At 57.1% G+C, this 119,543-nt stretch overlaps 4 protein-coding genes across 4 annotated transcripts; 3 read left to right on the forward strand and 1 right to left on the reverse strand.

Annotated features, from left to right (window-relative positions):
* Positions 1-12,916: 12,916 nt before the first annotated feature.
* Positions 12,917-66,007, forward strand: SCUBE1 (signal peptide, CUB domain and EGF like domain containing 1). The gene is made up of 23 exons (XM_049771522.1): positions 12,917-13,364; positions 16,522-16,653; positions 29,003-29,131; positions 40,426-40,560; positions 43,692-43,817; positions 45,970-46,086; positions 47,888-47,977; positions 55,000-55,116; positions 56,089-56,211; positions 57,314-57,430; positions 57,775-57,897; positions 58,983-59,102; positions 59,374-59,466; positions 59,979-60,095; positions 60,936-61,073; positions 61,537-61,740; positions 63,035-63,196; positions 63,318-63,485; positions 63,744-63,905; positions 64,657-64,854; positions 64,989-65,141; positions 65,307-65,386; positions 65,789-66,007. The coding sequence occupies exons 1-23, from the start codon at positions 12,917-12,919 to the stop codon at positions 65,939-65,941; spliced, it is 3,405 nt and encodes a 1,134-aa protein (XP_049627479.1). The 3' UTR covers positions 65,942-66,007.
* A 4,053-nt stretch (positions 66,008-70,060) lies between these two features.
* TTLL12 (tubulin tyrosine ligase like 12) lies at positions 70,061-75,745 on the forward strand. Its single transcript, XM_049771574.1, has 14 exons — positions 70,061-70,226; positions 71,699-71,874; positions 71,960-72,158; positions 72,415-72,574; positions 72,658-72,791; positions 72,987-73,063; positions 73,471-73,587; positions 73,681-73,875; positions 73,977-74,088; positions 74,218-74,369; positions 74,493-74,574; positions 74,802-74,870; positions 74,964-75,102; positions 75,204-75,745. Exons 1-14 carry the CDS (start codon positions 70,089-70,091, stop codon positions 75,353-75,355), a joined length of 1,902 nt encoding a protein of 633 aa, XP_049627531.1. The 5' UTR covers positions 70,061-70,088; the 3' UTR covers positions 75,356-75,745.
* A 636-nt stretch (positions 75,746-76,381) lies between these two features.
* On the reverse strand, positions 76,382-83,186 carry TSPO (translocator protein). The gene is made up of 4 exons (XM_049771718.1): positions 83,087-83,186; positions 78,650-78,860; positions 77,213-77,351; positions 76,382-76,721 (listed from the first exon to the last, which is right to left on the reverse strand). Exons 2-4 carry the CDS (start codon positions 78,829-78,831, stop codon positions 76,533-76,535), a joined length of 510 nt encoding a protein of 169 aa, XP_049627675.1. The 5' UTR covers positions 78,832-78,860; positions 83,087-83,186; the 3' UTR covers positions 76,382-76,532.
* A 4,557-nt stretch (positions 83,187-87,743) lies between these two features.
* Positions 87,744-93,662, forward strand: MCAT (malonyl-CoA-acyl carrier protein transacylase). Its single transcript, XM_049771523.1, has 4 exons — positions 87,744-88,148; positions 89,260-89,347; positions 92,272-92,489; positions 92,715-93,662. Exons 1-4 carry the CDS (start codon positions 87,744-87,746, stop codon positions 93,228-93,230), a joined length of 1,227 nt encoding a protein of 408 aa, XP_049627480.1. The 3' UTR covers positions 93,231-93,662.
* Positions 93,663-119,543: the final 25,881 nt, after the last annotated feature.

The raw sequence follows: 119,543 nt of genomic DNA on the forward strand, positions 1-119,543 counted from the left end.
CTGCCAGGAGCAATTTCTGAGCCTGGAGCCAGAAATAACCCCTGAGCACTGCCGGGTGTGACCCAAAAAACCACACAAAAAAAAAAAAAAAAAACACATTTGCAGAAAGGAAGGAGTGAGAAAGCCCGAGGTGCCTTTGGGTTTTTAAATTTTTTTGAAATATCCTTTTTTTTTTTTTTTTTTTTTGCAAAGATGCAGAATTGACCAGCCGGGCCAGTGAGAGCTGAGAACAGAGGCCGACTATTGTTCCGTGATCTGGAACTTTCTCCAGTCACCACTTATGAGAAGCAGGACACAAGCGTGTCAGGAAACACCCTACAATGTTTAGCTCCAGTCACACGCACACTGAAGAGTCTGTTATTGTGGAGGCAAAGCCAGTCTTAGGGAAAGTGGCCCCACGTACCCACAGAGCACAAAATGGGGGACCCTTCCTGAGTTTAAGACAGCAGAGGGACCAAAGGAAGAATTGTTTCCAGTATTTTTAACAGCTTCTGTACCCCAAAGGAGCAAATGAATTTATATCACACTCCAACATCCCTCAGGGACATCAGAGAAGCCACAGAACCCCCAAGAACCTGCTCACCAGAGATCTGGGAAAAATGCTCAAACAAGAAACACTTAAAACCAAGCAGGGGGGCAGAGAGATAGCACAATGGGCAGGGCACCGGCCTTGTACGCAGCCAACCTAAGTTCAATCTTTGGCATCCCATAGGGTTCCCTGAACACCACATGCAGTGATTCTAGAGGGCAGAGCCAGAAGGAAGCCCTGAGCACTGCCAGATGTAGCCCCAAATAAAAATATATAAAACCGAGGGCCGGAGAGATAGCACAGCGATAGGGTGTTTGCCTTGCATACAGCTGACCCAGGACGAATGGTAGTTTGAATCCCGGCATCCCATATGGCCCCCCGAGCCTGCCAGAGGTGACTTCTGAGTGCAGAGTCAGGAGTAACCCCTGAGCATCTCTGGGTATGGTCCCCCAAATATATATATTTAACTGAGTCAGTGCTGAAAGAGAATTCGGAGGCCAACCTCTCCCATCATTAAGAAATTAGGCGCTGCACTTAGCAACATAGTTAAGAGACAGGATCAACCTGGGCATCCAGCCCCAGATGAAGGATTCTGGACATGGAGGGGCATAGACCAAGAAAATATGGAGAAGCTGCCAGAAGGGATGAAACCACACCATTCATTGGCTGCAAGGTAGCTGGAACTGGAAATTAAGGGGTTGAGGGCAGGAGGCCAGAGAAGAAAGAGAACACAGGATGGTGTCATAATGTAGAAAACAGAAGAAAGAATGTAGCCTTTAATGTTTGGGGGGCAGAGGGAGGGGAGAGAGAGAGAAAGAAAGAGAAAGTGAGGGGGGTTCTGGAGCTTCAGGCCAAACTGCTACATTTATGGGAGGAAGTGAGAGACCCTTGGGTCACCTTTTGGGTCCCCAAGCCCTCCAACTGTCAGGCTTTCCTCCTTTTTTTTTTTTTTGAGTCACATTTGGTGGCACTCAGGGATTACTATGGCAAGCTGGGGGACCCTATGGGATGATGAAATCGAACCCCGTTCAGCCACGTGCAAGGCAAACGCCCTCCCTGCTGTGCTCTCACTCTGGTCCCAGGCTTTCCCTTTTTATATCCCAGTCTGTACCCAGTCCTTGGACCGTTACGGGGGGGGGGGGTGACATTATCCCCCCTTAAAGATGCAGTAACATGAAGGGAGGTAGACACTGGTGGTAGGAATGGCCCTGACTGAAAATATCTGAAATGCAAGTGGGAAGGACTTTGTAGATCACAATGGTGTCAATAAAATAAAACTTAATCTGTGGCCTAGAGGGTCACTGGATGAGGAAATGCCATGGAGTAAAGGGGACATGCCTCAATCACCTTCAACCCCAGAGCTTGGGGAGGAGGACAGAGAAGGCAAAGGTAGCAGGCAGGGGTGGAAGGTGACAGAGATGGGAGCTGACGCCTGTACTGGGTTTGCTGTTATAATATTACCTGTCTAAAACCCAACTAGCAATAGCTTTGCCAACCATGGTGCCTTTTTTCATTAACTGTCTCTGTTTTGAACACTGTGATTCACACAATTATTTCTGGGGGTCAGAGCAATAGCACAATGAGTGGGTCATTTGCCTTACACACAGCCGACCTATTTGAGTCCCAGTATTCCAAAAGGGTCCCCAAACCTGCCAGGAGTGATTCTTGAGTGCAGAATCACTAGTGACCCCTGAGCACCGCCAGTGTGAGCTAAAAGCCCCCCAAAAAAAACACTAATAGTTATCTAATACTCCAATCCCATCCCACCACCCATGCGACATTCCCTCCACCTCATCATCAATTTTTCAACCTCCCCTTGGCAGGTAAAAGAATCTACCATATTTTCCGGCATATAAAACAACTGGGCGTATAAGATAACCCTCTAATTTTGCAGTTAAAACATAGGTTTAGGCCTCTATTCGCTGTATCAGACAGAACGTTCCTGTGCTGCAACTGTATGTCCCACAGTGAGCCAATCACAACAAGCAAAGGTTCAAAGGTTACACTGTCATAGACTTCCTCTCTGACTCTGGCCAATCTGAGCAGCCTTTTGACAGTGTAGATTCAGGTCCAGAACATTGTCTAATTTGCATGCATCAAAAGCCTGCTTGGATTGGCTGAGTTAGAGAGGCGGTCCGAGAAGCCTTGCAGTGATAGGTGCAGGATCTTATTGGAAAATTCGTTTTGTGGCAATATTCAGACAATTTTTCTTTAGCGGCATATTGAAACATTTTTCAGGATATACTTGGCATATAAGAGGACCCCCGATTTTCGGTTGACATTTTTTTGTTTCAAAAGTCGTCTTATACGCCGGAAAATATGGTACCTAATACGGCTTGATACAATCACATGGTAATGGAATTATGGAGGGTAAAATGGTATTAAAAAAAAAAAGCTAGAGTGATAGCACAGCGGTAGGGTGTTTGCTTTGCACACAGCCAATTTGAAACAAACCAGGGTTCGATCCCTGGCATTTCATATTGTTCCCCAAACCTGCTAAAAGCAATTTCTGAGTGCAGAACCAGGAGTTACTCCTGAGCACCGCAGGGTGTGACCCAAAAAAGCAAGCAAGAAAGAAAACAAGTGAGCACTGCCTTATCTCGCAAGGGGCTTTATGTCACTGCGTGGGATCTACTAAGCTGCCATTGCCAACTGAGCAATAATATTGCTGTTGATTCTGTTGTTGGGGTTATGTGGCTTCTATGATAATTTCACATCAGATTTGGTGTATTCCCCCTGGAAAATTAGTATAAAAATGATGGGGTATAAAGTGGCTGCAGAAGTGGCTGCATGCTCCATGACCCTGAGGATCTGTGGAGCTGAGTTGATGAGCTCAAGCAGTGACAGCGACAGTTTGTTGGGACCCTTGGGAGGGTTTCTGTGTGATCAGCTGCAAGGTCAGCATGTCCGTGAGTATGTCCTGCCCATCTAGCCTCTCCTTCGAGGGCTACAGGGGTCTATGGCGTTGGCCACTTGTGCAGACACTCAGAAGGCTCTGGATCATGGCCGAAGCTCCTGGGACTTCTTGAAGTACGATGGAAGAGGTGGCCAGCCTGAATCCAAGGGTTCCCTAGAGATGTCAGCCACAAAACCATCGTCCCTAAAGTGTTTGGAGACTTGGAGTCTCTACAGAGATGAGTGGTGAAACAGTTTTTGATAGGAAGGAGGGAAGGAAGGAAGGAAGGAAGGAAGGAAGGAAGGAAGGAAGGAAGGAAGGAAGGAAGGAAGGAAGGAAGGAAGGAAGGAAGGAAGGAAGGAAGGAAGGAAGGAAGGAAGGAAGGAAGGAGGGAGGGAGGGAGGGAGGGAAGGAGGGAGGGAGGGAGGGAGGGAGGGAGGGAGGGAGGGAGACAGTGCTTTGCACACCACACCACCAATAGGTCAGAAAATCCTCTCCCTGACTGAATTTGGTCTAACCTTTAAAACTACACAAAATAGGGCTGGATGGGACCTAGAGATGGCATGGAATAGGGCGTTTGCCTTGCATGCAGAAGGACGGTGGTTCGAATCCCGGTATTCCATATGATCCCCTGAGCCTGCCAGGAGCGATTTTTGAGTGTAGAGCCCAGAATAACCTCTGCACACTGCCGGGTGTGACCCAAAGGAAAAAAAAAAAAAAAAAAAAAAAAAAAACCCAGGGCTGGAGCAAGAGCACAGGCACAGCGGGAAGGGCACTTGCTTCGCACACACTTGACCACATTCAATCCCCAGCACCCCACATGGTCCCCCCAGTCTCACCTGGAGTGATCCCTGAATGCAGAGCCACAAGTAAGCCTTGGGCATCACCGAGTGGCCCCCATCCCAAACCAAACCCAAAAAGAAACTCCCTATATAAGATAAATTATTTACTGCTGGCTTGTTCTGGTGCTTGCATTTTGGGCCCCACCCAGCAAAGCACAGGAACTACTCCCCACTCAGTGCTCAGAACCATGTGATGCCCTGCTCAGGACCCCAGGCCTCTTGCTCGGCGTCCTGCACAAACATCTGTGCACACACATAGGAAAGATTCCCTGAAAAGCTCTGCCACCCTGCTGAGCTCGGTGAGGGACATGAGTCTGGCCTTGTCTGGGGGTCCCAGACACTCATGGCTGGACGGTTGGCACATGAGGGGGAGTCACCCCCAACATGGGGAACAGCAGCAGCGGTTTCTGTTTCTTCTCTTTGGGGGCCACACCCAGAGGTGTTCAGGGGCTCCAGGCAGAAGCACATTCCCAAAGCTTCTGCTGCTTTTCAAGTTTACCCCAATTTGCACGCGATTTGCATGTTCACCAGCTCATGTGTGCGTGTGTGTGTGTGTGTGTGTGTGTGTGTGTGTGTGTGTATACACAGTCCCCCCTTCCACCCCACCCTTCCATCAGCAGCCCCCAAATCCAGGCAGGACCCCACCAGTACCATCAGAACCACCCTGAAGCTCCTGTCTGCCCCTGGGATGAACTTGGTCAACTGAGGACCCTTTCCCATTCTTCCATGCCTCAGTTTCCCCATCTGTGAAAAGAACCCTCATGGGTTCACCCGTGTTCACCCAGAGTACAGGGGTGGCTTCATAAACACCCACTGTCCCCCCCACACACACACACCAATAACTCCGACCTATCTTAACACGTCTGTTTTGGGGACTTGACTGACAGACCGTCCCCTCAAATAAGGACTTATTTAGGAGGCTTCTGGACGGAGGCCCAGAAACCCAGATCGTTCAAAGGATGAATCGTCGGCCTGAGGGGCACTGGCCACGGTCTGGGGGGCCCCCACGGCAGGGGGGGAAGGAACAGAGCGAGGGTTTAAGTCCAGGACAATGCTCGCCAGCAGAGCTCCCCACGGCTGCCCCTCGGAGCCCCGAGAAGAGCCATTTTCTTGTTTAAAGCCTTCAAGAGCTATTAAGTTGGGCGAATCCTGGTAAAACAGCTGGAAACCTAAGTCGCAATTTAAACAGCCGCAGCTCTGCGCGCCGGTCTGGAATGTGAGGGCCGCCGCCCGGCCAGGCCGCAATTGTCTGGGCTAAGCGGATTGAGCTGGGCCAGTGGCCGGGCTGAATGCAGGGCTGAGGGGGCCTAGACAGCTGCCCCCAGCCTGGGCCGGTGCCCCACACCCGCTCGCCTGTCTTGTTCTCTTTTCTTGACAGAAAACTCTCATTCACCCTCTTTTCTCTGCAACCCCCTTGAATCAGCCCATTCTTTGCCAGTGTGGAACAAATGAAGGCCGGCGGGGTCCGCTCAGGAACCAGCCGTAAATAAAACGTGTTTCGTTGATCGACTTCAAAAAGTCTGGGGGGGTGGCTCTGGAGGGGTGGAGGGGGTTTGGGGAGGGGAGGGGAGAGCAGGGATGGGGAGAAGGAACATCCAGGGGGAGGACCAGGAGGAGGAGGAGGAGGGGGACCGGGCATGCCTGTGTCCTGTCTCTGCCCACCCCCTGTCTTCCTCCCTTCACCCTTGCAAGCAACGGTCTGTTTGCTTTGTGGGGACCTCAATCCTGCAGGCGCCTGGAGCCCCAACAGTGGCCAGTCACCAAAAGCACTGCCGGTGGTTCCTTTCAAAGGTTCATTTTATTTTGCCCTTGATCCACCCACAAATTAAAAATGGGGCCCAGGGGAAGGGTTCAGCTCGGGTCTTACGTAGCCCTGCCCACCAGCCCCTTGGAAAATGTGGGTCCCCCTTCCCTCTCCCAACCCCCTGCACCATCCATCTCCCAGCCAGTTCCCAGGGAGCTCCCTGTCATACACACACACACACACACACACACACACACACACACACACACACACACGCCACACTCTGCCACCCCAGTATGGAGACAGGGACAGGAGCTTTCTGGCTCAGAAGCCTCCTCACCCCACCCCACCCACTACTCAGTCCAGTCCAATGGCAGAGGACAGTGGAGGCCTGACTTTGGGTGCAGATTTAATAAGCCTCACTATGTGAGAGGCACGTGGGCACCCCCAAGACGTGAAGGGCACCCCGGCCATTCACAAGAAAGGCTGTGCGGGCATCAGCCTTGCAAAAGTGATGGCTGGAGGTTACAAAATAAATGCATGACCCGTGAAGTGGTACAGTGAAAAGGTGGGGATCTTTGAACCCCACCTTACCCATCACCACGGGGTGGGAAGTAATTCAGACCTCCACCACCCCCCCATTCTGTCTGATCCCACACTTCCTACAGGTCACACCCCTCTGCAAACGCAGAATCCTGCATCCGGTTTTTCTATGTTTTTTCTGGCTTGTTTTTCTTTTTTTTGGGGGGTGGTGTTTCTGTGCTTTGGGGCCACACTCGATGGTGCTCAAGACTGACTCCTGGCTTTGTGCTCAGGGAGCACTCTTAGAAGGACCTGGGTAGGGGGACCCTCTATGGTGCAGGGACTCGCTCCTGGGGTTGCTGCAGGCAAAGCAGATGCCCACTATGGCATCTCTCCGGCCCTCAGATCCTATTTGAAAAGGTGCTTTTGTCACTGTTCCCAATGGGTGAAAGGGTGTGTAAAGATATTCTTGGGCCTCCCAGCTTCCATCCTTCTGTTCTCCCACTAAAGAACATTTCATTTGAATTTTATATTATTCGCTCATTCATTCATTGTTGTTATTTACTATTTATTTATTATTATTTACTTATTTCATATGATTTAGTTCCCCTCATGCTGTCTAGCAAGAGCTCTTTGTTTATTTTTAACATTCAGTCTCATTTTCCCTGTCATTGTCATTTTGATGGTAGAGGTGGGGATGGGGGGGTCTCACGCTGGCCTGGGGGTGGTGTCCTTGAGCATTGCTCCCTGACAGTGGGTTCTGGGGCTACGAAGTTCACCTGGGGGAATGGTCCGGATGCACCTGACAGCCTCGTTTTTTGAAGACACGCCCACTCTCAGATTTATTTATATGGAATTATTTGGTTTATAAGAATTGTTCTTGGGGCCGGGTGGTGGTGCTAGAGGTAAGGTGCCTGCCTTGCCTGCGCTAGCCTTGGATGGACCGCGGTTTGATCCCCCGGCGTCCCATATGGTCCCCCAAGCCAGGAGCGACTTCTGAGCGCATAGCCAGGAGTAACCCCTGAGCGTCACCGGGTGTGGCCCAAAAACCAAAAAAAAAAAAAAAAAAAGAATCGTTCTTACTTGGGTTATGATTTGATTTGTTTTGGGCCACACCCAGCAGTGGTGTTCAAGGGTTCCTCCAGATTCTGCACTCAGAAATCGCTCCTGGCAGGCTGGGGGGGGGGGGACCAGGTGGAATGCCGGGGATCAAACCCAGGTTGGCGATGTGCAAAGCAAACACCTTCCCCACTGTGCTATTTCTCTGGCCCTGTTTTGTTTTGTTTTATTTTTGACAGGAAGCAGAACTTATTGGGGTGGGGCAGGTGCGGGGGTGGGAAACAGGGACTCAGGGAAAGGGTGGACAGCTCTCAGGACCCACCACTTGTTGCTAGACCCTGATTAGGGGTGTGCAGGGCCCCACCGGGTCTGGGACCAGCCGCTTCAGTCCCCACAACTTCCCACTCACCGCTTCTCACCACGCACGACTTTTGTTTCCTTGTTTGGGAAAGGGCCACCCCTGTGGTGGTGATCGTGGGCTCAGCACACTAACATGTGCTCAGGAGAAAGGTGGGTGTGAGTGTCCCCCGCAGAAATGGCATCTCAGCTCAGCGTTGATCACAGAGACCGCACAGAGTCCTTCTGTCCCCCCCTGGGGAAGAGGGGTGGCCAACTCAGGATACCATACTCATTGCAGATTTTTTTTGTGTATGTGGTTTTGGGGTCACACCCGGCAGTGCTCAGGAGTTTTTCTTGGATCCGTGCTCAGAAATTGCTCCTGGCAGGCACGGGGGACCATATGGGACGCCGGGATTCGAACAGATGACCTTCTGCATGAAAGGTAAACGCCTTACCTCCATGCTATCTCTCCGGCCCCTCATTGCAGATTTTAATGCCAAAAAATTGTGAGGAGGGCAGTTCTGGAGCAATAGCACAGCAGGTAGAGTGTTTGCCTTGCATGCAGCCAACTCGGGTTCGATCCCTAGCATCTCCTAGGGTCCCCTGAGCCTGCCAGGAGTGATTCCTGAGCACAAAAGGAGTAACTCCTGAACATCGCCGATGGCCCAAAAGCAAAACAAAGCTTGAGGGGATGCATAAAAGTGGGGTGCAACTAAGCATCTTACGTGATCTTCGATTAGTTCAGCGTTTCCTTCAGAAACCTGAGCTCCGGGTTTCGCCTGCGCTAGAAGGTTTGACATTCACAACTCCTGATTTCCGCAGATTTTAGCGACGCTCAGATGAAAATAATTCCAGTGGAGGTTGCAGATTTCGGGACTGTGGGGGAGTCAGCCCACGGCTGAATATACATAAACCGGAACGGGCCGTCTTGGCTATTTGAAGCTACAATTTGCTGGCATTGGGTTTATTGTGCCAACAGCCCTCCCCTGCCACCCGTCGACAGTTGCAGATCCTACCCTGAAGCCTAGTCCCATTAAACAGCCACTCCCCATCCTCCCTGGCTGAAGTTCGCTCCAGCACCTGACGAGTCGGGGGTCTCCTGTGATGGCAGTGAGGTAACTGTCCCCAAGCTCACGCATGGACAACCTGCTCAGTTATTTCCATTCTTTGTTGTTTTGTTTTGCTTTGGGGGCCTGCACATGGCAGAACTTGGGGTTGACTCCTGTCTCTGTGCTCAGGGGTGTTGGGAAGTCCCAGGATCCTGTGCTGTCAGGACTGAACCGACTTTAGTTCCATGGAAAGAGGCTTGAATTTCCTTTCTTTTGTTCTTTTTGGGGCCACGCCCAGCAGTGCTCAGGGGTTACTCGTGGCTCTGTGTTCAGGGGACCCTATGGGATGCCGGGGATCGAACCTGGGTTAGCCACATACAAGCCTCCCCCAACATGTCTGGGGGGAGGAAAGAGGGGTCCCCTGCACTACTTCCTTCTCCTCCAACCCCTCCATCACTAGGAGAGCTGCAGGGCACCGCTTTAAGGGTATAATGTCCTTTCCACTGTGCTCTCTGGCCACCTAGCTCTTCTTTGAAGGAAGACTTAGGCATTTTCCTGTGAGGATCTCACACCCCTTTATGGGGTCCCCTCATCTGCGCAGGAACACGGGGTGCTCTTCCCATGTGCCTGGGAATAATGTGCTTTGAGCGGGGCTGGACAATTTTCTGTGCGACTGTCCCCACTCCGCTCACATTTCTCTGGGCAATGTACCCAGAAACTCGAGGCTGAGTCTCCCGCTGGGTCTATTTTAAGCGGCAACTTTACAGCTGCGTCGCTCACGTTCTCATCTGCCAGGTGCACACAGACTCCATGGCACGCACCACCTGGCACCCCGGTTTGTGTCTTCCTTTGGGGGAGCCTGTCAGGCACCTTACATCCTTTTTGCTTGTTTCTTTGTTTTTGAGCCACACCCAGGAGTTGCTCCTGGCTCTGTGCTTAGAAATCACTCCTGGGTGGCCGGAGCGATAGCACAGCGGTAAGGCATTTGCCTTTCACACAGCCAACCCAGGATAGACCCAGGTTCAATTCCTGGCATCCCATATGGTCCCCCAAGCCTGCCAGGAGCAATTTTGAAGTGCAGAGCCAGGAGTAGCCCTTGAACACCACTGCCGGGTGTGGCCCAAAACAAACAAAAAAGGCTCAGGGAATCAAACCCGGGTCGGCCGTGTGCCAGGCAAATGCCCTCTCTGCTGTGCTTTGGCTCCAGCCCCTGACACAGTCTTTTTAGAAGTTCCTAAGACTAATACACAAGGCTGGAATTACAGGACCACAGAGGTGCCATGGGGACAAAGAATGCTCTGACATTTGGTTGGCTGAGAGATGGGATATGAGGAGCTGCCCAGGGTTCTGGGGGTCAAGGCCCTCAGGACAGGCCTGGAACCTCTGCCCCTGCCCCCAATGCTTAGCATTCACGAAGATGAACCATTTTCCTCAAAGAACCTCCCAGCTGTATGGGTCAATAGCTTTCTCCCCGACTGGAGAGGTTGGGCACAGGGGCTAGAGGCTGTGTCTGTGAGGGGGGGGGGGAGAGGGGTCCCCTGCACCACCTCCTTCTCCTCCAACCCCTCCATCACTAAGAGATCTGCAGGGCACCACTTGTAAGGGTATAATTTCACCCCATCATCCAGGGTGGGCAGATTCGTGTCCCAGAATCCTGACCCGGTATCTGAAGCAAAGTGGGTACCCACCCTCTCCCTGGGACCTTGGCATGTTCTTTTGGCCAAGCAGGAAATCTTGGTGCTGTGCTCCCTCCCCGCTATGACAGGCCCCCCACCCAGGCCCTGGGTCCCTAAAATGGGTCTTTCTGCCAGCTAGGCAAGGCCCCGGGGCCCCGGACAGGCAAGACAATGCTTCTAGACTTCAACCTCCCTGAAACAGCCCCCCAATCTCTCATCTTTGCCTGTTTCCCAATGCCCCTGAAAATGCCAGTGCTGGGGTGCCCCAAAGCTGCATAGCTGAGACTGAATGAAGTCAGAGGGCTGGGGGGCACTCAAACAGTGAGCACAGACTAGCAGGCCCAAGGCCTGCATCTCTGGGAGTAGTCCAGGTACCCCCAAGCACCCTAGGACTTGACCTCTAACATAAGAAAGAAGAGAGGTGTGGAGAGGTGGCGCTAAAGGTAAGGTGTCTGCCTTGCGAGCGCTAGCCAAGGAAGGACCGCGGTTTGATCCCCCGGCGTCCCATATGGTCGCCCCAAGCCAGGGGCGATTTCTGAGCACTTAGCCAGAGTAACCCCTGAGCATCAAACAGGTGTGGCCCAAGAAAAAACAAAAAAAGAAGGAAGGAAGGAAGGAAGGAAGGAAGGAAGGAAGGAAGGAAGGAAGGAAGGAAGGAAGGAAGGAAGGAAGGAAGGAAGGAAGGAAGGAAGGAAGAGAGGGAGGGAGGGAGGGAGGGAGGGAGGGAGGGAGGGAGGGAGGGAGGGAGGGAGGGAGGGGGAGAGAGAGAAAGAGAGAAAGAAAGGAAGGAAGGAAGGAAGGAAGGAAGGAAGGAAGGAAGGAAGGAAGGAAGGAAGGAAGGAAGGAAGGAAGGAAGGAAGGAAGGAAGGAAGGAAGGAAGGAAGAAGAAAGAAGTAGAAAGAAAGAAAGAAAGAAAGAAAGAAAGAAAGAAAGAAAGAAAGAAAGAAAGAAAGAAAGAAAGAAAGAAAGAAAGAAAGAAAGAAAGAAAGAAAGAAGAAAGAAAGAAAGAAAGAAAGAAAGAAAGAAAGAAAGAAAGAAAGAAAGAAAGAAGAAAGAAAGAAAGAAAGAAAGAAAGAAAGAAAGAAAGAAAGAAAGAAAGAAAGAAAGAAAGAAAGAAAGAAAGAAAGAAAGAAAGAAAGAAAGAAAGAAAGAAAGAAAGAAAGAAAGAAAGAAAGAAAGAAAGAAAGAAAGAAAGAAAGAAAAGAAAAGAATGAATCAGGGGGCCAGAATGACAGCGCAGCCGTAGGGCATTTGCCTTTCGGGCAGTTGACCCGAGATGGACCCGGTTCGATTCCCAACATCCCATAGAGTCCCCAGAGCCTGCCAGGAGCCATTTCTGAGCGCAGAGCCAGGAGGAACCCCTGAGTGTGGCCCAAAAACAAATCAAAAAGCTGTACATATGCGTGCTTATGTGTCCAAGTGTGAAGACGTGTGTGCTTAGAGCTGTCTGCATGTTGATGTACAAGTGTGTCTGTGCCACGTCTGCGTGTACACTTGTGCGTGCGGGACCCGCTCTGCTCTGCCTCTGAGGGTCAGCGTGTCCGACGCTGTCTGCGATGCCGCTGATTGACTGATGGGCGCGCCCAGGGGCCCCCCGGGGGAGACCGGAGCAGGCTGAGCGGACAAAAAGAAGCGAGCCTGGCCTTTGAGCGAGGCCTGGGAGCAGAAGAAAAGGGGGCGCGCCGATTGGTGGTCGCCAAGGAGACGGGCGCGGGGGTCTCCAGCCTGGAGGCTCCGGGGGGCCACTCCTCTCCAGCTGTGCGCCTCTGCAGAGGGGTCCAGTGTGGGGTCCCCAAGGCCAGGGGCGAGGGGGGCGCAGGGGAAGCCCCGAGGCCAGGCAGAAGAGCACCTTGGGGCCAAATGACAACCTGGCTCCTAGTCCTGCGCCCCTCGCAGGGGGTGGCCACAATGGGGCGCCCTGCCCACCGCACCCCAAGCCTGGCCTTCTGCGCGGCACCGATGGCGATGGCGATGGCGCAGCAAGGTCCCTAGCGGGCCAGTCCCACTGTCTGGCAGGGCGCAGGGAGGTCTTGGGGCCTTGCCCACCGCCCGACGGGCACACCGGGTGTCCACCCCACAGGCGCGCACACACGCAGAGTGTTTGGACACCCCTTAGACACCCTGCAGGGGGTCCCCATCATCTTGGGGTGGCCCAGGCCGGCCCTGCCCTGAGCGCGCACAAAGCTAGGTGCGGTTATTGGGGTGCAGGAATGGGGCTACCCCAGGAGCGGGGGCGTCTCTCCCTGGAGGACCCCAGGGGATGGGTGCAGGGCGGGGTGGGGTCGGAGGGGCGGGGTGGGCAGTTTTCGGGGCGAGCCCTCCCAACCCGGCCCTGCTGGTCTCCCCCAAAAGCTGGGGTCCCCCGCCCCCCACCTGCCGCCCGCCCCTGCCGCCTGCCCGCCCGCCCTCCCTCGCGCCCCGCCCCCGAGGCCGTCCTCGAGCTCCCATTGGCCGGTCGCGCCCCAAGCCCCGCCCCCGGCTCCCGCGGGCCAATGAGCGCGCGCCTGTCACCGGGCGGCGCCGACTGCGCTGGAGCTGGGGCCGGGAGGAGCGCGCACTGGCGGCCGCTCCGAGGCTCCGAGGCTCCGCGCCCCGCGCCCCGCGCCCCGGCCCGGCCGCAGCGAGCATGGCCGCGCGCTGGCACTTGTGCGTGCTGCTCGCCCTGGGCTGGCGCGGGCGGCTGGCGGGGGGCAGCGGGCTGCTCCCAGGTAAGCCCCGGCGGGGTGGGCAAGGGTCCCGGGGAGGCGCCCCCCAGAGCCCCCGAAACCCCCCCGAAGCTCCCCGAAACCCCCAAAGTCCCCCAAGAACCCCAAAAAATACCCCAAACCCCCGGAACCCCCAAAGCCCCCCAAAATTCCCCAAATCCTCCCAAGCCCCCATAAAGCTCAACAAAACCCCCAAAGACCCTCCACAGCTCCCCCAAAGCCTCCCAAAACGCCCAAAGCCCCCCAAAACTCCACAAAACCCACCAAAGACCCTCCACAGCTCCCCCAAAGCCTCCCAAAACGTCCCAAAGCCCCCCAAACCTCCAAAGCTACCCAAAGCCCCCCAAACCTCCAGAAACCCCCCCAGAAAAAACAAAGCCCCCCAAGCCCTCCTAGGCCTGCGCCTTGGGAGGGCAGCAGCCACCCACCCACCCCCATGCGCCCCCAAAGTGCTGCCTCTTTGCAAAGTAACTTCTGGAGGGACCCCCGGGGAGCCAGGGGGTGCGCAGGCCCCAGGGAAGAAAGGAAGGAGCAGGAGGGAGAACTCGGGCGGAGGGGACTGAGGGTGGGGGTCCCCCGGAGCTGGCGCCACTGGGACTGGAGGCTCCCATCACGGACTAACAGACGGACGGACGGATGGACAGACTGACAGGGGAGATGCTGGGGGGCCCATGGGGGGGCCGATGGGCCTTAGGAAAGGGGCACGCACGCACGGGGGTGGGGTAGCACAAAAGGACCCAGAGAGAAGAGTGGAGAAGGAACCCGAATAGGTCCTAGTGGGGCGAGAAGAAAGAGCCGGGGAGGGAGGGCCAGAGGGACAGACAGGCAGACACACAGGGAGGAGGACAGCAGGACAGGCAGAGCCCGGGAATGAGGGGCGCAGGATGAGGGGAGACCAGACCTTAAGCTCCTGAAGGTGCTGGTGGAAACTGGGAAGCAGTCGCCGGAAGGTCCGAGGAGGGAGGCTCGGCAGAGGGGAGGAGGAGGCTGTCCGCCTCAGAGGACAGTCAGGAAAGGGGGTCAGAGCCCCCCGAGGAGAGATTGGGGGGCTGGGACAGGTACGGAGGCCCTGTGAGTCCCCCGTGATTCCCCAGAGTCCACAGCAGCACCCCCTTGTCCCAGGGGTCCCCCATCCCCAGGACAGATCTTTAGTGGTTCTGTCTCCCTCCCTGCCCTACAGCTCCAATTTCTGGCTCCCCTGGGCGAGGTGGGGTGCGGTGCAGCTGTCCCACAGTCTGCCAGGATGCACCCGGGGGCTACCAGGCTGCCGAACTGGTAGGCACTTTCCACACAGCCCCCAGAGCTGGGCCCTGCTGTGCCCGCCCTCCCTAGGGTCCCCCTTCATCCCAGCTCTGCACTTCTGTGCGCCGGTTCCCCGCCGGCCATCCTGTCTCGCTCACACTTCTCTGGGAAGTCTGCAGCAGACACCCCAAAGTGAGACAGGCACCCCCAGCACAGTGGGTCCAGAGTCCTAGGTGCCGCCCCCAGCCCTCCCCACTGGCAGATGAGAGGTAGGTGTCTCCGGACCCTTGCAGGAGGAAAGGGTGCAGGGTGAGGAAAGCCCTGAGGATCCAGTCTCTGGGCATCCCCCCATTGGCTGAGCCAGAAGGTAGGGCCCTTCCAGGCTCTTGTCTATGTCCATGGTCTGTGTACTTGTGTTGTGCATGACATGTAGGTATAGCCTGCAAGGCATGTGTGTTTGTGAACTGTGTGTTGTGTGTCGGTCCAGCCTGTGTGTCATGTGTGTGTGTCCATGTACTGCAAGGTATATATTGTGCGCCCATGTAGCGTGTGAGTGTGTCTGTGTGGTGTTGTGTCCGTGTAGCATGGGAACGCATGTGAGGAAATATAGTGTTGTGGCATGTGGACACGTGACTGCGTGTGTGTCCATGAGTGTGAGCACATGAGTAGAGGTGTGTCTGACATGCAGAAACATGAATTCATGTGTGTCTGCTGCATGTGGAATGTGTCTGTATGGCTGTGGCTGTGGCTATTTGCCTACATGTATGTCTGTGGTGTGTGGGTGTGTGTCTGTGTGTGTTCGTGGTTATTTGCCTACATGTATGTCTGTGGTGTGTGGGTGTGTGTCTGTGTGTGTTCGTGGTATGTGGACAATGCCTGCGTGTGTGTGTCCGTGTGCTTTCTCAGCGGGTGGGTCCACAGGTCTCTCGTGTCCGTCTTCCTCCTGGGCAGACTGGCTCGGCTGAGGGCAGGGAGGAAGGAGGGGATTGTTCCCATGGGGCCCCCCTGCTGCCAGCACAGGACCCGCAGGAACAGATGGTGGGGGCCATCTGAAGCAAAGTGGGGACCCACCCCAGGACTTCTCAGCTGACTCCAGGGAGACCCTCTGGGTCCACCTGTCCATCCATCCTTATGTCTGTTAGTCTGTCTGTCTGCACCTTATCTGCACCCCAGACCTGCTTGTTCTATGTGGCAGGTAGTTGCCATCCTTTGTGAGCAGCCCACCCTTGGCAGAGCTCTCTGAGCCTCATTTCCTTCTCTGGCCAGAGAGCTGAGGTGTAGACACAAGTCCTTTTGTGGGGGCCATACCCAAGAGCTGGGTTGGGGGGGACCGTGCAATGCTCTCAGCCTCCGAGCCACCTCTGGCCCCACTGTGTTCCCCTACCGGATGAGTTGGGGTCTGGAGGCCTGGATGGAACCAACCCCAGACTTGCAGCTGAAAGCAAAAAGAAGGGAACAGAGGCAAGGAGAGGGCATCCCATCCCGCAGCTGTCACAGGCGGGTGTTGACCACTCCTGGTTGCCCCAAGTGTAGACCCAGAAGAGGCTCTTCCCAGTGCCCCCTCCTCCTCCTGGGAACAGATGCTCTGAGCTAGCTGGGAGCAGAGTGGGGATGACACTTGCCTGGCACCTGGGTTCCATTCCCCAAGCACTGCAGCTTCATCAGGCATGAGCCTTGAGCCCAGAGCTGGGAGCAAGCCCTGAGCACTGCTGGGTGGGACCCCCAAACAAACAAAAAAGCAACAGTAACAAACACACACACCCCGAAAAAACAAGCTGAGTGGGCTTGTGGGAGAGATAAGGACTGCCTGTCTTCAGGCCACTGGCACCTGTCGTAGTGCTGTGACGCTCCACTGCCCAGTACATCCCGACTCAGGTACCCAGGCCTGTCAGGTACTCATGCCTGTCACCCCGTCCAGGTGCTGTGGACGTGGACGAATGCTCCGAGGACTCAGACGACTGTCACATCGATGCCATCTGCCAGAACACGCCCCGGTCCTACCGGTGTCTGTGCAAGCCAGGCTACAAGGGAGATGGCCGGCAATGTGAAGGTGAGTGGTCATGGTGTGGGCAAGGGCACAGTGCCCACCCAGCAGGTCAGGGATGCCCGGAAACCCCCTCCTGTGGGTCTTTATATGCAAGGGTTCCACGGAGACACCTAGTCACCTATCAGTAGTGCTCAGGGTCCCTGGGGCTGCACCTGGCCATGCTTGGGGGCCACATGGTGCTAGGAGAGGGTCCAGGCAGGAAACTTGGACCCTCCCGTTGAGCTGTTTCTTGTCCCCAGGCTCTATTCTTGGAAAGAAATTAAAGTGAGGGAACCAGAGGACAGAGAGAGTGTTTGCCTTGCTCGCAGCCAACCTCATTTGATCCCCAGCATCCCATAGGGTCCCTGTTAGGAGTGATTTCTGAGCACAAAGCCAGGAGGAAGCCCTGAGCACCACTGGGTGTGGCCCCAAAACAAGAGAGAGAGAGAGAGGAGAATGAGGCAAAGCATTGATCAGTTACTGGGTCCTTCTGTACCTGGTTAGAGGTGTGTGGGGTTGCCAACCCACCAGGGACGCTAAGTACAAATCTAGATCCTCCGTATGTTGCCAAAATGCTCCCCGGGGCCACTCACAGTAGCCGCCTTAGTGCCTGTGGATGTCAGTCCTACCCGGGTCCTGCCCAAGAAGGGGGAGTCAGGCTGAGACCAGAGCAGCCATGTCATCCATCCCTAGCTCTGTTTGGCCCTCAGCCCCCCTAAAAGTCAGAGAAGAGCTGGTCTTCGGAACCAGGACTCCCCCAACACCCAAACAACCAGGCACAGGCCTGGAATGTTGTATGGATCTAGAGCCTGCGGCTGGCAGAGGAAGTGGCTTTCAAGGTTTTGCCTTCTCAGGGCCACCACTCTGGTGCCCCAACCTGTGGGGGGTCTGTGGGGAGAGCAGAGCCCAGGAGCACCCAGTTCTGCCTACAGCCTGCTGATAGGGCTGACTCTGAGGCCACAGTCTCTCCTGGAGGCCCCAAACATGTCCCCACCGATGTTGGTGGCACGTGACAAGGACTGAAGGTGGGCGGTGACAGACCCATGTCCCAGCACTCCCCCACGGGCCAGAAGCTGTGTGGTCTCTGGAGCTCGGGGAGCAGGGCCTCACTGTTCCCCTAGTTGGGAGTCCCCATGCCCCGCGCCTCTGAGGAAGAGGATGTTGATAATAGTGGTGATGATATTGTGATGATGGTGGTGGTAATGAAACCTTAGAAAAGAAGAGGGGTGACACTGCAGGTTGTGCGACATTGACCCCAGTGAAATCTTGTTCAGGCATGTAAAGGGAAGAAACTCTGATGTAAGGTCACAGAGGGATAGACTTGACTGGACCAGCTATGCTGGCCTGAGGAGCCTCGCCTACGGACACCTCATAGACCCACCCTGAACCCACACACAGACCCAGTGAATGCTCCTCACTCACGGTTCAGGCCTCTGTCCACTGCCACCGCTGCCTCCCATGGCCTGTCCCTGCCCACGAGGCTTGTCCTGCCTCCCTAGACTTCCCATCAATCCTGAGTGGTGGGGGTCCTGCTGGGGCCAGTAATAAAGGGAAGCCCCGGCCGGCTGTTGCCTGCAGGGAAATGGGGCTCCCTGAGTGTGGGGAGCCCCACCCTATCCCTGGGTCCTGCAGAATAACTGAGTGTGGGTCTCAAGAGGCCATGTGGCCTGAAGGCATCTCTGACCCTCAGAACCGTGTCACCCCAAAACTCTAGTGACCGTGGACTCCCCATACCACATGACAGTTGCTTGCAGTCCAGGGTGATTTCCTGCCACCCATCAAGGTTGGGTGACCATGGATGCAAGTATTGGGGGGCCATTTCAGATCCTGGAGTAACTCAGATGGAGCTCATGAAGTCAACAGTGAAATGGTTTGAGGGTCCTCTTGGAGCACAGGACAGGGGACCATGACAGATAGGACAGCCTGGGTGCAACTTCTAGGGGACCCACAGCCAAAGGCCCAGAATGGCTCCAGTGACTGGACCAGGTGTGGGTAGGAGGAATTCACTTATTCATGGGTTTTTTGGGGGGGTTTTTTTGTTTGTTTGGTTTTTGGTTTTTGGTTTTTGGGCCACACCCGGCAGTGCTCAGGGGTTACTCCTGGCTGTCTGCTCAGAAATAGCTCCTGGCAGGCACAGGGGACGCTATGGGACGCCAGGATTTGAACCAACCACCTTAGGTCCTGCATCGGCTGCTTGCAAGGCAAAAGCCACTGTGCTATCTCTCTGGCCCCACTTATTCATGTTTTGATTTACTGAATTTTTTTCTCGAACCAAGGCTCACTGTGCTACTGGTGCCAGGGTTTGTTGCATGGCTCCTTCTGGTGCCCACTTTCCATCAGACCATCCTCTTCCTCCTCCTCTGCCCTCCCATCCCCTACTTCACCCCAATGTTCCCTCATCCCTTGCCCAAAGGGGACAGCTTCCTACAGAGAGACCATCTCGGGTTCTGCAGCCTCTGAGCATTTGGTTGTTTTTGTTTTGTTTGGGGGCCACACCCAGCAGTGCTCAGGAGTTACTCCTGCTCTGTGCTCAGAGATCACCCCTGGCAGGCTCAGGAGAACCTATCAGATGCTGGGGATAGAATCCAGGTTGGCTATGAGCAAGACAAATGCCTTCCCTTCTGTGCTATCACTCTGGTCCCAAGTGGATCAGGAATGAATTATGGTCAGTCCCAAGAAGAGCAGAAAAGATCTCCCAGGGCCCTGAAGGGCCTACAGAGCGGAAGGAAGAGGTGAGGCCCAAGAGGGTGCAAGGGAGGACAGTGGAGGCAAAAATGGGTGCTAGGAAGGCCCCTTGCTCCAGCTCACTGCCTCCAGTGGCAGCTCCGGCTGGTGGGAAAGAGTCTCTTAGCAAGAGGAAGCACTGACTCTGGGGATCTGTGGGGTTCAAAGTCCCTCAATCACCCATGTTCCCCCAGGCTTCTGTCTTAACTAGCAATCAGCCTCCTCCTTGAGCCTCACTGACAGCATGCAGCCGCCATCTTTCTTTCCACAGCCAACCCTAGGGCCTTTGCACGTCCCTCCAGTCACCCTGCCCTCTCTCTCCCTGCCGCGAACATCCCCCACCTCCCTCACCCCTTGGCCTTTTGCCTCCTGGTCTGAATTAGTGGGGACCCCCCCCTTTGTGCTGTTCTGCTCATAGGGGCAGGCTGAGGACACGCCACCCCCCCCCCTTTAAATGCCTCAACTCATTTCACTTTAACTGCTTTGTTTTCATAGACATTTGCCGAGGAAAAGGACCAAATTATAGCTGGAATTGGGTCTCGCTAATCTTAATTAAAAGCTCTCGTTTCTAATGAGGACCAGGCCTCGGACGGGACAAACGGCCCTCGAAAGTCTTGTTTAAAGAACGAAGACACCCGCCCCCCCCTCCATAATCAGTGTTTAGTCTGAACCCACAGTACTCAGCGCCCCGCCCCGTGCACTTAATTTTGAGGCCATTTATACAAGTGCCTGATCCCACTGGCAAGTTCCAACAGAGGCCTGCTCCAAGACACTATAATTAAAACCCTGAGAGGAAATTGCATTTTGTTTTGGCCACAGCCAATCCAATATATTACTATTTTCCCCTTTGTGTGTGTGTAAAGGGGGGAAATGACAACCTTACGGGCATCTGTGATGACAAAATTAGCATGTGGGTCGGTGGTATAAACAGCCACTTCCTGACCTGGGATCCTGGGGCAGCGTGTCAGTCAGTGAAGTCGATTACTCAGTGAGCTGCTAAATGTTTTTACCAAAACTCCTAAGAATACACCCAGTGGCCCATTGAGCGGGACACTGGGGGGCAATTGGTTGGGGGGACCCTTCAAACCAACTGGCCTTCTTGGGGAATGATGCGTGTGACCTCACTAAGGCATTTTCATTTTCATCATCATCATCACACTATGAGCTTTGGGGAAAAATTTAGGAGGCTGGGAAAAGCCCCGGGGAGCTGAGACGGGAAGATGAGGGAATTCTTAAGTTCTCTCTCTCTCTCTCTCTCTCTCTCTCTCTCTCTCTCTCTCTCTCTCTCTCTCTCTCTCTCTCTCTCTGTTTCTGTCTCTCTCTCTCTGTCTCTGTCTCTGTCTCTTTCTCTCTCTCTCTGGGATTTTTTTGGGTTTTTTTTGGGGGGGGCACAATCGGTGATGCTCAGGTTCTGCACTCAGAAATCGCTCCTGGCAGTCTCTGGGGACCACAGGGGATGCCAGGAATTGAACTCGGGTCTGCCCCAATCAGTCACATGCAAGGCAAACGCCTTACCACTGTGTTGTCTCCGGCCCCTCTCTTTGGTTTTTAAGCAAATTCAGTGGTTGTTGAGTGCTGAGCACCCCACAGTGCTCAAGATTCACTCCTGGCTCTGTGCTCAAGGATTGCTCCTTCTAGTAAGGCTCAGGAGATTCTCTGAGGATCAACCTGGGTCAGTGCATGCAAGACAAGAGTTCTCCCTGCTAGACTGTGGCTCAGGCGCTCTTCAACTCTTTTTTTTTTTTTTTTTTTTTTTTTTGCTTTTTGGGCCACACCCGATGACACACAGGGGTTACTCCTGGCTATGTGCTCAGAAACTGCTCCTGGCTTGGGGGACCATATAGGATGCCGAGGATCGAACCCAGGTCCGTCCTGGGTCAGCCGAATGCAAGGCAAATAAACGCCATATCACTGCGCCACCACTCCACCCACCCACCCCCTTATTTTTTTTTTTTTTTTTTTTTTTTGCTTTTTTGAGCCACACCCAGTGATGCTCAGGGTTTACTCCTGGCTATGCACTCAGAAATTGCTCCTGGCTCCAGGGACCATATTGGACGAACCAAGTCCATCCTGGATAGGAAACATGCAAGGCAAACGCCACACCACCGTGCTATCATGCCAGTCCCCTTTTAACTCTTCAACTCCTCAAGTCATCCTGCTACTGTGTGTCAGGCCGAGGGGGCGCAGAAGGGCACTGCCACGTATGCCAGTCCCGGGTACTGGCAGGAACGTCTATACTGCAGAGCCTGTATCCATTTTAATTTGTGTGACTTTTTGTTTGTTTTTGTTTTGTTTGGGGCCACACCTGGTGGTGCTCAGAGGTTCCTCCTGGCTCTGCACTCAGGAATAGCTCCTAGAGCGCTCGGGGAACCTTATGGGATGCCAGGGATCAAATCCAGGTTGGCTGTGTGCAAGGCCAAGGCCCTCCATACTATGCGATTGCTCTAGCCCTAATTTTCATTTACTTGTTTAAGACTTTACATTTTCTTTTTTTTTTTTTTTTTTTTGGTTTTTCGGGCCACACCCGTTAGATGCTCAGGGGTTACTCCTGGCTACGTGCTCAGAAATTGCCCCTGGCTTGGGGGGACCATATGGGACACCGGGGGATCGAACCGTGGTCCTTTCCTTGGCTAGCGCTTGTAAGGCATACACCTTACCTCTAGCGCCACCTCGCCGGCCCCTACATTTTCTGATCTCAGGGATCATTCCTGGTAGTGCGGGGAGGGACCCATGCTGGGGTTCGAATCCAGGTCAGCCCAGGCAAAGCTCACGCCCTCCCCGCTATACTGTCCCATCAGCCCTGGGTCCTTTTCTCAAAAAGGAGAATAAAAGGTGGAGAAAGAGCTCCAAGCTGGAGCGTGGGCTTGGCCTGTGGGGGTCCCTAAGCACATCCCTCCCGTGGGCTCCCTCAAGCTCACCCTGCCAACCTTACACCCCCAGGAGTGGCTCTTAGGTCTTCTGATCTCTGTTTGAGGGACTCCTCGCACCCAGCAAAGGGAAGGGATAAAAAGCTCGTTCTGGGGCCAGAGCAACAGCACAAGTGAGGGCATTTATTTGCCTTGTACGCAGCTGACTCAGGTTCGATTCCTGGCATCCTATATGGTCTCTAAAGCCTACCAGGAGTGATTCCTGAGCACCGAGCCAGGAGGAACCTGTCAGTACAGCCAATGAGGGGCTCCTAATCCTGCCTCCCCATCTATCTGTCCAGCTGTCTGGACTAGTCTGTTTGGGGAAGGATCCAGAGCACTTTCTCTGCCACAGGTTTGATGGGGAGCAGCTGGGACACCCTGGCTCTGGCTTGGGGAGCCAAGCAGGAAGGTTTCGCTCAGATCAGTGTGTGGGGAGCAGATTGGGTGCACAAGTGTCCCCAGAGCTGGCTCAGGAGAGCTCAGGCCTGGCTTCAGTGGCTTGTGGCCCCTTGAATCTTGCAAGTGGCTTCACCTTGCCGCCTGGCACCTTGGCCAGTTCACACGCCTCTGGGGGTCCCCCCCATCCCCCCAGACTCCCCAACAGAGGGCCCCACACTGCCCTGTCCCCAGGCCCTCTTGCTTCCTCAGCAGCTACTGTATTTGTTTTTCCATCCGTGGAATGCCAGCTCCTAAAACTATTATTTCTAAGAAAATAAACTGTGGGCCTGTAAGCCTTTGAATGGCCCTGAGCTGGACCACAGGGTCCTTCAGAGGCCCTGAAGCGAAGGGGTGAAATCAGGGAACTCTCAGGGGTACTGAGGGGGTCCTCCAGATGGGCAACAGCTGTAGCCCCAGGAGGGAGAGCAGACACCCCCATATGGCCACCTCTTGCTAGTCCCCCCATGCCAGTAATTACATTGGGCAGCAGGCATTGGTCCTTGGACACAGGGTTCAGCTTGGGCACCTGGGACAGTTGGACCTCTTGGACCTTTCTTCTGAAAGAGAAGGGTTACCCCTGGCCATGCTCAGGAGTTATTGCTGGCTCAGGGGTACCAGTGCACTACCCACAGTCCTCTCTCTCTCTCTCTCTGGCCCTCTCAGGGCCCTTCTATGCAGGGCCAGACTCCAGAGCTTTCCCAGGCCAGGATGTCTCTGTCTCAAGGTGCTGCCTGTCCCCACACAAATCCTCATGCCTGGCCTCACATAGTCTACATGCTTCATACCTAGGTGACTCACTAGCCCCCCCCTCAGGCTGTACTTGGGGTACGGGAGAGTCTGGGCAGGGCAGGTACAGGGCTGAGATGTGGAGGTCTTTCAGGACCTGCTGGGACAGGCATAGCAAGACACTGGACCCCATTTCTCTGACTGTACTCTTTCTCTCGCACTCTGAATCTGTCTCTGTGTGTCTCTCAGTCTCTCTCTTTCTCTGTTTTTGTTTTTGGGTCACACTTGGTGGTGCTCAGGGGTTTTTCCTGGCTCTGCACTCTGAAATCACTCCTGGCAGGTTCAGGGGACCATACAGGATGTTGGGGATTGAACCTGGCTTGGCTCTCAGTCATCATACATGCAAGGCATGCTATAGCTCCAGCCAGTGTCTCTGTCTCTCTCACTCTCTCTGTCTCTATCCCCCGACACCCCAAAGGTGGGTCCTGGCAGGAGTTGCTGCTCCTTCTACTCTGGTTGAGCCCCGAGGTCCATCCCATGGGGCACGTTTAGATGACTCCTGAACTAGGGATGTCTCACCCACGTGACTGTCCCCCAACCGATCCTCTGCCCCCTTTTAAAGGTGCATCTTTGGGCTGGGGAGAGAGTGCAGGGGGTAAGGGCCTTCCTTGCCTTGCATGAGGCTAACCCTGATTTAACCCCTGGCACTATGAACCCCCCAAATTCCAGTGCCACTAGGTGTGGCCCAGAAAACTGAACAAAAGTGAGTTTTCATCATGGTCCTGTCAGAAGAACTCAGCAACCCCACTTGCCTATCCAGCAGTTGGCTCCAGGCTTCCCAACACCCCATATTTATTTTTGTTTGTTTGTTTTTGGGAGGGCCACACCCAGAAGCCCTCAGGGGTTACTCTTGGTTCTGCACTCAGGAATTATTCCTGACAGTGCTCGGTGAACCCTGTAGGATTCTGGGGATCTAACCCTGGTTTGCCACCTGCAGGTCAAACGCCTTCCACACTGCGCTGTTGCTCCAGCCCCAACACCCCGTATTTCCAATTGTGCTGTTGGGTCAACTGGAAAGGCTGTAGCTGAGATCCAGCATCTCCCCTGCCGTTTGCTGAGAGAATGGGGGGATCTTGCTGGGTAGGTGGTTGGAGTTGGCACGGAATTGGCAACCAGTGGCTTCTTTCATCCTGGCCTCAACCTGCAGACCGCATCAGGAGAGCGAGTTGGAATGTGACCTTTCTCCCTGTAGCCCCTGTGAGCTAAAACTTGACTTCTTTCCTGCTAGCAGCCCCTGCACTGAGCACATCCTCTACCACACAGCAGCTTCAGAGTACTGCAAGAGTGGAAGCCACCATCACCTCCAAATTTAGCATCTTTTTGTTTTCCCCTCATAAATGTTGTGTCCTTTAACTGGCTCAGGAGGACACCTGTATCCTCAAGTGGAAGAGGAGTCATATGGGGTGAATGGGGACATAAGGAACGCCCCCCCCCCCCAAAACCTCATGCACAGTTTCCCACAACAGAACCAGGGAATCTGCAAGTGCCCAGGACCTCCTTGAACCCAGTGTGTAGAATAGAGGTGGGGACCCCTTCTCAGGGCCTGCATTTCTGCTCTGGGGGTACAGCCAACAGAGATGAGGTCGTTCACCCCAAGCAGAGCAGACGGACACCCTTTTCCTACTGTGAAGTTCGCCTGACTACCAGGACAGGGTTCAAACTACACTGAGCAAAGGGCCGCAGGGGACAGGAATGGGGACAAGTATGAGGTCACCTCACACACTGTATTTCCAGTCCCGGGTGAACAGGTCTGAAGAGTAGTCACAAGGAATTAATAAACCAAGCCAGTCAGGAGAGAGTCATGGAGTCATTGGCTTCTCCCTCATGGTCTACCAGCCAGACTGACCTTTTTGATTGTCCTAGTAAAAATTAAACCAGGTGGAAGAGGGTTGTGTGAGATCCAGGCAGGCTTTTACATATCAAAGGGGTAGGTGGAAAGGAAAGAGGAGATTGGGGGAATGCCTTTGTTTTGGTAATAGCTGGGTGTCATCTCACGGGCAAGGTCACATCTGTGTGGGCCAGCAAAAGGGAACGTGGGGGTGGGGGGGAGTGGGGAGGGAGAATATGTCCACAAAAATGCCAAGAAGCACAGGACAGGAAGGGGCAGAGGGAGGTGCAGGAGGAGTGGACAACACAACCAGGAAACTACCAGGCTTACAGCTCAGAGGAACCCGGGCAGGGGGGTTATCTTGGTTCCTGAGTCAGGGGGCAAAAGAGGGAGTGGGGACCAGGACTTCCCCCTTCTCCCTGAGCCACGGTCATTGTGAGCATTTAGGAATGGAAAGCTCCCTAGATCTCTGTTGGTTCTGTGTGACCTTTGACCTTTCCCATCATTAGCCACCCCTTCTGGCATTGTCCCCGGGAAGGGAGAGCCCAGTGGGGTGAGGCCCTCGGAGTCACCACAGACACAGCCCGACCCTGGCCCTGGCCCCCAGCCCTCCACAATACTGACACTAGAACAGGGCTTGGTGGCTCCACCCCCAAAAGCCCCAGACAAAGAGAGATGCCCCTTCCCAGCAAGGGGTCTGTGAATGGAGCCCTCTGCTCAGTCCAATTTCAGGGGGACTCAGGACTCACGTCCAGCTACAGTCTCAGAGTCTGGGGTCGGGGCAGGTCGAAATCCACCTCTGAGACCCCATCTAGTGAGTCCTAAAAGTTTTATTTCCACAGAAATGATTTGGGCAGCAACTCAAATTCATGGCATCAAAAGAGATGCAGCGAGGGGCAGGAGCCATAGCACAGCAGGAAGGGCGTTTGACTTGCACGCCACTGACCCGGGTTGGATCCTAGGCATCTCATAGAGTTCTGTGAATTCTTGCTAGGAGGAACCCCTGAGCACCACCGGATGTGGCCCAAAAACCAAAAAATGAAATGCCGTGAAATGTTCCCCAATGATGAGCTACAAGAATCAGAAACAAGGGCCCACGCCCAAGTACCCGTCGTGTGATGGCTCTAAAAAACAAAGGTGTCAGATGCCCAGGGAAGGGTCCCCAATAGATAGAGGTCCCACCGCCTCATTTCATTGCTGCCCCTGACCCCGTAGCACCAGACCTCTCCTGGGGCTCCCACCACCACCCCCATTGCCCGGAGTATCTGGGTCCAATTCCCTCCTCTGAGAAGGATGGAGTCAGCGACGGAAAGAGGAAGGGACCCAGGAAGGCAAGTCCAGAGGGCTGAGTGCCCTCTGCCCCGTCCTGCTGCCTATCACTCTATTCCCACCCAGCCACCCTTTATTCCTCTCTCTCTCTCTCTCTTTCTTCCTGCTTTAGGGTGCCAGGGGAAATGTTGGGGCCCAGGGGTTAATTCTGCCCCCAGCATCAGGATCTGACCCCCTTCGTCCTTTTGGCCTGAGCAGAGGAGAGGTGCGAGAAGAACATTAGAGCCCTTCAAACTCTCAGCACCTCTCCCGTGCTCAGGGCCCAAAATGCAATGAGAAACCAGACAAAAACCTGGCAGTGTTGGTCTGTGCCCCAGCTGATGCCAGAGGCCCTGCACAACCAGATAAGAACGGGTGGGCACATCAGTGCTGTGGCCTCACTCAGCCTCTTTCCTGAGAAACTCCAGGACTTGGTTACCTCCAGAGCCTAGGAACTCATTACCTGCAAGGGCAGGTTTTGCGTCCCAGGAGCTTATTGCTCCAAGGCCTGGAGTTGCCCCTGAGGATGGGCTGTCTTGCCCTCCTGCCTGACACTGGGGCTCCTGTGTCAGCCCCTCGACCTCTATGGGACAGACCAGGAGCGTCTCTCCCCAGCCGGTTTGGTTCTGCCTTTCCAGGCTAAAACCAGTCTCACAAGTGGGCTCAGATTTTGAATCCCGGCATCCCTTATGGTCCCCTGAGCCTGCAGGAGTGATTTCTGAGCATAGAGCCAGGAGGAACCCCTGAGCGCTGTCGGGTATGACCCCTCCAAAAAAAATGGGCACTTCCAGCTCCGGAGAGATAGCACAGCGGCGTTTGCCTTGCAAGCAGCCGATCCAGGACCAAAGGTGGTTGGTTTGAATCCCGGTGTCCCATATGGTCCCCCGTGCCTGCCAGGAGCTATTTCTGAGCAGACAGCCAGGAGTAACTCCTGAGCACTGCCGGGTGTGGCTCAAAAAACAAACAAAAAAAAAAAAAGTGGGCACTTCCAGTTCAGCTCAGCCAGGGCACTTCGGACACCACGGAAAGAAGCAAGCTCTTTTTTTTCCTTCAAATTTTTGTTTTTGTTTCATTTTGGGGGTGCTCAAGGATTGGTTACTCCTGGCTCTGTGCTCTGAAATTACTCTTGCTTGGGGGAACCCTATGGGATGCTGGGGATCAAACCCAAGTCGGCCACGTGCAAGGCAAAGGGGCTCAGGCCCCTTTGTTTATTCAATTTTTATGATTTTAAAGTTTTTACAATTATTAAAGTTAATGTGGATTCTGTTCTTGATGATGCTTATGGGGCTGATGTACATAGTAACTGTCCCCCACTGTCCCCAAAGTGTGCACAGCTGTTCCCCAACACTGTTCCTACATCACATCTGGTCTGATGGTCATTTTCCCACTGTTTGGGAACCAGAGCTCTGTCCTGGTTCCACATTGTTATTCCCGCCGTCCCCCCACTCTCTGCTCCTCTATGGGATCTAGGGATTGAGATGCTTATGGGGGAGAAGGAGGCCAGGGAGTGTGGGACAGAGGAGGACACGGACTAGGGGGAGCTGATGAAGAAACACCTCATTTGTTCCCGTGCCCCACGGTGCCCTCCGCTTCTCAATCACTTGGGCCACTACCTGGGACTATTGGTTTCTCTGCAAAGCTGAAGTAACCAGGATGGTACCGAGTGAGCTGGAGGGCGGAGGTAAAGGGAATTCTGATGGCAGGTTGGGAACAGCCTTGAATGAACCCAGAGGGTTCCCGTCTCCCAAGACTTCACATCTCTGAAACTCCAGCCCCGACCCCTGACCCCTGACGGGAAATATTGCAAACAGACTTAAGACAGCAGAAAGACTGACCTTTGCAAAGTCTGCGCCCATTGTCTGGGAGACAGAAGCCTTTGTTGTAAGGAGGCGACGCAGCAGAACTTCAGCCCTGCGCCCTGATGAGGAAGCGAATGTCTGGGGGAGCAAACGGCCTTTCCCTTCATTCCAGACCCCTGGCATTTGCATGGCGTAAAGTTCATTTTATCTGCAGCCACCCTTCACCAGCCAGGAGCCCACGTCTCTGGCAGACACTGGGGTCAGAGTTTCCTTTCAGGGGGTGTTTCCGGCAGGGCCTCCACAGACGAGGACAGTTTTTGTAGAGGGGTTACTCGGGGAGTACTGGGGCCACTGCTGGCCAGATTTTAGTCTCACGGTGTTGGTGTTTAGTGAGCGATGGGGCCATTGGGGTACTGGGGCTTGAACTTGAGGCCTTCCTTGTGCTAGACATATGCCTTCCCCTCGTGCTGGCCTTGTGGAGCGAGGAATTGGCATGTCCCTGTGGTAGGAGCTGGGAGGCCCATTACCACCATCTCCCCAGCTCCAACTCTCCCTCTGAGCTCTCTCCTGCTCCCCTGCAGACATCGACGAGTGTGACAACGACTACTACAATGGTGGCTGTGTACATGAGTGCATCAACATCCCCGGGAACTACCGCTGCACGTGCTTCGATGGCTTCATGCTGGCCCACGATGGCCACAACTGCCTGGGTGAGTCTCAAGCCCCTGCTGCAGGTCCGGCCCATGTGGAGGTGCGAGCACAGACCCCGCTCATTTGTCCTGCCCAGATGGGCGGTCTCACCATAGGCAACACCCATGGGGAGGTCCCAGCCATAAGGGAAGTCTTGCCATTGGCCCTGCCTATGGAGGGAGGTCTTCGATGGGCCCACCCACAAGGCAGTCTTACCATAAGCCACACCCAAGAGGGAAGTCTTGCCATTGGCCCTGCCCACAGGGGGAGGTCTCTCCATAAGCCCGCCCATGGTGGGGCTATCATAGGCCCCACCCAGAGGGAAGGTCTCACCGTAAGTCCCGCCCCCCAGGAAGTTCTCATCATAGGCCGCAACCATATATCCAGTCTTGGGGCTCCAGCTGCCCTGTTTGCATGACTGTCCTCCTTCTATGCCTTGTCTACAAGGGTTAGGGCTCCAAGAACTATGCAGCATAGACCCCCCCTTTTTTCTTTTAACAAATACCTTCTCAGTAATGCTGGAGAGCTCCAGACCTCTTCCAGCTGTGCTTGGCCTGGTGGCTGTGGACCTAACAGTTCTATGTTTGCTGTACAGGCCCAGCAGTGGGGAGTGGGGTTGAGAGGTGGGGACTGAGCCCAGGTCCTGCACTTTTCTAGGATGACATAGTCATGTTGGGTCCCGGGGCCCTCAGAGTGGCAGTTCCCAGAGGTGATAGCAGTGTTCAGGCAGAGATTTGAGGGGGGGAGGCCTGTCTGAGTTCCAGCAGCACAATTCATCTGCAGTAGCTGGAGCACCCCAGAAAGTGCGGGGCTCTGGGCGCCTCCCCAAATGTCTCTCCCATTTCCCACAAGCAAGCCCAGTGGGTGCCACTGCCCCTTCTCACAGAGCCAGGAACACTCATTTGGCTCCCCTTCCCAGGTCATGTGGGGGTACAGGTGTGTCCAGATGGCAGGCCAAGGCCCGATCATATCAGAGCCCCTGCGTGGTTTGCTTGTTTTGTCTGTCTGTCCCGTTAGCCAAGAGGGGAAAAACCATTTCCCTGTTATCTGCTGGGTTAGAGTATCATGGGGTCACAAAGCCAAGGAGCACCGTGGTGCTGGGTTTTTAATTGGTTCCCAGCTGCCTCCTCCCCACTGCTGCCCACCCAGCGCTCTGGAACTGTCCTCCTGGAGCACAGAGGCCGGTGTCTCCCGGTCTGGTTTTGGTTAATGTCCTGTTGCAGCTCAGACGAGCTCGTTATGAGAAACAGGTCTGCAAACATGTAATTACCCCGAAATCTGTGCTGGAACAGAGGTATAGACAGCAGGCTGCTGAGACCCAGGGGGCCTGTGGGAGTGACCCCCGACCCCTGCAAGGAGTAAGGGGGGTGGGGATGTGGCTGAATTTAGGGGGGAGTCTCTGAGGAGGAGGCAGCCAAAGGTAGAATCCCTGAAGGCTGCAGTGGTGGATGAAAACTTCAGCCTGAGGGCTTGAGCCACAGCACAGCTGGGAAAGCTGGTGCCTTGCACAAAGCTGATCTGGGTTGGATTAGGGGCAACCCATAAGGTCCCCAAAACTTGCCAGGAGTGATCCCTGAGCGTAGAGCCAGGAATAAGCCCTAAGCACCTCTGGATGTGACTCAAAAAACAACAACAATGACAATAACCAAAAGACCCTCAACGGGTGGGCTAGCAGAGTTGATGGGCTTTGACTCTGGTGGGCGTGGCTCCATTGGGCGTGGCCTGTGACCAAAACAGTGGGCGTGACCTGCATATCAGAGTTGTGGGCGTGGTTGTGGTGGGTGTGGCCTTTTGCATTAGGTCTGTGGGCATGGTTTGTGGATCCGTGCAGTGGGTGAGTAGTGGGCGTGGCCTCACAGCAAGGGGTGGCTTCATGATGGTGGGCGTGGTCTGTGTGCTAATGATGTGGGTGTGGCTGGTGCATCTATAAAGGGTGGGTTGGGGTTGGGGGTGGTCACTGTGCTGGCCACTAAGGTAGATACTGTCCTTGCCATATTCCACCTTCCCCAAGCTCGGGTCCCTTGGCTGAGGGCCCGTCCGCAACCCCATGAAGATGAAGGGGGTCCCAGCCTTTACAGGATATGAAGCAGTATCCCCCAGGCCTCTGGGCAGTACCCACAGTGCTGGGTACCCATCCTGGTAGCCTGCAGCCCTGGCCACGTCGCACCCTGCCCACTCCTGCACCTAAGGAACATGGAGATGGGCTGGTCTGACACCCCCGGAGACTCCCAGGAACCCTGCCTAGGACTCGGGACCCATCATCACTTATGTGTTGTTCTGGGGCGTCTGCAACAGCAGACTGGTGATGCCCCCGTGACCCCATGTCATCCCCTCCCAGACAGATGGCAGCTTCCTGCCACACACAGGGCCACCGAGTGAAGGTTCTCTGAGTTCACTCTGCCCTTAGGCAGGCTGCTCTGTTCCTGGGCCATTTCAGTCCTCCCTCATGACCCCTCAGGGCCCCCAGTCACTGTTCCATCTCCCCAGGCCTGTCCCAGTGCTGTTCGGGGATAGGTGGGGACCAAGGAAGCCTCGAAAAGCCAGTCTCTACTCGCAGGCATCAACCTCTGATTCAGACCCCCTGTTCCTACATTTTGGGGATCAGACCCTCCAAGATAATGCCTTGTGGATTTCCCATTCAGTTGTGTCTGGACTATAGCAGACACATGTCAGAGATCAGAGAGACAGCACGAGAGGGCATTTGTCAAACACATAGTCAACCCCAGTTTCATCCCCCATAGCCCATTTGGTCCTCCATGCACCACCAAGGACAACTCTGAGCACAGAGTTGAGTTGCCACTAAGCACTGCTGGGTGTGGCCTAAAAACCAAAATTAATAAAGAACTGGAAAGAGGGGCCAGGCCGGACCAGAGTAGTGGCTCAAGTGGTAGGACATTTGCTTTACACGGCTAACTCAGGATGGACCGTGGTTCCATCCCTCGGCATCCCATATGGTACCCCAAGTCAGGAGTGATTTCTGAATACATAGCCCTGAGTGTCACCGGTTATGGCCCAAAAAAACAAAAAACAAAACGGAAAGATGGAAGTAGTTGGTATGGATGGCTGTGTGGACAGCCAGCCATGTGGAAGGCAGTGTGGAGAGAGTGATGGCTGGGATTGTTTCCCCATCTCCACAAGCCAGAGGCACCCTGAGTTTAGGAGGAGAGGGAGATTTTGGGGCGATTTTTCATGTCCCAAGTCCCAATTCAAGGCTCGTCTTTTCTCTGGAACCAGCGGAGTTATTTTTGGGTAGAAATGGCTCAGGTCCTGGATGGGGGCCAGGCCTGCCCCTCACCTCCCAGGGGAACAAACCCTCTCTCCGTTGACATCTTTATTGAGGAATTTCTCAAATTTAACAGACAATGACACCGGCGGGAATAGGAACCAGGATGAGCCCCTGGCCAACCCCAAATGACTGCTTTGAGCAGCGTAATTGCTTGAAATAGCAGCTCAGCTCGAAAAATATTATTCCAAACTCCATGCTGCTGGACTTATGAGCAATATTTAGGCTAATAGAATAAGATCCTTTTCTTCGTTCTAAATCAAAACCGGCCGTTTTCTCCCCCATCTCCACCCAGCCAGGCTGTTTCCTCTTGAGCCATCGGCTGCTGCAGCCAGATGTCCCCCCCTCGCCCCCACCCACCAACCCCTGGCCCAGACTTCACCTTGACCTTGACTTACTGAAAAACATGTCTCGCATTGCTCTCGGTTGGAATTTGGGATGTGCTTCCCAGAACTTTTCTTCCCCCACCGAAGAGAAGTCACGTGCAGCTGGGTCAGCAGAAGAACTCGGCTCTTTCTCTGTCTACACCTCACCAGCGCCTCGGGCCCTGATTGTCTGGGATGGGCAGGCACGTCTCTGAGATGGGAAGGAAAAGTCACATACATGCTGCATACATGGTGGAGGTGGGGGCTGAGCCTGGGTTGGTGCTGGGCTGAGTGAGGATGGTACATGTGTGATGGATGGATGGATGGGTGGGTGGGTGGATGGATGGGTGGACAGATAGGTGGATGGATGGATGATGGATGGATGGATGGATGGATGGATGGATGGATGGATGGATGGATGGATGGTTGGATAGGTGGATAGGTAGATGGGTAGATGCATAGATGGGTGGGTGGATGGATGGGTGGGTGGGTGGGTAGATGGGTGGATGGATGGATGGATGGATGGATGGATGGATGGATGGATGGATGGATGGATGGATGGATGGATGGATGGGTGGGTGGATGGATAGGTAGATGGGTAGATGCGTAGATGGGTGGGTGGATGGATGGATGGGTGGGTGGATGGGTGGGTGGGTGGGTGCGTGGGTGGGTGGGTGCGTGGGTAGGTGGATGAATTTGTGGATGAATGGATGGAGGGGTGGATGGAGGGATGGGTGGGTAGGTGGGTGGATTTGTGGATGTATGGGTGATGGATGGATAGATAGGTGGGTGGATGGATAGATGGGTGGATGGATGGATGGGTGAGTGGATGGATGTGTAGGTGGATGGATGGGTGGGTGAGTGGGTGAGTGAGTGAGTGAGTGAGTGGATGGGTGGGTTGGGAGTGTCCAAGAAGAGCATAAACAAATGACAGTGACTGTGCCATTGGCCCAAATCCTGAAATTTATCAACATTCAGGGACCAGATGACAATGGGAACTTGCCCTGGGAGGCCTCAGACAGTTCTCTTGGGCAGGTGCTGGCAGACAGCTTCTGTGCTGAGGTCCGGGGTGGGCAACAGCAGTCGGCTGGCATCTCTGTGCCCCATCCCTGCTGGCTTCCGTGGGCTGAGTCCCCAGACAGACTCAGGCCTGACTGAGAAGTCCTGAGGCGTTCAAAACCTTTCTACCCCAGCCTGGCATGAGGGGCTCTTATAGCAGAAGGGGGGCAGAACATGATGGGGAGACAAGCTCAGTGAACTCAGGGACCATTTGAGAACAAGGGGAGTGAAAGCCAACAGGGATGAAGGCAAGAGGGAAGACACAGCGGGGTCACAGTGAGCTGTTGAAGAGAAAGGGAATTTTATTCTAAATTAGCCAGGCTGAGTGGACCAAGAGCACTGTAGGAGGAGCACTTGCCTTGCACACAATAGACCCCGGCTCCCTCCCTAGGTCTTGCCCTCATGATCAGCTGTGGCCATGTCCCTGTTCCCTTCCTGGCCTGGGGTGCTCCATACACAGGGGGTTGTTGGGGCGGGGGGGGGGGGGCGCTGGGTACCTAGAGCGGCTCCTGGCCTCTTGTGCCTCAGTTTTCCCATTTGGGCCAGGCTGCAGGGATCCTGGTAGGGTCCAGAATGGGTGCTGTCGGGGATGGCAGGGATAAAGGTGGTCTCAGAGCCCCTTGGCCTGGCTCTGTCTGCCCCCGGCCATCCGCAGCACCCCTCCACTTTTCCTGCTGATGCCCCCCTTGTTTTTCTGTCCCTCCCCTGTCAGCACCCCTAACAGCCTCTTTGTGGCACCCATGAACTCAGGCAGGCACTCCCCTCCCCCAGACTCAAACTGGCTCTGGGCAGAGTCCCCCCTGTGCTTTTGAGACTATAGGGTCCAGATAAACTTAATCTTGATGAACTTAGACGCCCCAGTTGCCAGACCCTACGCGCTGCACCCCCACTCTGGCAGGCACTGGGGTCACCCCAGGCTCACTGGCTCCCCGACAGATGTTGCGGAACCAGCAGTGTTTGCTGTGGCCTCTCGCCACTGCCTGCTGCCCCGCGGCCAGTACCCTCCTCCAACCACATGCGCTGGAAATAGGCTGGCATGGGTGCCCGAGGATGCCCGCCCAGCGACCCACCCTGTCTGGGAAGGGGAGGTGTGGAGGGACCAGAGCAGGCGAATGGCCACAGATGTAGCCTGGAAGGTGACAGAGGCTCCCCCCCCCCCACCCGGGCTGCCATGGTCACCCCGCACTGAGCCACTGACTGAGGTTTGGATGGACAGACACCACCACCATCCCCGAGCTCTGCCTACAGACTGACTCAGCCTGGCAGTCCCCCCAGCAGGAAGGAAGGATTGATGTCCTCGGTGTTGTCCCCAGCCTGGCCCAAGGGCTCCCTGTCCCCCTCCCCAGAGGTCACAGACCTGTCCCCACTGTGCATTCGGCCCTCAGAGCTGAGACATGATTTTACTCAGCGCCTCACAGGAAAGGGCAGAGATGCCCCGTGGCACCCTTGGACCCCGTCAGCAGTGCCCAGGATGGCTGGCGTGGGCCTGACGTCATGTGTCATAGCCGTGGCCCAGCCTCTGATGAGCACTTCCAGCTCCCTCGGAACTTTCTCTCTGGGACCAGAACGAGAAAACAGCCCTGAGGACGTTTACCTTGCACACTGCCAAAACTGGCTTCAATCCCTGGCATCCCAAATGGCCCTCTGAACCAGCCAGGAGCAATTTCTGAGCGCAGAACCAGGAGTAATCCCTGAGTGCCACTGTCTGTGCCCCCCACAAAAAAGTCTTTTTCTGTCCCTGTGGTGTGGACCTAGGTAGGAATATCTTTACCTTTGAGCTAACTAAGGCCCCCTCAGCCCCCACATCAAGGCAGAGGCCTGAGTCGAGACTGAGAAAAGCCAGGGCCATTCCCTCAACACTGGCAGGGAGATGCAAAGAGGAGCAGCTGGTCAGCCCAGAGCATGGCTGGGGGAGACAGAACTCAGGGCACATAGGTGGGGGGGGACATGGTGGGCATGGCCCGAACTCTCTACAGCTCAGCCCTGCAAATGCTGGGGTGTCTGACTGTCTGAGAGTGTCTCCGTCCACAGCCACCCAGAACCCAACCTCACACACACATAGGCACACAGACACACAAACATATACAGACAAGACACACAGACATACACAGAGACACACACAAAGACAGACATTCAGAGAGACACAAACACAGAGAGACACATAAACATATATAGACACAGATACTAACACAGACATACACAGAGACACTAACACAGACACATTGAGACAAATAGACATTAACACAGACACACAGAGATAGACAGGCACACACACACACACACACATACATACACACTAACACGTAACCATGTGATCAGACCACATGGTGTGGTGCAACCGCCCTGTTCCGGGAGAGAAGGCGTTGGGGTGGGACAGGGTACCACCGCACGCGAAGGGTGCCTGTCAGGCAGCAACCTGTTTGGTGATTTTGTTTTGTTTTGTTTTTCGGTTTTTGGGTTTGTTTTGGGTTTTTTTGGTTTTTTGGGTTTTGTTTTTTTTTGTTTTTTTTGTTTTTTTTTTTGGTTTTTGGACCACACCCAGCGGTGCTCAGGGGTTACTCCTGGCTGTCTGCTCAGAAATAGCTCCTGGCAGGCACGGGGGACCCTATGGGACACCGGGATTCGAACCAACCACCTTTGGTCCTGGATCGGCTGCTTGCAAGGCAAACGCCGCTGTGCTATCTCTCCGGGCCCTTGTTTTTTGTTTTATGGGGGGGGGGGCTACTAGGGCAGAACCCAGGGTCCCTACCATCGAGCCACCTTCCTGGTTCCTAAAGGAAGTTACGAGGCTCTGAAGGGTCCCCGTGCCAGGTCACCTGGGAACCTCTCAGCTCATCCTGGGAAACTTAAAAGAAGTCAAGAAGCAGGTCCCAGGACTGGTGGCCCTCGCATGCCCCATCATTCATGTAAGGGACTTGGTGTGGAGGCAATTCCCCAAACCCTACATCCAACACCCTTGGAGGTCCCCATGGCAGTAGTGGGGGAGCCTAGGAGCGGGGTGGGGCCACTGCACTGGGTCCCCTGCAGCATGAGGGATGAATTTTCAGGCCCTGAACCCCCTGACCCCACCAAGCATGGAGATGGATCTCCAGAGAAGACACAGACGCTTGCCCAGGGCCTCGGGAATCCAGTGAGCCTCTCGCCCATCCCCACCCCCACTTCTGACTGACCATGGGGGGGTTGTACTTGGCAGGACGCCGGCCCCAGCCCTGAGTGCATGTTCCTCGAACCTGAATCCATCTGCTTCTCATTTATTTACACTTAACTCATCAAATGCAATTTTGCAAGCGCCGGTGCTCGCCAGCCAAAGGTTTTCTGCTTTCAATAGTAGCCGGGGGCCGTGGGAGGTGCGGCTGCAGGTCAGGTGGGCGCTGAGTTGGGGATGGGTGTCTCTGAGGGGGACACTCAGTGGGTCCTGGCAGCTTCAAGGGAGCATGGGTGGGGCTGGGACAGGGCAGGGGGGGACCCAGTGTCCTTTTCTGAACAAACGGGCCACCAGTCCTAGCGGGGCCATACTGTGGGTGATTTTAAATAGCTGTCAGCCAGGTTCTCCTCCCAGAGCAACACACAGGTCGCTTAGAAAAGGAGTCGGGCCCAGAGAGATAGGACAACGGCGTTTGCCTTGCAAGCAGCCAATCCAGGACCAAAGGTGGTTGGTTCGAATCCCGGTGTCCCATATGGTCCCCCGTGCCTGCCAGGAGCTATTTCTGAGCAGACAGCCAGGAGTAACCCCTGAGCAATGCCGGGTGTGGCCCAAAAACAAACAAACAAACAAACAAAAAAACAGAAAAGGAAAAGCCGCAGCCACACCAGACTCTGCTGCTTGTAGGAAAAACGTTGTGAGACCCAAGCCCCAAGGATAACCAGTTCAGCCCCCAGCCCCCAGGCCCATGCCCGGTGCCAGTCTCAGAGCCCACCCCTGCACTGGCACAGGGGTGCCCAGCCCAGTTGCCTGATCCAGCAAAAATGTTCCAAGTGGCAGCCAGAAGAAAATGATCTGGAGGAGGACAGAGTCCAGGGAAAGGTGGCTAGAGCACAGGCGAGTTTGTCTCAAGCCCGCTGGGCTGGACTTACCCCCCTCGCCTGCCCCCCGAGCTTTTCTGGGCACCCTCGCCACCGCCGTGCTGGGGGGCAGAGCCTGGACTCACTCAGGGCCCAGCAGGCGCCGGCACAGGCAGGGCACAGCCCTTGGGGACGGGCGGCCACGGCTGTCATGCCGGCACACACAGGAGGGGTCTGTTCCTGCGGGGGCCGCCCCCTTCCAGACTCCCCGAGTCGGCTGACCACAGTCCAGCTGCCCCCTCCATCCTCCAGGTCTATGCCCCGCCCACCCAGAAGAGTTGGGGGCCCCGGGAGTCTCTGGGGTACAAAGATACTCTGTATTAGGGAAGCTCGTTCACCCAGAGACCAAGGGGAGTACAGTCCCAATGTAGCCCCACCCTGGGCCTTTCTCCCCACTCTGTTGCCAATTAGGGTTTCCCTGGAGGAGCCTCCAAGAATCTGGGGGGAAAAACCCACCCTCACCCCAGGGTGCCGCCTCTGCTTTGTACCATGTTCTGTGTCTGTCAGAAGCTCACTGCCTTCCAGAACATTCCTCTGGGTCATAAATAAAGATGAAGGACTCTGGGATGCCCGCAGGGCCCCCGCCCCTCCAGGGATTGCAGACAGACAGGCCTGACAGACAGACAGATGGGTCCCCTGCCCCTGGGATCACAGACAGGTTGGACAGATAGATAGATAGATAGATGGGTCCCCCATCCCTGGGTCACAGACAGGCAGGCTGACTGACAGATGGGCCCTCACACCCCCAACCCCGGGAATCAAAGACAGACAGGGCGGCTCGGTGCCCTCCCCCTCGCCCCGACTTGGTGCTGTCCAGGCTTGTCTGAGGTCAGGCTGCAGGCTGGAAGGGGAGGGAAGGGGATGGGGTTCTGGACGGGAAGGTTTGGGGCCCTGCTGTGATCTCCTGGATGACTCGTGTGGGCTAGACATGGAATTTCCAGAACTTCCTTTAATTAATTAAAAGAGAGTGAAGGTGGTGGGATCACACCAAGTGGTTCTCAGGGGATACTCCTGGCTCTGTGCTCAGAAATCAGTTCTGATGCACTCAGGGACCCTATAGATGCCAGGAATCGAACCCGTGTTGGCCGTGAGTAAAGAAAATGCCCTCCCCACTGTGCTGACACTCCAGCTCTTGGTTCAAACAATTGAGTAGTAACACAAGTCCTCCGTGAGTGTAGACAGACTGTTCCAGACCCGGCCCTGCCAGCTACCCAGGGCAGTGTGTGCCCAAGCCCTAGGGCCAGCCTCAGGGGGAGGAGCCAGCCAGTAGCCCCAGAGATACTGCGGTCAAGCAGGAATGTGTGGGTCTGGGGCAGGCACAAGAGCACATAGGAACTGCCAAGAATCTGCACCGACAGGCCGGAACCTTCCTTCAGTACTGCTGGGTCTGTGGGGGGCAGTGTCTGTTTTGGGGATTCATGACATGAGCATGAGTTTGATGGGTCCTTTCCAAAATAGTGGGTCCATCGATCAACTCTGGGGTCTGGCCTGGCTTCAGCCACTTGCACCTGTGTCCCTAAAGAAGTGACAGCAGCATACATGGGGGTATATGTCATGGATGGGCAGATGGGCCCCACAGGCTGGCTCTGGCGTGAGGTAGGGAGTGCCTGTCCTGAGGGGACCTGACCCCGAGAATTCCTCCTCCTTCCCAGCATCCCCATATAATGTCTCTGCAGTAGCCCCAGAGAGGTCTGAGAGTTCAAAGCCCGGCCCCCTTCCTGCTCACTTGACTTTGGGTCACAAAGACCCCAAAGCAGGAGGCAGAGGGAGGAACCACAGGGACCTCAGGCCCCCGAGATTCAGGGGGCACCATGGCTGGAACATGCCTCAGGTGCCAGTCCCAAAAGCCAGCTGTTGAGCAGAGAGTGGAACACTGGGCAGGGCACTGGCTGGGGGCAGGGCGCCCTCTTAGATAACAATGCAGGACATCCTGGGATGAGGGCACTGTTCACAAAAATGCTCAGAACTGGGCTCCCCAGCACCTGCCCGGACAGCAGCTTCAAGCCCAGGCCCAGCAGGGAAGCAGAGAAAGGTTAGGGTGGAGGGCAACTCTAGAATGGAGAAGCCCTGAGACCCCAAACTGAGCCTCTGAAGGGTCTGCAGTGGCCGACTGCCATGCCTCAGTTTCCCATCTGTAACAAGGATGAAACCCTCTATGTGTCCTGAGATAGGAGTGTTCAGACTTCTGGACACCCTGAAGTAGGGTGGGTTTTTGCAGTATGTTTCCGAGCATACCAGGAGGGAATATTGCTCCGAGCTCTATTGCTGAATTTATCCTCCAGAACTCTGGATGTGTTTGTTTGTTTGTTTGTTTGTTTGGGTATTGAGGCAAATCCCGGCTGTGCTCAGGGATCACTCTTAGCAATGCTCCTGGGGACCCTATGGGATGCTGGGGATGCAACCCGGGTTAGCCGTGTGCAAGGCAAACACCCTCCCCATTGTGTTTTTGCTTCTCTGGTGAGCCTAGCTGGAGCAATCTGAGGGACTCTGGGACAGTCCCAGGGGCCTGCCCCCACTCGAGCTCATGCCTGTCCCCCACCCGCAGATGTGGACGAGTGCCTGGACAACAATGGCGGCTGCCAGCAGGTCTGCGTGAACACCCTGGGCAGCTACGAGTGCCAGTGCCACGGCGGCTTCTTCCTCAGTGACAACCAGCACACCTGCATTCACCGTTCCAATGGTGAGAGTGGCCGAACCTCGGACCGGGGTGGACAGGGAAGGATGGGGCGTCTGGCCAGACCTGGGGTCCAGGCTGTCCTCTGTCCAGAGAACTGTCCTAGGGTCCTTCATCCCGGGACTCAGGGCCCTGGTGCAGGTTGGGCCATGCCTGCCTCACAGTTCACAGTTCACAGTTCATAGTTCATAGTTTATAATTCACAGTTTACAGTTCATAGTTCACTGATAAAAGAAGGTACTGAGAGGGCAGAGCTTGGACCCATCTTGAGTGACGAGGAGGCCTCCTGGCCTGGCCCTCCCAGTGCTTGTTTGGCCTGGATTCCACCAGACCCAATGGGGACTGACACTCTGGCATTGTGTGGATGGAATGTTCCAGAAGGCCTCTGTCTTGTCCTCTAACCTCTGCCTCTAACCCTGTCCCCACCTGCCCATGCTGATTCATGGTGTGGGATGATGAACATTTTCCTCTGAGACTCTGGGTCGGAGGCAGCCGCAGGCCCTGTCCTGCATGTGAGCTGGGACAGTCCTTGGAGCAGCTCTGAAAACAACACACACACACACACACACACACACACACACACATACACACACACACACACACCCCACACGACTTGGAGCAGCTCTGAAAACAACACACACACACACACACACACACACACACACACCCGCCATGCCAGGTTTGTCCTTGGCAAACCAGCAGGCACAGGCCAGGCCCAGTGGGAGCCATTCCCCCTTACGACCGGCTGACCCTCCTGTGCTCGCTGAGGGGCTCAAAGGTCACAGCTTCCCCAGGACAAGTTCCTGAGTGGGGGGCTCTGAGGCCCGCCCCCCAGAACAAGGCCCGTGAGCAGGGAGTGGCCATGCTGTGCCAAGAACCGACTCATTTAGCCACAGATTTACGGCGGGAGAGGCAGCCGGCCGGCCTGCGGCCGAAGGGGGATAATAAATCAGGCCCATTATTTTTTACGAGCCTCCCACCCCATAAACAACCCCTGCGGCCCCCAAGTCTCGTGCTCCTCCTGGCCGGGATCCCGCCACCCCCCCACCTTCTGCTCACTGCCACAGTCTCCGTGGCCACGTGCCCCTCCCCTTTCCAGGAAATTGGGGTCCATCAGTGAGTATCCATGTGCTGAGCCCCACCCAGGGACCTGCAGGTCCAGGAGATAGTCGGGCGGAAACTCCTGCCCCCCATAATGAAAGTGGGCGTCCCAGCAGCCTCTACACACCCTCTGGCCTCCTGCTCCCTTCAGGGCTGGGCCAGGCCACTGTCCCTGCCCCCTGGGGCCTGCTGAGACCCCACCCTGCACCCCCAACTCACATCCGCTGCTCAGGTCTGGTCTCTGCATCTCCCCCAAGTGACCTGAGCCTGGGTCCCCAACAGCTGCTGTTAGGTGCAGGAGGGGACTCCTCCCACCTCCCCACAGGGACACCACCCTGTCTGTCCTGCCCCAAGGCATAGGCCGGTCTCAGATGCCCCAGGACTGCCACTCGCCCAGGAGGCCACGTCAGGCATGTGGGTGGCTGCAAAGTCCCAAGACTGCAGAGGCCCGTGGTGCCTGGCTGCCTCTTGCCCACCCAGGAACGCTAACTAGTAGCAACCACCTGCCAAGGGTGAGGGTGGGGGCCCAAGTCTTCAGCCCCCACAGACGTGACCTCACTGTGACCCACATAGTCATTAAATGGTGTTCCCCCCCCCCAAGCCCATACCCCCACCCTCTGTCACCTCCTCGGAGGCCTCCAAGGACCTCAGAGCCACTATCCATCTGGTGCCCCCTGCCCAGCCCAGGACTATGGCTGCTAGAACCGGGATTTCAGATCCTTGAGGCCTGGCTCTAGGGACAAGGATGGTGACAGGGATGGTGGCTGGACATCGTCCTGGGGCTGCCCATGTGAACTTATCTGAGTCCTTGTACACCTAGGAGGTCTTCAGGGTGGTGGCGGCGCCTAGTGGTGGTCCTGGGAATCTACAGGCATGGAGCGGCTGAATCATGGGGGTAGTGGGTGTGGTTTGGGGGTTACCAATGAAACAGCAGTGAACATGCGGGGGATCAGCCTTAGTGAACCCCTTCTGCCTCAGGAGAAGCCAGCAGAGACCTCCTTTGCAGCAGCCACCACCACATATTTCTCATTAAGACCTTTCAGTGCCTGTCCATCTTTAGAGGGTGTCCCAGCCAACGCCAAGGGAGCTCACAGCTGGAACTGAGGGACCCAGGGATAGGGATCCTAGGGGTTCCTACTTGGACCCTGCGAGGGGGCAGCAGGCCCAGAGGGTAACAGGGCCAGGGGGCATTCATTTCCTCATCCCAGCCCTGCCCCAGGCAGCCCGAGACACTCAGTCTGAGTTGGCAGGACATAATCACATTTGTCCAAGCACAATCCTGTTAGCATTGAACGGGCTGGCGGCAGCACCAGGGCGCCCAGGTCTTCATGAGGGCTGCCAGGAAGGGCTCAGAAACAGGCGCCATACATCAGGGAGAGGCTGGTCTGAGGGGAAGGGTGGAGAAGTGGATCACTCTCTTTCCAGGGGTCTCTGTGCCCCCCGGGTTTAATGAGGGGGTGGAGTGGGAACAGAGATGGAATGTGGGGCTGAGGTAGCCCAGAGCTGGGGGTCAGGGGGGAGCTGGGAGCTGCCTCACTCCAATGACCAGGCCCATGGGGGAAAAAAAAAAAACCTGACCATGCCGATTGGGGAAGGACCCCCCTCCATGCTTTGAGGCCATGGGATCAACAGGCTTCGGGCCTGACACAGTAGGTGGTGGGTGAGGTGGACAGCGGGAGGTTGACGCTGCCAGATAGATGCCACCAGAGTGGGAAGCAAAGCTGCAAACTGAAAAGTGCTACTTCTGTACCCGCCCCCTGAGCTTTGCAAGAGCCCAGGACACCCACCTTCCCTGCTCACCAGCCTCCCCAGGACAGGGCAGAGGCAGGACCTTTCCTCTGGGTACCAGAGTCAAGTACCTGATGTCATCGGATTCCTGGAGTCATCACCATCCATGCCTTGGTTTCCCCATGGACAACCCCCCAGATAGACCAGCCTGTTGCCGCAGGGCTGTGCTTTTAGAGGGTGGAGCTGAGCAACTCTGGTCCCCCCTTTCCTTCTCTGTCCCCCCAATCTTGTCCTGTCTCTTTTCCCAGAGGGCATGAACTGCATGAACAAAGACCACGGCTGTGCGCACATCTGCCGGGAGACGCCCAAAGGCGGGGTGGCCTGTGACTGCAGGCCCGGCTTCGACCTGGCCCCCAACCAGAAGGACTGCACACGTAGGTGGACGGGGCTCGAGATGGGTGGGGCGTCTGTCCAAGGAGGGCACTCAGCCTCTGGAGATAACCCAGGGATGGGCCACCTGGACCCAGCCCCACGGGGCAGGGGAGCAGAGGGGCCAGGCCACTTTGTCATGGGCACAAAGTGGAGGAACCTGGCGCGATGCCCCACTCCAGGGCACAAGGCAGCACATGGTCATTTTCAGGACACCGGGCCGGTGCATATCCATTAGATAAGCAGGCCTGTGCCCACTGCCCACTCGTGCACTAAAACTTTAAGAAATGGGGGGAAACCCTAGGATACAACATCCCGTTTACGTGCTCCAGAAGGGCTGCCACTGGGGCCTATGCTCCCCATGGCAGGAAGCAGGGTGCCCATTCTCAGACGGGATACAATGAACACAGTGCCCCTAGGGTCAGTCTCTCTGAGCAGTAGTGGTGCCTGATGGCCGCCAAGTGCAAACTTCCCCCATCCCCGGGCCCTACCATCACCAGCAGGGGGAAGTTTTTGGCCCCACATGGACTCAATAAAGCTGGTGCTCTGTTCATACGGCAACATCCCAGCTCGCTTCAAAGTGGGGCATTTCTCAATCTCCAAGGGCCCCTAGTGTCCACCCGGCCCAAGTTGGGTACTGTGCGTTTCTTCTGCAACCAGGTCGGGGACCCTCAATGCCTGCCACATGTCCCCGGCTCTCTGAGAGTCCCCCAGGAAGGTCCCAGAACCTGCACCCCGGGTGTCAGCAGCCTCTGTGGATGGTGGACAGTCAGGAGACAGAGAGGCGCTAGCCACCCACCCCAGTGTGCTCAGCATGGTTGAAGCCCTGGCATTCAGCCTGCAGCGCTTCCCTGGGGTTCTGCTTCGAGCACAGCACGGGCACCGTCCCAGCAGGACCACACTTGCCTGTCACACCAGCAGGACAGCATCTGAGTGGATTTAGGGGTCACTAGAATCCTAGACAGAGGTTCACTATCCAGGGGATCCTGTTCCCAGAACTCTGATGGGCATTTATGTCAAGACAGCAGGCTTAGGTGATCTTAGGGAGCAACATAAAATAGGGCACCCATGGGGCAGGAGCAATAGTACAGCAGGGAAAGTGCTTGCTTTGCACACAGCCAACCTGGGCTCGATTCCCATCACCTCATAGGGTCCTCCAAGCCTGCCAGGAGCAATTTCTAAGCGCAGAGCCAAGAGTAACCTGAGCGCTGCCAGATGTGGTCCAAAAACAAAACAAAAAATATCTTCTGAACACTGTCAAGGGTGTCCAATAAAGAAAAAGGGAAATTAAAAAAAAAAAAAAAAAAAAAAAAAAAACAAGAAAAAGGGGCCGGAGAGATAGCATGGAGGTAAGGCGTTTGCCTTTCATGCAGGAGGTCATCAGTTCGAATCCCGGCATCCCATATGGTCCCCCGTGCCTGCCAGGAGCAATTTCTGAGCATGAAGCCAGGAATAACCCCTGAGCAGTGCCGTGTGTGACCCAAAAACAAAAAAACAAAAACAAACAAAAAAAACAAACAAACAAACAAAAAAAAAACCAAGAAAAAGAGGGGCTGAGAGATAGCACAGGGGTTAAGGTCTTTGCCTTGCATGCAGCCGACTGGGGTTCAATCCCTGGCATCCCATAGGTTCCCCCGAGACTGCCAGAAGCAATTTCTGAGTGCAGAGCAATGAGTAACCTCTGACATGGCCCCAAAAGAAGAGACAAAAAAGAGGGGCATACACTCCCCACGGGGAGATCCAGGTTCTGTCCAAGCATCACGTCAGAAAACCAGAGTCTCTGTCCTCTCCACCCCTATGTCTTCCCATTTCCATCCAACACTAGCCGAGCCACTTAGGGACAGTTGGAGATTGTGGGCACCCTAGGAGGCATCACAGCCAGGGTGGAACACGGATTTTTCCAGAAGTGCCACCCAGGAACTCACATGGGCACTTCACGGGACAACCGCCAGGCTTGGGTACTCTTGGAATGGGGCTCACACCATGGTGGGGTGAAGGAGGACAACTCCGAGGCAGCTGGTGCCCAGCGGAGCTGGAAGGACCTTGGGGCCAGCGGCCGACTTTGGGGCTGAGGGGCCACAGGGAGCTGCCCACGGCCCAGCTAACGGAGGTCGGGTCGGCTTCTGTTTCTCCGCCGGACGATCATGGGACACCCAGTCACCTGTAACTACGGCAACGGAGGCTGCCAGCACAGCTGCGAAGACACGGACTCAGGGCCCCTATGTGGCTGCCACCAGAAGTATGCCTTGCACGCTGACGGCCACACCTGCGTCGGTGAGTCCCGGCTCCGGCCCTGCTGCTCTCCACAGGCGCCCCTGAGCTGCCTGGTCATCTGTGTTCTGGGAGCCCCCACCAGGGTCCTCGTCCTGGTCATGGGAGGGTAGTCTTCCAGGAGGAGGGGATGCAAAGGCTCCCCGCAAAGATAGATGCACACGATCAGGGCCCCCAGAGTTCCAGCTGTGGGGTGAGCCAGACCCCGCCCCTATGGGCTATATGGTCTTCCTTAATGGGGGTGCTGGAATGAACGTCATATGGGGTTCACTGGGGCTGTGGGGTGGTGGCTCTCCCGGGCCTCTCCCCACCCCACCCCACCCCCTTCTGCTCATCACTGCCCCCCATCATCCCACCTGTGACTGGGGTTTCCCTTGGCCCCCATCTCCAAGAGAAGTAAGTAAATGAGAGATTACCAGGGGCTAGAATTTCCAGGGGGTTCTGGAATACGAGAGAGGAAAAGAGGCCGGGTCTCAGCTCTCCTCCACCATTCAGTTCTGTTTTGAAGTCAGGAGCTGATTGGAGGGAAGCCCCAAGTTTAGCCCCTAGTACCGCAGGGTCGCACTCCACGCATGCTTGATGCCCAGGGAAACGGCCCTGACCCCGAGCACCCCCGGGGAGGCCTCAATGAAACGCACAACCAGGAACCACTACTCACGGGAAACCGGAAGCCGATTTCCGAGGGACTGTCAGTCCCAAAACTGAAGGAAAGAACAGGAGTTGGGGCGGGGGCCCCTGCATCCTGTCCCCTGCCCCCATGCTGCTGCTGTGTGGTCCCCCATGCCCTGTGTCCGGTTCCCCCTTCTGGTGACGCCCCCAATTGCCTGTCTTGTCTGACAAATTTCGCCAAAAAGACAAACCAAAAGAACAAACGAGCAACAAAGACAAAATGGAACGCTGAGCTGAGCGCGTCCCACTGGGGACCCGCGTCTTTATTGCAGCCTCATCCCGTCTAGAACTTTCTTCCGCCTCCCTCCTGGGGCCCCCACCCCGCTCATCTAACCATCTTGTCTTTGTCCTCCTGACCCCCTTCCTAGTTGTCACCTTGACTGTCCCTGCATGTGAGGGGCCCTAACATACTACACACTCCCTCCTCTGCCTGGACCCAGTCCTGGAGTGCTGCTCCCTGCTGGCCAGGAGATTTCCCCCCAACACCGCCACCTTCACATCTCAGGCCCCTGTCCCCAGGAGACCAGGCCCCCCTGGCTCCTGCTTGCCCAGATGGTAAGCAGCTGACTGATTCCCCGAGTCCAGAATTTCCAGTAGGTTCTGGAAATCTTGCAAGTCTTGGCGAAGTCACCAGGGTACCCTTGGCAGACCCCTCCACAGACCGCATCACGGAGCTCCCACAACACCTCTCTCGGGGTCCCCTCTAGACAAGCAGGCAGGCCGGCTCTATGCCCCACACCCCATGGCCTGTCTGTCCCGTGGGGCCTGCAGCCGTGCGCGCGTCTGGGTCCCCCCACTGCGTGGTGCATGCATGTCTCATCCCGCACCTGCCAGACACCCCATCCCCGGGCCTCACAGCCTCCCCTCGTCCTGTGTCCCCTTGTCCTGTGCCTGCCCTGCAGCCCGGGGCTGGTGGGGGGGGCTCCGTCTGCTTCTGCGGCCTTGTGCTTCGGGACGGAGCAGGGGGCTGTGTCCCGTCTGTGTCCTCGTGTGGCCTCCCCCCTCTTCTGCACGCCCCCACCCCGCCTCTCGCTGTGCCGACCACGCCCGTGCCGGACGCCCCCGGGGTGGCTGCGGGCACGGCGGGGGGCGGCCTGGCACTAACCCGGCCCGTCTCTGCCCACTTGTGTTCTAGAGGAGGCTGAGGCTGCAATCGAGCGCGTGCAGCTCAGGGCCACGTCAGTAGCTGATGTGGACAAGCGGGTGAAACGGCGGCTCCTCATGGGTAACTTCTTCCACTTCCTTTGCCCTCGCGCTTGCGTGCTGAGCAGGTGCTGGAGTGCATGTGTGAGCAGGGCCGGTGTGTGTGTGTGTGTGTGTGTGTGTGTGTGTGTGTGTGTGTGTGTGTGTGTGTGTGTGTGTGTGTGTGTGTGTCTGCTCGGCAGATGCTTGTTCCTGAGTCCTTGAATGCAGAGCCCTGTGCACGCCCCACTGTGAGCCCCTCCTTCCTCCCCGACTTTAAAAGTTCTCCCCTCCCTTGGGGCCGTAGCAATAGCACAGCGGTAGGGCATTTGCCTTGCATGCGGCCAAACCCCGACGGACTCCAGTTCAATCCCCAGCATCTCATATGTCCCCCAAGCCTAGCAGGAGTGATTCCTGAGGGCAAAGTCAGGAGGAACCCCTGAGCGCCACAGGATGTGGCCAAAAAGAAAAGAAAACAGTTGTTACCTCCCCATCACTACCTGTAGCCTTGCCCCCAGAACCCCCGCCACCCAACCCAGACTCTGCTGAGTCTCTCTCAGGAGTGCAGAAGCCAAGGAAGCAGCAGAATAGCGAAGGCATCTCTGGCCACGCAGATTGGGGTGGGAGGTCTCAGGGTACAGGGCCCCAAGTGGTCTGGTAAAGGGAAAGGAATTGCCATGGCCCGCACCTCATGGCCCTTTGCCCTGCCCACACTCTGGGCCAGACCATGGTCAAGGGGGGCCTGCGTGGATGTGGAGGGGGATGGGCTGAGAACAGTGACAGGGGGGCCCCTGGCTGCTGCTGACCTGTGCTCACCACCCCCTTAGCCTGGTGGGCTCAGGTGTGCCCAGGATAGGTCCCGTGTCAGGGACACCGCACCTAAAGGGCCTGTACTTGGGGATTCTCCCTTCCTCATTGACTGGTCTCAGGAGAGGACAGGACATCCGGTATGTCTGGGGAGGGTGGACCCTGCATGAGAAGTAGGAACGTCCCTAGGGGTGGACCATGCCCTGGACCCCTAAGTGCAGCTGATGGCACAGACAGACAGACAGACAGGCCAGCCCCGCTGCAGCCAGGCTGCCAGCTCTGAGAATGGGGCAGGGTCACAGGAAAGCAGTGGGGGACCCCGGGGTTGTCGAGCCCCAGGGCGAGGGGTACCCCAGGAGCCAGTGCAAATCACATGGTGACCTGCATTCTTCCAGAAATAGATTTCCCCCAGTGAGTAGACCTGAGTAAGACAGAACCCGAGAGCTTGTCCGGGATCTGTCTGCTTCACTGGCTGCCCCCCAATACTGGGTTCGGAGAGTCTCGGGTGAGGAAGACTCAGTCCTATGGCCATGTCTCCTCTGGTGTGGCATCCTCATGGCTTGCGCCCTTTAGAACTGGCATTGGGAGAGGGACGGGGCTCAGAGGGGCTGGAGAGTGGAGCTGGTGAGACTCACCATGCCTGAAGAGAAAGGAGGGGGCTGATAGAAGTCGGGGTTCCTCCGCCCAGCAGTGCTGACCCCTGGGCGCTGGGGCTGCGGGGATGAGGCCAAGAGATTTGTCATGGAGCTGAGATTTGGGTTAATATCCATGTGAGTTGGGGGCCAGAGCAAGAGCACAGCGGGGAGGGCATTACCTTGCACACGATAGACCCAGGTTCAATCCCCAACATCCCATAGGGTTCCATGAGCCTGCCAGGAGTGATTCCTGAGCACAGAGCCAAGAATAACCCTTGAGTGCCACCAGGTGTGGCCCAAAAACAAACAAAAGAGCCATGTGGATGCTGGGGCAGGAATGAGTCAGTTTATCTGTTGGTTGGGTCCCACCTGGGCACTGCCAGGCCCCCAGGCAGCACCAGCAGCAGCAGGATGAGATGGGGGCTGACCTCCCTCAGGTGCCCCCTTCCCCCCTCATTCAGCCCTGTAGGGAACCCCCGGCTTCCATGTCCATGTCCAATCCCAGTCTTGCTCTGTCTAGCTCCAACTCACATGGGACTGGGGTCTCTGACAGTGGGTTCCAGCCTGGGGGCCTGAGCTCCCTGTGTGGCTTTCCCTGTCACCCACATTCATTGGCTTGTGGCCTCATCATCCAAGTGAGCATGAGCAGACCTTCTGCCTCCCCCTCCCCAGCGAGACCTTCAATCATGGGCCCCCCCCCCCCCGAAACCAACCCTTGCCTGAACCGCTGAGACTAGGAGGCTTCTTGCTTCCCTCTATGTGTGGCTCCAAAGAGGGCCGAGAAGAGCCTCCCTGGATCCCCAAACTTGTCCCCTTCAGGGGCTGGACATGGGGTGCTGTGGTCTGCAATGACCCCCTCCCCTCTCTGCCAAGCCCCCTCTTCCCTTCACAGGGGCCCCCATAGTTGGCAAGGACATTGTGACCTGCTTCCCACCACCCAGATTGCGGCACAGAGGAAAAGGGACGCCCAGGCCAGAGACAGAAGCAGGGGCAGACAAGGCAGGGGTGTGAAGACTGTGTTACCCCAGTTTTGCAGTGCCCTGAAAAAGACCCATAGTCAGGCATGGTGGGGTCCCCCGATCTCAATTGAGGCACCACATTCCACAGTGACCCCAAGAATAGGAAATGCTCACTCTAGTTGGCTCTGAGCCCCTGTACCCCCTCAGCCTTCTACTCTCACCAGTCAGGGCCCCGGGTCCCCCCATTACAGGCAAGGAAACTGAGGCACAGACAGGAGGCCAGAACTCTCCCTACCCTCTGCCTGGACCACTGGTGTCTGGATCCACCCTCCCTCCGCCAGGAAGGGAGGACAGGAAGTGTCCGGAGTGGTCCCACAGGGAGCACCCAGAGAGGAGCAGGACAGGCACCCAGGGTCGGGGGCGGCCACCAGCTGCCCCAGAGTCAAGCTAAGTCACTTCTCTGGACACAGCGCCGCTGCCTTCAGCCCCCGTCTGTGCTCCCTGGGGTCCCTGAGTTCTCTGACCTGTTCCCTGCCACACTCATCCACTCCACTCAGCCCTCACCAGCACCCTTTCAGGAGTGATGGGGAAGCAGGACGGAGGGCTTCCTGAAGAAAGTGGCCAGGAGAGAGACTCACCAGGCACCGTTCCCAGAGGCAGCAGATTCCACCGAGCCTGTGGGTGTGCTGAGAAGGGGATGGACAACAGGGGGGTTATAGGGGTTCCCCAGGCCCCCAAGAGCGGGCAGAACCTGCAGCTGGCTGTACCCTCCACCACAGGAAGGTGTATGGGAAGGATGGACTGAGCGCGGGGCCAGTGAGAGGGCCAAGATCATGGAGCTGTTCCAAGCCCACCTGAGGGTGGCGCCCCAAAGACGCATCGGCACCTGGTCTTGCTCCTCCCCCAGTGCTCAGAGCTCTGGACTCATTGCTTTGTGCTCTGTACACAGACCCTGTACCGAGTCAGGAAACATCTGCTCCCTTTCCCCAGAGAGATGCAGGGCTGTGATGGGGGTATGGCCGGGCCTGTCCCCCACAGCTCCACGTTCTGTTCACCCCCTGGGGGCCAGGCTGGGGGCAGAATCCCTCACCCTCATGGCACCTGGCTCCCTGCCTGGTCTTGGCCTCCTGGGACGGTGCTGGACAAGCCCCTCCCCCTGGTTCAGAGGGGCCACATGGGAGGCAGGAAGATGGAGCTCCTGGCTGCACCCCACATTATTGAGAGGCTGGAGGGGCTCAAGTTGGCATGGGCAGCGGGTGATACTCTAACCAGGGCAGTTTCGGGTGGGCCAGCTGCACCCCAAACCTGAGCATGGAGGCTCCTGGGAATCCCTGGGGGCAGTGGGGTCCTGGCTCAGCGACTGGTCACCCTCCCGACCCAGTCTGCTCTCTCCCTGCCTCCCAGTGTCACCCCAAGGCCGCACCCAGTTGAAGCCTTGAGACAACATAGGTAGCCCCTCAGGGCAAACTCCTGGCATTAGGGGGTCTGGTCCTGTCCACGGTTGTCCTTTGTCCATTCATCCCCGGGGTCCTCCACGTCTCACTCAGGTACAGCCCTGGGGACAGCCCCAAGCAGTGAGCCCCAAGCCCAGTGTGTCCGGCCCAGGGGACAGAGTGTCTGCCAAGCAGCACCTTAGACATACTTCAGTTCTTCCAGAGTTAAATGGAACCCTCAGGGCACCCCCAGTCTGTAGATATGCCTAGCTGGGAGTAGGGTCAGGGGTCCCCAGCACCCCCACAAACATAGAAAATCCTTGTCAACTACCTCTGGCCCCAAAGTTTTGTCACACACATCTCACTCACTCAGGCTCTCTGGGGACGCAGTGACCCCAGGATGGCTTCAAATGAGGAATTACCCGTCAGCCCCCCTCACCTAACCTTGGCACTCCGATATCAAAATGGCCAGAGCTAAGGCCAGGACGAGAGCCAAGATGGACTAGTGATCGGTCCTGCCTTAGCTCCCAGCTTGAACACAAATCCTCTCCTGGGTAGGGACGGCCACTAGGGAATCCCTAAAACCAGGACTGCATCCCTGAGATGCCCCTGCTCAGCCTCTGCCTTCTCGGCCCCCCGGTGTTTGCCCATAAGAGACCATGAGCACGGTCTTCACCCCCAGAAGACAGATACTCTCACCCAGAAAAGGGCCAAAGTGGGGGCGCCCTGCTGGGATTCTAACTCCCCAGCCCTGCCCAGTGCTGTCAGGAATTGGCCCCTGTTCCCACTCTGCCCCAGCACATCATGTGGGCCTGTAACCAGGACCCTCTGCCCTCGCCCCATGGGCTGCACCCACCTGTGCCCACCCTGGGTCAGGGTCCCTCTGGGTCTGCTCTCCACAGAGCAACCAACAGAGACCCCAGTCTGGGGCCCACTGGGCTGATTCTGGGGATAGTTTGTCTGGGGGTACTCTATGGTCTTTCACCCACTGGCCTCAGCTCGTCACGTCCACATTTTGAGCCCAGGACCCCCCAGTAGGGCAGAAACAGCCCCCCGAGATGTTGGCCATGTTTGCATGTGATGGTCACACCAGGGGACTCCTGTTGTTTTAATATAAGTTATTGAGTCCTAGTGTTGGTGTGGGGTCCTGCAGTGGACCTGGTGTGGGCCTCAGTTTCTCCATGTGCAGGACTGTGGACAGTTTGGAGGTCTCTGTCAGCCTCAAAGCCTCAGGGCTCTGGTTTCTGGAGTGGTCATGTCAGAAAGGGCCTCAGCTCTTGGGGGCGTTGGAGTGTTGGGTGAAGGGGATATAGGGGAGACATGGGCCCATCCCTTTCCTCCACAGGGCCCAGATGCCACTAGGGGTTCCACTCCTGTGGACAGTGGGGACCCCAGTTTCTGAGTCTCAGAGAACCATAGTCTCCAGGCTTGGGAAAGGGGGTGTCCCTCCCCCTCAGACCAGCCCCTCAGCTGCAGACACACAGGTTGGTCTGTGCCAGATGGGTGAGAGAATTCAGTCACTCACCCTGACTCCCTCCCCGGGACAGACAAACAGACAAATGGACACTCACCCCGAAATCTTCACGAGGACAGATGGAGATTCACCCAGAAACCCTCCTGGGACAGATGGATAGAAAGACATTCACCTCAAAACCCTCCCATGTACATATGGACAGATGGACACTCACCCAAGTACTCTCCCCAGGATAGATGGACATCCCTATGCCCTCTCTAGGACAGACGGACATTTCTGGCAGGGATCACAGAGGGACACAGTTGGGCTGTGACCATGATCTGGGAGGCCCAAGAGTTGCCTTGTGGGGGGGGGAGAGGCGGAGCCAGACCACAACACTGAGTAGGGGTCGCTTCGGTGGAAATGGGTCACGGAAGGGGGGTGCAGAGGATGTTTACGGCTGCCCTGGTCAGCTGCTGGCCACCGTCCCATGCCCATCACTCCAGCAACACGTCCCTGGCCGCCCCAGCAGGAAGGGGACACCTCAGGGCTGTGGTGAAAGTCGGAATAGTGGGATGGGGTGTCTGGAGTGTGTGTGCTTGAGGGGAGACCAGGGGGTGGGGTGACCAGGGAGCACGGGCTCCCAAGGGTGACTGCAGTTCCTAAGCCCACATCCCATGGGGTCCCCAGGAAGGCCCGGGAGATGCAGTTGACAGGATGGTTCTCACATCTCTGGCAGTGGCCAGTGCTCATCAGACAACAGGCCCTGGGGGAGGGGGTGTATGTCTGGGTTTAGGGGACAGTGGGCATCTCTCTGGCCTAAATCTGTGTGGTAGGCAGTCCCCTCCCAGCCTCTGGACCCCCAGTGCCTTCCCTCTGCCTGGGGATGGGAAACACCAAGATATGGGCCTGGGTGGGTCATGGCAGAGCCATTCTCAGCAGCCCTATTGTGGCTCCCATTTGGGAGTCCCCCCACATACACCATGGACCCCCAATATGGCTCCCCCCACTTCCTTCCCTCAAGAAAAGCCTGAGTTGGGGCCAGAACGATAGCGCAATGGGGAGGGCATTGGCCTTGCGGCTGACCCAGGTTTGATCCCGAGAATTGCATAGGGTCCCTTGAGGGCACAAGGAGCAATTCCTGAGCACAGAGCCAGGAGAAACCCCTGAGCACCACAGGGTGTGACCCAAAGACAAAAATAAATAAATAAAAAGCCTGTGTTTGCCCCAATAATGGGCCTCTGACTTTCCCCCTACAGAACTCCCTCCCTCTCCCCAACCCACAGAGACACCTGGCAGTTTGTGGGAGCCCTGGAGAGAATAAATCTGTTTGGGGACTCCATAGGGAAACACACTAGGCTGTCCCCAGGGGGTGGCAGCAGAGACCTCCTGAGCCCGGCCCCAGCACCCCCACCCTCACCCTGTCTCCCCACCAGCCTCCAGCTCCAAAGTCACTTTGACTTAACAAACAGGAAAAAAAAAACTTACAAAGCCCCCAGCCAGCCTAAAAAAGGTCAAAAACAGATGCTGTAGTCAGTTAAGCAGACAGATGTGGGGGCTGAGGGAACGTGGGGGGAATTGGGGGTTTCCCAAATGGTCAGTGCAGGCGAGGGTCACGGAATTCCCCCCAGTCATACCAGACCCCCTGACCCCAGCAATTTGCAAAAAGCTTCCCCAGCACCATTCCCCGGGATGGGGGTCCTGAGTTGCGAGGGGCCACACACACGGGTCCATGTCCCCGAGCCTCGAATCCACTCAGGCCCCGTCTCTCCCCGCAGAGACCTGTGCAGTCAACAACGGCGGCTGCGACCGGACGTGTAAGGACACAGCCACAGGCGTGCGGTGCAGCTGTCCCGTGGGGTTCACCCTGCAGCCCGACGGGAAGACGTGCAAAGGTCAGAGGTCAGAGGACAGAGGCCACCCCATGCCCCCAAGGGCTGGCAGGGCTATGCGAGTGGGGGGGGCGGCAACAAGGGAGAGTGGATGGGGGGGGGGCAGGTCTAGGGGTGCCAGGACAGTGGCTCCTCTGTTGCTGTCAACTCAGGGTGCTCAGGGCCCCCGCAAGGAACACGAGGGCTATGGGAAAAGGCACCCAGCATGTGATCCCTGCCAAGGAGCGGGATGTCTCTCTCACAGTCGCACCCACATCCCCCTTCGACTCCTAGACCCCCTGACTTGCAGAAGGAAGGGGAAATGGGTCTCCTGAACTCGCCTCCGGGCCCCTTATTCTTCACCCCCACCCTATGGGTCCCAGGGTAGGCAGAGTCTGAATCCCATCTCTGTCCTCGGGGGGAATCTGTCACCCCAAGACCTGTGGGAGAGACACCAGAAGGTTCAAGAACCAGGGACCAGTTCTCCCAGGACCACTGCCCTGTCCTGAGTCAGCCAAGCCCAGACGTCATGTTATACGTGGAACACAGTATGAGGGGGGGCCGAAGGCTGCTCCCCAGTGTCCCTACCAGGTCTCAAGCCCTTCCAGGATGATCCCTGAGTGCAGAGCTGGAGTGAACTGAGCCCTGAGCACCACCAGGGGTGACCCCCAAAACCAAACCACAGAGAAACTTGTTTGCAGGAGGAGAAGGGCAAGGAGGGAAGTTTGTGACATTGGCAACTTTCCATGCTTCTGTCCTTCCTCTCTGGGCCCAGGCCAGGGTCCCTGCTGCCTGCTACCTCCCTGTGGCCCCATGTCCCCGTCCTGCCTGTCTGTCTCCATCCTCTCCCTTTAATGCCCAGATACCAGGAGGAGACCGAGGCCTTCACTTGTCCCCCCTCAACTGAGATGCAGCTGGGGGACCCCGAGGGCCACCCTGGACAGCGGGTGACCCCTCACTCTCCTGCTCCCACTGTCCACCCTGTCCCCCCCGCAGACATCAATGAGTGCCTGGTGAACTCGGGGGGCTGCGACCATTTCTGCCGCAACACCGTAGGAAGCTTCGAGTGCGGCTGCCGCAAAGGCTACAAGCTGCTGACTGACGAGCGCAGCTGCCAGGGTGAGCTCCCGACCCTGGGGTGCTGTCCCTCACAGGCGACTCAGGCGACTCTGCTGCCCTGAAAGGGGAAACTGAATCTCACAGAAGGGTCCAGGACAGTGGTCTCAAACTCAATTTACCTGGGGGCCGCAGGAGGCAAAGTCGGGGTGAGGCAGGGCCACATAAGGGATTTCGCTTATAAAAAAAAAAGGGATTCGCAATAAAAAATCGCATTAGTGGGCCCGGAGAGATAGCACAGCGGAGTTTGCCTTGCAAGCAGCTGATCCAGGACCAAAGGTAGTTGGTTTGAATCCCGGTGTCCCATATGGTCCCCCATGCCTGCCAGGAGCTATTTCTGAGCAGACAGCCAGGAGTTACCCCTGAGCATTGCCGGGTGTGGCCCAAAAACAAAAACAAAAAAAAAAATCGCATTAGTAAGAAAAAAAAATCTCAAAAAATCACATTAAACATTTGCATACTCCGAAATGAACTGCTCGGGGTATGCTAATGTTTAATACGATTTTTTTCTTACTAATGCGATTTTTATTGTGATTATTCAGTAAGCGAATAATCGCGAATACTGCAATGTTTGAAGGCCAGCCTCGGGCCACAAAATGTTGTACGGAGGGCCGCAAACGGCCCGAGGGCCACGAGTTTGAGACCCCTGGTCCAGGAGCTGGAAGTCAGCAGCCCTGGGGAGGGAGCCTGGCCATAGTGCTGCCACCTGGTGGGTGACGCTGAGCATGGCAGTCGCGACACCTGGGAGCAGTGGCAAAGCAGCAAAAGTCACAGTGACCCTGGTCATAGGGCAGGGTCCGAGTGCAGGACATTGGGGAGGGTGCTTGCCTTGCACGGGCCACATGCATGCAGTCTCCGACACCCCATACGGTCCCTGGGGTCCCATCAGGAGTGATCTCGAGCACAGAGCCAGAAGTCAGTCCTGAGCACCACCGGGTGTGACCCCCAAAACCAAACGAAAGAAAATAGAAACCGAAATATTAGAGTCACATTGATCCTTTGTGGACGCCTCCGGGGAGAAGGAGGGCAGGGCTGCCCCTCATCTCCCCGTGTCCCTCTGTGCCCCTCATGTCCACGCCGCTCTGCCTCCTCCCTATACCCACAGACATCGACGAGTGCTCCTTCGAGCGCGCCTGCGACCACATCTGTGTCAACTCGCCCGGCAGCTTCCGCTGCCTGTGCCGCCAAGGCTTCGCGCTCTACGGGACCACGCACTGCGGAGGTCAGCGGATGGCAGCAGACCCCGGGGGGAATCCGTGAGGGTGGGTGGGGGTGCCAGCTCCAGGCAGAGCAGGGTTTCAAGCACCCCAAGATTGAAGCAAGAGATCGAAGCCTTTGTCGGTTCCAGTGTGAGTGAACGGGACATGTAACTGTGTGTGTGGATCCAGCACAAGTGCGAACACTTGTGCGTACATGGCGTGCGTTGGGTGTGAACACAACATGGTGTGATTGCCCTGTGTGTGCCTCTGCATGCAGCGGTTTGTGTGTGCTGAGCTTGTGTGTGGCCTGTCTGCACGAGGTACATACTCACCTGTGCACTGCCCGGCTGCCCCTCCCCACCCACAGACGTGGACGAGTGCAGCATAAACAACGGCCGCTGCGAGCTGGGCTGCGTCAACACCGAGGGCAGCTACGAATGCGCCTGCCCACCTGGGCGGCGGCTGCACTGGAACCGCAAGGACTGTGTGGGTGCGTGGCCGGGGGCCCCCTGGGCTCCCACGAGGAGGGGCCATCCACCATCCTGGTGGTGGGGTTAGCAGGAGTTTATTAAGTCTTAGCCAAGGGCAGCCTGGAAGGAGGGAGGGAGGGAGGGAGGATAGGAGGGAGGGAAGGAAGGTTTGGGTCAGGTATGGACACAGGCTGGGGGGTTGGGAGTCCGGAGTCCTAGGGAACGGAAGCTCTGGGGAACCAGGGCAGCCAAGCCTGGGCTCAGCCGCCGCAGCCCCCAGTGCTCTTGCATCAAGAGAAGCCACTTTGGGGCCGGGCGATGGCGCTAGAGGTAAGGTGCCTGCCTTGCCTGCGCTAGCCTAGGACGGACCGAGGTTCGATCCCCCGGCATCCCATATGGTCCCCCAAGCCAGGAGCGACTTCTGAGCGCATAGCCAGGGGTAACCCCTGAGCGTCACCAGGTGTGGCCCAAAAAACAAAAAAAAAAAAGAGAAGCCACTCAGGGCTCACCGTTGTGACTTCACGCACCCCACTGCCAACCCACGCAACTGGGGCATCTTCTGGGCTCTGAGCTAAGTCCCCCAAACCACGCTCTGGTCCTTCCCAGCCCAGCTGGGACTGGGACAGCAGAAATTCTCACTGATAATCAGACAGCATGATGGGGCAGTAGCAAACCCTGTTTTATGACCCCAGAGGTCCGGCTGAGCTCGAGCCTCGAAATCAGACTCAGAACACAGCGAGAGCTCTGAGCTCCGCACCACAGAACATCATGTGGGCACGGGGAGATGGGGAGGTCTTCGCCAATAGCTGGCAGTGGAGCCCGAAGCAGAAACCCCAGGCTTGCTCTGTGTTACTCTGCCAGGCTTGGGAGAGAGACCAGCTCCGGGCACGAACTCTTTAGGGGGGTGTTCCCAGGATCAGATGGTCAACCACCTCTAACGTCCCAAGCAAGCTGATGGTCTCAGCACAAGGCCCAGACTCGGTCCATCCTGTTTCATGTTAGCACCTTTGAGATGTGACCTGGACTCCCTTTGCCCAGCCCCGAGGTCCTGGGGGCAGCCAACACCCCACATCTCACATCCGCAGCCTGTGTCTTTTTTCCGCAGACACAGGCCGGTGCCTGCCTCGAGCCAAGGCCTGGCCCCGTGTGCAGCTGACCTGCAGCAAAGCAGGCGGCATCGAGACCTGCGCCCTGACCTGCCCGGCACACACGCTCTTCACGCCAGGTACCCAACGGCCCTGGGGGGCAAGATCTGGTCCCGAGACCTTGCCTGAGTCTCTGTGTCTCCCTCCCTGCACTGCACCCACTGCCTGGCAGTGTCCCTCCCGGAGTCACAGCCAGTACCACTGACCTCAAGGCCACTGCCCTGCCGCCCATCACCCTCTGAGACCCTGGGACCAGGTGTGGGAAGGGCAGGACTCTCCACACACAAAGACACACACAGATACACAGACACACAGACATACACACCACCACCACCACCTGCTTCCCCGCAGACACAGAAAACAGCTACAGTCTGAGCTGCGGGGTCCCGGGACTGCGGGTCAAGACACCCCAGAAACGCAACAGCACCGGGTCCGGCTGTTCAGGTAACCTGGCATCACACACACACCTGTGTCCCCCAAGGGTGAGCCTGTGCCCTGCAAGGTCCCCAGGCCACAGGGTGCTGGAGGTGGCCATGCCAGGCCCTGCGGAAGCATGTCCAGCTCATCACAAACCCAGGGAGCCCCATGGCTGCAGTCGCAGGGAGCAGGCTAGGACCCTCGAAGGCTTCACATCCTCACATCCTGCTACCTCAGGGCCATGTGCATGTCAGGGGTGGAACGGGGCTTCCGGTTTGTTTTCAGGGACCCAGGGTCCCCCAGATCTGTGTCCTCTAACACTCTCTTGCCACCCACCCCTATTTTTCAATGCATGAGTGGTCTGGGAAGCCAGGCACGAGGGGCCCTGCCTTCTCCCAGAGAACCCCTTGACTGGAACCCGACCTGGGAAGGAAGAAAAATGGCCCAGTCGCCTGTTGCCCTACCCCTGTGTCCAGCTGCCTTTTCCTCACCTGGCCACAGGCAAGGCCACACCTGGGGGGCTTTTGGGCTTTTTCCAGGTGCTCCCGCCACCCCCATCCGACAGAAGGCACGGTTCAAGATCCGCGATGCCAAGTGCCACCTGCAGCCCCGTAGCCACGAGCCCACTCAGGATGCCCAGCGCCAGCTGCTGCCCGGTGAGCGCCCGGTGCCTCCTGGGCAGGTCATGCCCAGCAGGGTGGCATCCTCAGAGTGGGGGTTCTGGGAAGGGGGCCAAGAAATGACCCAGCCGGCCAGCCAGCAGCAGTGGATGAGCAGATCTGATCCCGGCATTCCATGTGGTCCTCCTGAGCACAGAGCCAGGAGTCATCTCTGAGCACCAAAAGCAAGAGTGAGGGGCCGGAATAATAGCACAGCGGCAGGGCATTTGCCTTGCATTCGGCCTACCCAGGACAGGCCTGGCTTCGATTCCTGGCATCCCATATAGTCCCCTGTGTCTGCCAGGGGTAATTTCTGAGCGCAGAGCCAGGAGTGACTGACCCCTGAGTGCCACTGGCTGTGGTTCAAAAAACCAAAAACAAAACAAAAATAAAATCAGGGGGCTGGAGAGAGGACAGTGGTAGGGCATTTACCTTGAACGCAGACAATCTAGGATGGACGGTGGTTCAAATCTCAGCATCCCATATGGTCCCCTATGTCTGCCAGGAGCGATTTCTGTGCACAGAGCCAGGAATGACCCCCTGAGCATTGCCAGGTATAACCCAAAAAATAAAAAAAATCAGGAGTGAGCCCTGAGCACAGAGACAGGAGTCACCCCTGAGCAGTCAGGAGCTATCCGTGAACACAGTCAGGAGTGAGCCCTGAGCACCCCGTGTGGCCCTGATTCAGGGTGGAGGCTGTGGGCTGGGGGGGAGGTTCGGGGAGGCCCCACAGCCCCCACAGAGGCTTGTCCCGGGGCCTTCACGGGCCATGCTCCGTGCTGCAGGTGAGGAGGGCCCCTGGGCCCCCGCGGCCACAGCCGTCCCTTCCTTGTCCAGAAGGCGGCCGTGTCACCTTCGTGGCCCTCAAGTGCGACTCGTCCAGGAAGAAGCGACGTGGCCGCAAGTCCCCAGCCAAGGATGTGACGCACATCACGGCCGAGTTCGAGGTGGAGACAGAGGTGGCCGGAGCCTCAGGTGGGAGCTGAGGCTGTGGGAATCAGGGGTCTGGGGTCACAGTGGGGATCCTCCCAAGAGCAGGCGCCCCTGGGAACATGGGAGCCAACACCCCTTAGCTGCATCGGCCCTGCCTGGGCGCTGAGGAAAGACAGCCTGGGCCCCTGAGACCTCCGTCATCACCAGGAAGCAGAGGTGAACACCCAGCAGCTCTGAAGAGACCCTTGAGGGGGAGGCGGGGGCCCAAGGGTGTTAGAGCAAACAGGGCAAGGGGGCCCAGAGTAGAGCGCTTTTCCCAAGGGAGCAACCCAGGACATCTTCCTGGAATGGGTGCCCTTTGAATCGGGGCAGGTGAAAGAGAATCAGGCAGGGGAACAGACACAGAGGTCAGAGAGAGCAGGGAGGGGAGGGGAGAGGAGAGCTCAGACAGGGGGCCAGAGGGCGGCAATGTGAAGGGACCCTGGTTCTGTCCTCACACCCCCAGAATCCTGCGAGGAGCACTGTCTGCAGAAGCGTGCGGAGCAGAGCCTGCAGGCGGCCATCAGGACCCTGCGCAGGGCCATCAGCCACCAGCGCTTTTCCGTCCAGCTCGCCAGCACGCGCTATGACATAGCCCAGCGGCCAGCCAAGGCCCCCGATGGCCAAGGTGCCTGCGGCCCTGGCCAGGAGCTGCAGGATGGCAAATGCGGTGAGTGGCCTGGCCTGGCCCGGCCCGGCTCTGCCCAATCCCCATGGGGCCCTGGATAGCACTTGGGAGGGACAGGGATGGCATCCAGGCAATTATTTAAGGGTGGCACAGGGCTGGAGCTAAGGCGGGTAAGGCGTGGCCGCCCCTGTTCAATCCCCAGCTCTCAGTATGAGGTTTCTCAGAGAACCTCCAAGAGTGATCCTGAGCACAGAGCAGAAGTCAGCCCCAAGTACCACTGGGTTCCAGACAGGACTGAAAGGGCTGGGGCAGGGGCTGGAGTGAGAGAACAGCAGGGAGGGCATTTGCATGGGCCCTGCATGCAGCCAACCCAGGTTCCATCCCCGGCATCCCACATAGTCCCCCAAGCCTGCCAGGAGTGATTTCTGAGCACAGAGCCAGGAGGAACCCTGAGCTTTGTTGGGTGTGGCCCAAAAAAACAAAAACAGAAGGGCAGGACTGTGCCGGTGTACAGAGGCCGGGTTCAAGCAAAAGTTCCACGCGGCCCCTTAAGCATCCTGTGGCCATGGGGTCTCCCTGGCTCTGCCCAGCCCCTTCCACGCACGAGTCCCTCTGGGATGATCTAGTAGAGACTGTCAGGGGTTAAGGACCAGCTGCCCTAGGGGATCCCAGGGTCAGAGCTGCTGGACCTCAGGGCGTCTGTGTTAGACCCTCTGCGTGTAGCCAGCACTGCCCTAGTGTGCAGGGCGGGACCGACCCTTAGGCTGTACTGTCAGTGGCTCTGCGGCCTGGTGCTGCCCACATGCATGCACGTAACATGTGTCACGCGTCACCTTCCATGCGCCGTGCTATTTGGCATGTGGGTTGACATGTGTGGTTGTGTGGTGTGTCATATTGCCATGTTCCTGTGGTTGTCATATATGTTGTGCTGCATCATGTGTGTTTCCTTGTGATCAACTTGCGTGCATCGTGTGCTCATTTGCTTCTGTTACACGTCTGCCCATGTGAATGTGGTATGAACGCTGCACCCCTGCACGCTGCTCTCTGAACTGGGGCAGAAGGGAAGGGCTTGTGGCTGGACAGAAGGACAGACAGATGGGCGTGGAGTGGACAGAACAAAGCCAGGAAGAGCTGGGGACCCAGCTAGAGGGAATTGGGGGACGGGTTCTGCTGGAGGGGTGCCAGAGCAGGGTCAGGCCTGGGGGCATCAAATACACACAGACCCACAAGCTCATACATTCACCTCACACACACACAAATACACAGACACTCACGCCTGCCCACAGACCCCTGGTGGCCCCTCTGCAGCCCCTCCCTCCCTCCCTGTGCCCTGCAGTGCCCTGCGGGCCTGGCACCCACTTCCACGGAGAACTGAACCAGTGCGCACCCTGCCCGCCGGGGACCTACCAGGACGGGGAAGGCCAGCTCAGCTGCTCCCCATGTCCCAGCGGCGAAGGGCTGGGCCTGGCGGGTGCCCGCAACGTGTCGGAGTGCGGAGGTGGGTGCAGGCTTCTGGGGAACAAGAGGTGGGACGGGGGCACAGCAGGGGGCCACAGGAACCCCAAAGCCCCTGGTCTTGGTAGTAGCTCGAACCCACTGAGCTCTGCCCGGCCGTCCAGGCCAGTGTCTGCCAGGGTCCTTCTCAGCCGACGGCTTCCGGCCCTGCCAGGCCTGCCCAGTGGGCACGTACCAGCCCGAGCCCGGCCGCACCAGCTGCTTCCCCTGCGGGGGTGGCCTGCTGACCACACACGAGGGCACCACCTCCTTCCAGGGCTGCGAGGCCAAAGGTACCGCCTGTCCACTCCTACCTGCCATACCCTCCACTGCCCCCCTCCACCGTCCTACCAGGCCCCAGGGAGCCCTGTCCCTGCTGAGCTGAGCAGAGCAGAGACACTCACACAGGCCAGGAACAAGAGCAGCGCGGGGGAACCCTTTGCCCCCTCCTAGCCTGGCCCAGCCCCCACCTCAGAGCCCCACAATCTGTCCCCGACCCGCACCCCTCCCCGAGGGCACGGTCGGTGGCACAGCCCAGCCCCCCCCCGCAGTGCACTGCTCGCCCGGCCACCGCTACAACACCAGCAGCCACCGCTGCATCCGCTGCCCCGTGGGCACCTACCAGCCCGAGTTCGGCCAGAACCACTGCGTGGCCTGCCCCGGCAACACCAGCACCGACTTCGACGGCTCCACCAACATCACCCACTGCAAGAGTAGGTCCGGGCGCCTCGGTCCGCTCCCCTGCCAGCTGGCCCACTTCCCCAGCCAGGGAGGGAGCGACGGGGTGGGGGCAGGGGAAAGCAGGGGAGCTCGATGAGTCTCTGTGTCTTTATGTCTGTGTGTCTGTCTCTGTACATCTCTGTCTCTGTGTGTCTGTTTCTGTCTATCTCTGTTCTCCATCTCCGTGTCTCTGTACATTTCTGTCTGTCTGTGTCTTTGTCTTTGTCTGTGCCTGTGTGTCTCTGTCTCTTTCTTTTTTTGGGGTTTTGGGGGTCACACCCGGCAGTGCTCAGGGGTCACTCCTGGCAGGCTCGGGGGACCATATGGGATGCCAGGATTCAAACCAATGACCTGCCTGAAAGGCAAATGCCTTACCTCCATGCTATCTCTCTGGCCCATACATCTGTCTCTTTCACTCTGTGTCTGTATGTCCCTGTTGTTGTGTGCATCTCTGATTCTGTCTCTGTCTCTTTCTGTGTGTCTCTGCGTGTGTCTGTCTCTGTGGGTCTCTGCATCTCTGCACCTGTCCTGTGGGTTGAGGATGCGCTTGTGTGTCTCAGGAATCTCTTGTCTCACTGGGGGTCTAGTGGCGTCCACAGAGGCCACCCCCACTGGCCCAGGAGCCTACTTCCTGGGACCTGCTCTGCCCCTCTTTGGAAGGAGTGAGGGACTCAGGCAGGCAAGAGGATGGCCGGGGGGGGGTGGGGTAAGTAGGAGGGGTGCAGACTGAGCCGGTGCCCCCAGACCAGCACTGCGGCGGCCAGCTGGGAGACTACACGGGCTACATCGAGTCCCCCAACTACCCTGGTGACTACCCCGCCAACGCCGACTGCGTGTGGCACATCTCCCCGCCGCCCAAGCGCAGGATCCTCGTGGTGGTCCCCGAGATCTACCTGCCCGTGGAGGACGAGTGCGGGGACGTCCTGGTCATGAGGAAGAGCGGTAGGTGCCAGGCAGGGCAGGGCCGGTCGGGTGCCACAGTCAGGAGGGCTTCCTGGAGGAGAGGGGCCAGGGCTGGAAGTGGGGAAGTGGGACGGAGTGGGTGCCAGAGGGGTCCCACGTGCCTGCACCCCCAGCCTCGCCCACATCCGTCACCACCTATGAGACCTGCCAGACGTACGAGCGGCCCATCGCCTTCACCTCCCGCTCGCGCAAGCTCTGGGTCCAGTTCAAGTCCAACGAGGGCAACAGCGGCCGCGGCTTCCAGGTGCCCTACGTCACCTACGACGGTAGGCACGACCGGGCTGGGGTCAGGGGTCAGGGATCGGGCGGTAGGCACGACCGGGCTGGGGTCAGGGGTCGGGGATCGGGCGGTAGGCACGACCGGGCTGGGGTCAGGGGTCGGGGATCGGGGGCCGGGGTCGCCCATCCACACCGAGCCCCCCTCCCGGCAGAGGATTACCAACAGCTCATAGAGGACATTGTTCGCGACGGGCGCCTCTACGCATCCGAGAACCACCAGGAGATCCTCAAAGTGAGGACCCCAGGGGACCCCGACCATGGGCAAGAGGGGATGGGTGGGATCCTGACCTCGAGTTCCTGGGCAGGTGTCGCAAGGAGTCTAGAACCGAGTCTATGGTCCGTGGCAGGGCCCACGGGCTGGGGCAGTCTGGTGAGGGGTCTGAGGTCCTGGAGGGGTCAGCAGGGAGTTGGAGGGTCCAGGAGTTTGAGAGCAGGTGTCCTGGGGTGTGTCCATGGCAGGGCAGGGTCCCCAGCTAGGCCTTTGAGGCCCCAGGCCTGCTCAGTATCCCCCTCTCCCACCTCCCCATCTCCTTCCTCCCTCCTCCCCATCTCCCCCTCTTCCTCCTCCCCTACCCCCTCCTTCCTTCTCCCTATCTCCCCCTCTCCCTCCTCCTCATCTCCCACCCACCGACAGGACAAGAAACTGATCCAGGCCCTGTTCGACGTGCTGGCGCACCCACAAAACTACTTCAAATACACAGCTCAGGAGTCCCGTGAGATGTTCCCACGTTCCTTCATCCGCCTGCTACGCTCCAAAGTCTCACGCTTCCTGCGGCCCTACAAGTAGCCAAGGAGGCTTCCTCCAGCCCTAGGAGCTGCTGTGGGGCTGTGGGTAGGTCCTCGAGGAAGCGAGGATCTGGCGGTGTGCGTGGAGACACCCCGGGGCAGGGGCTTTGCCAAGCAGGTCCCCGCCCCCAGGGCTGCGGGGCTGTCGGAGACCCCTGAAAGCGTCCAAGGAAGTGCTATCGATATATATATGAATATAAATATAAATTTATCTATTCTCTATTTGCGGGTGCTGAAGGCGCCTCCTGTCTGCTGCACCATCACGCACCACCCTCGGGCCCACAGCCCTTGCGAAGCCCTTCCTGGATGCAGGGAGAGGACACGGCCCCTTGTCCTGAGACAGGACCTGGGACCCCTGTGGAAGCGGCCAGACCCCCCCCAGGCCCAGACTTGGGGCGGCGTCACTGGGCAGATCCTATGGATCCTGGCGCTTCCCACCAGCCCACCCGGTCCCCCCAGACCCAGGTGGACCCAACAGGAAGCAGCCCCAGAGACCATTTACAAGTGTGGACCTAGGAAAGGGAGCCTGGCAGGTGGGGGGATTCAGACCCCAGCCTGGCCTCAGAGCCCCCCAGAGTAATTCTGGGGCCTTCCAGGGCTCCCCTGGACTCTGATTCTGCCCCCACCCCCTGCTGTGCCCAGACCCAGCTTGGGGTGATGCCCAAATGCGGGACCCTCACAGGTCATCTCCGTGTGGCTCCCCCTTGGCCCCCCGCTGCCACAGAGCTTTCAGTCCACTTCCTGCTGAGGAATCGGGACTCCCCTCCTTGTGGTCTGGTGGTCTCGGGGAGAGAAAGTGCCCTGGACCCCCAGCATGGTTCCCAGTTGAGGGTCACAGGTAGAAAAGAACCCAGGTGAGGCCTGAGGAAGGACACGGCCAAGGGTGGGGTACAGGGCCCCCTGTCTGAAATGCCACCTGCTGCTGTGCCCAGACAATGACCTGGGACATCCCAGAGCCCCCAACACCTGCTGCAGGGACCTGTGAAACATCCAGTAGGAAGCGCCTCACAGCCCCTGGAACGGAACCAAGGAGAAGCTTCTGGAATCAAATCCATTGGCAGGAGACTCTGGGCCCTGGGAGAGGCACAGGCCTGGGGGACAGTGGTCAACAGGGACAGGCTCCCATCTCCCCCATCTCCGGTATCCTCTGCAGTTCAGAACCCAGGAAAGGGGAGACTAAAAGTTAGAGGACCAGTGATGTTGGGGTCAACGGAGTCCCACAGAGTGATACTCTGGGGCTCCACTGCCCACTCACGCACCCCAAGCAGCCACCCAGGTCGAGATCCACTTCTGGCGGGTTGTGATGGACATTTGGAGGTCTCAGGGTGCCTCGCCGACCCCTCAGGAAAGAGCTGCTGGCTTTGGTTTTGGGGGTCCCAGGAGTTAGAGGGTGCTGGAGGGGGCTCTGGACACAGAGGGGTGGCTGCCCCCAACCGCTGCCTGGCTCCCTCTGCCTCTCTGCCCCATGCTGGGGTGCTCACCCCACCAAAGACACAGTGGACAAAGGGACTGAAGGGCCCAACTCGGAGACCAGGACCCACCTGCATGTGGACAAAGTGGGACAGCGCCTCTTGGAGGACACCCGAGGCAAAACAGCCCCCCACCAGGGCAGGCAAGGCTCTCAGATCACCCATGCTCCCCAAGTTCAGCAAGAAATCAAGAGGACCCAGAAGCCAACTGCAGGGTCACCTCTGTCTCATGCAGGGACCCAGCCCAGGAGCAAGACAGAGTCAAAGGCCCCAGCAAGGAGCTGAGTTTCCACAAACCCCCAAAACACATCGGACCCCCAAAGCAGATGTTCCGGGGATGTGATGGGGAAGACATGTGGGCACAGAGAGGAGGGTGGGATCTGCCTTGGGGATACAACGGAGAAAAGTGGGTCCTGCATTAGCTGTGCTCACAGGGGCCTGAAGCTGGCAGTGAGGGCAGGACAAACATGGCTGATCTCAGTCCACCACCACCCCCAGCCTGCTCCGGAAAAAGCACCTCTGGACTCCATTGGAGGGACAGGGTCCGGGCTCCCCACCTCTGCCCACAGCAGGAACCAGGGGTCCAAGTGGTTGAGGGCATCATGTCCACATACCCAAGTTCTCTCGCCCTGGCTGCTGACTTCTTTCTTGTGTCTGACGCCACGTCGGTCCCAGGAGTGGGACCCGCCTCACAATAAATGAGAAATATGCCTCTCGAGTCTTTTATTCTCGTGGAAATGGGGTGGGGGAGGATTTACAGTGAAGAAATTCCCGGGAGCAATGGAAGACAAAGTCATGGGTGTCTGAACCAGAGTGCTAGATAGTGGATAAGATGCCTGCCTTGCTCATGGTTGACCCAGGTTCGATCCCAGGCATCCTCTATAGTCCCCTGAGCACTGCCAGGAGTGATTTCTGAGTGCAGAGCCAGGAGTAACCCCTGAATCGCTGAGTGTGGTCCGCAAACAACAAACAGACCAAAAAAAAAACCAAAACCATGGACCTTTTCATTAAACACTGGTGTGTGTGTCTGTGTGTGTGTGTGTGTGTGTGTGTGTGTGTGTGTGTGTTTTCCCCTTATGCCTACAAAGAAGATGCAGGAGTCCTTTCCACCCTCCTCAGGCCTGATATAGGAGGGGAGTGTTTGTGGCCCAGCCACTCAGACCCCTCTCAGGGTTTCGGAGAGCAGCTGTGGGGACCTGCTGAGGAAGTCTGGCTGCCCATCCAAACCCCTGCTCACCAGGCAAGCTGCCCAGAGAGTCTAAAAGCCCCAAAGGGGGTGATCTCTGGTCTAGGGTAGATAATTCTGTCCTTCAGCTCTGGGGAAATGGGGAGGGGTCCAGTGCCCAGTAGGTGTTCCTGGGCCAGGGCCACCCTGGATCCTGGGCTTCAAATCTGGGCCCGGAGCAATAGTACAGCAGGGAGGGCATCTGCCTTACACGCGGCAGACCAGAGTTCAATCCCTGGCATTCCCCAGTGGTCCCCTGAGCACCACCTGGAGTGGTCCCTAAGTACAGAGCCAGGAGTCAGCCCTGAGGGCCGCCAGGTATGGTTCCAAACCTCCGCCTCCCAGAAAATAACAACATTCTTACTCAGGCATGGAAACTCCTGGGTTCTGTTTGTTTTTATTACTGTTTTGGGCTTACTCCTACCTCTGCACTCTTGTTAAGGGACTCTAAGGGATAAGGGGGGATCGAACCTGGGTCGGCCCCTGGCATGGCCGTGACTCTATGTGACCTCAGGCCTGCTTCTTCACCCTAGAGTGCATGGGGCCAGCACCACAACCAACGTAAGGCCTATCCTATGGGATGCTGGAGAAGAAACCCAGGTGGGCTTCGTGCAGGCAAGGGCCCTCCCTGCCCACAGTACATCGTTCGGAGCCCCAGGAGAGATCGGTCTTCCACAGCACCTTTAAATGCCTTTTAGAAAAAAAAATTCAGGTTTTAATTGCAAGATTTCAGAAAGAATTTATACACACATATGCCCAATACAATGTAAGGAGGGGTGGGGGCAGTTCCTGCTACACCAGAATTTGCTGGAACCCTCTGGGCCCAGTGTGGCGCCAACAACAGCTCTGCCGCACCCAATGGTGCGTGCCTCGATTTCCCCTGCAGAAAAGCCTGAGTCCCCACTCCCAGGCGGCCAAGGCATTGCTGGGGTTAAAAAAGGCCCAAACCGGGCCCGCGCGTGCGCAATGCGTCCCTCCGACAGCTCCGGAGAAGCGACCTGTGTGCGCGTGCGCGTTCCTGGGTGCCCATGCGCGCGAGAGACAGACAAACAGACAGACAGACAGACAGACAGACAGACAGACAGACAGACAGACAGACAGACAGACAGAAGGAGGCGGGGCCCTTCTGCGCATCTCCCAAGACGCACGCGCACTGAGGCGTCTCACAGTCCGGCCTCCCGGGACTCACCCCCTGCCGTCGCGTGTGCGCATGCGCGAGCCCCGAAGCACACGCGCAAAGCGTCCCTCCCTTGGCCGGCCCCGGCGTGCGTGCGCGTGCCTGCGTGCGTGCGCGGGCACGAGCCGGGGGCGCAGGCGCGCTGCGTCTTCGGCCTTCCGAGGGTTCCGCGGCGAAGGGAAGCCCGGGCTGCGTGCGCGTGCGCGTGTGTGCGTGCGCGCGCGTGTGGAAGGGAGGCGGGGCCTCTTCCGGCCGGTCCCGGGACCAAGACGCCGCCATGGACGGGGATGCGGTGCAGGAGCCGGAGGCCGCGCGGGCCCGGCCCGACTTCGCGGAGCTGTACGGCGCGGCGCTGCGGGCGTCCGGCGTCCCCGAGCGCTACTGGGAGCGGCTCCTGCACAAGCTGGACCACGAGGTGCGCGCGGGGAGATGCGGGCCAGGCCCAAAGTCTGGCGCTGCTCCTGGCACAGTGCTCGGGGAGCACTGTTGGCAGAGTCCAGGTGGAGCCTGGAGTGGCTGTCACCCCACATTGCAAACTGGGAGAAGAGGGGGCGTCTAGGCTGCAGCAGATCCAGCAGGGAGAAGCCATGGGCTCGCCTGTGTGTGTCCCCCCCAGGCCCACAAGGGCCATTCCGGGGTGCTTTGAGGGGGCAGCACCCCACAAGCCCGCGCCTTTCCCCTGGGACTCGCCCCAACCCCAACCCCGCCTGCTCGCCTTTGCCAGCTCTGGGGTGTGCAAGGGAGCCCGAGCAATTTGTAGGTGGCATGAGCTGCCCGGCTTAAGGAGGATCTTGGGGGGACAAGGGGCTAGGGGGAGGCTGGGAAGCCAGTCCAGGGCGTCCTGGGGCGGCTCTCAGGCACCGCACCCCGCCACACCCACCCCCGTCCTGCCCTGGCATGTGCTTTGCCCAGGCCCCGCTCACAGCACCGGCGACAAGGCTGGCATGAGTCACCCGGCTGCTGCCCAGTGGAGGGATGCAGCGTGATTTGAGGGGCAGAGTGGCACACAGATGGGACCCATCTTCCAGTTTTCTTCTGCCCAGGGCCTTAACGTCCTTCTCTGCCCAGTGTCAACCCCCTGCCCAGCTGAGTGAACACCCTTGATTCATGGGGCTCCATCCACAGGCTAATTCTAACGGGTTTTTTTGGTTTCGGATCACACCCAGAGGTGCTCAGGGGTTCCTCCTGGCTCTGCGCTCAGAAATCGCCCCTGGAAGGTTCAGGGCACCCCATGGGATGCCAGGAATTAAACCCAGGTCTGTCCTGGGTCAGTTGCATGCAAGGCAAACGCCTTGCTGCTGTGCTATCTCTCAGCCCCTTATTCTAACTCTTTTTATTTGCGGGGGGAGGGGGTTTGGGCCATACCCGGCGGTACTCAGGGTTGACTCCTAGCTGTCTGCTCAGAAATTGCTCCTGGTAGGCTCGGGGGACCATATGGGACACCGGGATTCGAACCGACCACCTTTGGTCCTGGATCGGCTGCTTGCAAGGCAAACGCCGCTGTGCTATCTCTCCGGGCCCTTATTCTAACTCTTTAACCACCATGGGTCTGCCATGCTCGGGTCCACTCAACCAGTGGACCCAAACTACTCAACCACTCAACAACCCTTTCCCAGGAGAGGCACTGAGGGGAGACTACAAGGATCTGTCCTTCCCTGTTGACCTCACCGACATCCTGTGGGCAAGGCCCGTGCCACAAGAAAGCGCCAAGCAGACAGCATCCTGGTCACTTGGATGAAATCTGGGGCCATCTGGAGAAGTTTGGGGAAGATGCTGGCTGGGGTCACCTAGGGGCATCACCCAGACGTGGACCAGCCTGACTCTGCCCAGGCTTCGGGCAGGGACATGCTTGTGGGAATTCCTCCTTCACCACCATGTGGCCCGCAGGTCCTGGATGCTGGGGAGATGTTCGGGATCATGCACGTACAGGAAGCCGAGGAAGAGGAGGAGGAGGAGGCCACGGCCGGTGAGGCCACGCAGCGCAACCCCAATCCGGGCTCTGAGCTCAGCTACAAGGTCATCGTCACCAGCGAGGACGGGCTCCGCGCTGGGGACCCCAACAGGTGGGGACCCCCGCGGGGTGGCCATCCGGGGTCCCCCCAGCTTGGCCACACACACCACCCTCACCCCTGGACCTGTGTTCCACAGCATCTTCCTCATCGATCACGCCTGGACCTGCCGCGTGGAACATGCCCGGCGGCAGCTGCAGCAGGTGCCCGGCCTTCTGCCTCGCATGGCCAGCCTGATGGGCATCGCCTTCCATGGGGAGCTGCCCGGACCCCGCACCGTCGACCTGGTCCTCGAGGAGATGTGGAAGTTCAACCAGACCTACCAGCTGGCCCACGGGGTAAGACGAGCCGACAGAAGCCTGTCCAGGGGGAACGGATCTCATCCTCCCAGCGTCCTCCTTCCCCAGTGCTCAGTCCCTCCTGTCTTAGTTGGGAAAGATTTGATTCCTAGATGTCACCTACTCCAGGAAGTTCTCCCTCAACTCAAGAGCTCACTTTCCCTCTGCCCTCCACTGTCCATTGGCCTGGGTTGGAGGGGACAATGTCTGTGGACAGAGGATGAGGCCCACGGGGTGTGCTTCCCTTCCCCCCTAGACAGCTGAGGAGAAGGTTCCTGTGTGGTACATCATGGACGAGTTCGGCTCCCGAATTCAGCACTCAGACACGCCCAGCTGTGCCACGGCACCCTTCTTCTACCCGCCGCAGGGTGCGGCCTACACTCTGCTCTGGCCCCTGCGGGACCTGCTCAGTGGAGGTGAGTCGCCCGCCCGCTCGCCCCAGGCACATCCTGCACACGAGCACGTGTGTTCCTGACATGGGGCCCATGTGTCTCCGCAGAGGAGGTGACCCGGGACTTCGCCTACGGGGAGACGGACCCTCTGATCCGGAAGTGCATGCTGCTGCCCTGGGTCCCGGCAGACCTGGGCGACCTCAGCTCCAGCACACCGGAGCCGCCGGACCAGCACTACCAGGTATACCCGCTCTGGGCCAGGAGTGGGTGTAGGGTATCCCCTCCTGGGCGGGAGCCAGGCCCCACGGTCATCGCTGGCAATGCAGGTCATGCCGACATGGTTGTCGGCCCCAGTGGGCCTCAAGCCCCACACCAAGGGGGTTCTGGAGGTCACCCCTGGAGGACCCCTCATTCCCAGACCTCGGCCTCCTTGTAGGCGATCCTGCAGGAGAACAAGGAGTCGCTTCCGGTGCTCATCGAGACGCCAACATACTCCCGGGAACACATTTTCAAGTAGGGCTCCTCGCCCCCCATTCTCTTAGGGCATCAAGGGTCTGGGAATGGGGAAGGGACCGCCCCAGCTTGTTCCCACCCTCAGGCGACTCATTTCTGATGTGGCCACACTGATCCAGAGCCGTGTGCGGTCCTGAGTGGACCCCGCCGGGCCTCTCTCATCTCCTCCCTTCCTGGCCCCAATGCCTGGGCAAGCCCCTGGGCATTGACGCCCACCTTCCTAGGGGTAGGTCGGGGTAGGCCACGGTGGGGGGTCTGCCCCGTGCCCCTCTGTGGTGTCAGGCGCTGCCTCCCAGGGCCAGGCCTGGCTGGGCCATCACTGCCTCAGCTCCAAGGAGTCACTGCCAGGGTTTTGAGGTGGGATTCGGGGCCCCCTAGTTGGCCCGCTCACACTCCCCTCCCCCCAGGGTGCACACAGACGTGGCCCAGGTATACCACAACCTCACACACCCCCGTTTCGTCTTCACCTCGAGGGAGGCCGAAGCCGACATCCTTCACCACTTCTCCCACTTCAAGGACTACCGGTGAGGGGAGCCCCCCCGACCCCATGCCCAGCCCCACACCCACCCCCACCCGCAGGGCCCCCCCTCACCCGCCACCACCCCTGCCACCCGCAGGAGCTTCAGCCGGGAGCGGCCTCGAGTGATGCTGAACCAATTCCCCTGCGAGTCTCTCCTCACCGTCAAGGACTGCCTGGCAGCCGTGGCCCGGCGTGTGGGGGGCCCGGACGGCCCCGCCTGGCTCCCTCGAACCTTCAACCTGCGCACGGAGCTGCCACAGTTCATCAGCTACTTCCAGCAGCGGGAGAGGCGGTGAGAGTTCGCGCATGTACGCGCACGTGTCACGTACAACCCGCCTTGAGTGCACCCGGCTGGGGGGCCCCCCCACCAAGCCGCACTGTGCCTGTCCCCAGGGGCGAAGATAACCACTGGATCTGTAAACCCTGGAACCTGGCACGCAGCCTGGACACGCACATCACCAAGAGCCTTCATTGCATCATCCGGCACCGTGAGAGCACCCCCAAGGTGAGTGGGGGGAGCACCCCCGAGGCTTCTGTCTGTGCCAAGCCAGAATCGGGGCCACGGAGCCCTCTGGCCTCCAAGGCAGAGCCCAGGATGGGGGTCCGCCACCCCGCGTGACAGCCGCCCGTGCAGGTGGTGTCCAAGTACGTGGAGGACCCGGTGCTCTTCTTCCGAGACGACGTGGGCCCCGTCAAGTTCGACATCCGCTATGTGGTGCTGCTGCGCTCTGTGCGGCCGCTGCGGCTCTTCGTCTATGATGTCTTCTGGCTGCGCTTCTCCAATCGGTGCGTGGGCCGGGGGACCCCGGGAGTTCCGCCTGTGCCCCTGGACCCAGAACTCCTGGGCCTCACCCAGCCCTTACCCCTCGGCTGACCACAGCCATCTGTCCTTCCCTCCGTCCCACACAGGCCCTTCTCGCTCGATGACTTGGACGACTACGAGAAGCATTTCACAGTCATGAACTACGACCCTGAAGTGACCCTGAAGCAGGTAAGGGGCGTCCCCAGGTAGCACAGCCGTGGGCCATGGCCAAGGGGGCAAAAAAACAACCCCATTCCCAACCCCTCTCCTGACTCTGTTCGCTCATCCAAGGCCCCAGTGGGTGCTGGGTGGGCCCCCTGGAGGCGGGAGACAGTGGTGGCGGCCCTGCTGTCCCATCTTGTCCCATCACGCAGTCGCCTCAGGGAGCCCCCAGCCTGACAGCCATGTCTACACAGGTCCATCACAACCACTTCGTCCCCGAGTTTGAGAGGCAGTACCCCGACTTCCGCTGGAAGAAAGTCCAGGTGAGCCAGGTGGGGAGACGAGGCCCCCAGCAGGGACCACGCAGCCCTGCTGCAGGACCCTGGAACCCACACGGCGCCCCTTGGCCCCCGCAGGCCTCCATCTTCCAGGCCTTTGTGGAGCTGATGCAGGCGGCCAGTGCCAAGCCGCCACCCCTGGGCCTGTGCGACTACCCGTCATCCCGGGCTGTCTATGCCATCGACCTGATGCTCAAGTGGGACCGGCGCCCTGATGGTGAGGGCAGGGAGGGTGGCAGGGAATGTAGGGCAGGGCAGGGGGGTGCCCAGGCCCCAGTCGTCCACACGCCGATGCCCACCCGCCTGCTGTGCCTGCAGGGAGTCGCGTGATGCAGCCGCAGATCCTGGAGGTGAACTTCAACCCCGACTGCGAGCGGGCCTGCAAGTACCACCCCACCTTCTTCAACGACGTCTTCAGCACCTTGTACCTGGACGACTTCGAGTGCTGCAACGTCACCCGCCTCGTCTAGGCCACGGGGAGCCTGCAGCCACCGGCTGTGTGTGTCCCGTCCCTGAACCCCGACCCCGCAGAGGGCTGCATTCCGCTTTGATTCTGGGATCTCGGGGGACGAGGGGTGGCGGCTGACCCTGCTCCATCCGTGTCCCCCTACACTGTCCGTCCACCCATTCCTGTTTCTAGGGCCCTTTGAGACGCCCCTGGGCAGCCTGGCTGAAGCCAAAAGGATTTTGGGGGTGAAACTGGACATCCACTTATGCCCCCCCTACGGTGGGGGGGGGGTCTTCCAAGTAGCCAACGGTGGACAAGGGTGCGCCCCTCAGGGTCTCTCCCTGGAGGGAGCTGCCTATGTCTTCCTCAGTCCGGGAGCCTTCGTTCCACATTAAAGATCGTGTTTTCATTATCACTGCCTGCCTCATTCTCCCTTAGAGGTCAGGAGACCTCGGTTCGATCCCCAGCATCCCATAGGGTCCCCCAAGCCCTGCCAGGAGTAACCTGAGCACCGCCAGGTATGGCCCAAAACCCAAAAAATTGTCCCGTAGCTTTTTTAAATGTTTTTTTTTTTTTTTTTTTGGTTTTTGGGTCACACCAGGCAGTGCTCAGGGGTTATTCCTGGCTCCAGGCTCAGAAATTGCTCCTGGCAGGCACGGGGGACCATATGGGACGCCGGGATTCGAACCGATGACCTCCTGCATGAAAGGCAAACGCTTTACCTCCATGCTATCTCTCCGGCCCCTAAATGTTTTTTTTTTTTTTGGGGGGGGGGCTAGGTCTAAAAATACTACACCCAGATATAGGGATAATTCCTGGCTCTGCACTTTGGACTCATGCCTGGCAGTGCTCAGGGAACCCAATGGGATGCCCGGGATCAAACCCTGGTAGGCCTCATGTGAAGCAAATACCCTCCCCGTTATGCTGTTGCTCCAGCCCCAATGTGCGAAGCCATTCGGACCTCAAACCCTCCCCCTGGATGGGGTGCAGTCCAGAACAAGCTCCAGTTCCCCACCCATTTCTACCTAAAGCAGCTGGAGAGATCAGCCCATGGCAAATTGTAAGGAAATTTATTTTCCAACAGCGCTGGCGATTTCTAGCCACACTCACATCCAGTGCGGACTACTGGGTGCAAGGGCTCTTCGCCAGCCCTGAACTGCTGGGGCACAGTCAGTGGCGGGGAGGGAGATCTGGTCCTCTCACTCAGGGAGCCGGCGACCCCCATGCCAGCCACGGTTGTCCTGCCATATGCGGTAGTTGAGAGCGGTGGCGAAGACGAGCCAGGCCAGGTATGGGTAGAGCAGACGGGCAGCAGGCGGGCTCACCCGGTGCCAGGCAAGCGTCGTGGCCACCGCCGCGCCCCCAGTCAGCAGAAGGTCCGCCAGGGCCTGGAGACGCGGGGGAAAGGGATAGCTGAGTGAGTGATACCCCGGGAACCCCCCAGCCCTTTCTCTTGAGGATCAGGAACCACAGCTCTAGCCAGAGCTCAGCACCAGGTCTAACAAGAGGGTCCGTAAACCAGGGCCCGAGTCCCAGAAACTTAAGTCAGAGCCTCGAAACTTTCTTCCCTGGGCTGTAGCAATGGGACAGCAGGCACAGTTTGCTTGGTACATGCGGCCGACTCAGGTTTGATCCCCAGCATCCCATATAGCCCCCAGAGCCCCACCAGGAGTGATTCCTGAGTGGGAGCCAGAAAGAAGCCCTGAGCACCATTGGGTGTGGCCCAAAAACAAACCAAAGGAAACTTTCTTCCCTATACAGCCAGTAGGGGGCTCCACAGAATTCCTGCTTCCCCAAGAACTAGTAGACTTAGGGATGGAGTGCCCCGGATCCATCCCTGGGTTATGGGAGGGGGGGACAGGAGGCAAGTCACACTTACCCAGCCCATCTGCCGCTGGCCAAAGAAGATCGGGGGCCATGCCCAATTCAGGGCCAGCTGCCCAGCGTAGAGGCCCAGGGGCACCACGGCCTCCTCTGAGAAGCCCCCCAGCTCCTTCCAGACCATATAGGAGCCATACCTGGAATAGATGAAATGTCAGCGGGCCCTGCCCTAGGTGCTGTGAGATCTCGGGATGCACTTGACCCCTCTGGGCCACCTTTTCTCACAGGGGTGGCGGTGGAGCTTGGCATAAAAGGGATTTCTGATAGATATCTGCCACTACTTTCATCATTGGGGCTGCCAAAGCCAAAAGGAGGCACAAGGTGAGTAGCAGGGGGAGGAGGTTACTGTGGCTGGGCCTTAAGATGTATAGAAATTGGCCCCAGGGAAGGTTATAAAGGCCAAATATGGCAATTGTGAAGGGCTGGGGGCTCTGAGGTGACACCCACAGCCCAGAATGCAGGCACCTCTAGCTTTTCTCCCATAAAAATCTTGGGTGTGGGGCTGAAGAGATAGCATGGAGGTAAGGTGTTTGCCTCTCATGCAGAAGGTCAGTGGTTCGAATCCCAGCATCCCATATGGTCCCCTGTGCCTGCCAGGGGCGATTTCTGAGCATAGAGCCAGGCTTAACCTCTGAGCGCTGCCAGGTGTGACCAAAAAACCAAAAAAAAAAAAATCTTGGGTGTGATGGGGCTGGGGTGATAGCACAGTGGTAGGGCATTTGCATTGCACGCAGCCAACCCCAGATGGACCCTGGTTCAATCCCCGGCATTCAGTCCCCCAGCCTGCCAGGGACGATTTCTGAGCGCTGCGGGGTGTAACCCAAGAAACGGAAAAAAAAAAAGTCTTGGGTGTAAATCAGGCCTCCGCCCCTTCCTCCTACACACAAACCCACACACATACAAACACACTCACTCCTGGGTCTAAACACAAGCGACGTCACTTCTTGCAGTTCCCGCCACAACCACCCAGGGCGTGCCCATCCATCCAGTGCCAAGGTCGGCCTGGGTTTAGGCGGCCCCTTCGCGGGTTGGAGCCATTGCACAGAGGGGAGGGCCTTTGTCTTGCATGCGGGCAACCCGGGTTGATCCCCAACATCCCATCCTGAGCACTGCTAGGAGTGACAGTCTCTTAGTCCAGGGCCAGGAGTCTGTCCTGAGCACTGCCGAATATGGCCCAAAAGCAAAAACCGGGTGGGGGGAAGGCTCCTAAAACCTAGAACGGAGCAGATGGCTGCAAAAGCTTATGAGTCAAGTCACTGGTGGTTGTTGAGGTTCTGGCCCCTCTCCCTGCTCCAAGCACCCCTGAGCCACCACCACTCCGTCCAGGATGCTTGAGGGCTGGCACTGTGGCCCACCATGCCAGGAAGCCAGGGGAAGCCCAGGGAAAGGTCAGTTGTGCAATCGATCCCCAGGGCCTGAGTCTGCCCCCACCTACCCCATGGCCGAGTAGAGGGTCCCCCACACCGGCCCCAGCGTCCAGCGTGGCGGGTGCCAGGCGGGCTTCTGCAGGCTGGCATACCAGCGGAGACCTTCTCCACACACGTAGTGTGATCCCAGGAAGCCCCCGAGGCTGGGCACCAATGTGAAGCCCACGGCGGGCACCCAAGGCGGGGCCATGGCTGCTGCAGCTGCTGTTCTGGAAAGTTCTGCAAGAGAAGACGGGCAGGCTTGGGGTGGGGGTCGCCAGGGCTGGGGGTGTTTCACCACTGTCCACAGGCCCCACTGCAGGTCTGTCTTCTTCGGGAACCCCCAAAGTTTTGTGACTTCCCATCCTGGAGCCCTAGATGGAATCAGGGAGATGCAAGAGAGGTGCCAGCTCCCACCTACAGGGCTACTAGGACCCCTGTTTGTCTTTCTTAGCAGCAGCAAAAAAACTTCCCAGGGGACCAGGGTCGCTCAGCTCCTGGCAACCAGGACTCCCAGCTCTCAGATGCACCCAACCTTGGGTCTATCTCCACAGGCATAAATGGTGGCCAGTGTTTACCTACCCATGTGTATCATTCATTCACGATGCAAGCATTCATGATGCATTCCTTCAAGTGCTTCTTTATTACACGTTCATTGCATATTTGCTTATTGTGCATTCTTTGTGTCTCCCTTCACACGTTCATTACCCACCGCCCATTCAGCTACAATGGCCTCAGACAGCTTGGGGTCCAAGTCTGTGTTCCCCACTACTGCGGCTTCAGGCCTCACCTTCGACCTTCCACTCCTCTGCAAATCAAGACTCAATGCAGCTTAGGGTTGTCTGGTAAGGACCATCTCCCGAGTCCCAGTTCTCCCAGGGACAGAGCAACCTACCCGGCTTCACAGCACTCGGCCGGTCGGCCCGGTGCTGGACAGGAGGGACTCACACTCCCCACAGCCCCTATAGGCTGTCAGAGCTCAGGGCACCATCTCATGTGGGGTGATCATTGGTCTGGTCATTCCTGCCCCCCCCCCAATGGCCCCAGCGGCCATGCTGAGGTCTAGGAACTGCCCAGTAGGTCAGGACAGAAGAAGGAGAAGCAGCCAGGCTGCTCCATGGCCTGGGCCTCAGTTTCCCCACCGCACAATGAGGGACTGGTTTTGGTTGTTGTTGTGGTTCTGGTTGTTGAATCTATTTCTTGTTTGGTTGTTTTTTTTTGTTTTTTGGTTTTTTTTTTTCGGTTTGGAGCTATACGCGCGGTACTCAGGGGTTACGCCTGGCTCTGCACTCAGAAATTACTTCTAGAGCAATAGCATAGTGGTAGGATGTTTGCCTTGCACACAGTCTACCCAGGATGGACCCAGGTTCAATCCCTGATATCCCATGTGATTCCCCAAGCCTGCCAAGAGCATTGTTTTCTTTCTTTTTCTTTTTTGTTTTGTTTTTATTTGGGGGGGGGGGTCATACTCGGCGCCACTTAGGCGTTACTCCTGGCTCTGTGCTCAGAAATTGCTCCTGGCAGGCTTGGGGGACCATATGGGATGCCAGGGATTGAACCAGGGTCCATCTGGGGTTGGCTGCGTGCAATGCAAATGCCTACCACTGTGCTACCACTGTGCCAGGATTTGAACCACCCTCCGTCCTGGATCGGCTGCATGTGCTATCACTTGTCAGGAGCAATTCAGAGACAGGAGTAACCCCTGAACACCGCTGGGTGTGGCCCCAAAACAAAACCAATAAAGAAACTACTCCTGAAGGGCTTGAGGAACCTTTTATGGGATCCCAGAGATTAAATACAGGCCAGCTGTGTGCAAAGTAAAGTCCCTCCCCACTGTGCTCTTGTTCCAGCTCCCTGGTTGTTGAATCTGGAAGCAATAGTTAGCAGGAGACAAAAACCACACTTGGGGGTCCAGAAAACAGAACCCAGAGGACAGAATAGTGCCCAGGCTCTGGAAGATGCCTGCTGGGGGTTGGCAGAAGACAGAGGCCAGGCAGGAAAGCAATTTGGGTGAAAGGATTAAGGCAGGAGTGGCTGGGAGTGCTCGCTGTAATTGGAGGCCCAAGTTTGAACCCAGCACTGCAGGGTCCCCCTCAAGTACCCTAGGAACAACCTCCAGCATCTGGCCAGGTCGACTGCATGCAAGGCAAATATCTTACTGCTGTGCTATCACTCTGGTTCCTCGGGGTTTTTTTTGTTTTGTTTTTTGTTTTTGGGTCACACCTGGCAGCGCTCAGGGGTTACTCCTGGCTGTCTGCTCAGAAATCGCCCCTGACAGGCACAGGGGACCATATGGGATGCCGGGATTCGAACCACCGTCCTTCTGCATGCAAGGCAAACACCCTACCTCCATGCCATCTCTCCAGCCCTCTGTTTTGTTTTAAAATAAAGCCAGGCAAGAAGAGGCTGGAGTCATGATATATGGGGGTGGGAAGGAGGGTACTCTTGGCTGAAGGTTTGGGGTCCTGTTTGGCATCAGAGTAAAGGATCAGGCAAACCAGAGACAGGAAGTGCTCCTGGTTTGGGGCTCCACCAGACGAGGATGGAACAAAAGTACAGCGAGTGTAACACTTGCCTTTTACGGGATTCAATCCCCGGCACCCCATATGGGCTCCTGAGCCCCACCAGGAATGCTCCTTGAGCACAGAGCCTAACGTATCACCTAAGCATCTCCAGGTGTGGCCCCAAAACAGGACAAGACAAAATCAAAAGTCACAGGAAATACAGAAACAGTCTGTGTGCCCCCAAACCAGGGTCCCCCACAGACTGGTCTCCCCCAATAAACTTGGAGGGGCTGTATTTGTGTGAACCCACTTTCAACATTGAGGCCAGAAAAGCAGAATATTCAGAAAGTAGAAGGCAAGGCCGAGGGATCCCACAATGTTGCAGGCGACAGACCTCGGGGTCCTGAGTTCCAGTGCCGCTGCCACCCACCTGTGGGGGACGCGTCTACGGTGGCCCCACTGTCCTGAGCCCCCAGGGCTTCCACAGAGTGGGGCCAGGTTGGGAGTGTGCGACCCCAGCCCCGCAGGTGAGACCCCCATATGCAGCAGCACAAAAGCCAGCGACCCATGGCGGGTGCATGTCGCCACTGCAGTGCCCTCTGTGAGCACTGTCCAGGGAGCAAGGCCCCAGCACCGCAGCCTCAAAAGGCAGCACTAGATGAGACCTAAACGGACTTCAGCGAGCGCCCCCAAATGCCAGGAACTGCCCCCCAAACACAGAGCTCAGTGGCTGCAGTTCAACTCAAAGTTCCCCACCCCAGCTCTGTGGGACAGACTTGGCCACCCCTACCCCATTGGGCTGTATCTCTAAGGAATGTGAAGGATGCTGAAAGGAGCCCCAGGGCCGGAGCCATACATAGCACAGCAGGGAGGCCTCTTGCCTTGCAAGCCGCCGACCCAGGTTCCATCCCTGCCTCTGGAGCACCACCAGAAGTGATCCCTGAGTGCAGAGCCTGGAGTCAGCCCTGAGCACCGCTCTGTGTGGCCCCAAAAGGAAATATAAGAATAAGAAAAGGAACCTTAGTGAGTGCAAGGTCTGGCCTGTGGCTAGATCCCCAGTTACACCCCAGCTCTCCCACCTGTTGAACCAGCTAAGGACACTGAGAAAACAGCCACCCCATCCAGGAGCCCGGCCAGTCTCAGTGTCCTTAGCTGGTACCCACTGCCCACCCCCCAATCCACCCACTGCCTTCAGGGTGCCTCACTGTGGAGGCCGGAGAGACGAAAACAGGCTTGGGCACAGGCTTTGCATAAGAGGAGGCCTCAGGGTCGAGCCTGGAAACCGCTGGATTCTCCAGACAGCACTGAGCACTGTTCAGTGGAGCCTGACAGCGGTTGGGGGTGAGGTTCAGGTGACACAGGAGAGGATCATGCACCCACCAGGTGGGTGGGGGTCCTGGGAGGGGAACTCTTGGGGGACACTGGCAGGGTACAGCCCCCTACTGCGTCCCAACTGGAAGCCCCCACACCCCAGAAGACCCCCAGACCTCACCCTGGGCTCCCAGCAGCCTTGGAGGGGGCTGGGTTGGGGGGCTCTGCGCAGGCTGATCTCAGGGGCCTCTCCGAGCAGCGCCCCGGGAATCTAAGGCCGGTAACGGGCCCCTGCCGCACCCGTCCCAAACTTGGCTCCCCAATACTTGGAACTCCCGGGGCGGGGTCCAAACCGAGCAGGCCAGGCGGCGGCCTTGAGTCACTCCCGCCCGCGCCCGGGCTCAGCTACCCCCAGGGCGGCCGAGGAAGGCCCGGGGCCCAGGACAGGGCGCGGCGGGGTGGGGTGACAGGCAGGGCGGGGTGCAGGAACCCCGCGATCGCAGCGGCAAGGAAGGGTTGGGGGGCCCCCCCGGGAGCCGAGCCCCACGCAGAGGTCCCCTGGGCCACGCTTCCGAGTCCTGCCTCAGTTTCCCCGCTTGCACCTAGCAGGATTCCCCAGCACATACCCCCATGCAAGGGGTCCCCACTCACCCACTCAACCGCGACCTGATCGCTCGGGGAAGGTTCTGCACCGCGGAAGGCGGCGGCCCAGGGCTCCAGGCTGCACGGCCCCCGGGCACACCCCGTCCCGGCCTCCAAGCCCCGCCCCGGACACGCCCCTCCCCGGCTTCCCGGCCCTACCTGGCCGTAGAGGCCACGCCCCGGTCACGCCCCTCCCATGAGGCCCGCTACGGCTTTCAGACTCCGCCCCGGACACGCCCCTCCCTGGCCTTCCGGCCCCACCTAACCTTGTGGGACACGCCCCGTACACGCCCCTCTTATGAGGCTCGCTATGGCTTCGGGCCCCTCCCCGGACTCGCCCCTCTCTGGCTTTCAGGCCCTATGTTGACCTGAAGGCCCCGCCCCGGACACGCCCCCTTCGTGGTATGGTGGTCACGCCTACTAAAACTCCACCTCCTTCCTGTCCTGGCCAGCCGCTCTGAGCGCCTGATGTTGCTGATGGCAGGTTCAAGGCCCAACGCAGAGCCTGGAGGATTAACGGGCTGCGCCCCGCCCGGCTCCCCGGCACACCCAGAATTCTTGCTGCAGCCCTGGAGCACTGGCTGCCTGGTGCCAGGCTGACGAGGCCTCCATCGCAGCATCTGTACAATGAACGGGCATGGGATAACAGAGGGCGCTGGCGAGGGCAGGCAGGACCCGGCAGGGGCCCCCCAGTCTTCTCCTGCTGCCTGACCTATGCCCCAAGCCTGCGCCCCATTTCCCGCGCCCCTGCCACCCTAGCTGACTTGCCGCCCAGTGCCCCTTGGCCCAGAGGAGACCCAGGTGCCCAAACTGGTCCTCCCGGACCCAGGTGACGCTCAGCTGCTTCTCCAGGGCCAGAGCTGAGTTCGGCCTCCAGGGACGCAGGCAACTCTTGGCTGCAACGACGAAGCTAATCAGACTGTTGTGGCCCCTTGCACTTGCTTGTCTTTGTGTGTTTTGGGGGGCTACTCCCAGGAACCGTCCGTGGTGCCAGGCTTCCTACGTGCAAAGCATGTTGGCCTAGGAAAACCTTTATCTGGGCCCCTAAAAGTCTCAAGATCTGGCACTGGCACGGGGGTTGGAAAGGTCTGACCACACCCCGGAGCTGCCCTCTTCCTGTAAGAAGGTGCCCAGGCTGCAGGCAGGCACCCTCAGTTCCCCGGAAGGAGCTGGCGGGTAGCCTCCCCCCTGCCACACGTAGGAGTCTGGGCCCAAGTGGGCACCGGGAGACAGAGATCTATGAGACCTAATGCCCGCTCCAGGTCGGTATCAAAGAGGAGGGCTTAGCACAAACATTGCCCCACCATGAGGTTGACTCCCTGTGATATAGGAGACCCCTGTACCCTAAATCATGCTTAGCTCTGGACGCCCAACTCTGTGCTTGGATTACCCTAAGGACTGCTGAGTTCTAATTTACCTCGCCAGCCTCATTCCCCACCCCCAAAACCTAGACTACCCTCTGGACCCTTGGAGCAGAGACCATCCCCCTCAGTGGCTGTTTCTGTCACCACACCCTTGCTCTGCTCAGGATGCTCCCTGGGCCACAGGGCCCAAATGAGGGGGTCACACCAACCTCCTGACCCCCACCCCTACTCCTCCACCTGCCTATAGGCTGCTTCTCCTGTCCCCACTGAGAACTGCCTGCACCCTATCCCACTGCATCTCAGTGTGTCCAACCTGACATTCCAGGGATGCCCCAGGGCATCCCTCAGTGGGCTCAGAGCCCAGACCCAGGACCCTGGTTGGGGATATTGCAGGGAACACACAGATGCGACCCAGCAAATTCAGACAACAGCTGGGTCCCCCTGGGAGGAAGGCGGGGTGCCGATCCTGATCCACCACAGCTGGAGGGACATCCCCAGGGCCACTGGCTCTGTGCTGGTAGCTGAGCTCCCCACCAGGTGTCCATCTTTCCTTCCTCTTTGTATTGACACACGGTTGTCGCTTGGCACTGGCCGTTTTTCCCAGGATGGCTGCTTGCTTCATACCTTCACAACTGTTTCCTTCCCTTTCCAGCAGCCCAGACCTTCCCTGATAACGTGTTGACTACATTGTTTTCTTTCTTTTTCTTCTTTTATTTTGGAACACACCCCTTGATGCTCAGGGGTTATTCCTGGTTGTGAGCTAAGGGGTCATTCCTGGCAGTGCTGGAGAGGGGAACTATAGGGGAGGCCGGGGATCGAACCCCAAACCCAGATTGCTGCATGCCAGGCAGACGCCCTCCCGCTGTGCTATTGTTCCAGGCCCCTACATAATTTTTAATCAGAGATGTCCAACAAGGGACATAAAACATCTCTGTTAGGGGAGGTTCAGCTAGGGCACTTGCTTTGCAGGCATCAGACTCGGGTTCCATCCATGGCACTCTCTGTGGTCCCCTGAGCACTGCCAGGAGTGATCCCTGAGCTCAGAGCCAAGAACAAGCCCTGAGCACCACTGGGTGCGGCAGAATCAACACTTCTGCTATTTTGAACTAGTCCTAAGAACACTCCATCCCACCCCCTCCCAGGTGAATGCCCAGTACAGCGCCAATGTCCCCACCACCCCCTGGCACCTCCTGGCTCGTACCCAGCTCTCCTCCCTGCCACCTCTCCCCGACTTCTGGGATGAACCCCGCCCACTGCTTTCCTTGGCAGATTTTATTCATAGGACCAGATGGAGTGGTTTCAGCAGCCCAGGGCACAAGACAGAGGATGGGTAAAGGGCCTGGCATGGCCCCAGAACCCTAGCAGGCAAGAGGGAGTGTGCACAGAGGCATAGCCAGTCCTCGGAAGAAATGCCCAGAGGTGGGGCCCAAGTGCCACTCTCAGGAAACGTTGGGAAATGGAATAAATGCCCCATCAGCCTGTGATCAAAAGCGGACAAGTGCAAGCAAGATCTGGGCTGGGGGCAGGAGCGATAACACAGAGGGGAGAATGTTTGTTTGCCTTGCACGTGGATGACCCATATTCAATCCTTGGTGACCCATGAGGGCCCCCAAGCACCCCAGGAGTGATTTCTGAGAGTCAGGATTAATCAACCCCTCAGTACTGCCGGGTGTGGCCCAAAAGCCAAAGCAAAAATAAAATTGGACTGAGTCACTGCTGCCTGACCACGTGTTCAGACGGTTCTAGGCTACCCCGGTCCCCTGTGAACAGATTCAGCTGATCCTGCAGTGCAGGGGGTTCGGAGACAATTTGCAGAACAGGTGTCACTTCTCCATTTGACCTCAGAGTTGGGGTTGAAGCCAGCGCCCCCCAACACACACACATATACCTGCACTGCTCAGCCTCTTTGGAACTCACTGCATGCTGTGGCTGAGAGAGGCTTGGCTGAGTAGAATCCAAGTTAGGGGGTGTAAGAAGATGTGGATCTTGACCGGGAAGGGGCCGTAGTCTGAAGCTCAGTTCAGCTGGGATGGGGGCTCATGGCAGAGTGCTTGCCTTGCATGTGTGAGGCCTGGGTTCTGATCCAGACATGAAAGAGCACACAGGACAGAATTGGGTGTAACTTGTTGATCGCCCATTTCACTTATTGTTCACGCAGGCCTTTTCTCTTTATTTGCTTTTAGTTTTGGGTAGTACCTGGCGGTGCTCAGGGCTTACTCCCGGTTTTCGCTCAGGAATTACTCCTGGTGGTATTGGGGACAATAGGGGGCCATATGTGAGACAAGAGATTGAACCTGTGTCTGCAAGGCAAATGTCCTACCCACTGTGCTATTCCTCCAGCCCCAGATCTTTTTTTGTTTGTTTCTTTTAGGTCACACCGGCTCAGGGTGTTACTCCTGGCTCTGCATTCAGAAATCGCCCCTGGCAGGCTCGGGGGACCCTATGGGATGCCATGTGGGATTCGAACCACCGATCTTCTGCATGCAAGGCAAACGCTTTACCTCCATGCTCTCTCTCCGGTCCCCAGATCTTATTTTTAATTCCCAAGGGGTTAGGATTGGTGTAACAGCTCGGGAACAGTGAAACGATGGCTTTGGCTTAATAGTGTTGAAAATTACAATACTTTACAGTACAAAGGGGATAGGTTCAGCTTGCACCCCTCTTGCTCCCCTGAGCCCTAACGGGAATGATCTCTGAGCACAGAGCCAGGAGTCAGGCCTGAGCACTGCTGGATGTGACCCAGCCTGGGGGTGGAAGAACTGAGCTCACAGGTTGCACTGCTCGTCGTGGGCAGAGCCGCTAATGGTAGAATTTGTCCTTTCGTTTTGGGGAGGCCACACCTGGCTGTCCTCAGGGGTTCCTCCTGGCTCTGCGCTCAGGAATCACTCCTGGCAGGCTCGGGGAACCCTATGGGATGCCGGGGATCGAACCCAGGACATCCGCGTGCAAGGCAAGCGCCCTCCCCACTGTGCTATCGCTCTGGCGCCCCCTAACGGCGGAACCGTTTTTACACACCCACATACACGACCCGCCCGACTGTAAATACGTCCCGGACGGCGCAGCGCCGCGCAGCCGCAGTTGTATTCAGGCTCACCGCGCCGCGCAGCCGCAGTCGACTCGGTTTCACTCTCGCTCAGCCGCAGTCGGGCTCGGGCTCATCGTCGCGCAGGCGCAGTCGGGCGCAACCGCACCGCGCAGCCGCAGTAGGCTCGGTCTCACCGCCTCGCGCAGGCGCAGTGGAGCTCGGCCCTTCGCGCAGCCGCAGTCCGGCCCGGAAAGACCTTGCGGCCGGTTCGTGCACCATGAGTGTCCGGGCGGCGCGGGCCGCGTGGGCCCGGCCTTGGGGCTCCGGCTCCGGCTCTTCGTCGCCGCCGCCGCCCGACGTGGTGAACGTGGCGGAGCTTCTGCGCGAGGCCGAGCCGGAGCCGGGTGCCGGGCGGGGGTCTGCGCGGAGGCCGCCGGCGCGCTGCTCAGTGCTGCTGTTCCCGGGCCAGGGCAGCCAGGCGGTGGGCATGGGCGGCGCGCTGCTCCGCTTCCCGCGCGCCCGCGAGCTCTACGCCGCCGCCCGCCGCGTGCTGGGCTTCGATCTGCTGCAGCTGAGCCTGCACGGGCCGCAGGCCGCCCTGGACCGCACCGAGCACTGCCAGCCCGCCGTGTTCGTGGCCTCGCTGGCCGCCCTGGAGAAACTGGCGCACCTGCAGCCCGCGGTGAGGGCCCACGCACGCCCTGCGCGGGGCCCCTTTTGGGGGGACGGGGTGCAGCAGGACCCCCGCCTGCATCTTTGGGGTGTACACGCCCCGGGGGCCCCTGCTGGGCCACGCACCCACTTGCCCGATCGCGGGGAGCTGGCGCACAGGACCACCAGCCTGCATCTTTGGGGTGCACAAACCCCTGGGGGTCCCTGCTGGGCCACGCACCCACTTGCCCGATTGCAGGGGGTGGGCGCATGGGGTGCAGCAGGACCCCCCCAGCCTGCATCTTTGGGGTGCTGAGCGAATAAACATGCCACAGAGACATCTTAGTGTGTTCAAAGATCATCGGTGCTGGGGGGACGTTGGAGCAGAGGAAAAGGCCTTGAACTAGGGCCTAAGTCATTTTTGTTTGTTTTTCTTTGGGGGACCACCCCCGGGCCCCCCTCAGGGATTACTCCTGGCTCTGCGCTCAGAACTCAGAACTGGACCCCTGGCAGGCTCAGGGAACCTACCTTATGGGATGCTGGGGATCGAACCCTGGTTGCCAGCGTGCAAGGCAAATACCCTACCTTCTCTATGCTATCGCTCTCTCTGGCCGATTTGTCATTTTCATTATGTGCCCAGAGAAGGGAAGTGACTGTGAAAGTGATGTGAAAGGATGGGTAGAAATTAGGTGTTTAGAGATCCCCCAAACAGCCCTTAAGCCATTACTATATAGTAATCTGTGAACCAAAGATATTCAACCTCAAGGCAGTCAGGGGAAGACTGACTTGGTGAGTGGAGAAAGGGGCCCCAGATGTTAAAGGGATTGGTCCCCGGCGTCCTGCGGGTTATAGTAAATGCCCGGGGTCTCTGCTCAGCCTTTTACAGCAGCCTATCAGCCACTCTGAGTTCCCCAAGGGAATTTAGGGGCTTAGCTGATATCCAGATATCCATGATGCACCCCAGCTTTTTCCCCCTCCTCTACATGGTGGTGGTGGGAAGTGTTTCAGGTTGGAGCCTCTCCTATACACCCTTGCCTAGCTCTGGGTCCCAACTCCCAAGCACTAGACAGCTCCCAGGAGTGCCCTCCCCACTGAAACCCACTGGCCTAAACGAGGCCTCACACAGTGTGTCTGTCACGCAGGTGATTGAGAACTGTGTTGCTGCCGCGGGCTTCAGTGTGGGAGAGTACGCAGCGCTTGTGTTTGCGGGATCCATGGACTTTGCTGAAGGTACCCAAGATGGGCTTGGCTGTGCACAGACTCACTGGAGTCCAGGGGGTCTGGCCCGAGGGGAGGCTAGCTGAGCTGGGGTGGGGGTGACTGGGACAGGGCTGGATCTGCGTGGGGAGAGGGGTTGACACTGGAACCCCAGGATTTAAGTCTCAATGTCGCCCCCAGACCCCACCTTGCCCACCACCAGCTCATTGGTTGCCACAAAAGGGAAAGAGGAGAGAATGTTTGATCTCAAAGCAGGTGTGGGCCCTGTAAAAAGTAAAGTCAGATTTAAAACTTTGCAGCACTGCAGATTAGCTTGGTGAGATCCTGATTGGAGGTCTGGCCTTTGAAGATGCCAGCAGGGGCTAGAGTGATAGCACAGCGGTAGGGCGTTTGCGTTGTACGCTGCTGACCTGGGACAGCCTGGTTCGATCTCTGGCATCCCAGATGGTCCCCCAAGCCTGCTAGGAGTGATCTCTGAGCGCAGAGCCAGGAGTAAGCTGCTGGGTGTGCCCACCCCCTAAAAATAAAAAAAGAAACCAGCAAACGGGAGAGACAGAACATTGGAGAGGGGCTTCACCTCGAGCACATACAACCCGGGATTGATCCCCTCCGTCCCATATGATCACTGAGCACGACCAAGAATGATCCCTCAACATCACCAGATATAGCCCCCCCCCAAAATAAAAACAAAACCCCCAGCAAACCAGGTAAAAGAGTGAAAGTGCAGGTGACAATGCAGAGAACAGGAATTTCCCCCTGGGAAATGGTCGACTTGTAAAATGGGGCAGCTATAGAAACAGGCTCATGGTGCCATCCAGACATAAAGACACACCAGGCACAGGCGTCTCCAGAAGGGTCCAGGGCACAGCTCAGAGCCGACGCTGGAAGCCACCCAGGCTAACTGATCACATAACCCTCCAGCTCCTTATGGCGGGTAGATGTGCCTTGGCCATAAAGAGGTGAAAAGCACTGGCCCCAGATACAATATGGAGGATCCCCCAGATGGGAGGGCACTGGGCCAGACCCAGAACTGCTGGGTCTCTTTTTCCACAAGAGAACAGAGAGAGCCAAGTCTAAAGGAAACAGCGATGGCCCAGTTTAGTGTGGTTACATCCTGGGCTTTTGCATTGTTTATTTCCCCCCTCCAATAGAGAACAGCTTCATGACAGGAACCACATGATGTGCAACTCAAACTCTTCAGTCCCCCATTCCTTTCTTATGGTGTTGGCCAATGGATCTCACTCCTACATGCAGACTGAAAGGATGTGTTTTGAGATCCCCAAACAGCCCTTAAGCCATTACTATATATTAATTTCTGAACCAAAGATACACAACCTCAAGGCAGTCAGGGGAGTACTGACTTGGTGAATGGAGAAAGGGGCCCAGATGGTGAAGGAATTGGCCATGTTTCTTTCGTTCCTTTCAAGGCTTAAAGTTGGGCTGGGAAGAATACTTGTTGGGGCCAACACCATGTGGTCTCCTGAGCATCCTAATAGTGTGGGCTGTCACCCAACCTCAAAAATAGAGGGGCCAGGGACCAGAGCACAGCACAGAAGGCATTTGCCAGGGCCAGAGAGACAGCATGGAGATAAGGCGTTTGCCTTTCATGCAGAAGGTTATCGGTTCGAATCCCTGCATCCCATATGGTCCCCTGTGCCTGCCAGGGGCAATTTCTGAGCATAGAACCAGGAGTAACCCCTGAGCGCTGCCAGGTGTGACCCCCTCCCCCCAAAAAAGGCATTTGCCTTGTGGGCAGACGACCCAGGTTTGATTCCTGGCATCTCATAGGATCCCCTGAGGCTGCCAGGAATAACTTCTGAGCCCAGAGCCAAGAGTAGCCTGTGACTGCTGCTGGGTGAGCCCCCCCCCCCCAAATAAAATGGAGCCAGAGCAATAATAGCTCAGCAGGTAAAACACTTGCCTAACATACTGCTCATCTTTTTTGTTGTTGTTTTGTTTTTGGGGTCACACCTAGCAGTGCTCAGAGGTTACTCCTGGCTCTACACTCAGAAATCCCTCCTGGCAGGCTCAGGGGACTATATGGGATACTGGGAATCGAACCACTGTCCTTCTGAGTCTAAGACAAATGCCCTACTGCTGTGCTATCACTCCAGCCCCATGCTGCTCATCTTTGTTAGATTCTCAGGATCCCATAAGGCCCTCTGAGCACGACCAGGAGTCAGCCCTGAGCACCTCAGGGTGTGGCCCCAGAAAGATCAACAAACAGCAGTAGGCCCAGGTTGTAGTTCAGTGGTACAGCCTGGGGATGACCCTCACCAAAGAGGAAAGGGGACAATCAGCCCCTCCACATGAGACATGGCGCCCTTCACTGTCCTGTGCACACCAGTGGGCTCCCATGGGACACACAGGATACCCAGAACCAATATGAGCCTCTGGTTTGATGGTCTCACAGCTACTCTGGTTCAGTGGCCCTGGGCTGTGACCTCTTCCACCAGAGTGCCCCAGGCTCAGTGAGAATACCCCAGTGTTACATCTGGCAGTGACCCCACTGTTGGAGCTGCCCTGCTGGGTGTCTGGTCATCAGAAGTGACGAGTTCTGACCGGCAAACCTGGGTCCCACAGAGAGATAGCACAGTGGTAGGGCGTTTGCCTTGCACACAGCTGATTCAAACAGACAGTGGTTCAACTCCCGGTATCCCATATGGTCCCCTGAGCCTGACAGGAGCGATTCCTGAGCACAGAACCAGGAGGAACCCCTGAGCACTGCTGGGTGTGACCCAAAAACAAACAAAAACCTGGCCCCGCCTGGGAACACTAGCCCTGCATTCAGCCCAACTGGGGTCAGAGGCCCAGTGGGCTCCCAGGAAGCGCCAAGGGCTCCCTGGGTCTCAGAATGAGTGCCTGAGCTGGTGTTTGGTCCTGAGCAGGCAGGGAGGACCTGGCTTGCCTGAGTAAGGCACTTCACTTCTTCACAGGGCTGTATGCAGTGAAGGTGCGGGCAGAGGCCATGCAGGAGGCCTCAGAGGCCGCCCCCAGCGGGATGCTGTCAGTCCTCGGGAAGCCGCAAACCAACTTCACCCTGGCCTGCCAGGAAGCTCTGGAGCACTGCAGGGTCCTGGGGCTCAAGGACCCGGTCTGCGAGGTGGCCAACTACCTCTTCCCCGACTGCAGGGTCATCTCGGGACACTTGGAGGTGGGTGTCTGGGACACGGGGTGGAGTGGGCAGTGTCCGGGGCCGGGACTGGGCTGAAGGCCGAGAAATTCACCTCTGCTTGGGGTTCCCAGGTGGCCTGTGTCCTGCCTGTCCCCACCTCGGAGTGCCACGAGGTTGGGGGTGTGGACCCAGGGGGGTTGGCAGGTGGGACGTCCTTGCAAGCTCCCGGGGTGACAGTGACCGGACCCACCCCCAAACCCCCAGGCCCTGCGCTTCCTGCAGAAAAACTCGTCACGCTTCCACCTGCGCCGCGCCAAGCTGCTGCCCGTGAGTGGGGCGTTCCACACGCGCCTCATGCAGCCGGCGCAGGAGCCCCTGGCGCGGGCGCTGCGCTCGGTGCGGGTCAGCCAGCCCCTGGTGCCCGTCTACTCCAACGTCAGTGGCCGCCGCTACCCCGACGCGCGGCGCATCCCCGAGCTGCTGGTGCAGCAGGTGGCGGCGCCCGTGCGGTGGGAGCAGACGATGCATGCGCTGTACGAGAGGAGGAAGGGCACCCCGTTCCCCAGCACCTTCGAGGTGGGCCCCGGCCGGCAGCTGGGCAGCATCCTCAGGAACTGCAACGCGCAGGCCTGGAAGTCCTACCACCACGTGGATGCGCTGGGCCCGGATGGGGACGAGGACCAGGAGGAGGAGGGTCGGGATGGGGATTCGGGCCCGGACCCCGAAGCAGCCCCTGGGGAGACGACGCAAGAGCCCAGCAGGCCAGGCCCACCTAGGTGAGCCCACCCTATATGTGTGGGATCCCGGCCCATTTACCCTGTGCCACACCCAGCGCCTGGAGTTCTACCTACTTCACTTCAGGGCCCACCCATCTCTGGGACTCTGCCCACCTCCCTTCAGGACACACCCACTTTGGAGCCATGCCGATAGTCTGGAGTTCTACCTACTTCACTTTAGGGCCAACCCATCAACTCTGGGGCTCCACCTACCTCTGCTGGAGTCTCATCCTTCCAGGATAGGACCCCACTCACCTATTCTGGAGCCTCGCCCATCCACGGGACTCCTCCTACCCGTCAGTAGGGCCCATCATTCTGCCCTGGAGCCCCACCCACCGACTTTCCTTCAATTTGGCCTTTCCTCCTCTGGCCCCCCCTTGACTCTTAGCCCCAGAGCAGTGAACTCTGAGAGCACTAAAGATGAGTTTTCATTGCCTGCTGGTCTGTTTTCTCCTTGAGCTGTGTCCAAGGCCCAGAACCCGGCTGTGGGATCAGGATCCACTTCCCTTCCATCCACACTTGCTCATCCAGGGCAATGACCGGTAGGGGGTGGGTGTCGCTGAGCACTGAGCCATGATGGTGTCGGGCCTGGACGGCTCGCTGAGTGGGACCTACAGACATCCTCAGGTCATGTGGCTGTCCCCACCTTCACTCAGCACGGAGGGTGGTACCCCACCATGAGTGAGTCTCTACTCAAAATGTTCCCCACCCCAGTTCTCTGAGCACCAGTGCCTCTTCATGGCAAGGGCCAGCACCTTAAGGGGAGAGAGGTTCCACACGTCACTGGTGGACAACTGGTCTCAGAGTCCAAAGAGCAGGGGTACCGAGTGGTCAGGAAGGGCTTTCTAGAAGAAGTGCTCTGGGTTTGGCCTAGCACTGCAGATTCTACAGCGGGTCCCCAAAGTCTGGGGTCAGTTCATCCACACCGGGTGTGTCTTGGGTCTGTAAGGCTGTTCACAGAGTGCCCTCTTCCCCACTATACACACACTGCCCTGGCCAGCCCCTTCCCCTATAGAACCCCACTCAGGAACACTGATGATCAGGAAGTGCCTGGCAGCACCTGATGAGGTGGGGGCGGTAGTCAGTGTCCCCATCCCAAGATTCTTGAAGCTGCAGGAACCAATCCCAAGTGGTGGATTTCTAAGAGGGCTGAGTGCAAATGGTCTAGGTTGGACCAGGCCCCTTGCCAGGGTGCCCCAGGGCCCTGTAAGTGGGGAACCTGCCCTCCCAGTGTTTCCTGCATTGTTAGGGGGACCTCAGAGCACCCACCCCAAAGAGAACAGACACTGTCTGGAAACCAACGTTTTATTACGCTCCCACCTCAGAAATCTATACCAGTAGATCTTAGAGGAGGTCCCCATGGACACGGGGGTGTGGCCAGCACTCCCCACCGCGACCTGCCAGGACAACCCCAAAGGAGGGGTACAGAGCGGGCCGGGCAGTTAACCAGTCAACAGCCCAAGGGACAAGGAATTCATCTTACAAAAAACGGGGACATGGGGAACCAGCCAACGTGAGTCTCAGCAGTGTCCCAGCACTCAGAGCTTAAATATAAAAAATGGGGGCATCAGAAAACAGTTAAAAAGACAAGAGGACCAATGAAGAGCCACCTCCAGGGTGGCGGGAGGGGGGCCAGCCCCCTGACGCTGCCAGCAGCCCACAGGGGTCACAGAAGACTCAGACCCCAACCCAGCAGCAGAAGCAGCACCACAGGCAGCACCAGCTCACGGCCCAGGCGGGGGAGCACCTGTATGGGGAGACACCCAGACATCTGTGAGGAACAGGATGCAGTCCAGAGCCCCCCACCTCACGGCCTGCATCCCTAAGCCAGGCAGGGTTCTGGGAGGAGTGATGGAACAGTTGGTCTGGGGAAGTTGGGGGCCCAGGAGAACTAAGTTTCAGTCATGAAACATGATCCGGAAGTTGAGGGGCTGGAGAGATGGGAAATTGGGGTTCCAAATTTATAGGAGTGGGGTGTAGGGTGTGTTGGGGGAAGGAGCACATGGAGTAGCTGTCAGGACAAGGGGATGGGGAGCAGCTGGCCCTGGGTCTCTCACACCCAGAGGATAGAGGGAAGCTGACAGGCAGTACGGCACAGTCGGTCTGTGGCAAACAGCTCTAGAAGACTGAGAGGGTCTCACAGCTCTTACCGGGTCCCTGAGGATCAGGAAGCCCCAGAGTCGCATGTTCCGCCCGAAGTTCGTGAGCCCCTGGAGAAGATGTTCAGTGACACCCCTCGCACCGGTCCAGGTGAAGGTGAAAGCCAGGCTGGAAGACAAACGCGTTTGGGGGAAAGATTAGCATGACCTTGGGAATGAGGCGACCTGTGTTCTTTGGGGGGGTAGCTGCAGGAAAAGGATGGCCTATCTCCTCCTGTGCCCCATACCAGACTCTGATTCTGGATCCCAACTCACGGGTTCCCATTTCCCCTGCCCTGGAATCCCAGAACACATAGCAGCAGGCCCCACCCCCGCTGTGACCCGGGCACTCCCGTCACCCTTCATGTCCCACCTTCGGGGGCTGCTCACCTGCGCATAGCACGGCCGGTCCGCGCCCACCGCACCTCCATCTGGTCCCCGATGAAGGCCAGGCGCAAGGCCACGTCATCGGGACTTCCAGGGTGCGCCCTGTGAGGAAACAGGGACAGAGAGGTGGGTGTGAGGGCCAGGCCCAGACCCCACCCCCAGGCACACAAAGCAGAGGCTTTCGGGGTCCCCCTGTCTGAGCGCAGTTTCTGTGGCCTGACTATTCCCTCCTGGGGACCCCACACCCTCGGGTTCCTTCATGGGGCCCAAAAGCCGGAAGCTTCTCACGGGGATCCCCAACAGACATGGCCTTCATGGGAGTGAGGGGCTCTGAGCCTTCCAGGCTGCTGTCACGGACCCTCCCTCTTTCTAGGAGCATTACCACCAGCATTCCGGGGTGGGAACCTGATCCCTGCCCCGAAATCTCCCACATACCATCCCAGTGACATGCCTGCCTGGCCTGTTGGGAATTTCCAGGGGCTGAGCCTGCCCGACTCCCCTGCAGGGCCCCAAGTCCAAGGGGTGGAGGGGAACAGTCCAGTCCAGGAGAATGTCCCTCATTGTCATCTACAGACGGAGCAAGGAGGGCGGGGACTGGGCCCCCGAAAAGCCCAATGACAAGTTCCGGGTCTACTGGCCGGACCAGGACCAGACTGTGACCCTCTGCTGTAGTCACCGCCAAGGCCAAGCCGGAACCAGGTTCTGGGGGGGGTCGCCGTTGGCTGCTTCCGGCTTCATCACTATGGGTGGCAGCCCAGAGTCGCCCCTCAGCAATGCTGAGCAAACCCAATGAGCTTCTCCAGTCCAAGATGCTGGGGCTCACCTTGACTCCCCCTGATGGTACTTACAGGCTGAGGGGGGAACACAGGGTACAGTACCGGGGTACAGTAGCTGGTCAAGCACATCTCCAGCCCCTCTCCAGAGTCCACAGACTGGACAGTGACCTCAGGCCCTGGAGCACTTGTGGGACGGTGCCCAAGGAGAACTGAGGGTCCTACTGTGTAAGGTACAGGCACAGTCCCCTCCAAGGCCACACCAGGAATGACCCTCTAGCTGGCCAGGGCATCCAGGGGGTGAGTGGTCCAGCCTGGCCACCCCACAGTGAGCAGGGGTGAGGGCAAGGGATTCTCCAAGGCTCACCTGTGCGGGGATAACTCGGGGTCACTGTGTCCTGTGACCTGGGTCATGCCATGTTCAGACAGGAAGGAGTCCACAGAGAAGTCCCCAGGGGCAGGAGTGGCGTTTTCCATTTCTTCCTCTGTGGGAGACACAGCCTGTGGGTGTGCCCAGAACTCTAATATCTAGAGCGGGGCCCTGGAGATGGCCCCCACAATCTTGCATTTCTTCTTCGTTTTTGGAAGGTAGGTCACACCCGGCAATGCTCAGGAGTCACTCCTGGCTCTACATTCAGGGTTTATTACTGGAGACACTCGGGTGACCCTGGCTCTGTGCTCAGAAGTCACTCCTCGAGGGCTCAGGGGGACCCTGTGGGATTCTGGGGATTGAACCCAGGTTGACTGTGTGCAAGGTAAGCACTGTACTATCTCTCCAGCCACCTCATTTCCTCTTCTTTATGAAATAAAAATCAACCTTAATTAACATGTGCCGGCTGGATTCACACCAGAGTCCTACGGGGACAAGATCACCCATGACCCCAACTTCCCTGAGAGAGCAGCTAACTCCCCCTACTTTTGTTTTGTTTTGTTTTTTGGGGTTGCACCCAGCAGCACTCAGGAGTTACTCATGGCTCTATGCTCAGAAATCCCTCCAGGCAGGCTTGGGGGACCCTATGGGATGCAGAGATTCGAACCACATCCTTCTGCATGCAAGGCAAATGTCCTCCCTCCATGCTATCTATCCAGCCCCCACTTTTTTGTTTTCATTTTTGAGCCACACTGGGAGGTGATTGGGGATCACTCCAAATGGGGTTCTGGGGACCACATATATCTAGGGGAAGTGAACTAGGTGGACCATGAGCAAGACAAGCACCTTAACCTCCACAACCACATCTGATCCCCACTTCCTGCTTTTTTGGGGGCAGGGCCACACCCAGCAGTGCTCAGGGCTTCCTCTTGACTCTGCACTCAGGAATTACTCCTAGCGGCCTCAGGAGACTATATGGGATGCCAAAGATAGAACCCAGGTATTGCCTACAAGTGTGCAAACCAAACACCTTCCCAGCTGTAAATTATCTGGGCTGTTAAATCCTTTGTTGGGTATTTGTGAATCCAAGAACAGTCCCCAGAATGAGAAATTACTTCCCATCCCCTCGTCCCCTTTCGGGGGGAGACCTTGGTAATATTTATCCGCAGCAAGTAATAATCCACACAGACAAGAAGGATAGGGTGTAAAAGATTGGGCAAAGAGAGCGAGAGAATCCTCCTGCAGACTGCAGCTTTCGCAAAAGGACCCCTGTCCCCTCTCCATCAAGCTATTTATTGCCAACTCCACAGCGCCCCACCTGGAAGGGCTAGGTGGGGCAATAGTCACAAAACAATCCTAAGGAAATACTTTTATAGACAACAATTCCAAGAATAATCTTATGGAAACTTTTTCATATACTACACCCTGCTATGCTGTCGCTCCGGCCCCGGCCCACTTCCTGCCTTTTCTGAGGCATCCCTGTTTCCGAAACAGGCTCTCCCCTTCCCACAGCCTCCTTTCTCCTCTGGCCTCCATGCCAGGCCGCCGTCCCGCACGCCACCTTCCCTGGTCTCCTGGCAGCGACACTCCCTTTGTTCTGAGCAGGTGAGTAAACCCTTCCCTTTCCCCGACTGTCTCAGCCAACCCCCTTTCCTAGCATCCCTTGCAGCTCCTGGTGACCACGTGCTCCAGTCCCAGTGGGTGACTATCCCTAAAGCTTGACCCCGAGCCATGCTGAGGGAGCAAACACAGCTGGGGCAGCACCCAGCTCCCGTCTCTCCTGGCTGCCTTGAATACGGGAGTGAGGGCTGGAACCGTAGCAGCCGTTTTATGACACTGTGGTCTTGGGTTCCAGGGTATCACCCATGTGCCAGGAAGCCAGAGCAGAGAGGCAGGGAGAGAGCTGGGCTCTTTGTGGCAAAAATCCCAGCCATGGCCCACCTGATCTCGGGAAGAAAAACAGACATAGGTCTGGATTGGGGAAGCAGGTTTGGGCAGGGGAGGCAACCCAGAAGGGTGGAAAGCAGAGGAGCCCCCTGGGTCGGTTTCTTGGCAGTGAGCGGTGGGGAGTGACCCACCGGGCACAGAGCCAGGAGGAGCCGCTGGCACCCAAGGGCCCAGGCCACAAAGAACGAAGCCAATGATGAAAGGAGCCTGTTCAATCGTCCCCGGAGTTTCCTGGTCTCCATGGCCCGAGGCCTTCCTGGTTCAGCTAATCTGGTGGCCCAGCGGCCATGGGGCCCAAAGCCTGATCACTCGCCCCCCACGGTGCCCAAAAGTCTTAGGTAAGGCCCAGAGCAGATATGAAAGACGTGGAGCTGGAGTTTACACCCAGATATGCCACCCAGCAGCTCCGAGCCCAACGTGGGGGGCGGTAGGATAGGATGATGGAGCTTGGCTGGGGCATCCATGCAGCTGTGGTTCCCAAAAGGAATGGGATCGCCTCTAGCTCCCACGCCAGGGGAAACAGGGTGACGCCTGGAAACTCAGCCTTGAGCGCAGGGGCACGGGTGAGGATGGGTGGGGGGAAAACTGTGCTGATTCTGGGGGCTGCAGGTGTCTCGGCCTGACTCGCCCGCACGCAGGCCGAGCTGCAGTGACGTGATCGCGCTGGGGACACTGATGGGCCACACAGAAGACCGCATTGTTCCCCCGAGCCTGCGCTTCCATCCCCATCCCCAGCAAGAGACTGTCTTGTGGGGCCAGCCGAGTTTTGCATCTGTTGCAGATGAAAGCGGGCAAGGGGAGCGCCCGCGGGAGTGGGGGGGCCCGGGCGATCAGACGAGTAAACACCGCCAGCCACAAAGGCCTGAGGCCACATATGTCAGTGCACCTGCTGGACAGACAGACGGCGCCTCCCACACACCCGGCGGGAAGGAGGCAGCAGGGCACACTCAGCCGAGAGAGAGAGAGAGAGAGAGAGAGAGAGAGAGAGAGAGAGAGAGAGAGAGAGAGAGAGGAGGAGGAGGAGGAGGAGGAGGAGGAGGAGGAAGAGGGGAAGGAGAAAGAGGAAGAAGGGGAGGAGAAAGAGGAAGAGAAGGTGGAAGAAGAGAAGGAGGTGGAGGGGAAGGAGGAAGAGAAGGAAGAAAAAGAGGAGGAAGAGGAGGAGGAGGTACTCCCATTACTCAAAGTAGGAGCAGAGGTTAAAAGCCACAAGCCAGCCCGGAGAAATAGCACAGCGGTGTTTGCCCTGCAAGCAGCCGATCCAGGACCAAAAGTGGTTGGTTCGAATCCTGGTGTCCCATATTGTCCCCCGTGCTTGCCAGGAGCTATTTCTGAGCAGACAGCCAGGAGTAACCCCTGAGCACTGCCGAGTGTGGCCCAAAAATCCAAAAAAAAAAAAAAAAAAAAAGCCACAAGCTGACTGAGCCCCAGAGACTCCCCTGAAAATCCTGGGGCTGGGACAGATGCTCACGGTTCTGGGGACTCTGGTTCAGGGCCCAGAGGTGCTCAGTGGCTGAGAACTAGCTCCTCCTCCTGCATCTGACCCATGAATGTGGGGTGAATGTGGGGTGATGCAGTCAGACTGGGCCTCAGGGCACCCTAGGTGAGCCCCGGAACCGTGAAGTCATGTTGCCCGAGTCCTTTGCTTCTTTTTCTGGCGTTTTGCTGCTTTGATACCCCTCAACAGTGGCCCCAGGCTCGAACCCAGAGCCTTGCCCTTGCTAAGATCCTCCACACACACACCCCCAGCCTATCCCGCACCCTTTGCCATTGGGGGCTGCTGGAAATGGGCCCCTGCTGCCTCTCTGGCCGTTTCCACAAGGACACACCTGTCACCTCGTCCCTCCTGCGGGGCCCGAAAGGGAGAAGGCAAGGACTTCAAGGGGCTTGTCAGAGCTGCTGAGTGAGCTGGGCTGACGCAGACACGGAATGACAAAGCAGGTGGTTCCCACAGGAGGGGCAGGGATGACGGAGGGGACAGAGATGACGGGGATACATGAGGAGAGGACCAGCAGGCAGGAACATTCCTCCAGGATCCCACCCTGGATCACCAACTGGGATCTCAGAAGACTTCAAGGCAGGAGCCAAAGTGATAGCACAGCGGTAGGGTATTTGCCTTGTACGTGGCTGACTAAGACGGACTGGGTTCGATCCCCGGTATCCCATATGGCCCCCTGAGCCTGCCAGGAATGATTTCTGAGTGCAGAGCCAGGAGGAGTCCCTGAGCGCTGCCTGGTGTGGCCCCAAAATCAAAAAAGGACTTTAAGGCCACATACAGAGCAACACGCTGAAAAATCACCAGAATCACATAGTCAGACACAACCCAGGGAATACGTGTAAGACCTGACAGTCTGACAGCAATGGCAGAAATACAGAGGTTTGGGCGGGATTAGCACAGGCGGCTTTGCGTGTGGGAAGCCTGGGGTTGGTGCCCAGCACCACAACCAACCAACCAACCAACCAAGTGCATCGATCTGGGCATTCTGTTGGGGCCTGAAGGATGCAGAGAAAGATGCTGCTCACGGGACCCTCTGGCACCAAATGCCACTGTCCTTGTACTCAGGTGCTGGTTGAGCAGTTAAAGAACTTGTGAAAAGAACTTGTGGGGGGACAGGCTTGTTGGAGGGGCAGGAGCGACAGCACAACCGGGAGGGTGTTCGCCTTGCCATGGTTTAATCCCTGGTATCCCATTTGGTCCCCCAAGCCTGGCAGGAGCAATTTCTGAATGCAGAGCCAGAAGGAACCCCTGAGCTCTGCCAGGTGTGGCCCAAAACCCAAAAATAAATAAATAAAATAATTTGTACCAGTGATTGGAGACTGGGGTTCACTTCCCAACACCTCATATGGTCCCCAAAGTTAGCTAGGACTGAGCCCTGAGCACCATCGAGTGTGGCCCCAAAACAAAATAATCTGGAAGAAAAAATAAAAGAAAGAAATAAAAGAACTTGAACCAGCTGGGGCCAGAAAAAAAATGAGAAAAATGGTCACTTCTTGGGACAGTGACCCCAGCTCCTGCTCTTCTTGTCCCAAAGGCCACCAGGCTCCCCTGGACCCAACACCCCAACATCCATGTCCTGTGTCAACCTTCCCCTGCCTGGCTCGTCTTCTCCACCCAACCTCCTAGAGTGGTGGGGGCCCCAGTAGCCCAGTAATCACTGCCCTCCCTGGCTCTGGGTTCTGGGCTTCCCTACGGGACACCCAGCTTTTCCCATGTTTCCCCCAGCTAAGCCCAAACCCAAAGCCCTGATTTTGGGGTCAGAGCGATAGCTTTGCCTTGCCGAATCTGGGTTAAAGGGTTTGCAGGTGGTGGCCGACCTGGGTTTGATCCCCAGCATCCCATAGGGTCCCCAGAGCACCACCGGGAGTGATCCCTGAGCGCAGAGCCAAGAGGAACCCTTAAGCACTGCCAGGTGTGGTCCGAAAACGAAAGCAAGACTGTGAGGAGTGGGTCCTGCCCCCTCTCCTTCAGAACCCTGCACCCTAGAACTGTTTACTAGTATCCCCTCACTTGTGTCGCAACACAGTTACTAGTTTCTATCTACACTGGTGGGCAGAAAGTCAGGTGCTGCAGAGACCAGAGAGACAAAAAGGGGCCACCAGAGGAGTCCCACAGTCTGCTCGTGGCCAGGGGGCCCTTGTGTCTGTCATCCACTGTGGAATGGGCCAGAAACGGGAGCCACATCAAAGCTGTGTGGCCCGGCTCACAGAGTGACCTGAAGTCTGATCCTTTGGTCACACAAGGTCAGACAAGATCGGGACTTTGGTTTCTTGTTTTTGTTTTTGTGTTTTTCTTTTTTTTTTGGGGGGGGGGTTTGGGCCACACCAGTGGTGCTCAGGGGTTCCTCCTTGACTCTGCGCTCAGAAATTGTTCCTGGCCAGCTCGAGGGACCCAATGGGATGCTGGGGATCGAACCCGGGTCGGCCACCACCTGCAAACAAAGTGCCCAACATAACTCCTTTTCTACAAACTTCTCTCTTTTTTTTTTTGTTTTGTTTTGTTTTTGGGCCACACCCGGCGGTGCTCAGGGGTTACTCCTGGCTGTCTGCTCAGAAATAGCTCCTGGCAGGTACAGGGGACCATATGAGACACCAGGATTCGAACCAACCACCTTTGGTCCTGGATCGGCTGCTTGCAAGGCAAACGCTGCTGTGCTATCTCTCCGGGCCCCAGACTTCTCTTTAACCCCAGACTTCTGCTCACTCACAGAGACCCTCTGCCTTCTGGAACTTTCACCACCACACAGAGGTAAGTGAGGCCCTAAGTGGGGAAGGGGAGAGGTCAGTTCTGGGCACCCGTGACACCACCCTCCCTTAACAGTCCTCCTCACCTGCTTGCAGCCCAAACCTACAGCTACCTGGATGGGGGTGGGAGAGCCCCACCTCCAGAATGAAGGAAGAAATAAAAACTGGGGGTGAAAAGGGAAGAAAGACCAAAGCCAAGGAGACAATCAAAAGTTTGGAGCACTCGCTCTACAGGAGGGAGCACCAGGTTGAGCCCAGACACCACATGGTAACCTGGCTGAGATGGGGGTCAGGGAGACGGGGAGGGAGAGAGAAATCAGGAAGAACAAGAGAGATAATTCTAGCCTGAATCTGCCACAGGAGGGGCTCAAGGTGTTGGGTGTTGGGTCTTTGAAGCCAGCGCCCCGAATCCGAAAACCCATCCTGTCCACTGACCACTACCCCCAGCTCACACCAAAACCCAGAGCCATGCCGGACTGGGGGCGATTGTCAGCTGGAGGGGGAGTCTGTCCATCTTCGCCTGGTTGTGATCCTGGCCAAGCTCCAGACCCTCCAGGCCATCATTAAGGCCCCCTCGGACCTCCGATCTATCTCGCACTAGGCTCCCTTGGAAGAAAGGAGGGCCTGCATCCCTTTCACAGACGGGAAGCCTGAGGGGTACAGAATTCTGGCTCCTGCCTCTGCTCCCGCCAAGGGTCCCCTCCCTACACACCCCTCCTCCCCGGCCCCCACAGTGCTGCGTCGAAGGCATTGGGGAGTCCATAGAGGGCAGCCTGGTTCTCCGGGGGGAGAGGCCCAATGACTTCGGGGACGCTGCAGGTTGGGCTGTCCAGCGGTCACTAGTGTGCCTGTCGCTCTGGGTACAGGAAGTTCGTCCCTGCCTGTGTGTCCCCATTCAGACACAGACGTCGCTGAGGTTTGCAGGGGACACAGCGACTCAAAGAAGGCCACCACAGGACTCAGCTATGGTGAGTTTTGGGGTGGGGGTGGCTGCTCAAGGCTGGGGGCTCCCTGTCCCCAGGGTGTTCCTCAAACCAGGCTTGGAAACTCAGGGAACCAGAGGAGGCGAATCTGGGCTAAGTGACTGGAGCCAGGGTGGAGCAGTGACAGCCCTCACAGAGAGGGATCAGGGCTGTATGGTGACAGCGCAGGGGACACTGCACCTGGACACAGGGACACATCTAGCGTTGTTTCTCCTTTGGGGGTCTTTTGCTTTGTTTTGTTTTTGAGCCACACCAGGTGGTGCTCAGGAATCAATCCTGTCAGGCTTGGGAGACTCTATGGGATGCCGGAGACCAAATTTGGGTTGGCCACGTGCAAAGCCAAAGCCCTCCCTGCTGTGCTATGGCTCCGGCACCTCCGTTGGGAGATTTTTATTTGGACCCTTTCTGGGTTGAGGGCGATGCCCGGTGCTCAGTGTGGTACTTGAGGATCATTGCTGATGGTTCTCGGGGACCATCCAATCTCTACTTGGAGGTTTTGTGGAGAATGTAACTGCTCTGGAGTTAAACAAACCCTTGCACCCGCCCACCCTGAAACATCAGCATGAGCACCAGCTGACTGAGCGAGTGTTCTGTGTGACCCTGGGCAGGCGGCGTCACCTCCCTGGTCCATCCTTTCCCACTCCCTGCCCAGGAAGACCAAGGCTCTGAGCCTTGGGAACACACTCAGGTGCCCTGCCCCTGGCTTCTCAGGAAGCGGAGTCCCCTCACTTGTGTCAGAAGCAGGGAGGGAGAGGTTTTCCTTCGTGTCCATCACCCCCTTACCAGTGTTAAATCCAGTGGCTGCAAAGCTGGTCTCAAAACAGTTGGAGAGACAGGACATGGGGAAGATGTTTGCCTTACACACGGCCAACCCAGGTTCGATATCTGGCATCCCATAGGGTCCTCCAACACAACCAGGAGTGATTCCTGAGCACAGATCCAGAAGTATCGCCAAGTGTGGCCCAAAACCCCCCAAAAAATTCTCCCTTGGGGCTGAGTGATAGCACAGCGGTCGACCTAGGACAGAGCCAGGTTTGATCCTCGGGATCCCATAGGGTCCCCTAAGCCTGCCAAGAGCGATTCCTGAGCACAGAGCTAGGATGAACCCCTGAACATCGCCAAGTGTGGCTCAAACCCCCCAAAACACCCTCCCCCTCAAGAGAAACAAGGGAACCCCAGTTCTTTCTGCTGCCATCATAAGGATGGAGTCGGGGCGGGGGGGGGGGGGGGGCAGTGAGGCAGGTGCCATCGGCTTCCGGCTGGATGTAACCAGTGGCAGAGCCAGGCCTGGCCTGGAAGGTTCCATTCCAGGGAAGCCAAAGGGAAGGAAATAAATTGTGGGTCCCAGAATCTCCAGCCCGTCTCCCTCACTGCTCTGGCCACACCCCTAGGGGCTCCCATTTCCTCTTGGGGGGGCAGCCCCACCCTCGAGTACCCACAACATCCCCTGGGCACCTTCCCTCTGCCCCTGCCCCCACCCCATCGACACAGGAGGCTCAGGAGCCTCCTCCCTGCTCCCCGCTTCTTACTCCCTCCAGGACAGAATTAACTGCATTGTCCCAGCACTTGGGTAAACAGACCTCGACTGGGCACTCAGCCCACTTTGGGCTCATTAAATGTTTACCTGTCTGTCTATCTGTCTGTCTGTCTGTCTGTCTGTCTGTCTGTCCGTCTGTCTGCTCGCTCGGAGCGGGGAGGGAGGAGCTGCCAGGCTACAGCGAAGCTGGCAGAGAGAGGGTGTGGGGTTCCCATGACAACAATTCCTCCTGAGGAGGGACCTGGCAAGGCCACCCCCTCTTCTCAGGAGCGGGCACAGGGGCAAGAGCGAAGGACATGGGGTGCCCATATCAAAACCAAGCTGGCTGGGCCTTCCCAGGCATCACCCCCATCACCTGGGCCCTTTGGGAGCCTCCCCTGGGGGTCCGGCTGCAGCCCCCTAAAGCCCACTAAAGGACATAAACAGATACTGACTCACAGTCTGAGTCCAGAAATGCCCCCAGAGCCCTTTGGGGAGTCCAGCCCTCACCCAGCTCACTGCACTCATCTGCCCCCAATCTGTCTGCTCCACCCCAGAGAAACAGGTGTGGGAGTGGGGTTCATGGGGGAGTAGGTGTGGGTGTGAGGTACAGGTGTGTGGGGTATGGAGTGTGGGTATGAGGTATGGGGTACAGGGGTGTGGGCTCTTTGTGCCCCACATCCCAATATTGACTCTAGGAAAATCAACTGCCCACTGGGCCCCGCTGCCTGGGCGGCTCATTTGCTTACACTCGGCTCCTGAGGCAGACAGGGGGGAAGGGCGGGCGGCCTTACATGTCCACCTGAACCCACTTCCTGGTGGTGACAACACCACCAAGCTTGCCGGCCAGGCCTTCCTCGACCCCTCTCAGAATTGTTCTGAAAAAAAGAGCCTGACCGCCGGTGCATGCACCAATGCGGGGATGGGGAACCTCGGAACAAGAATGGTCTACACAGCCGGACACACAGGGAAACCACCTCCTGGGTAACTTCAAGTATCAGGGTATGGTGTTGCCCTGGCGAGCACCCTACCCACCCAGCAGGGACTTCGTGCAAATGGGATTCAGATCCCGCACAGCTTGGGCAACCCAGCTGAGACCCCCGGAAGTGTCCGAACCCCCAAATCCAGTTCTCAGGGAGCTTCTGAGTTAGCCCCACAGGTGCCATCACGAACGGCTGGGCTCCTGTGTGTCCTGGAGAACAGGACATGGTGGAGGCCCTAGAAGGAAGACTTCTCAAAGGAGGCGACATTTGAGCAGAAAGCTCAGAGGATGAGTGAACTGAACCCACCTGGGTTGAGGCTAAGTGTATCCCTGCCTGAGGGTCCGGGAAGGCCCCGTTGGTCCCCCACCCCACCCCAAAGGCTGAGTGAGGACAGCTTCCTGTCAGCAACAACAGACTCCCTGAGAGGGGAATCGGGTCGACAACATGTCCGCCCACTAGACAGACAGACAGACAGACACTCAGGGCCCTGGAGACAGGCTCCCTGGAACATACTAACCTTTGGATATTGTAAATAGAAACTGCAAGAAGAAAAACCCAACATGCACAAAGCCAGGGATTTGAAGATCCATCAGTCTGTGACAGGCCTGAGAACCCGAGACTCAGCGAGACCCAGACGAGGGTCCCCCAGAAGAGGGGAGCAGGGGTGACCCCTCCCCACACACAATGATCCCAGGAATTTCTGCCAGCTCTTCCTCAGAAGAGATTGTGAAGGGAACGAGATGAAGTTTCCAGCAGCTCCCCCAGGGGACACCCCAGGACCCTCTTGGAGGGCCAGACACCACCCACCTCCCCGGAGAAGCGCAGGTGACCAGCTGCAGCTCATGGGAAGTGCAGGAGGGCTTCCAGCCTGCAGCTATGGGGTCCCAGCTGGAGGCATGCCTGCTTCCTTCCTGTCAAGGTATCAGCTTCAGTTTTCCCACCTCCTGGTCTGAGGGTGAGCAGAGAGCTTTTTTCCTGCGACCATTTCCACTGCCAGAGAGAGGGGATGGAGGACAGAGCGGAGTGGCGGGGAGGGAAGGAGTTTTCCTTGCGTGTGGCTGACCCCAGTTCAATCCCCAGCACCCCACAGGGGGGCTCAGGATTCTGCCAGGAGTCACCCCTCAACATTGCGAGGTGTGTCGTCCCACTCCACCAACATCCATTTTGGGACACACCCACCACCACAGCCCCCAGATGGGAGAAGGAAAGGCAGAGGAAGGGTCATTTCTGGGAAGATGGAGCAAAGCTTACAGAGAGGCCCAGAGAGATAGCCCAGTAGGCAGGACCGCAGCTCCATCCCGGGCATCCCATAGGGTCGCCTCACCTCTGCCCAACGCTTGCCAGGGTGACTCCCGAGAGCAATCAGCAGTAAGCCTCCTGAACACCACCAGGTAAAGCATTTTCCCAAACACACACACACACACACACACACACACACACACACACACACGAACATGCTTACAGAGAAAACTAAACCTAGTGGGGCCTGAGCCATAGCACAGCGGGGAGGGCATTTGCTTTGCACAGAGCTGACCCAGTTCCATCCCGGGCATCCCATGGGGCCCTCCAAACACTGCCAGGAGTAATTCTTTTTTTTTTTTGTTTTTGTTTTTGGGGCCAACCTGGTGGTGCTCAGGGGTTCAGGGGTTACTCCTGGCTGTCTGCTCAGAAATAGCTCCCGGCAGGCACGGGGACCATATGGGACACCGGGATTCGAACCAACCACCTTTGGTCCTGAATCAGCTGCTTGCAAGGCAAACACCGCTGTGCCATCTCTCCGGGCCCATGCCAGGAGTAATTCTTAAGTGCAGAACCAGGAGTAAGCAGGTGTGCCCCCCCAAATTTCTTTTCAAATTTTTTTCAAAATTAAAACTAGAGGCAACAGCTACTGGTCCCTCCAAAAATGTTACAGTAGCAGCAACCACCACCACCACTTGGCCCCATGGGGCGAAAATTTCTATCAAACCCAACAGGTACAAAGCTTTGGTCCGGTCCCGGGGTGGGGGGCACGGCCTGGGTTTGGGAGGCTCGCTCCGGGGCCAGCAGAGGCGGGGACCCCCTCGGGGAGCCTGGAAGGAGCCCGAGCCGCCCCTGCCCCTCCGGGCTCGGGCTCCGGGTTTACAAAACAAGGAGCCGGGTGGGCCGGGTGGGGAGCGGCCGCCCCGCCGCGGGCACCTGTTCTGGGCAGGGCAGGTGCGCGCAGGGCCGCGCCCCGAAAAGCTCGCAGGGAGCGCCCCGAGTCCCCCCTTAAGCCCCAGACCGGCCCTCTGGAGGGGTCCTCAACTCCTGATGACCTCCTTGGGGTGCTAGTGGCCGGGCGCGGGGCAGATCGACGTCTCCAGCCCAGCCCGCTGGTCCATCCGACCGTGCGCCCAGGGCGCGCGCGCCTCGGGGCCGAGTGCGGGGCCATGCGGGGTCTTGGGGGGCGTCCTGGGCAGGGGAGGGGGCGGAAGTGGGGTGGCTCCAGCGAGTCCAGGAAGCGAACCCCCGAGGGACAGGCGTTTACAACCGGGGCGAGCCCGGTTGGCGGGTCGGTCCCCAAGGGCTAGGGCGCACCGCACGGGGAAGGGGCCCGGGAGGCGGGCTTGGGGGTCCCGGCAGAAGTTGGGGGGCTCAGGCTCACCTCGCAACGGCGACCACGACCACAGGGGTGGCGGAATCCCGCGGGAGGAGCTGGAGCCCTCGAATATATACAGCCGGTAACCCCGCCTCTCCTGCTGGCCCGCCCCAAAGTGGGGTGTCCACCCGGCGACGCCCCTGAGTATATGTGTGTGTGTGTGTGTGTGTGTGTGTGTGTGTGTGTGTGTGTGTCTACTTGCCGCCTGGACACTTGCCTAGTCCAGCCCTTTGCTCAGGCTCCGGGTGCAGAGGGCAGGAGGGCTGGAGTATTTGTGGGTGCATTTGGGTGGCTGAAGGAGTCGTTTAACCTGAGCAGCCCCCATACAGGCCTGTTGTCCCTCTTACTGAAAAGGAAAGAGAGGAACCTCGGGGCTGAAATGATTTCAGTTGACAGTGACATCAAAGAATCGTGTTCCTTGGGTTACTGGGGTGTGGGGGTCTTGGCAGCTTGTTTGCAAGATTTATTGTGGGGAGGGGTGGGGATTACACCAGTCTATTCTCAAAGCTTACTTCTGGCTGGCTCTGGGGATGACATGAGATGCCGAGGATCAAACATGAGTTAGGACTATCTATGCAAGTGGTGAAACCCCCTTACCCACTGGCCTAACCCACAGCCCCCCCGCTTTTTTTTTTGCTGCATATTTTTTCCTTTTGGGCCACACCCAACTGTGCTCAGGACTCTGCTGCTCAGGGATCACTCCAACAGCTATATATATATATATATATATATATATATATATATATATATATAATCTCTGCTGTAACATCTCTCCTAACCCCCAACTGTTTTGTTGGTGGTAATTTTTTGGGGGGGGGTTACACCTAACAGTTCAGGGCTTACTCCTGGCCCTGTGCTCAGGGGTCACTCCTGGTGATGCTGGGGGAACTCTATGGGGGAACTGGAGACCCAACCTCTGGGAGGGAGGAGAACAAGAATGTTCCTGGAAGGTGGGGATGTGAAGGGTCCCGCCTGGCCCTGCAGGAGCTAAAGGCCAGAAGCTGTGGGGGGCTACAAAATATCGATTGTCCCAGGACGCAACAGGTTGTTTACCTCTTCACTGTGGTCTCTGAGCTCCGGGGAGCACAGGGTCAAAAGGGGCTGCCCTCCCCCTCCTTCTGCTCTTTGCTACCTGCTGTGTGCCCCCCACCCCGAGGAGTGAGTGACCCCAAACATGGCAAAAACACGTCTCATTGCTTCTCCGTTGCTTCTCCTCGGGAGATGTGTGATATGGCCTAGCAGGTGAACTCGGGCTTATTCACGGAGTGTTTAGTAAACTCAGCGCACCTTCCTATTTGTTTTGTTTTGTTTTAGTATTGGGGCCACACCCAGCAATGCACAGCGGTTTACTCTTGGCTCTGCACTCAGGAATCGCTCCTGCGGGTTCTTCAGGGACTCTATGAGATGCTGGGGACTGAACGCTAGTCAGTGCCCTCCTTGCTGTGCTGTGGCTTCATCCCCTCCTTTTGTCATTCTTGCCTTGAGGGTCCCCAATTTTGTTAACTTCAAGTCCAGAAAGTCTGGGTCAGTCTTTGATTGGACACTGGGGGATTAGACACACACAGACACAGAGACACACACACACACACCAGCTCCTGCACACAGAATATCTCCAACTGCCCCTAGTGGCTCAAAAATGGGAACTGGGTGAGAGCAAGCGACCAAGGGTTCAGAGCTCAGGATCCACTATGTAAGAAAGTTCCTGGAGGGCTGGAGTCATAGCACAGTGGGAAAGGCACTTGCTTTGTATGTGGGCAACTCAGGATTGATCCTTGGCATCCCATAAGGTCCCCTGGGCACTGCCAGGGGACTGACTCTGAACACAGAGTCAGGCGTCAGCCCTGAACATCCTTGGGTGTGAACCCTCCCTCCAAAAATTCCATGGGGCCCATTTCACAGGCCAGGAACCTGAGGCTCTAAAAAAAGCCCCCACTGGCCAGACATCAGCCTGCCAGTGGGCAGCGCTGAGGGATGCCAGATGCCAGTTCCAGCCTAGGTTTCTGCCTTTCCCTGCTATGACCTTCTGACCCCTGCGGCTCACTGCCAAGCGTCCTGGGCCCCAGTTTCCCTTCCTCCCTTGAGTTTGCTGACTTGTCCCAGGTTAGGCAGGTGCTGGGGCGTGCTGTGAACCCTAGGAACCCCTTTCACTATTGCTGGGTGGTCTCATCTAATAGTGCCACCGCTAGAGGTACAGGGGAAAGCGTTTCTACCATGCCCTGTCCCCCGGGGCCCCTCCTGCCTGTTCCTCCCTGAAACTTCCCACTCAGCCTTACACTGAGTTTTGTCTTGAATATAATTTTTATTTTGAGGGGGGAAGGAACCTCCTAAGCAGTTTTCAGGGCCTATTCCTGGAATTACGATGGTAACCAGGCTAGGGTCGCCCCAGGAGGTCTGGACACACCCTGATGTGCTCAGGGGCCTCTAGGACTCAACCATGCAGTGCTTGGGGGTTCACAAGTTCCAGGGACTTACGTCAGGGCCTCTGGAATGCAAGATCTGAAATGCTGAGTAATACCAACCACACAGCAGCAGGCTGGCAAAAGGTGGAGGCTAGAATGTCCCTCCACATATGGTCCCCTGATCTACCAGGAGTAATTCCTGAGTTTAGAGTCAAGAGTAATCCCAGAGCACCACCAGTGTGGCCCAAAAACCAAAAAACCACCTGTTTATTCCCTCCTTGTGGGATCTGCATATATACGATGGGCTGGGCTTGGCCCTGGCAGCGAGGTGGGCACTTGACACTCCTAGGGCCCTAGGGCAGGGAGGGGAGGTGGAAAGGAACTAGAGAGCAATTGGGCTGGAGCCTTTTTTACAGGGAAGGAGCTTGTGCTCAATTCAATGCTCCTTTACCCATGTGTAACCCAGACCTGTCTCCGCAGCCTGGGAACATGGTATCTGGCCAATCCTTCGCTTTCCCAGAGGCTTTTTGTCCCTTCAGAAGGGACCCAGGTAGGCCTGGGTGTTCCTTCCGCCAGGACTTGGGCAGCCCCTTTCTTTCCACATGTGTCTTTCCTTTGGCTACTGGGGGATTCGCTGGTGGTTGGGGTGAGATGCCACCAGTCTGTGGGCTGGCCAGGCATGTACACCCTCCAGGTCCTCTCTGAACCCCATCTTCCCCATTGTCCAGATTTATAAACAAAGCCAAGAAAGAGGTCCCAGGCCTTCAACACAATATCCAAGAGGCCTGGGCTTGAGCTGGTATATTTTTCATGCCCTTTGGCATTTGCGGCATTTGTAGAGGGCCCCGTGGCCTCTGCTGTTCTGCACAGAAAGGAGTGCTGTCATCTGGCCCAAAATTGTATCAGCTTCAGGCCAAGAGAAGACCCAAGCTCAGGAACCATGCTCCACTCCATGTTCTGAGGTAACTTTTGGTACATCCAGAGGCACTTCCGGCAGTTCTGAATGCCACTTCCGGCAGTGCTTTGGGGACCTTGTGATGACCAATGGAACCAACCTACTGCCTGAAAAGCATGTGCTGAACTACCAGGCCATCCCTCTGGCCTCCGTGCCTCCCATCGCCCTTTTAAAGTTTTATTTTAAAGAGCGTTTCATTAGGATATTGCTGAAGAGAGTGCAGGGATAAAGGTGCTCTCTTTGCATGGCTTGTTGGCTAACCCTGGTTGACATTTCCAACACCACTAAGGGTCATTGTTGAGTACGAAGTAAGCATTAACCCCTGAGCACCTCAGAGTGTGGCCCCAACAAATGTAAATAAAATAAAATAAAATAAAATGCATAGTAAAAAGTGTATATTAGATGTCTGGTCCATGAAACTGAGTTTTTCTTTTCTTTTTTTTTTTCTTTCTTTTTTTTTGGTTTTTGGGCCACACCCGGCGATGCTCAGGGGTTACTCCTGGCTGTCTGCTCAGAAATAGCTCCTGGCAGACACGGGGGACTATATGGGACCATATGGGACACCGGATTCGAACCAACCACTTTTGGTCCTGGATCGGCCGCTTACAAGACAAACGCAGCTGTGCTATCTCTCCGGGCTCGAAACTGAGTTTCTCAACACACATTACAATGAAAGAAACCAGCCAGAAGAGAAACAAATGGGGTCCAGGGAGATGCACAGAGATTAGGGGCTCATGCTTTGCACACAGAGGATCCCTCAGAGCACAGCTCGGGGGTGCTGGTGGTTCCTGACCCTGCAGGTTAGAGCACCTCTGCTCCCTCAAGCTCTTGAATTGGACCTTTTGACCAATTATCCCCAAAAGTGGCCCTAGGGTGCCCTGAACACAGCTTGGGAGACCTCTTCCACCCCAAATGAAAAGGAGAGAACAGGGCTGGAGCGATAGCACAGCGGTAGGGTGTTTGCCTTTATTGCTGCCAACCTGGGACAGACCCGGGTTTGATCCTCAGCATCCCATACGGTCCCCCCAAGCCCGCCAGGAGCGATTTCTGAGCACAGAGCCAGAGAAACCACCGAGCATCACTGGGTATGACCCGAAAACCAAAAACCGAAAAAAAAAAAAAAAAAGGAGAGAGCAGCTATTGGAATCAGTTTATATGGAGCTCAGAATCCACCATGGGGCGGGAGAGATAGCGTGGAGCTAGGGCGTTTGCCTTGCCTGAGAGAAGGACGGTGGTTCGAATCCTGGCATCCCATATGATCTCCTGAGCCTGCCAGGAACAATTTCTGAGCCTAGAGCCAGGAGGAACCCCTGTGACACACACCCCCCCAAAAAAAAAAAAAACCAAGCTCACCTCTGAAATTGAGGGGATACAGGGGGTATCAGCTGCAAAGGGGCATGAGAGCTTTCTAGGGAGCAGGGGAACTCTACATATGAGCTAGGCCCATCTTTTTGCACTTGGACATTCAGGATTCCCAACCCCAGACTATCTCAGGGTCTCCAGCACAAGATGGAAGGAGGGTTTCTGAAGCACATCCTGGCTGGGGTTGATGAGAGCACAGACATCAAGCCCCACGCTGACCAGAACAGCCCCACAGTTGCCAGCAGCGCCGGTGCACCTCCAAGCAGAGGACAGAAGTCATTATCTGTGCAAGGCCAGGACAATTAAACCCACATGCGTTGGGGCTCAAACCCAAACAGCACAGCCCACGGCCCAGAAGCCAGGAAAACAGAAACTGGAAGCTAAGAAGAACCTAACCTGGGCCAGCTGTCAGGACAAGGCCCAGCCCACATTTTGCTGGATGGTTCCAGGAATCCCAAACAGGAGTGGAAGGAGTCGGTGCCTGAGAGCCCAGAGACCCCGGGCCAGAGGTTATCGCTCAGGGCCTGCCAGGCCGGGAGGAGCAGGCCCAGGCTACTGCAGGCAGGAAGGAGCCCCAGTTGTGCAGAGCATCCTGCACCCAGAAATAACATCCCGTTTGACAACTGAGCTTATCAGCACGATAGCAGCCTAGCAAACCAGCACGGCAGCCCCTAGATTGACTGAGCGCTCTGCGGGTGGATTTGGGGGTACGGCGTTTGCTTCCACACCTCACTCTCCAGAGGGGCTCTTTTTTGCAAACCTCCCCTGGCCTAGCACTCTGGATCCAGAAGTTCCAGGTAGCAAGGCTGACTCTTTACGATGGCACCCCAACAGATGTGCTCCATGCTTCATCCTCCAAATACAAACTGTGCTCCCTGAGCACTACCTGGGAGGCCCCAAAATAAAAAAAAAACTTTATTTACTTATTTATTTTAGTGATCCCGGCAGTGCTCGGGGGTTACTCCTGGCTCTGTGCTCAGAAATGGCTCCTGGCAGGCTTGGGGGACCATGCAGGATGCCAGGATCAAACCTGGGTCCGTCCCAGTTTGGTGGCATGCCAGGCAAACACCCTACCACTGTGCTATCACTCTGGCCCCCAAAATAAAAAATTTGAAGGAGACCTGGGGGATAGGACTGATAGCACAGTGTGGAGGGCATTTGCCTTGCATGCTGCAGACCCAGGTTTGATCCCCAGCATCCCATAGGGTCCCCCAAGCACTGCCAGGAATGACCCCTGAGTGCAGAGCCAGGAGTAACTCCTGAGCTCTGAAGCATGTGGTGCAAACACTCCACCCAATAGGGGGTAGATCTGGACTCACGATGGAATTAAGATCAGAAAATCCAACAGGCTGGGGTGTTTGTCCTGTTTGTCACTTCTGACCTCAGTTTACCCCTCTAGTGAGGGATCCAATATCGAGGCTTTACATTTAGCACCAAACCCCTCAGGCCTGACCAGGAATAGTCACAGTCCTGAAAATAAATGTAAGAGCATGAGAAGGGCTCAGGCTCCTGCCACAGATGTCCTCCTGGGTATCGGTGGTCTGACCCCCAATCTCAAGCTCTCCCTTCACTTCCATCCACTCCCTGCACTATGTCGTCTTTCCTCTCCCTCTGACTCATTATTAACAATAGTGCCACCACACAGAGGAGTGCTCAAGAGCCTGTAAGTGTGTGTCTGTCGTGCAGTTTAGAGGGTCAGGATGGGGTGCAAAGGGCAGGGCTTTCCTGGATAAATATCAGATTTAGAGGCCAGAGCAATAGCACAGCAGGGAGGGCATTTGCCTTGCACATGGCTGGTCTGGGTTTGATCCCCAACATTCCATTGGGTCCCCTGAGTCTGACAGGAGCCATTTCTGAGCGCAAAGCCAGGAGTAACCCCTGAGCACTGCTGGGTGTGGCCCAAAGATAGAAATAAAAAAAAATCAGAGCACTCTGCTCTCCACCCCCATTATACACAGTGACACAGCTGAGGAGACGGAATTCCCCAAAAGAGCTGCTATCACTGTGGGAATTCCCGGAAAGCAAAGCTCTTGTGCGGGAGCTGCAGTCTGTTGCATGGACACCGAGTTCTTATGGTCCCAGGTCTTTCTCTCTCTCTCTCTCTCTCTCTCTCTCTCTCTCTCTCTCTCTCTCTCTCTCTCTCTCTCTCTCTCTCTCTCTCTCTCACACACACACACACACACACACACACACACACACGCATGCAAACACGCACACACAAACAGAATTCCCCTGAGTAGTATGGAGCAGAGTTCTGATGGTCCCAGGTTTCAGACATTCACAAAGACACACATATGGAATTCCCTGAGTAATATGGAGACAGAGTTCTGATGGTCTCAGGTCATATACAAACATGTACATACATACACGCATACACACACAGATTTTCTTTCTTTTTTTTTTTTGTGGTTTTTGGGTCACACCCGGCAGTGCTCAGGGGTTACTCCTGGCTCCATGCTCAGAAATTGCTCCTGGCAGGCACGGGGGACCATATGGGACGCCGGGATTCGAACCGATGACCTTCTGCATGAAAGGCAAACGCCTTACCTCCATGCTATCTCTCCGGCCCCACAGATTTTCTAGAGTATTATGGAGACAGAGTTCTGATGGGCCAAGGTCTGTCTGTCACACACACACACACACAAACACACACACACACACAATTCCCCCGAGTAATATGGAGACAGAATTCTGTTGGTCTCAGGTCTCAGACACACACAAACTCACACACACACACACAAACACACACACGCACACACCCTGAGTAGTATGGAGACAGAGTTCTGGTGGTCTCAGGTCACATACAAACACATATATACACACACATACACACAGATTTCCTAGAGTACTATGGAGACAGAGTTCTGATGGTCCAAGGTCTGTCTGTCATACACACACACACACACAATTCCCCCGAGTAATATGGAGACAGAGTTCTGTTGGTCTCAGGTCTCAGACACACACAAACTCACACACACACACACACACACACACACACACACACACACACACGGAATTCCCTGAATAGTATGGAGACAGAGTTCTTTTTTTTTTTTTTTTTTTGGTTTTTGGGTCACACCCGGCGGTGCTCAGGGGTTACTCCTGGCTGTCTGCTCAGAAATAGCTCCTGGCAGGCACGGGGGACCATATGGAACCACGGGGAACCAACCACCTTTGGTCCTGGATCAGCTGCTTGCAAGGCAAACGCCGCTGTGCTACCTCTCCGGGCCCGGAGACAGAGTTCTGATGGTCTCAGGTCACATACAAACACATACATACATACATACATACACAACCACAAATGGAGACAAAGTTCTGATGGTCCAGGGTCTGTCACACACACACACACACACACACACACACACACACACACACACACACACACACACACACACACACACACACTCTTCACAGCCAGAGGCAATTGGAAGCCCAGGTGCGAATCTCATTCAGTGGGCGACAGATGAGTGCTGTCACCGCGAGGTGGCGCTAGAAACAAACGATGCAGGACACACCCTGGGTCAGGCCAGAATCCCAGGAGCAAAGCCCAGAACCTCCCCAAAACCCCAGAGCACTGTGGGAGGAGCAAAGAGATCCAGCTAGCTTTTCAACTCCAGGACTAGGCCTGGGCAAGCGCCAGAGTTTGTGCAGAGGCAGCTGAGGGCAGGGGAGGAATCAAGCCAAATGAGTCACAAAGAAAATTAACTTCCAAAAAAAAAAAAGAAAATTAACTTCCAAAGAGGAAGAAAGCTCATTATAGGACTCGGGGCTATATTTTTCCAGAATGTTTATGTTTCTTATGTTATAGTTGATGCTTATTTAAGGAAAATTTACATTCATATCACACAATGCAGAGCTGCCAGAAGATAGTTCCAAGGGCTGGAGCACTTGTCTTGTATGCACAGATTGGATCTCAGGCCCTGCATGAACCTCCCAGCACTCCCAGGTGTGGCCCATTACAATGAGCCATCAGGTACAGCAGGGCTGAATAGTACCAACAAAGACCCTCAGCACCCATAGACACTGCTTGGGAGGAAGGGATCCCCACCCACTCATGCTACACAGTTGGATAACTTGTACTTTTTTCTTTTTTTTCTTTTCTTTTCTTCTTTTCTTTCTTTTCTCTTCTCTTCCCTTCCCTTCCCTTATTCCCTTCCCTTCCCTTTTTCCCTTTCTTTCCTTCTTTCCTTTCCTTTTTCCTTCTCTTCCCTCCCCTCCCTTCCCTTCCCTTCCCTTCTTCCTTTCTTCCTTTCCTTTCCCTTTCCCTTTCCCTTTCATTCCCTTCCCTTCCCTTCCCTCCCCTCCCCTTTCCTTCATTTCTCTCCCCTCCCCTTCCCTTCCCTTCCCTTTCCTTCCCTTCCCCTCACCTCCCCTACCTAACCTTACCTTCCTTTCCTTTCCTGCCATATCAGGCAGTGCTCAGGAGTTACTCCTGGCTCTGCACTCAGAAGTCACTCCTGGTGGGACCAGAGAGATAGCTTGGAGGTAAGGAGTTTGCCTTGCATGCAGAAGGACAGGGCAATTTCTGAGCTTAGAACCAGGAGTAATCCCTCAGTGCTGCCGGGTATGACCCAAAAAAACAAAACAAAACAAAAAACAAAGTCAAAAACAAAAAAGAAATCACTCTTGACAGGCACTAGGGACCATATGGGATGCCAGAAATCGAACTAACATCATCCTGGGTCAACCGCATGCAAGGCAAACACCCTACCACTGTGCTATCTCTCTGGCCCCTTAACTTGTACTTTTCTTTTCTTTCTTTCTTTTTTTTTTTTTTTTTTTTGGTTTTGGGGCCACACCCGGCGGTGCTCAGGGGTTACTCCTGGCTGTCTGCTCAGAAATAGCTCCTGGCAGGCACGGGACCATATGGGACACTGGGATTCGAACCAACCACCTTTGGTCCTGGATCGGCTGCTTGCAAGGCAAACGCCGCTGTGCTATCTCTCCGGGCCCTTTTTTTGGTTTTTGGGTAGAAAAATTTGCTAATAAATATTCACATTTCCCCAAGTTTTTATTATTAGAAATTCTATTTCTTGCAGCAGAGAGATAGTACAGCAGGGAGGACATTTGTACATGGTCAAATTGGGTTCAGTCCCCAGCACCCCATATAAACTCCCGAGCACATCAGGACTGATTCCTGAGTGTAGAACCAGGAGTAACTTCTGAGTACCTCCAGATATGGCCTGAAAACCAATCAAGATAGAGCCAGAGCACTAAACCAGGCCTCCCAAAACGCAGGCGGATCATGTGTTAGGCCCACTGAGATCCCTCAGACTCTGTATGTTATCTCAGTGACAATGGGAAGCCTTAAAAGCCTTGGGAGTTTTACAAAATCAGATGAGCCCTGGGGCAGCTAATTTACTTATCTTTTCCTCTGGGGACAACCCAACTCATGTTTATTCATGCTGGCCAGATCTTGTCTCCTCTTTGCTCTTCCTCCTTTAGGTCCCCTGACTCCCTCTCTGCCCCTGTCCCATGTTTGGAAAGTGTGAACTGCTATACCAGATACAGCAGCTTATACCTTTGCTGGGTGCCTTCACAAGGATTTCTCTTGCTTTTGTTTATGGTCCACCCCCAGACGTGCTTATGGCTATTCCTGGCTCTACACTCAGGAATGACTCCTGGTTGACTTGAGGAGCCATATGGGG

Source organism: Suncus etruscus, chromosome 4, assembly GCF_024139225.1.
Source record: "Suncus etruscus isolate mSunEtr1 chromosome 4, mSunEtr1.pri.cur, whole genome shotgun sequence".
NCBI classification, from domain to species: Eukaryota; Metazoa; Chordata; class Mammalia; order Eulipotyphla; family Soricidae; genus Suncus; species Suncus etruscus.

Coding starts and splice junctions, on each gene's coding strand:
- SCUBE1 (XM_049771522.1), top strand. CDS start 12,917: ATGGGTGCAGGGCGGGGTGGGGTCGGAGGGGCGGGGTGGGCAGTTTTC. Junction 46,087..47,887: donor TGACGGCCACACCTGCGTCG/GTGAGTCCCGGC, acceptor CTTGTGTTCTAG/AGGAGGCTGAGGCTGCAATC. Junction 61,074..61,536: donor AGAGGTGGCCGGAGCCTCAG/GTGGGAGCTGAG, acceptor TCACACCCCCAG/AATCCTGCGAGGAGCACTGT.
- TTLL12 (XM_049771574.1), top strand. CDS start 70,089: ATGGACGGGGATGCGGTGCAGGAGCCGGAGGCCGCGCGGGCCCGGCCC. Junction 73,064..73,470: donor TCCCGGGAACACATTTTCAA/GTAGGGCTCCTC, acceptor CCCTCCCCCCAG/GGTGCACACAGACGTGGCCC. Junction 73,876..73,976: donor TTCCAGCAGCGGGAGAGGCG/GTGAGAGTTCGC, acceptor GCCTGTCCCCAG/GGGCGAAGATAACCACTGGA.
- TSPO (XM_049771718.1), bottom strand. CDS start 78,831: ATGGCCCCGCCTTGGGTGCCCGCCGTGGGCTTCACATTGGTGCCCAGC. Junction 77,352..78,649: donor ACCCTCTACTCGGCCATGGG/GTAGGTGGGGGC, acceptor CATCTATTCCAG/GTATGGCTCCTATATGGTCT. Junction 76,722..77,212: donor GCCAGCGGCAGATGGGCTGG/GTAAGTGTGACT, acceptor CCGCGTCTCCAG/GCCCTGGCGGACCTTCTGCT.
- MCAT (XM_049771523.1), top strand. CDS start 87,744: ATGAGTGTCCGGGCGGCGCGGGCCGCGTGGGCCCGGCCTTGGGGCTCC. Junction 88,149..89,259: donor TGGCGCACCTGCAGCCCGCG/GTGAGGGCCCAC, acceptor TCTGTCACGCAG/GTGATTGAGAACTGTGTTGC. Junction 92,490..92,714: donor TCATCTCGGGACACTTGGAG/GTGGGTGTCTGG, acceptor CCAAACCCCCAG/GCCCTGCGCTTCCTGCAGAA.